This window comes from Hoplias malabaricus, chromosome 6, assembly GCF_029633855.1.
Source record: "Hoplias malabaricus isolate fHopMal1 chromosome 6, fHopMal1.hap1, whole genome shotgun sequence".
NCBI classification, from domain to species: Eukaryota; Metazoa; Chordata; class Actinopteri; order Characiformes; family Erythrinidae; genus Hoplias; species Hoplias malabaricus.
This window is the reverse complement of record NC_089805.1, coordinates 31516731-31638626: the sequence shown is the minus strand read 5'-3', so window position 1 is coordinate 31638626 and position 121896 is coordinate 31516731. Positions and strand designations below refer to the sequence as shown.

General features: G+C 39.6%; 10 protein-coding genes across 15 annotated transcripts in view; 8 read left to right on the top strand and 2 right to left on the bottom strand.

Moving 5' to 3' along the window:
- Window positions 1-221: 221 nt before the first annotated feature.
- On the bottom strand, window positions 222-6257 carry dclk3 (doublecortin-like kinase 3). The gene is made up of 5 exons (XM_066675878.1): window positions 6133-6257; window positions 1939-3473; window positions 1653-1785; window positions 970-1137; window positions 222-684 (listed from the first exon to the last, which is right to left on the bottom strand). The coding sequence occupies exons 1-5, from the start codon at window positions 6194-6196 to the stop codon at window positions 266-268; spliced, it is 2319 nt and encodes a 772-aa protein (XP_066531975.1). The 5' UTR covers window positions 6197-6257; the 3' UTR covers window positions 222-265.
- Window positions 6258-11338: 5081 nt separating this feature from the next.
- fabp3 (fatty acid binding protein 3, muscle and heart) lies at window positions 11339-14362 on the top strand. The gene is made up of 4 exons (XM_066673528.1): window positions 11339-11503; window positions 13475-13647; window positions 13928-14029; window positions 14162-14362. The coding sequence occupies exons 1-4, from the start codon at window positions 11431-11433 to the stop codon at window positions 14213-14215; spliced, it is 402 nt and encodes a 133-aa protein (XP_066529625.1). The 5' UTR covers window positions 11339-11430; the 3' UTR covers window positions 14216-14362.
- A 65-nt stretch (window positions 14363-14427) lies between these two features.
- Window positions 14428-22532, bottom strand: zcchc17 (zinc finger, CCHC domain containing 17). The gene is made up of 8 exons (XM_066673527.1): window positions 22148-22532; window positions 19239-19315; window positions 18903-18960; window positions 17525-17625; window positions 16114-16205; window positions 15874-15974; window positions 15408-15523; window positions 14428-15196 (listed from the first exon to the last, which is right to left on the bottom strand). The coding sequence occupies exons 2-8, from the start codon at window positions 19308-19310 to the stop codon at window positions 15041-15043; spliced, it is 696 nt and encodes a 231-aa protein (XP_066529624.1). The 5' UTR covers window positions 19311-19315; window positions 22148-22532; the 3' UTR covers window positions 14428-15040.
- On the top strand, window positions 22457-27588 carry snrnp40 (small nuclear ribonucleoprotein 40 (U5)). Its single transcript, XM_066673526.1, has 10 exons — window positions 22457-22712; window positions 24161-24290; window positions 24928-25021; window positions 25168-25333; window positions 25732-25854; window positions 25967-26087; window positions 26191-26273; window positions 26855-26916; window positions 27010-27113; window positions 27287-27588. Exons 1-10 carry the CDS (start codon window positions 22602-22604, stop codon window positions 27334-27336), a joined length of 1044 nt encoding a protein of 347 aa, XP_066529623.1. The 5' UTR covers window positions 22457-22601; the 3' UTR covers window positions 27337-27588.
- A 4061-nt stretch (window positions 27589-31649) lies between these two features.
- On the top strand, window positions 31650-40832 carry nkain1 (sodium/potassium transporting ATPase interacting 1). Its single transcript, XM_066674923.1, has 8 exons — window positions 31650-31774; window positions 32026-32286; window positions 35471-35608; window positions 35832-35912; window positions 36978-37175; window positions 37653-37713; window positions 37839-37920; window positions 38999-40832. The coding sequence occupies exons 2-8, from the start codon at window positions 32233-32235 to the stop codon at window positions 39006-39008; spliced, it is 624 nt and encodes a 207-aa protein (XP_066531020.1). The 5' UTR covers window positions 31650-31774; window positions 32026-32232; the 3' UTR covers window positions 39009-40832.
- A 1442-nt stretch (window positions 40833-42274) lies between these two features.
- On the top strand, window positions 42275-63207 carry pum1 (pumilio RNA-binding family member 1). 3 transcript variants are annotated; one of them, XM_066674559.1, is made up of 22 exons: window positions 42275-42411; window positions 52734-53047; window positions 53208-53276; window positions 53363-53465; window positions 53589-53776; window positions 53911-54080; window positions 54175-54418; window positions 55567-55660; window positions 55752-55853; window positions 56201-56343; window positions 56483-56621; window positions 56708-56836; window positions 56972-57262; window positions 57450-57686; window positions 57834-58101; window positions 58551-58680; window positions 59966-60100; window positions 60211-60348; window positions 60545-60670; window positions 60879-61000; window positions 61134-61326; window positions 61518-63207. In XM_066674559.1, the coding sequence occupies exons 2-22, from the start codon at window positions 52745-52747 to the stop codon at window positions 61647-61649; spliced, it is 3456 nt and encodes a 1151-aa protein (XP_066530656.1). In that variant the 5' UTR covers window positions 42275-42411; window positions 52734-52744; the 3' UTR covers window positions 61650-63207. The 3 variants fall into 3 exon arrangements, with proteins under 3 accessions (XP_066530656.1, XP_066530654.1, XP_066530655.1); XM_066674557.1 differs by having other exon boundaries at window positions 53360-53465; window positions 61518-63206; XM_066674558.1 differs by lacking the exon at window positions 42275-42411 and adding an exon at window positions 42553-42698 and having other exon boundaries at window positions 53360-53465.
- A 3061-nt stretch (window positions 63208-66268) lies between these two features.
- On the top strand, window positions 66269-105337 carry sdc3 (syndecan 3). 2 transcript variants are annotated; one of them, XM_066675364.1, is made up of 5 exons: window positions 66269-66642; window positions 94453-94546; window positions 97359-98104; window positions 98390-98618; window positions 101421-105337. In XM_066675364.1, exons 1-5 carry the CDS (start codon window positions 66586-66588, stop codon window positions 101585-101587), a joined length of 1293 nt encoding a protein of 430 aa, XP_066531461.1. In that variant the 5' UTR covers window positions 66269-66585; the 3' UTR covers window positions 101588-105337. The 2 variants fall into 2 exon arrangements, with proteins under 2 accessions (XP_066531461.1, XP_066531462.1); XM_066675365.1 differs by lacking the exon at window positions 66269-66642 and adding an exon at window positions 67737-67814.
- A 3273-nt stretch (window positions 105338-108610) lies between these two features.
- LOC136699990 (homeobox protein NOBOX-like) lies at window positions 108611-115071 on the top strand. 3 transcript variants are annotated; one of them, XM_066675091.1, is made up of 9 exons: window positions 108622-108801; window positions 109207-110064; window positions 110191-110297; window positions 110422-110546; window positions 110631-110734; window positions 111415-111622; window positions 112638-113020; window positions 113374-113689; window positions 114334-115071. In XM_066675091.1, the coding sequence occupies exons 1-8, from the start codon at window positions 108768-108770 to the stop codon at window positions 113673-113675; spliced, it is 2121 nt and encodes a 706-aa protein (XP_066531188.1). In that variant the 5' UTR covers window positions 108622-108767; the 3' UTR covers window positions 113676-113689; window positions 114334-115071. The 3 variants fall into 3 exon arrangements, with proteins under 3 accessions (XP_066531189.1, XP_066531188.1, XP_066531187.1); XM_066675090.1 differs by having other exon boundaries at window positions 108624-108801; window positions 113374-113678; window positions 114334-115069; XM_066675092.1 differs by lacking the exon at window positions 114334-115071 and having other exon boundaries at window positions 108611-108801; window positions 112638-113048; window positions 113374-113558.
- Window positions 115072-115470: 399 nt separating this feature from the next.
- Window positions 115471-120596, top strand: LOC136699983 (lysosomal-associated transmembrane protein 4A). Its single transcript, XM_066675078.1, has 7 exons — window positions 115471-115624; window positions 116779-116887; window positions 117295-117371; window positions 118471-118599; window positions 119146-119241; window positions 119626-119715; window positions 119912-120596. The coding sequence occupies exons 1-7, from the start codon at window positions 115556-115558 to the stop codon at window positions 119984-119986; spliced, it is 645 nt and encodes a 214-aa protein (XP_066531175.1). The 5' UTR covers window positions 115471-115555; the 3' UTR covers window positions 119987-120596.
- A 1061-nt stretch (window positions 120597-121657) lies between these two features.
- matn1 (matrilin 1) overlaps window positions 121658-121896 on the top strand; it is a 6816-nt gene continuing 6577 nt past the window's right edge. The window contains exon 1 of the mRNA XM_066675356.1: window positions 121658-121830. Coding sequence (XP_066531453.1) covers window positions 121749-121830 — 82 coding nt within the window. The 5' untranslated portion in view covers window positions 121658-121748. The remainder of the gene's footprint in view (window positions 121831-121896) is intronic.

The window sequence follows — 121896 nt, the reverse complement described above, 5'->3', positions numbered from 1 at the left end:
TCATATTTGTAATTTGTTCATTTGTTACAAACTGAAGACGCTCTGTGAACACCCTCTGTGTGTGGTGATTCCTTCATGTTTACCAGGGGTTGTTGATTTTTTGTAGTTAGTGTAAAACTAAGAGTACAGATGATTTGACAATATGAGGTTAAGGTTTATGATCATTTTTGTGGTTCAAATAAGATCAGCTGAATTCACTTAATGCTACATTATATGCTAGTGATTATTTCATATGCCTCGTTGAACATCCAGCATATTTCTGGTTTCACATGACCTTTCTGGTTTGCTCTGGGTCTGGGTTTTGGTCCGCTTTTCTGATTGCTGACTTTTCTGATGCCTCCTGGTTAGTGTTGTGGTTGGTGGAGTTTGTGGTGTTTGTATGATGTGATTGTTTCTCTTGACTGTGAAGGTCGAAATCCTTAGCCGTGCTTTGATGTACATCTGCTTGTTGTGCTGATAACTCCTGCATGTGAGCCCTTTCTTGCAGTGGGCTCTCTTGTGTCTTCAGGCCTAATGGGTTTCTACTAGGTTTGAGTTGGTCTTTCTTGTTGATGGTTTGTGTCTCCACCATGTGGTCACTCTGTGATACTGCATGCTGAAGCCATCTATTCTGCAGAGTTTGACTGGCTGTCAATCTTACAGCAGGATTCACTTCTAGCAGAGCTCTGATCAGAGCTTTAGCTCCTAAAACACACATGAATATTAAATCAAAAGTAACCTTCAGCCTGTGCTGACTACATCAACACTGAATGTCAGTTTGAGTGGTTAATGAGATTTAGTGGTTTAGTGTACTATCTATCTATCTATCTATCTATCTATCTATCTATCTATCTATCTATCTATCTATCTATCTATATATCTGTCTATCTATCTATCTGTCTGTCTGTCTGTCTGTCTGTCTGTCTAACTATCTAAAAACTGTTTGAAAATCACATTTGTTTTAGCAATAGAGTAAGCTAAGCCTCATACCTTCGGACACAGGATCCCAGTAAGGAGACAGAAAATGAACCTCTCCTTTCTGTATGAGCCGAAAGAGCTCCTCCTGATTTCTGTCTGGACTCCGAAATGGAGGAAACCCACTCAGCAGCACAAACAGTATAACCCCCATTGCCCAGACATCCACTGCAACACCATACCCTACAGGAATAAAGCCACACTGGACTGAGAACCAACCAAGCTTGAGACCTGTACCACGTTTTACATAAAAAAGGAAATGTTAAATCATCTGAGCTATACCTAATTTGCAAAAAAAAAAAAAAAAATGTTTGTTATGATTTGCATAACAGCTCATGTAGGTCAAGGCTGCAGGCTAAGGCACAGTTTACGCATTTCTGAGAATTCATGGTTCCCAATAAGGAAGTCATGAGCATGTGATTAGTCATGCTCTCACTGGCAGTATGCTGGTATTGTTGTTGTGTGTACATATATGACAACATTTTATCCCATCTGATGTGAGCATTACATTTTACAATTGTTTGGAAATGCTTAATAACTCTGCTCTGATTAGTCACAAACACAGAACAGAATAACTGGACTGTGCTATGATGCTCCATGGGTAGCTAGGATTATTTATAACTAATGTTGTGGAGAAATTGCACTAGAAACAAGAACAAATATGTAGCATTGTAAATTATAGTGTCCTGCTTTCTCACCTGTCTCAGCGAGTATTTCTGGAGCAACATAAGTTGGCGTGCCACACACTGTGAACACAGGCTCGGTCACTACCATAGCCAATCCAAAATCAGCCAGCTTCAGATTGACACTGCCATTGCTGTGGCGTTGGACCTTAGCATCAGGTTGAGAAAGATTAGTAACTTTGATGACTTCTTAATATATTATGCTGTCATCTACTGGTCCTCAATCAAAGCAAAGCAAAAGGAAAACAATTATTAAGTGTTTCCGTAGCCTTTGAAGAATATGTAACTATTAGTGTCTCACCAGAAGGTTTTCAGGCTTGATGTCTCTATGTGCGATGCTCTTGTTGTGGATGTACTCCAGGGCCTGGCTGATGTCTCTGATCATTCGAGCTGTGCATGATTCACTAAAGCGCCCACTCTGGGCGATGGCATCGAACAGGTCACCACCAGTGACCAGTTCCATAAGCAGATAGACATGGGAATCTGTGTGGTGCGAGCGCAGCAGTTGCACCAGACGAGGGTGTGCCAAGCTGCAAAGTAAGGAAATCTCATTCTGGATCATGTGACCACGGCCCTGTAGTTTGGCCTTGTCTACAATCTTCATTGCAAATGTCTGGGGAGAGCCACGCACCCGGCATTCCCGCACCACCGCAAAGTTACCATCACCCACCACACAGCCGATGTCATAGCAGCGCTCAATCTCTTCCAGAGAAACCTTAGCGCCATCGGGCAGAAGCTTGTGCTCCCAGTCTCTCTGCTCCACTCTTTCTGCTTTAGGCTTGTCCTGTTCAGCTGGTGTTTCTGTCCATGTCTCTAGAATGAGGACTTTTGAGGGGTTTTGGATTGCTTTTGTCTCACTGATTTGGTTCAGAATGTCTGGTTGTGCTTCAGGCTCTTGATGTTGCAGTGATGGGTTTTTTGTCCTGCTGGCCTGTGAGGCAGCAGCTTTGCTCTGGTTTTTAGGACCCTCAGGTTTAGCACATTGTTTGCTTCCAATTGAGGGTATAGGTGCCCCAGCCCCTCTACAGGTTCGACAGTAAACAGACTCCTTCTTCTTATCTGCATTTTCTGCTTTAATCTGAGCTTGGAGGTTTCCTTTCCAGTGCTCCCACTCTCCCCTTGGCCTCTCTCGTCTAACCCTGTCTTTCTGCTTAACATGTGTTCTGATTGGTTGCAAGTTGTTGGCAGCTGGTTGAGTAACCTGTGGATCAGGGGGTTCATTCAGAGAGCTGTTGATCTGAGGGTCATCATCATGAAATCCACTATCAGCTTTAGTTGCTTTCGGCCTCAGCATCCGCTCCCATATCTGCAACAAGTGTTCATGATAGCCCTGACTATCAGGGTACAGCTCTTCTAGAGCAGCCTGGATATCTCCTAGAGTCGGACGACTCTTTCCAAAGGCCAAGAACGCATGATCAAAGTGAAAGAAGTCAGAGAGACTGCAGATCTCTCTACCAGCCGGGCTGAATAGGCGCCGTACGCGGCCATTGCTCCAACTTGGAAAACCAAGCGCCTCTGATACATCAGCTAGAAGCAGCTCAAATGTCTGTACTGCCCGGCGGTTAAGCAGAAGAGAGATCTTCCTCAGGCCATGCTCTTCACTTGGTCGAACCACTGTCACAATACGTGGTCTCACTGGACTCGCCTCCGCATGCCTCCCATGGTAGCCGTTCACCCTCTGCAACACAGGCTCCTCCAACCTATATAAGTTAGTCCCAGCAATTTCCAAGGATTTGTAGACTGTAGGATGTTTCAGGCTCTTGGAACCAAATGTGTATGAGGGCAGAGAATGACGAGGAGCAGCGTTTGGGCATTTAGGAAATCTAGTTCTCCGATCTGAAACACAGAACAGCAAACAGAATTATGATTCAGAATTATACAGAGAACGATTCAGTGTATAAAATCCAGAATAATAAATTCTAGTATATAAATGTACAGACTTTCCAGGGTATGTGCTCACCTCACTGCATACAGGCAGTGTGCTAAATCTAAGGAGTCACTTCCAAGACTTTCACAATAATAATATTATTGACATGTTGTACCGTATATGAATCATTTATGCTGACCTCAATATTCATTCATTCATTCATTATCTGTAACTGCTTATCCAGTTCAGGGTCGCGGTGGGTCCAGAGCTTACCTGGAATCATTGGGCACAAGGCAGGAATACACCCTGGAGGGGGCACCAGTCCTTCACAGGGCAACACAGACACACACACACATTCACCTACACACTCACACCTACTGACTTTTGAGTCGCCAATCCACCTATGAACCTGTGTTTTTGGACTGTGGGAGAAAACTGGAGCACCCAGAGGAAACCCACGCAGACACGGGGAGAACACACCACACTCCTCACAGACAGTCACCTGGAGCGGGAATTGAACCCACAACCTCCAGGTCCCTGGAGCTGTGTGACTGCGACACTACCTGCTGCACCACCCATTGTATTTACTTTCATATTTGTTTATATTAGAATTAACTTTAGCAATATTTTAGCCACTCATTTTGTTTGAAATCAGTTGATATATATATTATATACGTTTTATTTATTTAGGATATAATAGATAGAATATTTTATTATACTACGTTTTGCTATAATTCATTGCTCTCTAAAGGTGTGTAATTAAATTTTTATGATATACTTTATAGTTTTATGATATCAGTGGCATATAATGTTCTTAAAATGACAATATATCGACCATTGAAGAAGACTATTGTGATAGGCCTGCCCAGGACGACAGGACAGAAAAAACATCCCCACAATCAATGGACCAAAGTTTATGCAAGATTACTTCAGGATAAAAGCCTGTTTCTAATGTACTTTTGAGGATGTGTCATCTGACATAGGAATTCAACCCATTCAAAGGCAAGTATGTGTGCTGCTTCAGTTTGTGCAGTGCTAACTGATTAGGTATAAGCTTGCATTATTTACCATTTTAGCTTTGAAGGTTAATACAAAACTATGGAAGCCTTGGCCCAGGTTTTTTTTTCCATGTGTGTCAGATAAAACTGTGTGAATTAGATGTTTGGTCACACTATCCCTTTAACACTTGCAGTATTGAATTAACTCTTACTGGGTGCATTTAAGTCCAGACTGTGACAAACAAAGAGAGTTGATTTAAATCAGGGTTATCTGGTGGAGCACACACTCTTCTGAAGAGCATTTTATAAGATGAGGTTCATGTTTATCTAAGTCATACTGGGATGTGATTTTTTTTATAAATGGTTTATTACGGACGAATTTCCATATCTTTGTCTCCTTGAGAAGGAGAGGACAGAAAACAATCAGCTCTGTTACACCTGCCTGAACTCCACAACCGGAAGATGATGAAGGCAATGTAAGTTTTAAAAAGTGGTTTTACCTCAGCATTTTTGTTCAAGAAAAAAAGCACCCTGGGGAATGAAGGAGGAAATGCACAGCTTTAATAATTCAGTGCAGGTGCATGATGAGAAGCTAGTCTGAGCCCAGTGTATTCTCAGATAGCACCTCACACTCCAGGGGAACGGAAAAGGATCAAATCTGATCATGTCGGATCTGCTTACACAAGACACAGCAGCATAACACAGCTTTCACTGTGCGCAGTGTGTATGTTTGTGTGTAATAAACCTCATTACTCTTTTATTATGTCAGTGGTACGTCACCATGTTTTTCATGTTTATATCTGCAAAGCTTTAGGTGGACGAGAGCTAGGCAGAAGGTTTAAGGTCAAAGGGATGTCTTGTCTAAAGCGTTCAGGCTCAGACCGTCTTTAACAATGTGTGGTTTTAATGCAGCTGCCACACAGGACATAACATCTCAGCGATTCAGACACAACCACCCAGTCAAGTTCTTAGAAGTGCAAACTCATTTCTGCACAACCAACGACAGTGACGCAGATCGGAGCACGTCAGATCTTCAGTAGTTTCTGAAAATAAACACACTGCTTTACTTTCAAAGGGCTTTGGTCTGCCACACACACACACACACAATTGAAATAGCACACAAAACTAGTGCAAACTGCCCAAGTATCTTCAGATTACCTGCAGTAGTAGGCAAATGTTTGTGCACCCTTGGTCATAACCTTTGTGGATTTACTAAGAGAGAAAATGAGGACACATCCCTTAAGGGGATCTGAGATATGGCACTTTTCATCTGGTTTTCTGTCCTCTGTTCATTTGCAGAGTTAAACAGATTGGAGGAAAACATATTCCATTTAAAGCATAACCAGACTTGCTTGTTTGTTTGTTCATTTGTCTGTTTGTTTAGAAATTGTGTATTAAAATGTGTTCTCTAAAAATGTGTTAATTCACTTATAAACATCAACAAAGCCTGTCTTTGGACCAGGAGCTCAAATTTAGCACAGGAGAGTAGCTAAGACTTGTTGAAGCTGCTTGAATGTAGCGGACGATTAACGGTTCTCTGGTAGTTAACAGCCACTTTTAGTACATTTGTTTGTTTTATTTGAACATCGCACCACACTTGCACATCACCTGGCAGTACTACATTTCTTACCTGACACTTTCCAGGGATTCCCCGCGGGCTGCGTCTCCACGCGCTGTTTCCACAGAGGAGTCATAATCTACGGCCGGGCCACGAGGACACACACTTCATTATGAAGCTGAAAACTTCAGCCAAACTTCTGATTTAAATCGAACTCTCGAAAAGTGACGTATGCAACGAGCTGATCCAAACGATCCGATAGCGCGGGAATATCGGGAGCGCGCATTTTTTACACGGCGGGACAAGCTCGCGCTACCGGATACCGCACATCCTGCTGCACGAGCGTCTCCACGGTAACCGTCCACCTCTTTAAACGCAGACTACTAAAGAACAGGCGCGCGGGTACTCTCTCTCTCTCTCTCTCTTTCTCTCTCTCTCTCTCTCTCTCTCTCTCTATCTCTCTCACACACACACACATCAGTGTTGTTGCAGTTTTTATATATTATAGCATATATAATCTCAAGAGATCATCCTCCATAATATTAAAATTATACACACACACACACACACACACACATATATATATATATATATAAACAAACACTTACCACATCTGAGGAGAGGTCTTGGCTACTCATTCCACTTCAGCTGTCTTCCCAGCTCCTGGGCTGCAGTGCACAGTTTGGGGTTTGTACTCAAACAATAAACAATCACTTAATTCCTGTGTTGTCTCAGGTGACCTAAGGAAATGAATTTTAGTCGCAGCTGTTTTAAACTCATCGCAGTACATTTCCAATTAGGGAATGACATTATGTGTTCTTTTGTCATATTTTTCTTAATTGTTCCAATGTATTGTTCTTTCATTCCACATGAACTGTGAATGTTCAGCCAGTCACAGTCTACACCGTTCCAAATGGAACTCTCTGAATACAAACATTCAGCAAAGCACCAGAAAAATGCAGCTGAACAAATTTGACAGTTGTTAGAGCTCCAAAATCTACTTCCTTACTGTGTGTCTCTTTGCATTTTATCACCTTGGAGCAGATCCACAGTTGTGCAGCTGTAATAAAGGAATGCCTTCCTCCGCTTTCCCCTTATTTTGTCTCCAACTCAGTCTCTCTATTATACTCCATGCAAAAAGTACCAGTTCTTTTTATTCAGGCTGTTTATTGCTCTCTCTCTCTCTCTCTCTCTCTCTCTCTCTCTCTCTCTGCATGAGTTATTTTTCCATGGTTACTGCTAACAAAGGCCTGTCCCATTGTGTCTCTTCCTTCTGCTCTGAACTGGGAATTTTCTCATTTATTTCTAGTGTGTGGATGTGTGTTAGGATTATGCTTTGATGGTGTTTAACTGTGTGCTTATAGCAGTCTTAGAGTCTGTCTTTTGTAAACTCCAGATGGCGCTGCATTCATATGGCAGAGAGCACAGATCTGAACGCCCTGTCACAAAGCACACATCTACAAACACACGTTCATATAAACACAATTGCACCTTAACATTTGGACTGATTGATATTGATTTGCTTGACAAAATGTGGTGAGGGATAACAGGTGTGTCTGCTGCTGTAATATTGGGTATACGTTTAAAAATACTCAAGTTATGTTATCAAGTTTCTACCACTACACATGTAATCGCAGAACATACAGTAGTAATGATAGCCTTTCCTACAGGCAGTCATCCAAAAATGAGTTTTACCTCTCACCTCTTTTCCAGCTGGTCATGTTCCCTCTGTCTCTCTCTCTCACACACACACACACTGGCTCTCTCCAGCACCTGTTTGTGTCAAAAGTCAAACACATGACCCCAGTCTTTTGCCATACATTGGTTTTGCCCTAATAAGTGCATAGGGAAGAAACTAAACTAATACAACACTATAGACACTTTAGCTAGATCCATGGGCACCACTTGCTGGCAGACACCCTTCTTCATCACGCTGTATCCCAGTTACCCAAAGGTCTCACAACCCACCAAGCCCAGACTCACACATGCACACACATAAACACGTAGATGACAGCAACAACAACATAAAACCCCTTAAATAACCCCTTAAACAGCCCTAAACAGTCTCAGCATGCTGATAGCTCCCCCATGAGCTCCTAGCCCTGCCCAACTTCCAGGGTCACCACAGTATTTTGCAACTGTATGCAGTGTCTATTTCTGTCTAGCTTTGCAATTGATGTTCAAGTGTGTAGTCTATGATGACTTGGCAGCCATAAAACCACTGGTGAAGACGTACATATGGAGGCCAATAAATGAGCCAGCAGTAGTGAAAATCTAATTATTGCCCATGGCAGATATGTAGTAACAATTAACTCAGCAGTGTGAATTTGAATTTCGTCCTTCATATGATACAAAGAAAAGCTTGTCATTTTATCAACTAACAATAATATCACATTAGAGAATGAATGAAAATTGCAGATGTCATTAATACCGTCAGTACATTTAACTACAGAACACAACTACATAACTCCATATTTGTGTTTGCATGGTCATTTAGCCTTCGCTGATAGTTTCAGTCAAAGTCTGTTGCCAAAGACACATAAACACATAGTTTTTCCATTGATTAGTTTTTCCTCTGAACTGTAGTCCAAGACTAAGCTTAATCCCTGTCTGTACTAATAACAGGAGATAGGTTTGGAGAAGATCAAACACGCAGGAAAATGATGATATGCATTAAATGTGTGTGTGTATGACAGTAAGACTCTTTTCCCCAGGAAAATCCTGAGATGGAAGATAAGGTGTGGCTTTCCCTCTGTAAGAAAAACCCAGATGTTCCTATAAGATGTTCCTATAAGGCTCTGAGTTTAGTTGCAGTGTGTTAAGGCTTGTTCAACTGGGTCTGGCTTTATTCTGCTCTACACCAGGAACTAGATTTAACTCTTTTTATCTCAGCAGAGCTCATATTCAGAAGGCTCCAGTTTTTTAAATTATATTCACTAAAACATAAAGAAGAACAGAATGTCAAAGTCTCTCTTCTTTAACACAGCAAGACTACTCGTGTACAGTTATGGTTGTCTTGCAGCAGGAAACCACTAAACCCTGCATAGCTGTGGCCTTTCAAGAATTCATTTTGACACCACAGTTTTGTCATCTCTAAAACAGTTGACACGTCTTAGTTAATAGTGGACTGGACTGAAGTTGATTAAAGATGGCGATGATGGTTCACATATGTTACACGTTGGGGTTTAGCTCCTAATGCAGTTCGTCCTAACACTGATAAAGCCTGGTTTTATTATTATTATTATTTTGGTAGCACTAATCTTTTTAGTATGCTGACTTTGCTGAAAACTTTCTACAGTTCTTACAGTCTACTCATGATCGAAACCCTCCAGCCTGGCCCTGGTTGACCACAGAAGGAAGCTGTTGACCAAATGGAGCAAACAGGAACAGATGTTTGCAAAAGCCTTTGAAAAGCACATCAACTTTCTGATAAAAATCTCCACTGTAAATAATGCAGAACCTTACACTCTTGTTATGACAACAGCGCATTTACTGTCACGGTTACACCAAAAAAAAATAAATAAGAGAGAGAGAGAGAGAGAGAGAGAGAGAGAGAGAGAGAGAATCAAAGGACAATAGTCACACTTGGGTCAGCTGCATCCTCTGAAATTCATCCTCGTGCTTCAGAGGAGGAGCTGAGTCTGTTATGAGGTGTAGTATTTCCTGTTTAATGTTTTGGTGTGTGTAACACTAAACAAACCAATAGCAACTACATTTTCAACTCATCTTCAGCTGCACCACAGTAGGAGGATAGACACTGAGCATAGCTCTAAATACACCTGAGAGATTGAAGCCATGTCAAAATGCTAATGCTTTTGCTTAGTTGGCCTTGATCAAGACAAAAGATGAACACCAACATCAGGTTATGTCAATGTGATGGTTAAAATCAGTCTCAGGATTTAAGAATTAACTTGGAGGTTTAGTTAGAGGTTCTCTGCGCAAAGAAGACACATCAGAAAATAAAAATAAATATCTTTACTGTCCAAAGAATACATATTTGAACAGAATAGTCACTAGAAGAAAAACCTTCTTAACTTTTAATTAAAAGTAAGTGTAAGAAGATTTAAATCCAAGGATGTTTGGAGCATTTCTATACGTCCATTCATCATGAAATATTCACACAGTATGAAGGACAGCTGCTGTGTTTAAATGAAAAAAAAAGTCCACAAAAAATAGATACAAGTTTTCCTTTGGGTGGCAAAAATATGTGGTAAGACAATGACTTGTCTTGGTATTTTAAGCAAAGGTGTAATGCTGGAGTACGCCCTGGAGGGGGCATCAATCATCACAGGCAACACACACTCACACCTATGGACACTTCACCTACCAATGTGTTTTTGGACGATGGTGAGGAAACCTGGAGCACCTGGAGGAAACGCACGCTGACACGGGGAGAACACACCAAACTTCACCCAGAGTGAGACTTGAACCCACAACCCCAGGAGCTGTGTGACAGAAACTACCTGCTGAACCACCCTACGGTCCAAAACTGATAATTAAAAGATGACAATAATTCAGCCTAGCAGAGGCCATGTGTGACTCCACAACATCCCCTGATGTGAGTGTATTTTAGCAGTGTTAACATCTCTAATTGGAATGGACACATTACAGAGATAACAGAGAACACGACTGGCCTCCGGGTTTTGCTTTTCCACAGTGAAATCCCTATTCATTGAGTATTAATGTCTGTTTGATTTTCAGAATTCTGCTGTTTGAGCAACTACATCTTATTCCTACAGTCACTGAACTGAGCACATGGTCCAAAAATACTGAGGGTGGGAAACAAGAAATACTCTGACCTCAGGTCAAGGAGGACACAGAGAGAGAGGAATAAAGAACAGAGCATAAGTTGTGCTTGGTGCAGATGGAGAAAAGATTTTGCATGACTCTGTTTGACCTCGACCCCAAATCTGTCAGTCTTCTCCTCTTCCACATTCCATTCCACATGTAGTTTCTTATAAGTTCTAATCTGTAAGGTTTAGCCATTTTGATGCAGGGCTCTGTGGACCACCATTCCCTCATTCCATCTCTCCCTCTCTTTCTCTCTCTCTCTCTCTCTCTCTCTCTGTTAACACAGCTGTTGTTGTCCTCCTGCCTCTCCTCTCTTAATTCTTCCGTTGTGCTGTCGTCCACCATCCCCCAATTCTTTCTCTCTCCTCTTTCTCCCTCTTTCTTTCCCTCCCTGCCTTCACCCCGCCCTCGTCTAATGGCTGTGTGGTGACGTCACGAACAGCCGGTACAGATCAACCAGTAAGATTACACGAGCTCGCGCTGCCCTGCTCTCATGTTCTCTTTCCCATCATTCAATCGCTCACTCTTTTCCCTCTCTCCGGTTCTTCTCGACTGTCCGTCTCTCGCTCAACCGACACAATGGTAGAAGCTTTCCTCGGCACGTGGAACATGAAAGAGAGCAAGAACTTCGACGAATACATGAAAGCTCTCGGTGAGTATGAGGAGAGCGTAAGGGCGCGAGCAGGTGCTCGTGTGCTGCCCTAGCGCTGTTAATCGTGAGGTGAGGGGAGCTCTTCGCGCATGGGCGCACGTGCGTTATATGGTGTTGGGAGTATAAAAAGTAATGTAGGGCGCGAGATAGAAAATACACCCTTAATTACGTATAATTCGGGGCAGGAAATGTGAAAGCAGGTGTGGGCGCGATCGCTGCATGTGGTGCAGGGAGGCTCCCGCATGCAGATGGCTCGATATACTGCGTGTATGCGCTGCTATACCACGCACCACGTGTACGTCTGGAAATCTCAACGGGGCGTTTCCAAAACAATTTTTTTATCTTATCTTATTTATTTATTTATTTTATGCATCGTATGTACGTCTATAGCCCTGATCCCACTGAGTGCGTATTATCTCCTACATGCGTGGGCGTTCACTTTTTTCGAGGGCTTACGGATCTATAAAATAATATGAGCGTCTAATCTCAAAACATGTTCCAGCTTAAATATGCAGTAGTTTCTAAAGGCTCATCAAACGCCCTCTTTTCCAGACTATAGCATTGTGTACTGAATCGTCGTTAGACCCGTTCTGAGACGGTCCGTTATTCCTCCTGGGTTTAATTAGTCTCCCTTCATTCATTCATTAAACCTCTAAAAACCCCTCTGTTCAACCAAACCCTACACCTTTTACCTTCATTCAGGAATTGTAGACCTATGTATGTGCAATTAGTCCCTGCCTCTGTCTCCACTTTCCTATGCAGCTTGAAATCTATGTCTACAAGATGTCAGGATTGGTCCCTTAAGTTTGTGACATAAGAAACCCTGGCTGTCTGAATCCACCTATTACAGACTGTCTTTGGAACCCTGCAGTTTCGAACGCAGAAATCCTCAGTCATGGAGCTGACTACTTATTTTGTTCATCTTTTAGCATATAAACAAATAAGGCAAAACAAGGCAAAAACCAAACCAACTTGATTTTCTCTGGAGGGTGTTTTTAACATGACGTTTGATGAAGGTTCTTCAGTTTGAAGCCAAAATAAATTAATTATTTGAGTAGTTGTAAGCCCCTATGCCTGCAGGTCTCAGTTTTGTTTATGAAGTTTCACAGTGTGTTCGGTGACAGTGTTTTATAAATGTTTCCAGTTTGCCTGTATTGACTTGAATCATTTGCAGCTCAAGTGTGTTTGGTGGGAAGAAACTCTAGGCTAAACACGTACAAGCCCGCAGCACTGCACCGCCTCTGCTGATCTCTCACACTACCTCATGGACACAATAGACATTTGTTGAGCTGATATAGGGTTCAGGGTCACAGCCTGAAGCGGAGGAGGAGGAGGAGGAGGAAGGGATGGTTGCAGGGAATGAGTGGATGATATTGTGTGTGTGTAGGGTAGAAATAGTGGGCCCTTCCTTGGCGATTTCTTTAATGCTAGTGTCTGACACTAAATATAATTCAACTTTGTGTCAGAAGTTGGATCTCCCCCCACCCCCCAACCTTTCCACACTGTATTTAAAGAACAAATCAATACTTGCACATTACACTTTGTCCATGCAAGCTGGGGAGTGTTGATTTGACCGTTTTGACCGTTCCAGAGTTTGGTCATCTGCAGGGACACAATTCACCCATGATTAACCCATGAATTTCAGTGGGGGTGGTGTGTGTGCACGCAAGAGGAAAGCCATTGTACTGAACGAGTCTAGACTTAGACTGTCTGTGGATGTTTTAAGCACACTGAAGCAATTATTCCCTGCAGGAACAGAACATGTGATTGTGGGCCTTTCAGTACACAGAAGTGTTTATATTTTCCTTCGTGGAATAACTGTCCACCTACATTTGTTTTTAGCTAAACATTCATGTGCACTCTACTGGGATACAGACAATCTTCTGTAGACAAAGCATTGTGACTGTTGAAGGTGTAATTTTATGACCCTGGTGTTTGTATGCGTTTCATTTAATGTTCTTTGTTTGCCAGGTGTGGGCTTTGCAACACGTCAGGTTGGTAACATGACCAAACCCACCACCATTATTTCCCAGGAAGGAGATGTCATCACGTTAAAAACCGTCAGCGCCTTCAAGACCACAGAGGTCAAGTTCAAAGTGGGAGAGGAGTTTGACGAGACCACTGCAGATGATCGTAAAGTCAAAGTATGTGCATGAATTTCAAACGCAGTTTTGTGAAAATGCTACTTTAGTGCCTCACAATAAGCCATTTTTGTTAACTAGTCAGACTCTAGCGGTTGAATGAATATGTATATAATAATAGAAAGGTTGGCTTTATATATATTTAAAAACAGTGCTACTTCATGAGGTTTAGCCAGAGAGCTTGTATGAAATGTGAACATATTTTCTTGACTGTGGGGAAATATCCAAGTGTAGACAGATCACATTTTGCATATTAAGTAGCTTTCTCTTCCTTATTTTTCAGTCGTTGGTGACCATTGATGGCAATAAGATGGTACACATTCAGAAATGGGACGGCAAAGAGACATCTCTGGTCAGAGAAGTCAACGGCAACAGTCTCACACTGGTCAGTACTGTGATGTGTCAGCAGTTGATAAAGCTTGCTGATCGGAGACGTATTAGTTGCTGACTGGGGTGTTGTATGTGCAAGCACGCTTGTTTGCTGATTCATCTTACATTTTTATTTTTTTTTTTACAGACACTAACCCTCGGCGAAATCATCTGTACGCGGTCCTACATGAAAGCAGAGTAAAATTAAACCAAACCATCCCACAATCCTGCCCTGGTCCTGCATATGCTCTCTCTTTGGTCAAGTGTATTTCCAAATGGTTGTCAATAGTCCTTGTCCACTTTCTTTGTACCATACCTCCCAAAAAAGGGAATAAAACTACAGTTACACCCAGAATTTGTATTTTGTGGCTTCATTCATCTTTTTGGACAAAAGTTGCCCTGCAACTGAAACGTGTATCTACTCTTCAGATTCCTCACCTTAAGCCAGCATACTGTTGGTGCTGCATCACTGTGCCAGAGCCATCACAAGTCCATCACACAGCCTATTTATATCAGTCAGTATTTCCATCACCAGCTCCAAGACAGAGGTGCTGTGTTAGTGTGCTAGGTCACTGCATATTGGTCTGGAACTGTTCTGTATGTTTTCTAATTTAGGAATGTTCTTATATGCTGTGTTCCTATGACGTGGGATCTAATTTGAGCGCAGAAGTATCTTGTGTCTGTTATGGTGTGCAAAGAGGTCATGCAGGACTAAACTGCTTGACCTTTCACCCAGAAACTCACTGAAGACATTGAACATTTACATGAACATTTACATATTCATAAAAACAGGTCTCAAAATTGATTTTGGGTTTTCCAAAATTACCAGCACAAAATGATGCTCAGTCCTAAAAGCCAGTATCTCACAACCCTCTCTGTACCTGTGAAAATGACCTATGACACAATCCTTTGGAAAACAAATCCCAGGACAAACACACTTTATATGAAAAAAATTTACAGAGGCTTTTGCTGATGCACACAATACAACATTAAACAGCAAGAAACCACAATTTGATGTAGACTGCATTCACTTGTGAGTTTTATGTTTGTGCTTCTTGTGCTTTTTCTTCTTTTCGGAATGCGTATGGGAATGTTTTGCTCTTTTGGTGTCATCACAGCTGTCAGATGAAGAATTCTCTCTTTTTCTGTCTTTCTTTTTCTTCTCTTTTTTAGCTTTTTTTTCCTGTGAGTCAAAGCAAAAAGTCCTATGAAACAGCAATGTAAGGATATAAAGAACACAGCAGATTAAGCACTGATCTAGTTCCATGAACTGATAGAGGAAAAAGGAATGAAAGAATAGCTTGATAAATGAGAGTAGAGTTATGTAACTGGTCGCCTGCTGGGTTTCCTCGTATAGTATATATCTAACAAGAGTCAAAAGGGTGTGCTACAACCTTCTTTCGTTTCTGAGGCTCTGATTGGGTGCTCTGGCTGGCTGGTTCCTCCTCCTCTTCTGGAACCAAACTATACTGAAGCCCAGGCTGTGAGAAACAGTCCTTTGCAAAGTGACCTGAGAGCAAACACATGCATGGACACACACATTAAGACCTTGTGCCTTTGACTTACTTTGATAGTCCCACACAGCTGTCATGACAATTGTTCAGCCTCTGGCCACACCAGTACCACTGAGAAGATTTACAACCAAAACTGTGATAATGCACACTCTTCTGGATAATCCAATTAACAGTATACGCATGTTGCAGTTCTTCAGAAAGACAGAAAATATTGATTCATTAACACAGGGCTAGACATGCCTGTATAAACTCAGACTAACAGGTGAAAATGAAGTGAAAACTTTGTGAAACTTATCATAAGGTGATGTTGTAGAGGCTAAGATGTATATTTTTTCCATTTTCTCACCTGTACACCCGCACTTTTTACAGGTGGTGTTAAGCACAGCCTCTAGAGTGATCGGCTGACTCGTATGATCATGGAAGCGCCTTCGTCTGCGTGCATCCTGCCTATGAGCACCATCATATGATATGTACACAGGCCACATTAATAAGTTGTGTATGATTAGGGCAAAGGAGAAGCACATTAAGCCAAAATGCAAAATAAATATTATAAAGTGTTTGTATGGGAAACATAAAAACCACTTACTCTGCCATAACATTGTTGGGATCTAGGTCCCGCCCTGTGCCTTGATTGACAGCTTTCATGGAGAAAGAGAGTTTGATTTTATCACTGTGAATCTGAGGCAAACAGAAACAGAAACATAGAGGCTGTTTAAAATGTGCTTAGTAATATTTCTTTACAATAATGATATTGTTTAAAATGTATAAATCATATTACAATTTACACCAAATGATCACTGGATTAGGACCACCTACCTTCAATTTACAGTCATTGTCAATTTGATCAGCGCCATTGATCAAACAGGAGCACTTTGTTGTTCTACAAATTAGTGTCCTATTTTTCTGCATATTTTCTTATCCCTATTTCACCCTGCTCTTCAATGGTCAGGGGGACCCCCCCAGGACCACCACAGAGCAGGTATAGTTTGGGTGGTGGATCATTCTCAGCACTGCATTGACACCGACGTGTTGGTGGTGTGTTATTGTGTGTTGCACTGGTATGAGATGATCAGACACAGCAGTGCTGCAGGAGGTTTTAAACCCCCCAGTGTTACTGGTGGCTAGAATGTTCCACCTACCAAAAATATCCAGCCAACATCCTCCTGTGGACACTAATGTCCTGCGTCCATTAATGAAGGACTAGAAGAAGACCAACACATACAGTGCAATAACAGATGAGCTACTGTGTCTGACTTTGCATCTACAAGGAGGACCAACAAGGTAGGTGTGTCTAACAGAGTGAACAATGAGTGGACAGTGTTTTATGCCAGCTTGTGCCAGCACAACACACTATCACATGACCACCCTCTCATTGTCACTGCAGCGCTGAGAATGATCGATCACACAAATCATACCTGCTCTCTGCTGGTCCTGACCATTGAAGAACATCAGATGGTCATCAGTCTGTAATTGTAGAACTACAAAGTGACCTTGTATGCTCAGTGACGCTGAGAGAATGGACAGTGGGTGTAGAAACAAAGGTAGTCATAATCTTCTGATATAAATGTGTATACTGACAAAAACACAGTAGCATACAGAAAGCTCAAATTGTACATTCTGTATATGCAAATGTGGTACTGAGCGCAACAGAGCACCAGCAAAGTCTCTGAATGTACTGTTGACAAATGGCTGGGTTTTAAAAGCAGTCCATCACCAAATTGTAGGTGATATTTAAGTATGCAATTTAAGAGTTCATTAATTCATATATTTTTAATATACATTTAAGATATATTTTAAGTACAAGAAATTATGCAGAGAAACAGAAGGACAGTCTGTAATTGTAGATAAAATGGACAATGAGTTCAGAAACAAGGTAGGTGTTCCTAATCCAGTGATTCTCCAGGTTATACATAAAGAGAAAATAATGTATATACAGTCTCATGAGACAAAATCAGTTATTGTTGTACTGTATTTTCTGTTTGCACTTAGGTGTGTACCTCTTTGCCGATGACTTTAATCCAAACCTGCTCACCAACATCAACAATTTCAGCAGGATTATCAACTCGAGAGGCAGACATCTCACTCTTATGAACCAAACCTTTGAGAATCAAAGAACAACAATACTGCTGAATGGAAACAAATTTATGATCCCATTGATCCTAGGAACAGAACAAGGCAAATCCTGTATTTACAGGACCACACATTACAAGAGAACAAAGCAACAAGTGAACAAGCACATCATTCATGCCCAGAAACTTTACAAATGCACTAAATTACAATACATATAGCCCCACTAAGGCCTGAAAGCTAACAACTGTTAGTCAGTAGAAGTGTATGTGTTCTGTACAAAATTATAAAGGTGTGCACATCAAAGTCTACAAATCTTTGCACAGACTACTTGTGCAAATTAAATGGTACACTGCTAATAGCTGAACCATCACAGGCAGTAACCTAAAGTGTAAATGGTCCTATTTACATTTAGTGATGCCCTGACTTATACACGTGGACACTCATCATAAAACAAAGTGGTGAGTGTGAAGTTAGTTCTAGTTTTGTAGTAGTAAAATCCTCTGCTCCTCAGGGAAAGCTTTATACCAGATGCTGGAACATTGCTGTGTATATCTGACTGCCATGTTCAATCATGTTTAAGAGCATTAATGAGGTCAAGTACTAATGCTGGCTGATTCATTCCAGAGCGCAACTGCAATTCAGACCCATCCTAAAGATATTAGTTGTTGCTCCATCACTCAAGCTATATTGGAGCAACTGAACACGTGTTAAAGTAGCTCAGTTAGCTAATGTGAATGGTTGTCTATTTTAAAATTGGACAAGTAGTGTACCTTTTGCCAGACAGCAAAAGCCTGTAAAATAATTGTACCACTGACTATGCCAAGGGACACACTGAAGCACAGTACACCAGAGGTGGATTACTGACCAGGCCAAAGAACAGTACCCAGAAGTCTTGTGGAGACTTTGAACAGACAAACTGAAGATATAATCATTAGCTGAAAAAAATAATAAAATAAATGAAGCTGAAGTTATAATTAATTATATTTTACTTTAGTGTCTTTAAATTGTATATTTCTAATGACAGGTGCTGCTATTCAATACTTATGGGATGTTTATGACAGTATGTTCAACATCTGTTTTCTTTGAAATATCAATTTCTTTGTGTGAAAAGAAAATTAAAAGAAAAAGGCAAAAGTGCACTATTGTTGGATTTCAATTTTCTACTTTTCTTTGTGTTCACGGCAAGACTTTGGGAGCCTTCAAAAAAGGTTTGTGCCAAGGTCACTTGCAAGAACATAAGCTGTGCCTGGTTTGTGTTAAAACTTTCCAAAAAAGACCCAGGACTTGACCACCCTGTTAACTAACCTTGTTTTCTGTATCCTGGAATTTTGACAAATGCTCCATAGTCTGTCACGGAAGCCACCTGCAAAAAGGGAGTAGGAGAGAGACAGTTTGATACAGTGTGTGTAAGTGAGAGCTAAAAAGACTATATTGTATGAAGAGAGAATGTGTGCTATTCTACTACCTACACATGAATTTCAAAAGATTGCCCCCCTGTTTAGTGCTACATGTATGTGATGGAATAATGGCTTTCATGTTTGAACAGCTGCACAACTGCACAACAAAGCCATCATTTCATGACCCACTCTAACGAGCAGGGAGCTACTTGGTCTCTGTGTTTCAGTTGGTGTTAGGTCTGACCTCTCCTCGTAGGATGCTGTAAAGTTCTGGCAGTCCATCCAGACCAGCTGGCTCTCTAGGACCATCAGCCATTGTTTCTGAAGAACAAAAAGAGAAACTAAAACACCTGTCCCATTACTCACTTTCAGGCTTGCATGCCTATTTAACGTGGGCTTTTTTAAATGTGCTGTTAGTGAGGGTTGGGGTGTACAATTCTCACAACAGAGAACCTGTATCCAGCGTAGTTTGATGATTTTTCTGCTCTAGTACATTTGATTCAACTCATCTATTTATTGCTATCTTTATTGAGTGGGTTTTAGAAGGGAAATCACAAATCCTTGCTGGACACTGACCCCCAAGACATGAGTTGTGTATCCCTGATGCAGGATATCCCATATTTTTTGCATTTTCCCCACACTTAAGTCCAGCAATTAATGGAGCACTCTCCGTCTAACAGGCCGCACCTCCACATGCATATGAGAACCATAACACTGCAGGGTTACCCATTTCACATTTTGCTGATCAAAGGGATGCTCACAAGCACCTTCATGCCCTTATTGCTGCCTTTAATTAGAACTGCAGATGCAGGCTCAGCAGATGCCTATTAACCAAAATGACTAGAGATACAGGCGAGGACCAATCAGAATGGACACTATCTGACGAACATGTCCAAGAGAACGACATTAAGTAGTGAATATGAATTCTTCTGTTCATTAATTTAACTGGTTACTGAGTTGCATTATACTGCTCATGTGTAATGAGCCTCTGTAGAATTTAGCTCATTTAAATTAGATCATTTAAAATCACAAGTACAACCAGGCATCTGTAAAGGTTTCAGTTTTCAGATTTTAGTCTATCCCATATGTACGCATTTGAACCAGGCAGCACTGTGGTCATTTGCACTATGGGTCTGCATGCTCTTGACATGAACTCAAGTCAAATCAAATTTATTTGTATAGCACTTTTTACAATCTGATGGTTTCCCAAAGCAGCTTTACAAACACGCAGGACTGAGGCCTCCATGTGGGACTGGGCTTTTGACAAAGGCTATAACCCACAATGTACTCTGATCCAATAATATTTATTAAATCAACATATTAGAAAAAAGAAACTCTGTGCACTTAAATATTAATCTTCATCTTTGTCAAGACATTACACTAGGGGTTGAATATTTTTGTGCCGATATATGGGTGGTAAACCAGCTGGAAATCCTCCCAGCTGTTGTTACCTGCCAGTGCACCAGCCAGCACACCTCTGGGCTGCTGACACACCAACCAATATATCTTCTGGCTGCTAGATGCTGGTCGGCACACCAGAAGGCAAAATTCCTGTGTGCCGTTATTAGCCAGCACATGTCCCAGTTGCCAACAGACCAGCCGGCAAACCTCCTTGCTGCAGACACATCTTCATGCAGCTGTTACTTCCCTGCTGATGGGGGCTGGCTGGCACACCATCCGGCAGACTGTTACCAGCCAACGCATCCCCTAATCAGTTAGCAAAACTCCCAGCTGCTAATACCTCCTGGCTGTCAAATGCTGGCCAGCACACCTCCTGGCTGCAGTTACCAGCTAGCTCAAACAATATCATGACAGCATTCTCTATGAATTAAACTAGTGAAGAAATAGAGATAAGTGTGAGAACAGGATATTTATTTTCAGTTCCAAGTGATATCATCATTTGGGTTTTGCACAGAGGTCCAGTTGTATTTCATTTGCCATAATATGAAGCAGACACTGTAACTTTAAACCAATAGCAAATAAATGGGTCTTTTAATTACGGTTGAGATTAATTGCATTTTTTACTGCTGGATTGACCTAAAAACTCTATGACTGATTAATTAAATATATAATTAAATATTATATTGATACGTTTTTTAGAGTATTTGAAAATGTATGCATAATTATGCTCTAGGCTTATTTACACATATATGTAAATAGTAATTTTATAATGTAGAGTCTGTATAGACAAGCCACAAAAAGCTCATTTTATGCAGAATACTTGTGAACAGAATATGCTCAGTGTGTTTGCATGCACTTAATACAAACATAACTGGATTTCTGCAGTCATCTAATTATTTAAGTGGTCACACAAACAGCATACTCAAATTTCTTAGATCAAATTAAGGCCTAGATACCCAATCAAAAAATCCCACATAAAGACAGATGGATTTTTAGCTCAATAATCAGATTTCTCAAAGCATGTATACTCATACCCCAATTAATTTTTGTTTTTTCTGTATGTGCTTTCAGGCAAACACAACTGGACAGAGTTTAGACCTCTCAAACAAAAATTTTGAAATGTATTTGCTAGTCTGTGTTTGAAAATTCATTACACTTGTTCCCACCAGTTCTTACTACAGACACAGTCCCAGCCAGCACGTTCCTGTCTGTAATGGAGGGACATATATGCTTTGTCCTAGAACAGCTGCTCAGAAGCCAGGTGGTACCCTAACTGGTACCTGCATAAAGGAGGTGTGTTGACTGGCGTTCTAGCAAGCAAAGGCAGGTGGGAGATGTACCGGCTGGTGTGGCTGCCAGTATCCAGCAGTCAGGAGGCGGGCAACAGGGCCAATATCTGGCATCTAGAAGGCAACTAGCACAAAATGATTAAGCCCCTCTCTAAAAATGATCTGGAGGGTCATGTGTTTGAAAACACTGAAGTTAATCAGAAAAGCACATTTATTTTACCTGAATACTGTTAACTCGTACAATTTAAAGGAGACCTTAACTGAGTATGCCCCACTTCTCTAAACAAGCTTCTGTGGTCTTGAAACTTCACGAGAATATTATTCACCCCTAACAACGTCAGGAAACGTGTATACATCAAAAAGGACCTTAAACTGGGACACGGCCTGCGTTCGCAGTGTAGGTGCCAGTTAGGTAAATCACTACAGCATAAAAGGGTTTGTGAAGAGAATCTACAGAACTTACTGCTCTCTGTTAGTCTGGTGTTTGGAAAAGGAGTCAGTATTGGATGATCCTTTCTGGGGATCGCAATTGTTTCACTTTAGGGAAGCTGGCACGATCCCGTCTTCAAGACAAATGTCGCACATTCCTTTACTCTTCTGTCCGTGTGTAAATCTATTTCTGTAGCGTGTTTCTAATCTTTATGGCGGTGAACCGACCCACGCCGTTGTTGTTCTACTCTGAATTCTGCTTCCTGTCCCAACGAAGACAGCAACCAATAGGAGACCGAGTTGCTCAAACGGACGAATCAAAACGTCTCATTATCACGGATGTGTTTCCCCTCTTCCTCTGTGTGCGGGTAATGGTGGACAGTAACACATCCATTCATCAGAGTCCAGTCCGAGGCAGAAAGACACGTTAACTCTGAGCGGAGACCAGATCTTCTTTCTCTCCTCGAACTGTAGACCGTTTGTAGGCGATGATCGAACCGAAGAAGCGCGGCGCGGACATGGCTCTGGTTCCCGCCGCAATAAAGAGACCCAGGAACGAGCTGGTGTCGGCGGCACAGAGTCAGCAGGTCACCGCCATGGTAAGCGCGTCAAAACACATATTCACAAAACAACAAGACACATACACCCACTCACACTAATAAACCCCTCTCACACAACAGCACAAATGTGTAGTTCGCTGCTGTGTTAGCCAGCGCCATGTGTTTACATTCACGAGACTGTTCACTGTGTAGCCACATGTTAATCAAATATTATAAACAGTTTTTTTTTTAAATAAAAAGCTGCAGAATTGAAACATTGCAAAAAAAATGTCAGTGGTGTGATGTGAAATGCTCGGTTGTAGAGAGACTTTAAGTTCACCTCCAGGCCATAATCAAGTTTGTACATTGTCGTCATGCCCTTGTGGTAGCTCTTAAACACTCACTAGAAGATGTATCGTGAGAAAAAAGAATCAGCTCCATGGCTGAACTTTTCAGCGTTTAAAAATAGTGTTCTAAAGACAAATGGACAGTTTCAGGCAGCCAGGGTTTGGTTTGTCATAAATCAGAGGAACCAATCCCAACACTTTTTGAGGCTTTAAGCTTTAGATGTGTGTGGGAAAGTGTGTGAGTTGATATAGAGTTGGGAACTAATTGTATATAATTTAAGATTCATGTATTAGATTTTTTTCCTTTGGAATAACCTCTAAATATGTAATTCTTGGGAGTGAATATGAGAGCTTTGGGTTTCATTCCATGATATTACAATGGGCAATTTAATGTTTTTGATACAAAATTTTTCATTGCACACATTGAAATCCCTGGTCCTTAGTTGAGATATTTCCCTAAGATTCTACAATAACAAGGCATCGAAAAAAAAAAAAAACTCTCTTCCAAAAAGGATTATTAAAAACATCTCTGTAAAACAAAAAGTTTATAGAGATGTTTCTTGCAACTTGGTTATTCTCTCCCACCATCAGTGGGAGCATACACGTATTATAGACAATGTTATCACCCTCGGTTGTTCCATAAACAATCTTCCTCTCAAGCATCAAGGTTATAAACCGATGATACACAGGCAGAGAAGAGATGAACAACTCTGAAAGAGTTCACAGTGACCTAAAAAGAAAGTATAAGAGAATCTAATAATTTATTACTGCATAATTTAAAAACCTAATTTTGTTACTTTCACATGAAGATGGGTTCACAAATATGAGTAGAATTATTGAGACTTAAGTATCAAACTAGCCCATCCCTTTAACCTTGTACAATTGTTCAGCAATTCCGCAAATTATATTAGCTGGCAATTTCCAGACCAAATCTTCTGAATTCTGTATACTTTGTAAATTAACATAGTTTTATATTTGAACATACCAAAACGGTAACGTTTTATAAACTATTTCTTTATTTACTTTTGTTGCCATGAATTGCACACCAACCAGCCACAGCACCAAAACCACAAACAACCAAAGTGAAAGACTCAAAAAGTTCTATTCTGTCACCATAAATCTCGTGTGTTTGATCTTTATCTTTCTGAATTGCTTTATCAGGGGCCTCCTCGCAGCTCCAGTTTGCAAGCTCCTATAATGCTGCTGTCAGGGCATGAGGGAGAAGTCTACTGCTGCAAGTTCCATCCTAATGGAGCCATGCTGGCCTCTGCTGGATATGACCGTCTCATTTGTAAGATTATCCCACTGATTATATTTGTGCACTGTTTCATAAGTGTCTTGTTGATTTCATTTTGAAAACCGATGGAAATATTCCTGATTAATTTGATGATTACATACTTTATTGAAATCAGAGCCACACAAAGAGACATGCATTCACTCAACTTTTGTTACTATGTTATTGGGGTCCTCCTCCAGGGTGTGTTCCAGCCTTGCTCTCAGTGATTCTGTGTAGGCTCCAAACCCGCCCCGACCCTGAACTGGAAAAGTGGTTACACACAATGAATGAATTAAAATAAGGACACAAATGGAACACTAGGCATGGAACTCTGGGCAATTATTACGTCCGTGTGTTTGTAAATTTACTCTTCATGCTCGGTGTTGCAGCTGAAGACACAAATAATTGTGCAGTTTCTTGTAAGCTACTAGAGAACATTTACTTTTTCTACTTTTTTTTAAACATTCACATTTTGCGCATGACATGTTATTAAATTAGGTTTTTATTTACCCTGAATTTTATGAGTTTAGCACTTCATATTCATCAGCTTCATATGCAGACTTGTTTTTTTTATTTCTTACCAAACTTTTGGGTACTTTTTGGGAGGTATATTTGGGCCCTTTTTCTAAAATACTGACTGTGTTTTATGCAGTGTTATGGAATGTGTATGGAGACTGTGAGAACTTTGCCACACTGAAGGGCCACAGTGGAGCTGTGATGGAGCTTCACTACAATACAGATGGCAGGTGTGTATTTGTAGGTCTGTAAAGATGGAGTATAAAGAGCTGAACTAGGATCAGATTAACCAATTTCTTTATTGTGGTTTTAGTCTGAAAAATCACTGCACTCATGTTATTTTAAATGCCTTATCCGAGGTCTGTTTGTGTTTCAGCCTGCTCTTCTCAGCCAGTACAGATAAGACTGTATGTGTGTGGGACAGTGAGACAGGTGAGCGTGTGAAGCGCCTAAAGGGTCACACGTCCTTTGTGAACTCCTGCTTTCCTGCCCGCCGTGGCCCACAGCTTGCCTGTACTGGCAGTGATGATGGAACTGTGAAGGTAATGATGTCCCAGTGTCATGTGACACAAGTCATGTATCAGAAAGATTAATTAAAATAAGCTATTCTAGATGTCACCCTGTCACACTGCATTTGTGTGGATGAGTCATATAAAGACATTACGCTATTTTATCAACTCACATACACTGTAACTACATGTCGTAAAGCCAAATGCTTAGGAAATAGGAATTTTACATAGAAATTGTAAACTACATCATTATTTTATTAACTTGCCGTTATGAACAACTAGAACTAGAAGTCCACCAAAACTGTCCGTATTTTTGTAGGGAAGAGAAAACTTCACATGGTCTCTAGATCTTCAAAATGTAGTGAATGTGTAATACAAATGAATGAATGTGTAATAGTTCATGTTTTAATACGTTTCTTCATTATATTAAGCTTTGGGACATCAGAAAGAAGGCATCTGTTCACACGTTTCAGAACACTTACCAAGTCCTTAGTGTGACCTTCAATGACACCAGCGACCAAATCATTTCAGGGGGCATCGACAATGACATTAAGGTACTGAACAGAGTAACATTTGTATCCCTCAGTAATGTTTTGTTTTTAGTCCTGATTTGTGCATTGTGTAATATTTTCTTTTAACAAATGAATGGATGTATTTTTGATGCAGGTGTGGGACCTGAGGCAGAATAAGCTGATTTACAACATGCAGGGACACGGAGACTCTGTGACTGGACTCAGTCTCAGCTCGGAGGGATCATACCTCCTGTCCAACTCTATGGACAACAGTGGTGAGTAGCTGAGCCACAAAAATAGAGTGCAAGAGATTGAATGCTTCACCGTTTTAGTGTTTATGACTCTGAATATTGAGATTGTTTGTTCTGTGTCATGCAGTTCGTGTTTGGGATATCCGTCCATTTGCCCCAAAGGAGAGGTGTGTGAAGATCTTCCAGGGAAATGTCCACAACTTTGAAAAGGTAATTCCTCTCTTAAAAAGAAGAAATTATCTCTGCTGTCTCAGGATGTGTGAATGGATCATTACATTAATGGGTTCATTGCAATGACAGTTGAGATTCTACTTTGCGGGTAAGTTTAATTTTTAGGATTATTATCCCCTGGTGTTTCAGGGGTTAATATACCTTTTTAATATAGTCACAGTCCATCTACACTGTTGATTTTTGGTTTAGTATATTAATTGAACACTGCAACTCTCCTTCACATTTTATTTTCATATTTATTCGAACAGCAATGGTATACAATGTCAGACATGATTAGAAATGTCAGAAAATGGAAAGAAATATGCAATTGTTAATAAACAACAAGTGTAAAAAAAAAAAGTTATATTAAAGCAGTATGTCCTAACCCTGGTCCTTGAGAACCAGCAGTGTTGGAATAGAAAAACCATAACAAGGTTTTTCCAGGACAAGGAAAAGGAACATTAAATAGGAGTAATATGTTAAGTTCTGCAAGCAGTAACATATGAACTGAAAACTGAAAAATTTGATTCATGTTCTGAGTATTTTTTTTTAAAAATGATATTTTTTTTCTCTATTCCAAGAATCTTTTAAGATGCTCATGGTCATCAGATGGGAGTAAGATAGCAGCAGGTTCTGCAGACAGGTAAAAAATTTCACTGCATGAGTGGGTGTTTTTAATGCATTAAAAAAATAATAAATATATATGACTGTTTAACTCTGTACTGTGTATATCTAGGTTTGTATATATCTGGGACACAACCTCTCGTAGAATTCTCTACAAGCTTCCAGGTCATGCAGGATCAGTCAATGAGGTGGGCTTCCATCCAGAGGAACCGATTGGTAATTATTGTTTTTTTTTTTTTTATACTTTTACATTTACATTTATGCATTTGGCAGACGCTTTTATCCAAAGCGACTTATAAAAGTCTTCTTCAGGATGCATTTTTGGAAATTGGTTCTATTGTGTTGTTCTATTCTAATAGTAAGTTTTTTTGATTGATTGATTTTTACAGTTTTGTCTGGATCCAGTGACAAGCGCCTTTACATGGGAGAGATCCAGTAATGTGTGTGTGTGTGTGTGTGTGTGTGTTTGAGAGAATGGGGTATTGTTGAGGATTTGGAGAATTATATGTAACCTTGGATAAAATGTGGGATTGTTTTTTATGCTTTTAATAAACACATTTTTGAAAAATGTATGCATTGTGTTTGTGTGACCAGAAATTAACAGAGTAGCTTTTGTGAAATAATGAAAAGGAAAAATGACAAAAGTAGTATGTAGCAGAAAACTGAACTAAGTACAGAGTACCTTATAAGATTTGAACAAAATAGTTGGTACTCTTAAATTTTATTCAAATAATGCATTGTTAATATAACTTGATATTAAAATATGTTGTCATCTGTAAATGTATGTGTTGATTTGAATTTAATACAAAAACAAAATTTTTATTCAACTAAGGATTTATTTTTATTTTTTAAATTTTAACTCAACGAGTAAACTATTCTTATGATTGTTGCCATCATTAACAAGATATTTAAATTTCATGAGACTTCAGCCTCAAGAAAAAGCTGATATTGCAATGAATAGAAAGATTGTCTCAGTGCTGGAGAAAGAGCTAAGGAAAATGTCAAAATGAAAATTCAAATTCAATTGCCTCTCAATCTCAATGAATATTGTCACTGTGCAAAAAATCTCTCTCTCTCTCTCTGTATGTATGTGTATATATATGTATATATGTGTGTATATATATATATATATATATATATATATATATATATATATATATATATATATATATATATATATATTATAATGAAAATAACTTGGTAAATTTAAAGTCAAAGTAAATAAAATGAATTCCAAGAAATTATGGTTGTTTCTATCAGTCCATTCATCATAAAATTTTCACACAATGTGAAGGACAGCTCCAGTTGTGTTCAAATGATATTCTATGCTCAAAATGGACAAAAATTGAAAGTTTTTCTTTGGACAAACAAAAATAGAAGGCCTCGCTCCTAAGGGGAAATAAAACCTGACTAGATGCGTGTGGGAAAAGTTTTTTCCCTTGTGAAAAAAATGTCCTCTAAACTTAAAAAAAAAAAAAAAAGTTCTGTGAAACATCCTCTCGCGCTGGATGTGTGTTAGTTCATAGAAGACACCATGAAATCAGGAGGCCATAAATTCAGTTTGGAGCAAACCACACCTCCCGGTATCTGTTAGCTGTGTCTAATTCGCAGGTCATGGGTCCTTCTGCAAAATATGACCAACCTCAAAATCACTCGAGGATAGACTGGTAGACTTGATTATGCTCTTTTGTTAAAACCCACTGAACATCTGCAGAAAGAACTAAAACTCCTATTTTAGACTGGGCCCCATCAAATCGGGTGATTTGTTAAAAAAAAAAAAATTAAAAAGCAACTATAAAAATAACCAAGTAACAGGAAAATAAAATAAAATAAAAACTCAAAAAAGTAGTCCAGAGAAAAGCAGGGAAAACCAATAAAAAAAAAAAGGATTCGGCGAGAAGCGGCAGCAACAAACGCGCCCAGTATACTCTCACCCGGAGTCATTGAAATGAAGAACTGCTATCTATATTTAAGCTAGAGTAGGTAATTTCATAGGATCTAGCAATTGTAAACTAGCCTTTTGAAATTACCCTGATGAAAAAATCTACATTTATCCCTCCTTCCACAGCCACCCCTCACTGTGCATGAATAGGCTCTGTCTGACTATAGCTGGAGGAGTCCACTAGAGAGTGTTGGAGAGTGGACTGGAACGTGAATTTCTTCTAAATCTGTCTTTATTCGTTAGTAGGAAAACTGTTGTAGGTATTGCGGTAAACATTTCAGCCTCTTTTTTTGCAAATAGCTGGCAAGTATGTGTGAAATTAATGCATATGCAGACTTTGGAGTGCAGTCATATGGGCAGGTTGTGAGGTAGGTAGAGCAGCAGGAAGGGCACGTAGGTGGAGTTAGGTTTTTTTTTTTTTTTTTTTTTTTTACAATCCTGATGCTTCCACAATTAGTTATTATTATTGTTATTATTTCTTTGTATAGTGAGAGCATTTGATTTATTTATTAGAGTGAAGGATTTTTTTTAATATTAAACAACTAAATATGCCTTGAAGAATAAACTACATACTGTAGTTTTGAGTAATAAGAAATTACTAAGCAGACTCAGTAAAAATGTGCTCTGCACTGAAGCCACTAGACGTCACAAGGTGTAGATAATTCTTATTTACTACAAATACATGCGCCTTAATTCATTTGTAGCCTTCTAAGTTCATGGCCCATTATTATCATTATTCACAGCAATTCCCTTAAAAACTTTGTTTTTTTATATTTCTGTGATTCTTCATCAAAATGTAATGACTTTTCCAGCCTCTAAATATACTCTCAGTTGTACCAGTTTAACCAATGATGCTGCTGCCACTGGGTCCAGAGCAAACCCATTAGTAGTCTCCTTCATTTGCTGTGGACAGCTTCTCTCTAAAATGTCACTGAACTATCTTCTTGTCTTCAGATTTAAACTTTCATTCTCACTAACAATGTGTGTAATGATAACTGATTGGTTATTAGGTTGTACATACTGATAACTGTCGCACATCTTCTTCTTGTGTTCTGAGGCAGAGAGGTGAAGAGGATACACAGGAGGATTTACTTTCACACAGATTTCACAGTATGAAGGTGTAGGTTGTTTAGAAACCCCACTTTTTTGCAATCCAATCAAATCTGGATGAAAATGTTTTGTCCCACCTACAATTAATCTCTGCTGGGTTAGACTTTTTCACTCAGAGATGTTTTACACATTCGGTGTTTAAGATCAATCATTAACTCATTCACTGTCCGCTTCATTTCATTTACATAGTGATCTAATTAAGGAACACACCTGGATATTTTGATGCCCCACGACATGTATTATGGTACATATTGTACCGTGTAGTATATATCATTCATAACTTAACATTTGTAGTACATTTTGGACTACACTTCCAGAACAGGGTTTAATGACTGAAGAAACAAAGGAAGAATAATGAGTCCTGATTTAAACCTGTACAGCAGAACCTATATATATATATATATATATATATATATATATATATTCATTAGTAAATGCAATGAATATGTAGATAATACAGTATTTACCGTATTATAATGCCAGTAATGAGCATCATTAAATCAGCTGATGCTGTTTTTTGGTTTTAGATCAAGTTTAACGATAATTCTTACCTGGTACTTTAACAAAGGCAATGTTTCTGTTTAGATGTTTGTTATGTGGAGAAATTGTTCTTTACATAATGAAGGAATGAAGGGGTTCATTAAATTGATATGAGAATGTTTCTATATCACACCAAGAAGAGTTCCTCTTCTGTTACTATGTCCAACATGTTACAATATAAGAACTCTGGCGGTGCTTTGTAGAATCGTAAACACACTATCAGTCTATGTCTGACAAATGTTTTCCTTTCTTATTTGGATCCCTGTTTGCTGCTACTGCACTATTTTGTCTAAGAAATGTTTCTATATAAAAGTCATGTTTTTTATAGATTGGTTGCCTTAATTAAAGAACCCCTGGAAAACCCCCTCTTAACAGTGTATCTTTGAGCAAATCTTCACCAACCAGTGAAATAGCTTTTCCTGTTGCTTAGTGGTGTCCATTGTGTAGAGTTTTTCTGAAGAAGGGGTTGTTGTTTTTAACTAATCCAAGAATAAGATTCACTTTCATCCTGGCTTTATCTTACAACACCCCATAGACTTTAGGCCAAAACATTGTCTCTTTATTCAAAGAACGCCAGGAAACGTGTGGCATCAGGCAAAGACTTTATAAACACGTATAGCTTTCTTTGAGGGAGCTTTTAGAGGCATTACCCTCTTCAGACATCTGGTTCCCATCATCACCACTAATGTGAACATTTCTTGCTTGGTCTCCGTAGAAGAGCATTTCACCTCAAACCCATCCATTTAGTTCTTATCTCAAGCAATAGCTTTCAATCACTTTCTATTGTAGCATTTAATCACAGAGCAATGTATTGGTGAAATCTGTGGAATTCCATGAACTTTACTAATGAGCTTCGCCCAGCTCTGAGAGCAGCTGCTGAAACTTTAGGTCAGTTCAGTTTAAACATGGGGCTTTGCACAAATGAAAATCTCGCCGTTCCCTCAGAGGGTATATATTACTACGGCGTCTTATTCTTCACGTTCACCGGTTCTCCTCGCGGCTTTGCTGGGGTCTGCTCGCCGCGCCTCGTGCGTGTCTGGCTCTCCTTTGTGTGGCGGCGGGAAGGGAGGGGGTGGGGGGTGAGGGGCCGGTTTACACCCACAATCCCTTTCTCGCGCCCCCCTGTCGAGTGTTGACAAAGAACCTGAGCGGGACTGTGGAAGAAGAAGGAGGAGGAAGAGGAGGAGGAGGAGGAGGCACGATGCTCCAGCTGCACTGAAGTCAGCCTCTCGTTTCGCCGGAGGAAACCGACACCGGACAGACAGCAGCACGCGCGGAGGACTCGGTGAGTCACAAAGGCGCTTTTGTTTAGCGCGCGGATAGCATTTGTGTTATTTTCTGCCCCTCGCGCCATTTCACCCCCCTCCTCTTTCTCCTCGAGCTCCGTGTGATGCCTATCATATGATGCTGATTTCAGCGTGTTAAATGTGTCATCGCGCTCTCTCTCTCTGTTTGTGTGTGTGTCCTTTTTGTTCTCTCTCTCTCTCTCTCTCTCTCTCTCTCTCTCTCTCTCTCTCTCTCGCCCTCGGAATGAAGGCGTGGCAGAAGCGCTGCGGTTCGGTTCGGCGGAGCTCGCGGGCGACCGGAGCGAGGGACGCGGGCGGTATTATGGTCAGCGGTGCTGCCGACTGACTGACCCGTTTACCGGCGCTGAGACGGGCCCTGTCCAAGCTGGAGCTCACAGGGGACCCCGCGTTTCCGCGCCGCCTCGCGGGGCCCAAACCGTGCCTCAAGCGCGAGAGCATGGGCCGGTGCGACGGGAGGTGCACGCTGGTGGTCATCTGCTCCCTGCAGCTGGTGAGAGGAATGTGTGCGTTAGTGGTGGATTAGTGGACGACAACTGGCCCCACGCGTATGTGCCTGTGTGAGTGAATGGGTGAATAGATATATGTAGGGGAATCAGACTGAGAGAATTAATGAATGGACACTTAGAAGAGGTCATAGTGGGTGAATGAGTGAATGTTTCTATCTAGAAGAAATCAGAGTAAGTGAGTTGCTATTTAGGAAAGGTAAGAGTAAAAGTAAAAGTTTATGTGTGGAATAAGACAGAGTGAGTAAACAGTGAATGTTTACACCTAGAAGAAGTCAGTGAATAAAGGTGCAAATGTTTACATGTTGAAGAGGTTGAAAAGAGTGACTAAGTGAAAATATATTTGTGAGAGAGGTCAGAGTGTTTGAATGAGTGAAAGTTAGTGAATGAGGTCAGAGTGAATGATGTTTATATGTTACAGGTAGTGACTTGTAGGATATGTAGGTGAGTTTGAAGTTGGTGAATGAGTGAACTGATGTGTAGGAAATGTAATGTTTACATGTAGAAAAGATCAGGGTCCGTGAATGTTTAAATGAATGAATGTGTGAATGTATATGTCAAAGAGGTCAGCATGAATGAATGCTTATATGCAAGAGAAGTCATGGGCAGTGAATGAGTGAATGTTAATATGTAAGAGTGAATGACTGAATGTATATATCAAAGAGGCCTGAGAGAATGACAGAATGTTTATATTTAGAAGAAGTCAAAGTGAATGAACGGGTATATGCAGTACAGGTCAGAGTGACACAATGACTGAGTGATTATATATAGGAGAAGTTAGAGTGATTGAATGGTTGAATGTTTATATGTAAAAGAGGTCAGTTAGTGACCGAGTGAATGTTTCTTTTCGTGTGAGCGGTCAGGGTGATTGAATTGATATATATGTATATGTGGGATCAGACTGGGTGAATGACATAATGTATATGTAGATGAGGTCAGAGTGAATGAATAAGTGAATGTATATGTTAGAAAGATCAGAAAGGTCGGAGTGGGTGAACGAGTAAGTATTTTTATGTGTAGGAGAGGTCAGTTAGAAAATGAGTGAATGTTTATATGTAGAAGAGGTCAGATAGGAATGAATGAGTGACAGAAATGTATTAAGTGAATGTATTGGTAGGAATAAATTTGAGTGAGTGAGTGAGTGAGTGTATATGTCAGAACGGTTAGAATGAGTGTATATAGGAGAGACATGAATGAATGTGTATATGTAAAGACCAGAGTGAATGAAGGAGTAAACATTTATGTCAGCATGTGTGAATGAGTGAATTTGTGTGAGGAGAGAAAGCTATAACTGTAATTCTCACTCAGGGAAACCCAGACAGCTCACATGTCTGAAAAAATACCACTGTGATACTGTGAAAATACTGAGTGTCCCACAGGACTAGTTTAAGGCCCACCGCGTTAGAGTTTGTGAATATGGGGTGGTTTAGGAATGTGAACAGTTACAGAGGCACTCTGTTAGTTAGTGAAGGTATTCAATAATGTCCAAATTCTTTTAGCTACATATTTTCCTAATGTATTCAGTATACTTATTACTTTATCATAAGTAGCAAATGGCAGGAGTGAAACAGCTGTTGGCTCAGTAGGGGGCTGTAAGTACATATTGTGAAACATCACATATAGCAGTTCTAAGCAGACTGTTTGCAGCTCAATATCTATATTTGGACTGGTTTGCGAGGAGTGAATGGCACATTTTAAAATGCTAAGTGTTTATACACTGTGTCATACTCATTCATTTAAAACAGTGAGGGAACTTTGGTGTTCCATAAAACGGGGCTTCAGAACCTGCTTTTCACTGTACATTTCTGTGTGTCCTGTGTTCTGTGTATAAATGTAGGCATATTGCCCTAGATTAATGTTGGCCAAAATTCGTTTTTTTTGCTTTGTTTTTTCTTTCTTTTTTTCTCCCCCCTCAGTTATCAAGGTATACATTCATTAACACTTACAGGTTCTCAGAATTAAATATTGGTCAAAATGTACATCTGTTATGGGGTAAGTGCAGGAAAGTGGGACTGCTTTACAAATCTTAGGGCAGTTGGCTGCCCTAGTTAATGTACTTCAGTGTCTAATTGAATTGTTGTGGTATCCAACTCTGGAAATTCAATGCCCCAGATCTGTGTGTGTGATTTGTGAGTGTAAGACTTTGCTGTAAGGCGAAGGAGTGTGTGTGTGTGTGTGTGTGTGTGCATGCATGAGGGATCTCCTGAGGAAGGGGCTGTTTTCTCATAGGGCTGTGGGCTGGGGCTCCAGGCAGTTTCCATGGAAACAGCTGCAATGGAGGGCTGTGGGATTTTGTGTGTGTGTTTGAGGGAGGGAAGGAAGGTTTTTTTTGCATTTATTTACCCCCGGCCTTAATAGCCTAATGCATTTGATTGGCTCCCTTAAAGGCTCTTTTTTGGATAAATGATCCACAGATACTTGATTAGCTGCTGTGAGTGTGACTGGATGAGAATGACAGACAACCTGTTTACACTGAGCTGTAAATGTATTTGTGTTTTGCTATCACACGTCAGTCATTTAGAAGCTTAATGGGTGATTGGACCCTGGCTGCAGACAACTTGACACTTGAGCAGAGTCTGATGCCAGACAGTGTTGCTGTGATTAGGCAAGGAATGCACTCACTGCTGACAGGGTGGTACGTTTTCTGGGATGGCTCATACTCTTCTTGTTTTAGCCCTGTTCTCTTTCTCTTTTTGCCCTGGTGGTTCACAGGGCATGTGGTAGGCAGCCTGTCCATTTCTTGGATGCTTTGTGGCTTGTTTCAGCTTCAGCTGTTAATGGAAGCCAGCAACACCAGACGTCCTGCTCTTGGCTTGAGCTGCCAACAGAACATAGAGTCTGCTATATAGGCCATGCCAGCATTGCAACAGTATGCTATCAAGGCTGTATTAAAAAAGAGCCAGAGTCCAGTTCATCACAAAGCCTGTAATAACATACTGATAATACATCTGTGAACAAAAAAAATTATTTTAACTACCTTAAATATTTATTAAGGAGCATATAGGCACATGTAGGGTTCTCTTAGCACTATTTAAAATCCGTATAGGTATTTGTATTTATTTCATGAAGAAAAAAGCACATTTAATATGACTATACAGATGCATAGTGGCTGAAATGCTTCAGTGTTTTTCAGTACATTAACTTTCTGTGTACACTTGTGTGTCTTTATAGCTGGCAGCACTGCAGAGGCAGGTGTTTGATTTCTTGGGCTATCAGTGGGCTCCCATCTTGGCCAACTTCCTCCACATTATGGCAGTTATTTTAGGAGTCTTCGGGACAGTTCAGGTCCGCTCTCGATATCTTTTCCTGGTAAGTTTACAAGGCTCCCACCTGCACAACACAGCTGAGGCTTATTACATGAGGAAGAACACAAAATTAATGTCACGCCACATAGAACATTAGAAAGCAGGACATGCCTTTTTCTGGCTCTTCTATACGAAGCATGTGGTGTATTTCTTTAAGAGTTTAATGGGTAGAGTACATCATCTGTCTCTCTCTCTCTTTCTGTGTGTGTGTGTGTGTTTGTTCTCAGTATGCAGTATGGCTGGTGGTCTGGGTTGGTTGGAACTCCTTCATCATCTGTTTCTACCTGGAGGTGGGCCACCTGTCTCAAGTAAGTGATAGCAGAATGTTTGGCTCATTTAGTATTTACACAAGATTCTGAGTCTGTTCGTTTTGCAACATTCATTTGGAATCTGAAATGACTAAAATGAAGAGATGTAAGAGGATTTGAACATCTATTACAGTTAGAGAAAACAAATATTCAGAACAATGAGCAATTAATTGCTTAGACCTGCATGCAAAACCCCTACAGTGACTGGGAGAATCATGCAGGCTGCTTGAATGCTTCCCATCAAAGGGACATTACATTTTCATTGGTTAATAAACTAAGATGATAAAAAGTTTCAGTAAGACAATGACCACAAACATACAGCTTAAGATTGGTTGCTAAAAATGTGAATATACTGTAATGGCCTAGCCAATCATCTGTCTAGAGTGCCATCAAAAAATGTACGAGAAGCCTGTTTTATGAGATAATAGATAATGGTATCAGAAATTATTACATTTGACCGAACTATGTGTGTATAAATACACTTGAAAACAGTGGTTGTTTACATATTTAGCACACCTTGAAGTGAGTTGTTAAATGTTCCACAATGCACATTGTTACATTTCTGCACATGCAACAGCATCAGTAAATATGTACATGAACATGATATCAGCTTTGATCCATATCAGTGCACCCTACCTTGTCTGTTTTCAAATATTTGAATGTCTAGCAGTGTTCACATTAACTCACTCCTACTGTTTTTTCGTGAAGACTGCCTTCACATATTTTGAAAAAAGCTGGATATTGAGGTGACACCCTCTGACGTATTAAAATAGAGGGATGCATGATGTGTCATGGCTGTTGCTGGAACATAACCAGATCCTATTTACAAAAGTAGAAGGTTATCTAACCTGTACAAAATCTTTGACAGTACAAGTCCAAGCTCATATAGAATAATGCCATTATCAAAATGCTTAAAAACTGAACATTGTTATGAAGCTGAGCGGTATGATGACATTTCATGAAGCATTGAAAGACATTTTAAATTTATGAATATGAAGTGATTATCTGAAGGACTTCACCCCAAAATGGCTTTTGTAGAATATTGGTGTGTTTTTTTATATACAGAACAGAGATTTCCTGATGACATTTAACACCTCTTTACATCGCTCCTGGTGGATGGAAAATGGGCCCGGTTGCTTAGTTACAACAGTGCCTGACTCGCCATTGGCTCCACAGGACCATCATGTGATCACAGTGAGCGGCTGCCTGCTGGACTACCAGTATATAGAGGTGGTCAGCTCTGCCCTGCAAGTGTTCCTCGCAGTGAGTGTTTCACCTCCCTGAGTGTGTGCTAAGAACAGGTTTTTGCTGTTCTAACACTCTTGGTTCAGCTAATATGTAAATTACTTTTTGTCCAAACATTACTATCCAGTCAAGATTGGTTTCATGTCCAAGGTATAATTTTTCAGTTCTATATTGGAGATAAAATTCTAATATACTAGAAATATTATGGTGCATCATCAACATCAATGTCCGATAGTTATTAATGACATAATCCATCTTGCTCCAATGCTTAACTAAAAAAAGCAGACTTGTACAACAAACAAAACTTAAGAGGGAAATTGTGTAATCTGAGTTTTCAGCAAGTCATTTCTTTAAATCTTTCATGAGCTGAGTCAGTGCAGTTTAATATGTATGAGTTAACATAATACCATATGGAGCTTTATGGTCAGTTGAGGGTGCATTTCCTATGCTTAATGCTCAGTGTTGTATCTAAACACAGTTCTGTCTTTCTCACAGCTTTTTGGCTTCGTGTATGCCTGCTATGTTAGCAAAGTCTTCCTGGATGATGAGGACAGCTGTAAGTGTCAGATAAAACACATTTTTGCTATATTAATGTGAATCCACTCATTCTCATTTATACCAGACTTCTCATAGCTTCTAATAATCCTGGATTGTTCTGGCCTCCCCATCTTTGTGTAATAGTTGATTTTATCGGTGGATTTGACTCATATGGTTATCAGCCTCCACAAAAGAGTTCCCACCTACAGCTGCAGCCTCTCTATACGTAAGTGCTCTATTAGTAATAGTTACCATGACATGTATGTTTCAGTTTTAAATTTGCCTTATTTATTGTCAATTAAGGATTGCTTTTATTCTTTTACCTATTGTTTAGATATTAACAATTAGGGCTGTAACAAATAATAATTAACAGTAGTAACAACAGAAAAATGAAAAAATATATATATATATATATTAGTTGTGTTTTGCAGCATTCATTTAACTGAGAGAGGGGAAAGGAAATCAGAAAAAGGTCAGAGGGTCCTGTGGACAGGCTGAAAGAACAAGACGTGAAGTAATCAATGCTCAAAAAATGTGTTGAAGAGAGACAGATCTGTGAAATGGCAGGAAGCAATAGCAGACAATGTCTAATTTTATTCTTTTAGTTTATTTGGATTTTTAATGACAATTCCTTGAAATTTAAGGGCAATGATGAAAAAAAAATTTAAGGGCAATGAAAAAAACTTGTTTAGGCAATTTGCCCTTCAAAAAAAATAAATCAGAAAAGTAAAACTTGAATATGTCAAGTTTAATAATAATAGGCATGTTCTGCTGTTGCCTTCTGCCATCTCACATATCTCAGTCTGCCTACAACACTCTTCAAGCATTGTTTACATCGCGTCTCCTTCTTTCAGCCTATAGTATGTAGATAGGCCTACAATATTTGCAAATGTGGTTTAAACTTGTACAGGCTTTTTTTACTTGGCATTATTCTCTAATAACGCAGTATCAACGTTTCACATCATTTACATTTTACTATAAGTAATCTAGAGATGTACCAAGTATATGTGTATTCTCATGCCCTCAGCAGAGATTAGAGCCTTGGTTCAGTTTTTGTTAGATTTTCTCTACAGAAGTATACATCTATGTTATGGATATGTGTGTGTGATGTCTAAGCACTCGTTAGACTACAGGCTGAACATGTTTTCACCAAAAATTGAGACCGTTGGTAAGGGTGTGCAGAGAGTTTAACTTGCACAGGTTATTTTCTTACTGGCACAGTAAGAGCCTCCCAATGTCTTCTATAATGCATTGTCTCCAAAGTAAACCTTTTGTGGTTGCCTCAGTGTCTCTCTGTTTTTTAGGGCTGGATAAAAGTAGAGGTCCACTTCACCGTGCATTTGAGTGGAGCAGCAGCTGAACTTTGAAGAGATGCCGTCCTGTGCGTGGTGGGATTAATAGATTTACAAAATTCAGTCTCCATGTTTCTGAAACTGTCTCCCTCTGCTGGCAGAAAAATGAACTCCACAGACACTGTGCGCTCACTGACTGGGAACAATGCTGTGGGCTAAAGCTTGTACTGCCACACTGTTGAGTGCGTGTTTCAGTGTACCCTGAAGTGCACAAACCAAATGCCCAAAGCATTTTGAACACTACAAAGCGAAGACCTACCGCAGAGAGTACAAATCCAGCTCATTTCTTACTTTTGAGAGAGTAAATGTGACAAGTCAAAGTCAGTGGCTTGGAGTTAATCTTTCTGATTATGCCATTGATTACAAGAGCTGACATAACATAATGATCCCACAATTTTGAAAAAATCTGGTATGCTGATTTTTTGTGTGTGTGTTCTGCATTTATCAATTAGATGCTCACTGACACATGGCTGGTGTTGAGCACATACTGTATTCTGTGTCCACAGTATGTGCTTTTGCCCATGATCCTGGGTAGAGGGAAGGAAAGTAGGCAGAAAATATTGGATAGTGCCACTAAAGCCTCACTGTGCTGCCTGTTTGTCTAGGCATTGTAGTGGGGAAGCTGTGAGGACTACAACAGATTCTATTGCCATGTGTGCGTCTATGTGTATACATGTATGTATTTCTAGTGTATTCACGAGGCGGATAACCTTTGACCCAGGTAAACTTTGAGCTCTAGTCTGAGCTGCCCCTTCAGCTCTGCAGTATGTGTGTATGTCAGAGAGAAGACCTTTTTTCTTTATATTCTGACTTAAGCCAATACAGTGTAATGTGTTAGATGAATGTTTTAGGTGGGCTAGTTGTTTAGTCAGGGAATGTAGTAGGATTTTCTGCATGTAAATATAAGACAGATTGTTGAGAGGATGCCCATCAGGGTGGCCCTCACTTGTGTGTGTGTGTGTGTGTGTGTGTGTGTGTGTCTGGACAAAGTATGTGCTTGTGCACATAATGAATGTGGATAGCCAGTAATATTTCTTTGTAAACAACTTTACAACGAATGTATGTTCATCTACATTGCTGGTGTGTGTGTGTGTGGGTGTGAGGGACACATCTGGAGAGCGTGTTGGTTGTTAAAACTAATAAACTCTTTCTAGATTATTCTTTCTCTCTAACTGTTTCTTTAAGTCATAAGAAATGTAAAATAATAACATGTTTCCTTTCATACAGTTTAGTATCAGGGAAGGTCTTTGAGTTATCGGGTGGTGATTATGAAATTTTAAGGTTAACATATTTCTATTTCTCCTGATAGATGGTAACATAAGCAAAACTCTGAAATATTTTTAGAGACTGGTAAAGATCACAATAATTCAGCGAGGGTTGTATCTTTAAAATATATTATTATTATTATTATTATTATTAATATTATTCTTAAAATAACCATGAGCAAATAAGGTTTGGGAAAACCTTCACCCTGGGTTTAAAGTAAATCTGGCCTGTTTAAAGAAAATTACCTGAACAAATGTTTGTCCTTGTGGTCTATAGGATGAGAACATGTAGACACTGAGTACAAGATTGATGAATGAGGTTTATGACACACCAAGGCTGTTTTCATACATGGTCTCTATAGAGGCAGTACTGTATACACTTAATGTGACACCTTGAAGCCATCCAGCCACAGTTATATTATCAGTAGAGGAAACATGCAAATAATGAATTAGAAAATGCATGAAAACTCTGAACTGAATAGCAATTAAGTTTGAAATTTAATGTTTTCAAATTTATATCATGTATATAAGGGATTTAAGTCCCTTCAACCATTATTTTATTGTAATGTTTGTTCAGTATGTGTGTAAACTTATTTTTAAAAATAAAAAAATAAAAGGTATGATTCTTATTTATGAATTTCCAAGATGATGTTTAAAGAAATAAAGATTAATATATTTTAAAAATTATATATATATATATATATATATATATATATTACAAAGTTAATACAAATTATATCATAAATATATCCATAATGATTATCTATCAGCCAGTAAATACATACTTGATTTTGTGTGCCTAGCAAGATGGAAATCATATTTTTCCTGTGCTGATACTCTAAAAAGGTTGAAAAATAAAACGTTGAATTGTGCTGTATATTTGTAAAAATGTCCAGGAACTAATAACTGGTGCTTTTAATCTCTAATAACTTCAGTTACCCAATGTAACCATAACAATGGATCGATATGTTTGCTCTAATGGGAGAAGTGGGGCGTGAATGAAGCTAAAACTGTAGTAAAGTTGAAGAGTTAAACGTTCAGATGCATCTTTATGTGACAATATTGATGAGGCTCATAGCACTTCCAGGCTTCCTTCTAAACAAAAGGCACATTTCACTGTTAAACAGAATGAGCATTGCATAAATCACAGTGGCTTTAATAATATGTCTCCAGGTAAGTTCCCGGTATATCCTGGGTTATATTTATGTGTCGTTGTCCAGTCATTGTAGAGTATAGTAGGCTAATTGCCTCTTTGGGGATTATAACTTAAGCATGTTTGTCTCATAAGACACTAGGATATGAGGAAACCGTCATAACAAAGGAGGGTAAACACAGCTGAGGTAAAGATACAGAGGGTGGGGCCAATGCACTTTATGGCAATGCTATATTCCTAATAGGTGAGCAATATTCATTCATTCAGACATTGTCTGTAATGACAAGCGGTGGCTCCAAAGCCTACTCTGAATCACTGGGCGCAAGGCAGGAATACACTCTGGATGGTGTGGCAATCCATCACAGGTCACCATACAGTACTGTAATATTGCAAAATATATTGTGTCAGAGCACTTTATGAAATGTTTGTTACACAACATGCATTGATGTATTTTGATACACAAACGGAATAGTGCCACTTTCAAAAACTAAGTCCAGTTAATCCACTAATTATTCACTCCTTGTAATGAAACCTGAAGACAGTGTTCTCTTTAACACATTCATATGTCATTAAAAAGAAGCATTGCTTATAATGTTAACACTATTCATAATGGTAATGGTAAATTATAGTCATATGGACTGCCACTAATTCCTAAGAGCAGCTGAAGGATTACAGTAAGAAAGGCCCTATATGAAATACTGCTTAAACTGTGCAGACACTGCCCCGTCTAGCACGCCCCCCCTAAACCGTCTGCGCGCGCTGCCGTAACTACCGCACACAACAAAGGAGCGCGCGACCCTCCCCTCCCCTCACACGTTCTCGCTTCGTTCTTCCCATGATGCCCCGCGAGCGCCTGCTTGGACCGAGACGCCATGTTGTCGGTGTGAAAGCCAGGGAGACACAGCGAAACCGGGGCTGAAATCCGTCACCATCCGCATCCTCCACCTGTGAGTAGTGCGTTTGTCACGAAGCCCAGAGCTCCTCGGAGTCCGAGGCGCCTCTCGGCGCGTGTATTTGTGGTAGCGGGGGGCCCATAGCCGGTTAGTTTTGAAGGCAGTGTTTGGAGGCAGCGTCTCTCTCTCTCTCCCTCCCTCCCTCCCTCCTCCTTCTTCTCGTTCTCCTCCCTCCGGCTCTTCCTACTGTTGTGCTGCTCTTCCTGTCCAAACGGCTCGGGCCTTTTGTTAACGGGAGGAGGACCTGGAGAAGAGAGCCTTACCGGCCCATGGTCGCACAGGTAGCTACCGGTTTTGGTGACCATTTATCACTGGAGACCCTTCTTTCCGTTCTCCGTGGCCGCTCGGATTGATTTGTGCCGTTACACGGAGCGTACCGCCAGGGCCGGGGCTGTGTTGTTACTGTAGCAGACCGTAACGTTTATAGCCCCTCGAATGGGGCCGTAAACAAGGCTGTAACGTTAACATTAACGTGTCTTTGTGTTTGTGCGTTACCGTCACTCTACAAATTTATCGCTCGGTGAAGTGAGCGTTAGCCTGTCGTGCTTTAGTGCTTGGAGCTATACGGTAACAGTAGCGACGATTATGTTCACGTTAACGTACACGGAGACACCCACTCGCTCGTGTGAACGATCAGCTCAGAGACATCAGAGACAAAGCCCCGTGCTGTTACTGGAAGTTTGAACGCGTGCTAAAAGTGAGGATTAACCTCGATGTGGTTTCGGTATCCACTTCCGGGAGGCGTGCGTGAAGTGGCCGGTGTTTCCCGGTGGTTCTCGTAGGAAGCACCGTGAATGTGCCCGTAGGAGTGCCCCTGATTGTACTTTTCGTTCTGTAATGTGTGTGGCTGAAATGTTTTAATGGCTTTGCTAAACTCTTACCTCTTACTTCAGGCCTGCACTCAGAAGTGTGCACACACGAGCGCTAGGCCACGGAGGCATTAGTAACTTTGTTGTTCGTTACCATACAAAGGGTGTAAACACACACCGGTCTTCGTCTTCAGAAACGATACCCGTTCGCATTGGGAGTTGAAGGTGTTTATTCAGTTTCATGAGTTGTATGTAAATCACACACTACACTGACATATTACACAGACTGGTTTGGTTCTCAGTGCCTGACACACCAGTAGGGCTGAATGCGTGAAAGCAACTTTTCTATTTAGCAGTGTTGTTACTTTGTTTAAAATAGTGTATGTTTCATAGGAGTAGTTTTTCCCATCTGCTTTTACTGGCTTGATGATTGAACAGCAAACACTGTGGCAGACAGCACTTTGCGGTTGTGTTGAAACATACAGGTTTTTGATCGGTAGGCAGTTCACAGACTCCATGTTACATCAGGTGAAATTCACCCATTTATGGGACAGCGTGTGTTGGTGTAGGTCATGCCAGAAATTGCAGCTATCGGGATTTGGAGACTGCACTCCATCAAATTTGTAGTTTCATTGTATAAAAATTAATCTTTCAGCACTGCACACAAGTCCTTTAATAAAAGTCAAAAACAAGGGAGAAAGGGCTGAAGGACTCACTAATACTATTTTAGTTTTTAATTTCTTACTGCCACTGTTACACCCTAGCTAAGCTTTACATTACCTAACTCAAACTAACCAGTATCTGGATAGTTTTTTGAAGTTTGTGACTCATCAGTCTTCACCTTTTACCCCTACAATTTCCTTAGGTATGAAGTAAGTTTGACTTCACAGCAAAGGAAGGAGTTTTGTGGTGTGGAGTGTGTTAGTCAAATGCGGTGAAATTGAACTTTGGCACATGTGATTTCCCCGCCAACACACTCACTTTTCCTCCACTGTTTAATAGTGAAGTTCATTTTGTTGGAAATCCTCAATTTGTTGTAAATGTAAATTTAATTATCCTGTTAATGGCCATATATAGAAATTGGTCTTTATTCTTTGATGTTTGATGTTTCATATGTCAGTCTATTTGTTCTGTAAGAATATATTTGATCCATAGTAATAAATGCTAAGCCCCAGTGTGTGGACCAGTAGGTATTTGAGTGTGATTAGACTATTGATTAGAAAATTATTAGTCTTGATCTGATGAAAATACTACAAATGAGGTCTATAAAGGTAACCCCTAAAATTTACTGTAAGGAAGAAACTCTAAATTACAGGTGTATTACTCATTCCAGTTTTGCACTCTTAAGAGATTTTTTAAATCAAGGCTTAAGAATAAAATTTGGGTTTCACTTAAACAGTAGTTAAATGCTTCAAAATTTCAGAGCTACTGCCCATCCAGAACTACACGGGTGTCTCAGATTGCAGAACAATCAACGGTGGCATCACTATGGCAGCGTAAACAACTGTGTCATTAGTGTCGCCTCCAAGCAAGCACAGGTCTCATTCCCACCATAGGTTGCATGTTTGACTTGAGAGTTGTGCTGGCTTAGAGGAAGCAAAATTTGTCCTCATTTTAGGACCCAAAAAAGTAATGTTACTTGTCTTTGGTCTGAAAACACTTAATTTAAAGTAGGTGGCATAAACATTTTGTTTACTTTGATTATTTTTTTTAACAGACAAATAAGCCAAAAATTGTCACCCCAAACTAAAGTCCAATAGACGTTGGGGAGGAGGGTAGAGCTCCCAGTGTAAAAGCCTCAATCATTCTTTCTGTGCCACTTCATAGCCTATTTATCGCAAAATACAGACCAGGTAATTTTGAAAATGAGCAAAAACGAGCTTCCACACTAAGATGATTTTGGGAAACTGTGCCCAAATGGTTAAAATAAAATTCCTTCAATATATTTCCATATAGTATGCTATTTTTCTTTTTAATGCCATCAATTAAACCCTTAGAACTTCATCTCTCTTCATCAAAATGACATATTTAAAAGGTAATACCCTAAGGCCTTTTAAAGTGGCTTAGTTGTAACTCCACTCCTTTGCCTACATTCAGTATGCTTTGATCAGTTAAGTTGTGGAATAAATCTCCTTCTGGCTCCTACTCCTATGCCCATCACCTGGTTAAGCACTTTTTGACAAAATGACCTCTTGTTTTTAAATTGGTTCCATTGAGGACTATCAGATCTTTGGTGCTATCCAGCGAACCAGGCCCAAGTTTGCACCATTTTCAATGTGAACCAAGACTGTGTCACTTCAGAGCTGCTGTCTGTTCCAGCCAGGACAATTTCAGAGCCATAGATAAATGAATAATCAGTTTCATGGGTTACCTGCAATTAACAGAGGGTTTAGGTCATGGTGAACAAGCCGTGAATCGCACTGACTGTAACCTCAAAGTTCATAACGAGTCCACTAGCAAATTACTGTCCAGGTACAGTAATTTGCCTGGCCCACTAGCTCTTTCTGCAGCTTTTTAGCTTGACACTCCCATGGATGTGGTCAGATATGTATGCTGGTGGAAATATTCAAAATCCTACTAGCGATTTAAGTAGTCCTAGCACCTTATTCCTTGCATTAAACAAGATAACGGAAAAGTGAAGTTTTATAATAACTAAGATATGCAGAAATCCAGCCAGCTAAATAAACATAGCCTGGTGTAAAGTGAAACCCAAACTCATGTAAGTTTCACATTTAATATGTCAATGTGGAACTAAGTAAAAGCAATTCTCAAGTGAAGAAATATCACAGGGTGTTAAACAGAATTTATTAGATGACTGCAATAACTTTCCCAAAAAAAAAAAAAATGCTGTACTCTGGTTTACTTATGGTTGCAGGTTTATGTTGTGTGGCTTTCTCACACTAAGCCAGGTAAAATGTGTAGCACGAGTGAATAACTGATTTTATAGGACTATTACATAGGTTATTACATCATTTTTTTGTAGTTGTTTCTTCAAATCACAGCCAAGTGCACCTCAGTCTTGTTCTAAAATAGAAACCATCCATCATGTCCATACCCAAGAGCTCCTCAAAAAATGAAAGCACACATTTGCATTTCAAAAGTTTTTTGGAAGCAAAGATGGTTCAGTCTGTTGGGTCTGTTTTAGTAGTTTTTTTTTGGTTTGCTACGTGGTTACAGAATTAATTTGGAAGTGCATGAAGACTGCCCTCAGCTGCTGTTTGGTCCAGTGTTTCTGCTACATTCATTTTACTGCTGCTTGAAAATTTTGTGAAATGAAACCTCTGAAGAGGGGTTTTTAATTTGAAATCACAGATACAATTGACAGGGCGTGAAGAGAAATGAAAAAGATGGATTCAACTAGTTGACCTTAACATAGGCTAGATTCACACAGCAGGTTATAGTGGCCCAAATCTGATTATTTCGTTATCAAATCTGATTTAATTACACATGATCTGTTATAAAGAGTAGTAAAGATTTTAAGGAATATGAACGGCAGCTTTGCAGAGTCTCTCGCAAAACATGTCTCCAAAGAGGAGATGAGCACTGACATGAGTTTAATATTACCATGATTTCACATTTATGCAGCTTTATACCGACATGAACAATATAAAAATATGGGACTACTAAAAGACAAGAATTATTTTTATTTGTAATAAGAACTCCACAATTTTAATTTTTCATAAATTTAAAGATTATGAAGTTTAAAAAGTTTTTAGTTTTTCAACATTTATTACAAAACGGAAATGCTTTGACCAGTCAGTTTCCATGTCCTAAAGTCCTAAAATTAAAACGAAAATGCTTGGTACATAGTCTGGAGATCATTCCCAATGGCCAGAGTTGCATTAAAATCACCTGAATTCCCATCTGGCTGTTCAGACACAGACCAGCACTGCATGACTTGGATTAATGTTCAGTTCCTTGTAGCATGCTGAATTTTACAATATTATATGTTCCAAAAACATCTTTATGTTCAGTGTCATCATCACTGAAGTCAAAACATGTCCAAAAAGACACAGCATTTTTCTTTGGTACAAGTTGCTCACTTAGCCTCTGTCTTTAGGTTCTCCTCCATTGTACATTCATGTGGCAGATTGGAAAGTGCAGAATGACGTGACTACATGTGTGGTTTTAAGGGGACGGTACACAAACCGAGTAGGGGACATATTAACAGAATTGAAAGGAAAATATCAATACAGGCAAGATTACATTGATTAATTGCCCGTATTAACTGAGTTAGTGGATTTTGTGTAGCCTGCATCTTGGCCAACTTCTGTTTGAACCACAGTACAGATGGCACCATTCTCATTTGTTCTGATAAATTGCACTAACAAGGTCAGTTGGTCCAGGATTTACATACGAACACATCTTTAAGAGAACAATTTTAGTTTATTTGGACATTAAACTTTTAAAACGGAATTACAAATATGGTGTTAGTCTAATGTTGTTGTTAGTCACAATATAGCAGTAGATCGTTGTAGGCCTACAATGTAAGTTGGGATCCAGCTGGGTCTTGTCAATGTTTTTATATTTGCGATGCAACATGAGCTGGTGCTAATGTCTGAGGTTTGTTAATTGCTGAAGTTGTATTTGGGATGCTAACTGAAACTAGTGTTTTTGTGCTTTAGAAGGCTTGGCTCCCCACACTAACAGACATGCCCACTGTAATCCTAACTTCTCATTTTGATTGTTTCAAGTTTCACAAAGCAGATATGAATGTGTTAGCTGCAAGTGAACATTAGCAGTGCTAGTAAGTACAAACAAAGCTTATAAAGAGACAAACTGAGTTTTTACAGAAAAGCAAATCTTTCATGAAGTGGGGAAATATGTGCTCCATTGAGACAAAAAAAAGTCAGACCACAGTAGAAGGTAAATGCAAAGTGTGCTGGTGAAAAACAAATTTAAGTTAAAGATACAAATACAGGTTGGAAAGAAATAACCAGACAAGACCAGCATGTGACAATATTGATACATGTGTAGTCTATTATTATTTTTGTTTTTTTATAATTTTGTTGTGATATTTTTTTAAATAAACACATCACCCAGCCCTAACTACATTCCTGTAACCTGTGCTTTTGGATTCACAAGAAACATTTGCACATGGGCAAATAACAATTGTTATTTATAACAATTGCCTCATCACAGTTAATCTGATTGCAATCATCATAAATAGTGTATTATTTTCTACAATCCACATTCAAAACAGTGTTTACATCACAACAAATAATGAGAGTTGGGCATGTTTTCATTCTTTTTAGTTAATGAAAATGTATGTAAATTATTACAAAGTAGAGCGAAGGGTCTTCTGAGTATTTTTGTCTGTTTTCAGCTTCAGTAAGCTCCCACAGCACCCCTCCGTGTGGCTCTGTTAAATGCACATGAATGAACTCTGGCCTTGTATTTAAAAACGCACAGCAAATTTTGACACAGCACACGTTGTAATTTTGTATTTTTAGATACAGCCACATTTTTTAAATGCCGTCTTACCGTTATACCGCCCAACTATATGCTGTAACTGTGATGCTCCAATCTAAGTTTTTTCATATAGACTATCTGCCAATAGAGTTCTGATTTGATACTTACATTTTCTTAGGTAGTACTAATGCACTTTTCATTAGCATGCTACATATTAGAAACACCAGTGCTGGAGGGAATATTCACATTGGTCACAACCGCCTTGAGAAGGAGTATGTGAGACCCTAAAGGAAACAGAGGGTCAGACTTAAGATCGAGAGCAATAAAGCGGATACAGATCAGTAGACTGTTAACTTCCCTGATACTAATCTTTGAGGTCACATTGGGACATCCCTAGCTGTCTTTAAAGGACAGTGGTGAGGGGTGGGCATTTATTTTTCCCTTCTCCCCATTGACTGGTAGATTTTTTTTTTTTTTTTTTTTTTTTTTTTTTTTTTTTTTTTTTTTTTTGTATTAAAACTTAAATAAATAAACTAAATTAAATTTTAGAACAATTAATTGACAATCAAGGCCAACAACTGGCTATATAATGCAGTATCCAACAAAAGCTAATTAAAATAGTTTGACCAGTGGTAGATTCCACCAGTCATGATTTATCAGTTTAGCCAAATGACTTTAGGCCCAATGTCTGGCCTGTTCACTAAGAACAGAGATGAGGGAGATTCCTTTTGGAGAGTCCTCAACTTTAGGCTTTAGTTAGAGAAATCCTGATCTCTTTTATTTATTTTTTTTAATTAAATGAATCCTATTGTAATAGAGGATCCATTAAGATAGCTTAGTGGTGGCCTCTGGAGGGTGTTCTTTTGTTTCTTCTGGTGGATCTCTCCACTGCTACTGGATCACTCTTGTGCTATAAAAACTATTTATTTTATTTATTTATTTTATTATTTCTTTTTTTGCACCAATCAAGCTAAGACTCGTTTCTTTGTATTCCGCATCAGGGCTCATTTAGTGTAGTCTGTACACTGTTATGTAATTATATATATTGTATATATTATATATTATATATTATATATATATATATTGTAAATATATATATTTTTTTCTAGTATATCAATAGTCTCTCATTGCCAGAGACTCTAGGGAAAGGCTGGTGCCTTTCACAACTTAACAAGGCCAAGATCCACCTTTTGTTTCAGAAAAAGGAATTTTGGACTGTCATGTAAAATGCCCAGCTATATTGGCATGATGTCACGGATGCAGCAATCTTGAGTACAGAGGACCAGTACAAGAAAGATTTGGGGATTTCAGATACACAGAAGCATGGATGTGGACACAGACGGTGTGGCCTGATTAATGCACAGTAGATATCAGACTCTCTGACTGCATGCTATGTTTTATATTGATTGCTTATAGTTTCAACAGTGTTACAAGAATTTTCAAAAATAAATAAACAAATAATAATAATAATTTGTTTGACCTCATCCAAACTGTTAAGTGTGGGGTGGGTGCTTTTTCCCATGGATTTAGAAATTAGAAGCTGCTTACAAGCAGAACACAATTAGAAAGCATAAACATTATTTCAACTTCTATCTCTAAATCATTAGCTTAACATTATAACACCAATGTTCAAAAATAGAGAAAATTGGCCTAATTAAACTGTGCTTCAGTTTCTCACTTTTCAATCTGTGCAAAAATGAGTATAGGCAGGTGCAAGGTTGTATTGGTGGGGGACATAGCTGTCTTTAGCCCACCCCATATTAGATGGCTATAAGCTGATTACTATGTAGATAAGGCAGTAAAATACTGCATTTATAATGTTGTGGAACATCGTTTAATTAACATTAATGAGAGGCTGTGTCCTAAGCAGCAACACACTATGGAAATTTACATACTACACTACAGAAACAGTGTGTGTGTGTATATATATATATATATATATATATATATATATATATATATATATATATATATATATACACGCACACATACATACAAGTTACTGTAATAATCCTACATTATCATCTGTTGTGCTCTTGTTACTAGTCGGAGGCCAGTAAACTTCTATGATGGGAGCAGCTTTATATTTGAATAGATGCCTTAATGAAGGCTGACTCTTAGCCAAAACGTGTTAATCTCAGTGGCACATTTTCAAATAAAAGTTTGAGAATAAAAGCATATTTTGGTTCCAGCCAAGCTACGTTGTTCTTGGGTCCCATCTAATGCTCTTTTATGTTTAAGGGCTATTAATGAATCCATTGTGAGTGGGTGCTTTTTACTGAGTAAGCTTTATAGGCAAAACAGACAGGCTCATTAATAAAGAAATGCTCATTTCTTTAGATTCCTTGCACTCCACCTGCAATACCCAAGTGCCCCACTTTGAGAAACGATGGCGTACTTGAAACCAGTCTAATGTGTTTTTTCGAAATCCCAATGTCTGTAAATGGGGTTTAAAAAAAAAAAAAAAGTATGTTGTTCTGGAATGCTAGACTTTCTGTGTCTGCTTATGGCAGAACAGCATCTGGATTTTATATATATATATATATAAATTTTTTTAAGACAACAGAGAGAACTCCAGACCCTGAAAAGCATGAACTAAGATCAGGGTACTGCTCTTTTCCAACTCCATATGTGTATAATATTGACTTATTTTTGATGTTTCAGATTACTTATGGTGGAATACCTCGATTCGAGAGTGGGCTAGCTGCATTACTGCAAAGAACTATACAATTAAACAATACTAGTTACACATGAGTTTCTGTGGTAATTCAAACAGTGGGGGGTGGGGGGAACCTTTTTTTTTTTTTTTAAGCTGGAACAGCAAAGTTGTTTATTTTTGTTGCATGTTTGGTGATGCAGTTGAGACTTTTCCAAGTAATGTGAAACAGATAAAATAGGACAAAGAAAAGCAATCATAATGTACAAATTGAGAGACAATTATATTTTAGTGGTAAATGAAAATCTGTTTGAATGCAGCTTTGTCATGTAATCTCCAGTTTTTGTTATCCAAGATTGCTTTAAAATGTTTTAAAAAATAATAATAATAAAATAAATAAATAAACACCTAACTACAAAGTAGCAGTCATTTAAGTGTCAGACTTTTTAAAACTGATATGCTAGTCTTGATAAATGTTTAAGTATTAAGTTTTACATATTCAGATTTAAGTAGTAATATACTTCATAAGAAATGCAATTGAATATTTTCTCATGTTTAGCACAAATGTCTCATTTTGTGTTTTGTTACAATTAAGCAGATGATCTCAAAGGAGCACAGTTGAGAGTATGGAGAGGGCATGATTTTAAATTAGGCCAGGTCTTTGTCATTCAAAATGCTTGTTTCCTCATCCATTTGAACACAGTTTTAACTTTCTATGATGGGCATGGTGCAGATTATACATTTATTTATTAATTTATTTTCCCTACTGAATCCCCCCCCCCCCCCACACACACACACACACACACACAAAAACGAGGCATTTAGGCTACTGATTAGTGGTGAAAATGTAGACTTGTCTTTTCACATTGAAGATTTTTAAATCTTTAGGATCTTTTGACTCTTCACTGACCTTTTTGTATTGTCACTGCAAATCTTAGCCCAGAGTATGAATTAGAGAATTATCTGAAAGCAAAAGGTCTGACCTTTTTGTTTTACAATGATAATTAAAGTCACATCTTTGCTTTCATGTAAATGTTGCCATGAATACTAGGACAGATTACTTAAGTATATAAAATTTTAAATCGCAAATATTAATGCTGTTTGCATCATCAGTGGAAATGATTCTACGCAATGTAGATGTTTCATGTCTTTACTCAATGTTTTCGTCTTTGGCCAATGTTCATTCTTAAGCTTTTCCTGTTTAATTACTGTTTTGATAGACAACAGAGCATTTTACTAATAGGGAAGTGCTGGCCCATTGCCCCATGTTTAAAAGGGGTATATCTTTTGTCTTCATAGCTTTACTTGTCTGTTGGTCTCTGTAATAAAAGAAAAAAGGGCGTGCAGATCGAACATGTCTCCCCACACCCCCTTTTTTTTTTTAAAAATGTATTATTTAAATTATTCCTTATTTCAAATATAATTTTTTTGTCCTGCAGGCTCTGGTGGAATGAGCGTAGCGTGTGTGTTGAAGAGGAAAGCTGTGCTCTGGCAGGATTCGTTCAGCCCCCACTTCAGACTGCCTCCCCCTGACAGGCCAATACCCAGCATGCCTGTGGTGCTGAGTGCCGCGGGCCACGCCCCTCAACCTGGCCCTGCTCCGCAAGCCCCTCCCCCTGTACAGGGGGCGGGGCGTTCACAGGATGATGCAATGGTGGATTACTTCTTCCAGCGGCAACATGGCGAGCAGCCCGGATACAACAATGGCAAACACCGCTGGCCAACTGGGGATAACATCCACGCAGACAACCAGGTTAGAACCACAGTAGTGGGTAGACACTTTATAAAAATGTAGTCAGTCTCAGTTAATGTAATTGTGATTTGGGGTACTGAAGTATTCAGCTCTTCACAGGAATCAATTATATATTACTAACCTGTAATTGTCTACTATATTTGGTTTTTCTGTCACTCAGGTGCGGTCGATGGATGAGCTGAACCATGACTTTCAGGCACTGGCTCTGGAAGGAAGAGCCATGGGAGAGGTTAGTACATGCTGTCTTTTTAAACTCATTGCCCATTTTTAAATGAAGGGGATTGATTGATTTTGATTGTGCTGCCCCTACAGCAGCTCCTCACAGGCAAGAAGTTCTGGGAAACTGATGATTCAGGGAAAGATGGACCAAAAGGGATTTTTCTGGACCAGTGGAGAGACAGTGCCTGGGGAGCTTCTGGTAATTTGTTTGTGGAGGGGGAATGTGTGTAAGAATTTGTGGGTGGGTGTTTGGACATGCATATATTTTAGGGAAGTGTTCATTTCACATCTTACATTACATACAATTCTGGCTGCTCTCCAGATCACTCAGTGTCTCAGCCAATCATGGTACAGCGTCGGCCAGGTCAGGGTTTCCATGGTGTTGGAGAGGCAGGATCTGTGCTTTCTCCTCGTTCAGAGAGTGGTGGACTGGGTGTGTCCATGGTGGAATATGTTCTGAGTTCTTCCCCTGCTGAGAAACTTGACTCTTGTCTGCGTAAAGGAGCCTTTGTGAGTGTTTGTTTTTATCTTTATGGTTGCCAGCATCTTTTTCAGACTATAACTAACTTCTAAAAGTACCTTAACGTGTCTGTCGTTGCACATTGTGGCTATGTTCATAATTTTACACGTATTTTGTGTTGAAGGGCCCACGTGACACTGAGGCTGACGACTCAGAGAAAAGAGCAGAGCCAAAACCCAAGACCACTTTTGATACAGAGAGAAAAGAGCTGAAGGAATCAGAACCTGATCCCATGGACAACCCTAATGGACTGCCCAGTCAGAATGGGCTTGATGTGGATGTAAAGGATTTTAGGTATTTGCTGATACTGTGTCCTATACAGACATGGCAATGGTTTATAAAGGCTTGTATGAGAGGCAGTGTTTCAAATTAATCTTTTGTGTTGCAGTCGTACTCCTGGTAACTGTCCTCCTGCTGGCCCTGAGGTCGAGTTGGGTGGAGCTGAAATGGCTGGAGGGCCAGGACCAAAACCAACTGAGGAGTTCCCAAATGTTGAGCCCCAGAATGTGACCCTTGACCCTATGGAATCAGTTTCCATGGAGACCCTGCAGTTTGATTATTCTGGCAGCCAGTTGCCCCTTGATTCCACAGCTGCTACTGTTGGCCTGTTTGACTACAACTCCCCTCAGCAGGTAAACTGTAAAGTATTATTTATTTTATTATTATTATTTTTTTAATCCAGCTGAGCAAAGTGGTGTAGGGCTATAAAAGCTTCTTGACAGCTGCAGTGTGAAATAAATACTGTTATTTTATAATATTTTTCAATAAATGGCACAGGTAAATATATATTGTTAACAAACAATATAATTATTTAACCATAGACTAGGTTTGTCTGTATGTACTAGGGATGTCCTGATCTGATCTGAAATTCGCTACTGGGGCCAATCGCAGCATTATTTTAGCTGATCTGTATCAGATTTATTGGGGTCGATCTTAAGTCCGATCCTCCATTTCCTCCAGGCAGCAAGCTCACACACCCTCCATCTGTAGCACGCTTTGTAAATGTTGTTGTGATCTGACACTGCTGGCCACCGTAGTGGACATTTGTTTACTTGAAGTGTGCACTGTAACAGCACTATCTAGGTATCGGATTGGGACTCGGTATCGGCAGATATTCAATATAAAAAGACTTGGATCGGGTACAAAAAAATTGCATGTACGGTTGAATTTATGTTGGATTTTTTTGATGTACTGTCACTTTAAGACCATTCAGCTTCATGCTTATGCTATCACTGAGTGTAGCTTTATCCTTATAGCAACAGTTTTCTTATCATATTGTGTGTTGTATTAGGAACAAGGAAAATCATGTTTCACCCCACAGTGATAAAGAAGTTTGTTTCAACATATTCTGTAACATGCATAAAAAAAAAATGCATAAAAAATAAACAAGATTCTTTTATCTTTCTTATATGGAGTGCTGTGAAAGTTCTTCTTTCAAACTTCTTCACACAAGTCAAGAAGTTGCTTCAGCCACCTCCATAACACCAGTCAAACCCTACATGCTGTTTGCTCAGAATTGACTGACTGCCTTCAGCTCCCTGACTGTGTCACACTTGAACTGAAATTTGGCACAGATTGATTTGACATGAATCGGTACTCTGTAGTACTGATGTAATTCTGTCAGTACTTTTTTAAAAAGTACAAACCTGTTGATCTTATTAATTATGTATAGGACACTGGGTAAAGCTCTGCATGCAGAGATACAGTAGAGCAGTAAAGTATATAAATATATTTTTTATTATAAGCTGTCTATTACTTTAATATTTTGATTATATTTTAGCTGTTTCAGAGGCCCAGTGCTCTGGCCATGCAGCAGCTCACAGCTGCTCAGCAGCAGCAGTATGCACTTGCTGCAGCCCAGCAACCACACATTGGTGAGTGCTAACTATAAGTCAATATAAATAATTGGCATTATTTCTTAATTTGGGACAGCTCCTAGCTATATTCCTGTGACCTTTGTTTCAGGATTGGCTCCTGCCGCATTCATGCCAAACCCTTACATCATCAGTGCAGCTCCACCTGGCACAGACCCCTACGCTGCTGGCCTTGCTGCTGCTGCCACACTTGGTATGTTGTCACTAGGGACCACACAACCAGGAAACACAGGATAATTGTTTTATTCATACTGCTATATTTTGAACATTTGGTATGCAGTATGTTGTAAATATAGTGGGTTCAGGGCTTTGTCTTAAATGTTCATACAGTTTGGCTTAAAATTTTAACAAATGCCCTTTTTGGTTAAATTGCCATTACTAATGTATAAATGTTCAGCGCATACATTTAGGAACAACTTAAAAAGGTTAGTCAGTATTATAAAGTTAATATAATAATTATAAAATATTTATGCCACTCTATATATTTCTAGTGAATAGTTTTGATAATTGTGGGGTTAATATCTGACCATGTATGTTCAGGTCCGGCAGTGATGCCCCCTCAGTATTATGGCGTGACTCCCTGGGGTGTCTACCCAGCTAACCTCTTCCAGCAGCAAGCCCCTGCACCCTCCAATTCTGCCAATCAGCAGCCAGCAGCACAGACTCAGCAAAACCAACAACAGGTGAGACGTGGCAAGCATTTTGGAAATCATTGAATCTATTCTTTCTAGTAAACCTAAAAATGTAGCCACTAGCTCTCAATACTCATGTTTTTCTCCTGTTAACTAATCACTTACTACTTGATACATTCTGTGCTTTCAGGTGATGCGTGCTGGAGGTAACCAACGTCCCTTGACTCCCAGTCAAGGTCAACAGGGCCAGCAGACAGACCAGCTTGTCGCAGCTGCCGCAGTGAACTCAGCCTTGGCATTTGGGCAAGGCCTGGCTGCCGGAGTTCCTGGTGCGATTTCATCTAATTTTCAAATCTAATATTTTCCTTACTACTCTAAGCATCCAAGCGTAATGATTTTTGTAAATGTGTCACAGGTTACCCTGTTCTTGCTCCAGCTGCATACTATGACCAGACTGGAGCTCTTGTGGTGAATACAGGAGCTCGCAGTGGCCCTGTCCGACTCATGGCCCCTGCCTCTGTCATCATCAGTCCAACTGCAGCTGGTATGCATTTCACGTTTAATCTCAGCCATTGGTCTCTCCTTATGCAATTAGTCTTATTTTATCATTATTTGAAATATGATTACCTCCTTCAATTTTGTGTAAATCTATACAATATACCTTTTGTCTTATATACAGTGGCTGCAGCAGCTGCTTCAGCAAGTGGGGCTAATGCGGGCCTTGGTGGCGGAGCCAGTGGGGCATTTCGGGCACTGAATTCCCAGCAGGGTCCAGGTCAGCAAGGAGGAGGTGCTTTGGGTGGAAGTTCCTTTTATGGGAGTGGCTCTCCAAGCTCCTCCTCTCAGAGCTCTTCACTGTTCTCTCAAGGCTCCGCCCAACCTGGAAGCTCTTCTCTCGGATTCAGTGCTAACCCATCTTCGTCCCTTGGTGCTACACTTGGAGCAACACTTGGAGGTTTTGGAACGGCAGGTGTGTAGGAGTGAAACCATATGCTGAACCACTATTGTAACAAGTAACTTTATTTTTTACTTAACTGTGGCATACATATTATGTAAGTTGGTATCAAACATGGTCTTGCTATTTGTTATACTGTTCTTATTTTGGGTGTTACATTAACAGAGTTTATTTTGGCCTGTCTTTTTATTTATGCCTGCAGTGCCTAACTCTAGCTCCAGTGGCTCTCGCCGGGACTCTTTGACCGGCAGCTCTGATTTGTACAAGCGAACTCCCAGCAGTCTCACTCCTATTGGCCATGGAGGCTTCTACAATGGCCTTGGCTTCAGTTCCTCCCCTGGCCCTGTTGGCATGCCACTTCCAAACCAAGGACCCTCCCACTCTCTAACTCCCCCACCTTCTCTTTCAACACACGGATCCTCCTCCAGTCTCAATCTTGGTAAGATTGTACATACACAATTGCTATGAAATAATATAAATAAGGAAGCAGTATTTAAAAAATTATGAAATTATGAACACTTGCCCCAAAATATTGTAAGTCAATAAAAGTGGCTCATATGAAGTATTTGTAATCTTTTCCTTACAGGTGGTCTTACCAATGGCAGCGGCCGTTTTATCTCTGCAGCTCCTGGAGCTGAGGCAAAGTACCGCAGTGCAACCACTGGCTCCTCCCTCTTTAGTCCCAGCAGCCAGCTTTTCCCATCGTCACGGCTACGCTATGGCATGTCAGATGTGATGCCGTCTGGACGTAGCCGTCTGCTTGAGGATTTCCGAAACAACCGCTACCCTAATCTACAGCTGCGTGAGATCGCAGGCCACGTGATGGAGTTCTCTCAAGACCAGCATGGCTCTAGGTGGGCAGTCTTATTTACATACATGTGCTACTATCAATTATTATACAGTAAGTTTTATGTTTGCATTGCTGTTTTAAAGTCCAATACATAATTGTTTGGGAATGTATTTCATGTTGCATGTAAATGTTTAATTTAGTGTATCCTTTGATTTCAAGCTCAAAAACGGGCCATAATTCAGGGTGTTTACATGTCCACTTGTTTAGCCTGCACAGATTTACCTCACTAGAGTCATTTGCATATATCTGAAATGCACTATAACTAAAGCAGCCTGTGTATTTCTGAGAGATAAAAGATTATAAATGTAAAATTTACTGAATGGTTTTAGGTACATTTTTGTAGTATTGCCGCCAATTCAAGTCTTCCTCCAGCTCTCCCCACCCCACCAACAGAAATATTAGCATCATGGTTTTTGAAGAATAAAGCTGAAAAATTCAATGTATGTGTCTTAGATTTATTCAATTGAAGCTGGAGAGGGCAAGCTCTGCAGAGCGTCAACTGGTCTTCAGTGAAATTCTACAGGCTGCCTACCAACTCATGGTCGACGTGTTTGGAAATTACGTCATCCAGAAGTTCTTTGAGGTGATGCTTTTTTCCCTCTCCCCCAAATGGGCTAGTCTGTTGGGCGCAAGATTTAATGCCTGTATTGCATAGTTCTACAACCTTGTTGCCAGTAAAGTGACAAAATGACAAGGATTCCCAATGTTTTCACTGACCAACTTTTTTTTTTTTGTGAAAGAAACAGACAAAAGGTATTCCACTCAGTGAACACATGGCACTCAGTGTCTAAGCCATGCTTTTGTAACAGAATGAGAACTATCATTGTCTTGCTTTTTTTCTTCTACCCTGACAACAAGCTGAAATATGGACTCCCAATCTGACATTGGTTTGGGGTTAGAGCTCACTGTTGAATTGATATTTTGCTTTTTACTTCCATATTAGAGTTTCAGGTTGATTTTGTTAATGCAGCAGTGGACTGTGTTAAGTGACAAGGACTTTCAAGGGCCAAAGCTTTGTTGTGTGTGTGTGTGTGGGGTGGGTGTTTTTCCCCCCAAATTCATTAATCGCTTGCTGACCAATCATAGACATTGCAGTCTGCATTGATGCGATGCTTAGTTATATTTCTGTGGAGGTTCACATAAAGCTACAGAACTGGAAATTAAGACCATGGCAAACTATTATAGTACCTGTTTCTACTGCAGAATTTAAGGTAAAACGATGCCAAACAAGCAGCTGAATTCAGCTTCATATCACAAGAATTAGGAGTGGAGTGTAATATATTATTATGGAAACCATATTCTGAAGGCATAATGTCCTAAATTGAACTACTTTAATGTCCAAAACTTCTGATATCACTGCAGACTGTCAAAACATCGCTGAAGTGCTGCATTTTTGTGTTCTGATGACATATCTGGCTCTTGAAGGCTTGTCTTGTTTTGTAAGAGAAGATTTTTTTAGCACTAAACTTTGTGACTCTGTTCCAAAGGGCAAGATAACACTAAAAATGGGTTAGAGGGAAAAATCAGATTCGCCCTTTGTCTCTGGTCTGTTTAGTCTCAGATTTTCAAGCTTCACCTGTCTGTAGAAAATGTTGGCAAATGACATCAGATTTTCATATTATATAAGGAAGCTGTAGGTCTTTTAAAGCATTTTATGAAATGTGCATGCTACATTTTAACCAGCACTTATACCTGAAATTTTCAAGTTTAAAACAAATTGAGCATTTATAATGCTTGGAGCTTTTACCAGGCATTTAAGTTGTTCATTTGAGATGGGTGTGTTTTAATGGAACTAATATTGTTCAGTCCAAGTGATACTAATTGTAGCATCAGATCTGTAATAAAGCTGTCTGTGTGTGTTTGTATAGTTTGGCAGTCTGGATCAGAAGTTGGCGCTTGCTGAGAGGATCCGTGGACATGTGCTCTCTCTGGCCCTGCAGATGTATGGCTGCAGGGTAATCCAGAAAGCACTGGAGTTTATCCCCTCTGAACAACAAGTTATTGTGAGTGTGCACATGTAGCACCATGCGCATATACACATATATATATTGTTATATATATAATAAAATAATATAGGAGCGAGAAGGTAGTCTGACTGTGGGTGTCTGTGCAGAGTGAGATGGTTCGGGAGCTGGATGGCCACGTGCTGAAATGTGTGAAGGATCAGAATGGGAACCACGTTGTGCAGAAGTGCATTGAGTGTGTGCAGCCTCATGCCCTCCAGTTCATCATTGATGCCTTCAAAGGACAGGTCAGTCACTGTAGCAACTGCCATCAGATGAAGAATAAATGTCAGCTTTTACATAAACCTGTATGTGTGTGAGAGAGAGGAAAAAGGGTGGTTCCTTTGATGTGTTTTACAGTGATTGAAGTGGCTCTAGTAGATGAAAGGGGGTGTGTGTTTTCTGAGTGTTCTCCTATGTATTTACTGTGTGTGTTTTATACAGGTGTTTGCTCTGTCCACACACCCCTATGGCTGCCGGGTGATCCAGCGTATTTTGGAACACTGTCTTCCAGAGCAGACTTTGCCAATATTGGAGGAATTGCACCAACACACTGAACAGCTGGTCCAAGTAAGAAGCAAGCTCTCGTGCTTTCAGTAATCTCAAATGAACCTTTTTTAAATTGTGGCGGTCTTTACCTGCATAAGAATAGAACAGATATGCACTGATCCTGAATCAAAGACATAAATGTGTGTGTGCATGTATGTTTTACATTAATTTTTCCAGTCTGTCACAGTTGAAATTTATTCATTTATTTTTAAATTTCTTTTGCCTGTAGGATCAGTATGGAAACTATGTAATTCAGCATGTACTGGAGCATGGCCGTGCAGAGGACAAGAGCAAAATCGTGGCAGAGATCCGAGGAAATGTTTTAGGACTCAGCCAGCACAAGTTTGCAAGGTATACATAATGTAGTATCTCTTTTACTAATCCTGGATTAGTAATTGCATACCACAACATGTATATTACATTCTAGAAAAAGACAGTATATCATTCGAATATTCTTTATTTAAAATGGTTTCCTTGTTTGCAGTAATGTGGTGGAGAAGTGTGTGACACACTCTCTGCGTGCTGAGCGGGCCATGCTGATTGATGAAGTTTGCAGTATGGCGGACGGGCCCCACAGTGCCTTATACACCATGATGAAGGACCAGTACGCCAACTATGTTGTGCAGAAAATGATCGATGTTGCTGAGCCAACACAGCGCAAGATCGTAATGCACAAGGTGCATATTTTAGCCTACATAAATGTTTGCTTTTTTTTTTTGTTCTAGCAGTGTATATATTTGCCTTTGTGTTTTCCTGCCTTTGTTTAAATCTCTTGGGCCCTGTTTTTTGAAGCATGCATGCAGACAGAGACATTCCCTACAGTGCTTTGTGGTATATATGTTTGATGTTTGATGTTCTTTGTACTTAGATACGGCCTCATATTGCGACCCTGAGGAAGTATACATATGGGAAGCACATCCTGGCCAAGCTGGAGAAGTACTACATGAAGAATGGTGTTGACTTGGGCCCACTCTGTGCTCCCCCCAACGGAATCATGTAAACCCCTCTTGTTCATCCCCCTAAAGCGTGTGTGTGTATGTGGAGATAGGAGATGTTGGTCTGAGATCACTGTAAACCTTTCCGTAGTATTGCTGAATCCCCTTCTCTCCAGGTCCTTGTGAGCTTGTTCTTGTTTTCTCTTTTTAGCATATTTACACCCAGTCTCTTTCCCACTATTACTTAAACCTTGGTCCTCCTCTTCTGTTATGTATGTATGAGAATATTTAATTTGATCCCAGTTTGAATCATGGAGGCTTCCGCATATAAACACTTTATTGCTAATACACGTTTCTAACACACTCTCTGTCAAAACACATTACACGCTAACACACACTTGCTAACATGATGCAGACATTTAGCATGGGAGACATTTTTGGTCTTGCTTCTATAAATATTTAGTGCATACTTGGTGTAGAACTTTGCATATATATATAAATATATATATAAAACTTTGTAGTTTTTTCTGGTTTTTGATGTCCAATCTGTACCTATAATCTACCCAGTAGTGAATACATACTTCTGATTGTATAATTGTACATTTGTAAACCTTCGCTAATGTAAATGTGGACTCGCTTCTACAGCCCTTTTTGGTATGAGAAGGAAAAAAAAAAAAACAACGGGGGAAAAAAAGAATCTTGTGCATTTCAGTGTAAATTCTCACCTCTTTGGTTGTTGTTTGAGTTATGAGTTGTTGTATATTGTAAATTGTAATATCAAAATTTTTTTGTTGGTTTTGAAGCCCTATGAATTAAAATGGCATAGATGTACAAAGAACACAAATATGGGCACTCTGCTTTTAGCCATTCACCAGCCATTTTTTCCCCATATCTGCTCATCCTCCCCCCCCCCCCCCCCTTTTTTTTTTTTTTTTTTTTTTAAAAGGTCTTTTATAAACCCCTCTCTTGCTCCAGGGCAGATAGCAGCAAACGTTTGTGTATGTGCGTAATGCATAGACTGCCCTGGTTGCAAGGTGTGTACAGATTTGCCATTTTTTTTGTCTACTTGTAAGTGATTGTAACATTTGATTTGGAACACTTTGCGGTGTATATTTAAACAGCCTTGTGTATATTTCCTATGATCTCTTTATGCGAGCACACTTGTAACCATAATGTGTATAGTTAACAGATGCTGTGTGTGCTTTCTGCCTGGGCAACTATTTTTTGTAACTCCAGTTGTAGATTGTCTCTAAACGATGTGTGATCTTTATTTTGAAACAAAACATGGATAAAAAGCTCAAAATTTAAAAAGCTTTGACTCTTTTCTTAGTGGTTGTGCTGAAGATTTTAAAGAGCAATGCCAATGATTTTTTTATTTACTTTTATTATTTTTTAATGTAACAAAAAAAGATATGCTAGTTAATCTAGTGTTCTGTTAATCCCCCACCCCAATTACCCCTATTAAAAAATATTCACTTAGCATATGGTTAAAGTGATGTGACATGAAATCAGCAGGTCCTTGGGGCACTTGGAATATTTAAATTTCCCCGGGGATGGGTGGGAAGAAAGGGCTAAAAGATTTCTGGTGATGTTCTTTAATGTTTATTATGCTACCTGTGTCTGTTAATACCTTATTTAACTGTAGGTTTCATACAACATTTAAACATTAAAATTTGGAAACCTAGTGTTGATTCTCCCAATCCAATAGTGTTGAATACACATCACAGTGCAAATATTTTGTGATATCACAAAACCCATTACAAAGGCAGTCAATCAGAAGATGCTGATTACACATTATAGACAAAATTAGAAGAAATCAATTTATTTTTCTAAATTCTACAGTCACTGCTCTTACCAGCTTAAATTATCCCATGAATAGAAGGGCTGTAAGTGAAGTGGATTTCATGATGTAAAAATAATGTGAAATTTTACATGCTGTGCTCATACCTTGAACTAATCAGTACACGACAGGTAGTGTTACAACATCAGGTACTAGCAAAGATGTACTGTGGTCATTGACATGAGGCCGCAGGCAGTGTACTGTAGATCTGTACACCAGTGCTCCAAAGCTGTCCTGCTGAGCTGGTGAATGAGCAGTAGAGGGGGAAAAAAAGGAGTCAAAGCACATAAGTCCTTGCAATTTACTTCTCTTTACAAATCAGAACGCATATACCCGGTCCCACTCACCATATCTCTTTACTCTGTTCAAAATGAAGTGCATGAATGGAAGCTGATCCAGTCACCCCACGGCTGTCTTAAGCACTGGCATCGTTACTAGGTTGCATAAATTTTGCAGAGTGGTACCTGAAGAGTTTCAGAGAACATCTCTCAGCCAATCACATCGCAGGGTCAGGACTAACTGGGGTATAATATGTTTAAGCCATAATATTCTGGCCAGTGATTTTCCAGAGATTCTCATTCAGATGAAGACTGAGCTAGCCAAGGCTCAAAGGAAGTGTTGTGCAGTGTCTTTCATGGACAACCAGCACTTTTGATGGACTTCAAATTATTTTTTTATTGTAAATCTTAAAGCAGTATTCTAGAAATCACATTCTTTGAATGCACTGACTTTAAATGAATGAAAGGGTCATCCCTTTAGGCCTTAATTTCAGCAACATACTGTCACAGGGTTATGTCACCTTGGAATAGCTTGTCATCTTCCAGAATGATTGTGTACTGCCAGATAAACAGGTTTGGATATACATTTAAAGGTGATGTTCACGTTTAATTAAGAAACACTCTGATAAATGTCTGAGAATACTGCACTGAGAAGGCTGTTTGTTATTCAAACGGCGAATATGAACTTCAGCCAGGTACAAAAGAACGTAATTTTCCTCCCTCAAGCACACTGTTCCACCTTAAAAGAAACAAAGCTTCTGAACATAAACAATCGCAGATGTTGCCTTTAAGGAATTAAGCAGCAGGTGCCAGATCATCCCCATGTAATTCTGAATTTCCCAAAGGGTTCTGTAATTTTGCTAACAACTCTATCAAATTTCACTTTGTTTTTGTTTATAGTGAAATACATGAAATGTTCCCTAATTCTCTAATTATGACCTGTGATTTCTAAATGTTTAACATGTTGAAGATGAATGTGTACAAATTAATTTTTTATAAATATATATATATATAAGAACAGATGGAGGTCATGTGACCCTCAGGGGAAGAAAAGACCAAATATGAACCCTTGCTAGTGGGAAAAGCATAAAATATGCTTTCTGTGGTCAGCTTGAGGACAGTTCTGATATTTTGTGAATCCTACTCTGATTTACTTGTCTTGCAACAAGATTTGTGTGAGAAAAACACGTTAGTGTCACATCACACAAATTTGAGTGAACATTTAAGTGGTTGTATCTGCTCAGTTATAAACACAAGATGCACTTTATTGTACACACTGACCTTCAGGTGCATATTATATTTAAAAATGCATTTTTCTCCCTGTGGGTTTCCTCCGGGTGCTTCAGTTTCCTCCCACGGTAAGAACACACAGGTTTGTAGGTGGATTGGCTACTCAAAGTGTCCATAAGTGTGAATGAATGTGAGTGTAAGTCACCCTGCTAAGGACTGGTGCCCCATTCAGGGTGTGTTCCTGCTTTACATCCAGTGACATAAAACTTAATTTTGCTTTACTAATTAATTCACAGAGTGCTCCTCATACAAATGAGACTTTGCTTTAGCACAATAAAGCGTGTGTGTTTAATACCAGAGGCCTGTTTTGTCCTGTCTGTGGAAAAGGTATCTTAGCTTTCTGTCCCATTTTCCTGTTCTACCCATAACCAATTACAGACACTAAAACTCTTCTGTTCCAGCATTCCCCTTTGTTTGAGCTCTTTGCTTCCAGTGTGTGCATTAGCTTAACCCACCATGATGAATCATAACTGAATCCTTTCAATCACACACCCACCACCCTGAATGGTGCATTCTTAGGAGATCCCATTTCTCATTTTCTAATCAAAGAAAGCTAACATATGCGGTGATGGCCACAAGGATGTGAGCGCTATTCCCCAAAATTGCTTGAGATATAGGAGAGGACCAGTCAGAATGGATAGTTTTGTTTAAATGTGTCTGAAATAGCAGAGAGAAAGGAATACGATTATAAATGCATTCGTTTATTCACTGAACTGAGAGGTTTTATGCTGTTGATCTGAACTGAGGCAAAATGGGCAGATTTAAAAGTACAACTTCAAAACCGCACTTAAATATCTCACAAGTCTTTCCCTAATGCACGTGTTTGAACCCAGCAGCCTTGAGGTCTTCTGCCCTGTAGGTCTGCACATTGTTGACGTCACCAGAGACCTTGAGGAGGGCCACAAGGCTTAGAGCGCCATTTGGTGCCGGGCTCAGGTTTACAAACCGTGGCGTTTCCTCTTATTTAAAATGACAGGCGGTGCAAAGCAATGAGTAACCCCAGTCAGTATGAGTTAATGTGTTGTATCGGAAGTGTTTTCGATAAAATGGCTCCATAAATGTTGATATGGTTTGTAAAAAAAATCTGATATTTTTAGTGTTTAAAAGGATATACACATATTTAAATTGTTGATGTTTCCTTGGGGCCAACTGAAGCATAGGCAGGCGTGCGGTGATGGTCACGTGTAGAGCTGCAGGGGGCGCCCTCACACACCCGAGGACAAGCCGCCCAAAGCACATCCTCCCCCTGCACGCGCAGAGAGAGAGAGAGAGAGAGAGAGAGAGAGAGAGAGAGAGGATCTCACTAATTGTGAATCCGAGAGAACCCAAGGAGCACAGAAAAAGTCTGAGGAGAGAGCAGAGGGAAGCAGAAAGGGCCGCGCGCTGCTCTCGCGCTCCGTGTTGTATTCGGCGGGATTAAATCGCTCCCTGCTCTCGCGGGCAGACGGATGTACCGGTGGCCGCCGGCTCACAGTCCGGATCCTGAACTCTGAGTAAAGGGGTTTTTGGTGGTGTTTTTTTTTTCCTTTTTCCTCGTGGAGGAAGCAGAAGCGGGGGCGCGTTGTTGCTGCTGCTGCAGGCGTCCGCAGCGCCATGAAGCTCCCGAGCTGGACGGCTCTCGCGCTGCTGCTGCTCGCGCACTCCGTGACGGTAAGCAGGACCCCCTATTGTTACAGAACAGCACTCAGCGAGGGTCCTGACCAGTGGGAAACAGCAGGACCATCAGCAGTGTGTTCATTAACATCATAGCTATTTTATAGTGGTGTGTGGTTTGGGACGCAGTCTGTGGTTTCGGCACCTCGTGTGTGTGTGCGTGTGTGAGAGAGTGAGTGAGAGAGTACGAGAGAGAGCGCGAACGTGCATCAGGAGAGAACAAGCGAGCGCCTCTGATGTTATCAGCTGTTAGGTGTGTGTGTGTGTGTGTAGTTCATGGCTGATGCTGGGCTGTAAATCTCGAGGCGACCCACATTTGTCTGCGAGCCGCAGACGGCGCGTGTCAGACCGAGTGTCGCATGGATCCCGCGCCCCTCACGAGTCTAGAAGCGGTTCGGGGAGCGAGGGATGGTCCCTTCGCAGTCTCCACGTCGTTTTAACATGCGTGGGCCGGTGGGTGTGTGCGTGGGCATTGTAGGTCAGGGACACGCGCTCGGCCTGCACCCCCTCCCTCACTGGGCTCTGTCTGTGTTGATGGCTGAGTCTAAAATCACACACGGACGGCCACTGTACGGCCCTAACCTTTGTGCTTCTGACTAACGCTGTCGGGTTTTGACACTCTTCAGTTTTGTAGGGCGCTGTTTGGGACGCAGCCTCTCTTGTGTGTTTGGGTATGGGTGGGCTGTAGCCTAATTATCGCTTCGGCTTTTTGTGTTCGGATACAACGGGGTGGGGTAAAGGGGAACGTGCAGGCGGGTTCGGGGCTGGTGAAGGACAGATATGGGTGGGGTAGGGGGATACTGGGCTGGGCTTGGGGGGACAGCTCGGGTTGTTTTTGATGAAGGGGTGGGGGGCAGGAGCGGGGCTAAGGAGCGCCTGCGGGGGAGCGCCACAGAGATGACGTCATTTGAAGTCTCAGGCCTTGAGAGAGCTCATTAGAGGCTGTAGAGTCAGAGCAGTGGACGCACATTTTAGTTGCTATTTTTAAATGATATTTTTTTCCGATTTCACCGTGTTTTCTAACTGATTTATTCTCAGTTTATACAGTTCTACTTAACTGGAAATATTTTGGATAACGTAAGCATATTTTCTGAGGCTGCTCCTAACCCAACATCACTGCAGAGCTCAGCATGCTTAGAGGAGAATACTCACTGTCAGTTAACGGGCAGGTCAGTTATGATCTCTTGGACTCCTTGTCTGTGCTCCCAGACTCTCAAGGATGGGGTTTCTAATCTTGCAGCTGTTTATAAAAAGAAAAGGGTTGCATACTGTAGAAATAAGCTTTGAGCATAAACAAATGTGTCTTGCATTTAGAATACTCCTAGATTACTGCAGCCTACTCTCCATCTGCCTCATCTGCAGCATATGATCAGACACCACAGACAATCATTTTCACATTTTCGTGTACTTAGCAGAGGAACAAAAACCTGTTCTGTTGAAGCATATGTATAAAAGAGGCCAGTAGGCACATGCTGACCATCTTAATACTGGCTTGTATTAATTACACTGTTACAGTATCAGCCAATGGGGTTTCTGCTCTTTTCGTGGAATAGAGAAACGATTGTCTGTAGAAACAGATAATTTTCTACAGATGCCTGAAATGAGTTTTTAAAGTGACCCTGACCATTAAGTCATCTTAACATCGGTGTGGTGTGGTGTTCACGGGTGGGGCAGCGGGTAGTGTTGCTCCCACATGGCTCTGTGCTTTTGGGGCCCTTGGTTTGATCCATGTATAGGGTCACTGGTTTGTTTGCTTGGGTTTCCTCCAGGTGCTCAGGTTTCCACCTACATTTCTAAAACACATATGGTTAGGTTGGTTGGCTGCGTGAACTTGTCCACTGAGTGTGGCAGTGAGTGGATGATAGACTGGTGATCCATCCAGGGTGTGTTCCTGACTTGTGGCCTGTGATTCTGGATAGGCTCTGGATCCACTGTGACCTTGATCTGGATGAATACAAGAACCTAATAACTAAACTTTTGACTTTAAGGGTAATGTGCCCTCTAAGCACACTACATTACCCAAGAGCAAAGCATTTTTCATTGTCTTATTTTCAGTAAGACAGTTTTTTGCAACCATCAGCCATATTGGACTCACGTTAAACTTTATCTCTTCAAGCTTGTGCTCTAATACTAATTGGAATATCCCACCCCCACCCTCCGCATGTAGTAATTTACGCCCACTCTTGCCATTTCAATGGACTTGAAAGGGCCAGTATTACATTTTATTCTGTCCAAGATTAATATTTTTATCCATTAGATGTTGATGTTATCCTGCTGAGAGGAAGTCAAATGTGAATCAGTTCATTGACGTCACATCCTATCTGGTCCTGCCTGCCAGAGACTGAGTTTAATTTAGATCTTGAAATGTAACTAAAATGGACACAACTTCCTCCTACTCTTGTGTGTGTGTGTGTGTGTGTGTGTGCGTACTGAAGATCCTGATGGTCAGTACTGAATCAGTGTTTTGTGCTGCAGATGACAATGACAACCATAGAGACAGAAGAGGAGGAGAAAGAGAAAATGGGTGAGAGGAATTTGTGAGGCTGACAGACATAGGAAATTGCTGCCCCTGACTTTCTCACTCAGTACACACACACACACACACACACACACAACTACAGCAAAAATATGTGTTTTCTATGTTAAAAGTATCCACAGTCATTTCATAATTACTGAATATGGAAAGTCAGAGGATAGGAGACTGAGATTGGACCCTATTCAAAATCTGAAACCAAAACACATTTTCAGTATATCACTTTGCTGTTTTTACACATCTGTTTGACACTAATATCAGGATGCAACTTAGGCTCAGAAATATTCTGAGCTTGTGAAATGATGTTCACAAAGCTTTTCACAGCCTGAGGTCTTTTGTGTGCAGGTAAAAAATGCATTCATGTATCTGAATGTGTAAACTTAAAAAGAAAATCTTCAAGTTTGTGAATGTGTAATAAAAATTTGAAGCTGTAGAAGTATTCTGAGCATGGGTGAAGAATATTATGCACCCACATATAATGTTTACGTAGAAATATTTTGTGTATGTATGTGTACTTTGAGCGCCACACTGTAGTTACCATGCACACAACCGTGAATTACAAGCATGAATTTTTATACCTGAGCTGATTAGGCAATCATCACATTGCCCACCCACAAACCAGTCAGAACGCTGCCCTCTGATTAGCCGGCACTTTTAGCTTTTGGGTTTTCTTATTTCTGTAACTTAAGGGAGACCTTCCCAATATTAAGTACCCGCAACATTATGTCCGGAATCACCTGTAAAATTTGCCTTAGGTTTCTTAACATTATCAAGCTGGTCAGCTTCTTACGCCCCAGCACACAAAAGATGATAATTCAGGGTGTGAAAATATTTGTGAATATTCTTTCACAATCTCAAAATATTTATGACTCTATTTTGACTCCATAGCAAGCACCTTTCCCCCTTTGATCAACTGTTAGCCACACAGCACTATAGTTCCTCTCATTACAGCTAATACTGCAGAAAAGCTTAACAAGCAATAAGAAAGATCTGCTCTTAGCACTCCACCTCCTCAACACGTCCCTCACACAATCCATGATTTCATTCAGGATCACGTTCACCCACTTTCTAACATGGCTAATGTTTCAAGAGGGAGAGTGAAAGAGAGAGCAAGACTGAGATTACATGACAGAGAGAAAATGAGGGGGTGCGTGAGAGAGAGGGAGAGAGAAAGAGTGTATATGCAAAAAAAAAAATGTGTGAGTGTGTGAAATCTCCTACATATCAACACATATATTTGAAAACAAACTGGAGCCTGATCCATGTCCAAAGCTGGCCATGAAAACCAGTCTGAACCTGATTGAAAATCCAATTCTCGTGAGGCTCAGCTCAGGTAACAGACCTCTGCTGCACATTTCGCATATGTGGAAGTTGTTCATTGAACTAGAATAGCACAGTGTTTCAAAGTGTACAGAGACACGTGTGGAGAAGATATGTATAAGTGCATACTGATGTTTAAAAGGTGCTATCTCAGGATGTGCACAGGAGAACCCTATCACAGAATGTTATTGATATGTTCTACTGTCCTTGGATTCAAGGTTAGAGTTATGGTTTGTTCTAGGCAATGCTTTTAATAAAGCTCTTTTCAGTATTTGGCAGTGCAATTGGAGATAGAAAACTGAAAGTGCCTTGGAGAAAGCCTACGTTTATCTTAGAGGTTTTCAAGGCCTAGTTGTTGCTTGTGTTTCATCAGTTTCATTTAGGGTATGTTGTGCTTAGGTCCTAAGGGTTTTATCGAATCCTACATGATGTAACATTCCCACACAAATAGCACGTTTACCCCTAAACCCTTTGAATACTATCTTGTATAAGAATAAATGTTTCTCATTAGTGAATAATAAATCTTAGGATGCAGTAAGCCAAAATTTTATGTGTCAAACCCTAAATACTTCCAGTTTAGTTGACTGCCGTTTCCACACTAATTTCTTTACATAGACTGTTAACTATACCACGGAGCGTGTTTTTTCTGTCACAGCTTTCTTAAGCTTAAGTATTAAGCTTACAGTTAAACCCTGAAAAATAAGCCTAGGGTTCGAGGGGTTAACTCAAACATAATGGGTAACTTAAAGGTAGTGTCTAGGGTTGTAGGGAAATGCTGTTCACTTGTTTGTTTATGTTCAGAAGGTGGAACGGTAAGTTTAAGGGAGAAAAACTGCTGTGGTTTGAATATGTTTTGTAGCATTTTAAGTCTGTGTTTACTTTCAACAAAATAAACAACAAAAATAAAAAATAAATCAATATTACCCACTTATGGCACAGTAACAGAGCAATATCCTCATGCTTTTCAACATTCAGAGCTCTGTTTATTGTCAAAAAACTTCAAATGCTCTTTATTTTGTGTGAGCAGAGAGAGAGAGATCCTACCATATTGGCCTGAGACACTTTGTTTTTTTTACCCATTCACTGGGACTTCGTAAACATGAAAACATATAAACAGGAAATACCGGTTTCAAGCACCCAAACAGACTGAAGAGCAGCAAATGGCGATTAAACTTTCTCAGAATTAAAAAAAAAAGTGTTTTTTGATTAATATTACGACATTAAGTGTCAGAGTAAAACTTCAGAACTGCTCTTTCCGAGTAAACTAAATGAGCTGCTTTTACTCACCTCCCTCTGACCTTCACCTATCCTCCACACCCTTCCCCAGAGACAGCCCCACAGGTGACGGATGTTAGCAGGTGAAATCTGGGTCATGGCAACAGTATGGATAAGCGTTTATTACCTTGTACTTTCTCACTTTCGCACAAATGTAACTTTTGATTTAGTGTTGGCACTGATGAAAGCGCTTTTCGATTGAGTGGCTAAATGTGATTGAGTGGAAATGTAAATGTTTGTAGCTGTCACGATATCAGCTTGTTTACTGGGGCACAGTAAATACTCCATGTCCAATAAGCTGAGAGAAATATTTACATAGAAAATGGATAGAAAGGAAAAAAAGAGGCAAGGGTGTAGAAAGATAATGGAGAGAGAGAGAGCAAGAGAGAGAGAAAGAGTGGGGGACTGGATGGAGAAGTGCAGGGCCGCTTGCTCTTTCCCAGGAGACTGCCTTCTACCTGCTCAACAGAGTCGCCATGACAACCATAGAGCACAGTACAGTCACAGCTTTATCGCTGCCTCCCTCTCTCTCCCCATTCTCTCTCCCCTCTCCTCACTCGTTTTTATTTTTCTTCTCTATCTACCTTTTCTCTCTTTTTCTTTTGCCTCCTTATTGCTTTCTCCTCTGTCTCTTTCTCCTCCTCTCCTCCCTCTCTCCATCTGTCTCTCTCTTCTTGTCTTCTCCCTTGTTCCCCTTTCACTATTCCCTCTGTCTTTCCTCTTCCCTTTCTCCTATACTCTTTTCCTTTTCTCTCTCCACTGGTTCTCTCTCTCTCTCTCTCTCTCTCTCTCTCTCTCTCTCTCTCTCTCGCTAATTAAGATGCTGCTCCAGTCTGATGGGGGAGGGGAAACCCTCTACCTGAGAGACGGACGAAGGGAGGGAGGAGAGGGTGATGTAAATGATAGTTTGTGTCTCTGGTGTCTCTGTGTGGGTGTGTGTCTGCATAAGGCTCCACAGATAACACAGAGCTGTGTTTTAGAAGCGTGTATGATTCTGCAAATGGTAGTTTGTGTCACACTATCCCTGGAAAAAAAGCTGCAGTGTAACGTGTAGGGTTTTTTCCTCTCCCAGAATGATGTACGCCAATTGTACGCCCCAAATTTCTTTGCATATGTGTCTGCGCTGAGCTATAATAAGCCTCTAAATTAGAGAGCATCGGTGGGACGGGCTGCAAAACCACATTGAATTTAAAATGTTCCATACAGCTGCTCTATAAATATGAATACGGCTACTGTAGCCAGTAGGACACAGAGGGGGTGGGGGGACTGTGCGTGCGTGTGTGTGTGTGAGCTTGTGTGTGTGTAGCCTCTTCCCCGTGCTCCCTCTCCTCTCTCACTGTTTGTTTGTTCTGCGGATATTCTCAGGGCCTCTGGTTGGGAGTGGGTGGGGCCAGTGACGCGTTTCCGTGGAGATAGAGGACCCACTCGGATAATTGGGTTAACGAGAGGTTAGGGGCGTGGCTGTGGACTCTGGGGATGTGTGGAATGTCGTTAACTTTTCGGTGGCAGGGTGGGGCAGGGTGAGCATTTGGAAAAAGCTTAAGACAACAGCACAATCCCAGAGGGAGAGCGTCATAATTCTGGGCAAACACAAGATAAGGCCAGCTCAGGGCTCAGAGCGTCTGGGCATGCATTGGAAGACTCTGTGCTGATTGCGTAGGATAAAACAAATGACCATGCAAGCACAAGAGAAGACTGCCCAGCTAGATCATTAAACTAAGCTTAGGCAGGGTGTGTGATCTGAACATTTCATTGTATAGATGATTTAAAAGGAAATACCCTGATTTTTCAGATTCCTTTACTATGGTGGTCATTGGAACCAAGAGTCATGATAGCTCTTTGCAGACAATCATACCTGAGTTTGTATATGTAATCTAGATAATGTGAATATGCAAATAAATTCTCAAAATACTCTTTGCTTTTCAATGTCCCACATAAACGTCTTAAGCATGAATTGATTTTGCACAGGGGCGGCACGGTGGCGCAGCAGGTAGTGTCGCAGTCACACAGCTCCAGGGGCCTGGAGGTGGGTTCGATTCCCGCTCCGGGTGACTGTCTGTGAGGAGTTGGTGTGTTCTCCCCGTGTCCGCGTGGGTTTCCTCCCACAGTCCAAAAACACACATTGGTAGGTGGATTGGCGACTCAAACTTGTCCGAATGTGTGAGTGAATGTGGGTGTGTGTCTGTGTTGCCCTGTGAAGGACTGGCGTCCCCTCCAGGGTGTATTCCCGCCTTGCGCCCAATGATTCCAGGTAGGCTCTGAACCCCCCGCGACCCTAAATTGGATAAGCGGTTACAGATAATGGATGGATGGATGATTTTTCACATGTTTGTTTTCAGCTACAGCCTTCCCTCAAAGCCTTATCCTTCAGACATCAGACATCTGTGTATTCATAACAGTTTCATATAATGACTGTCTGCAAGGAGGGAATTAAATGCCAAAGAAATCTGGTCCCTCTCACCACCACTGTGAACAATTCTGACTCTGCAAGTTTCTCTAGAAGGGAGTATTCCACATGAAGACACTCTGAATGATTTTAACACTATATTTATGCAAAAGTTGTAACAGAGGATTGGTGGAATTTCCTTGAACAAATTGGTGTTAGAATGTGATGACTGGTTTCTTTGAAACCTGCAGTGTTATAGTATGTGAGAGATCAAAGTTTGCATAACAGTGCTCGTGTGTATGAAGTGCGACGTGTGTGTGTGTGTGTGCTCTCTTTCTGAAGGTCTGAGAAGACGTCCTGGGGAGAGAATTTTAAATTATTTAACACTCAATCCCAATGGAGGCAAGAACAAAATGGAGACCATACTAGAGCACACAAACACACACAGCCTCATACAGACAGATGTAGTTTAGTATATCAACAGTGAGCAGAACTGTGTTCTTGGAGAAATGCATGTATTCATATTAGCAGGGCTGTGTTTAAAGAAGCACCTACTGTGCTGTTGATGTGATTTTGTTGGCCAGGAACTGGAATGTTGTTTAATTATTACCAATGTCCATTAACTGGTAGGATTTTCAACCACATACACCATCACAACTTCACTTCAGGTCTGTTCTACAGTCCCAGTGTTCTCAGTAAACTGGGTGTGCCCTTTTTAAATGTATAAAATCTTTCGGCTCGGTCAAAACCACAAGCACCATATTAAGGAGGAGAAAACACTGGATTTGTCCGCTTGGCTTGCCTCTTACATAAGGAGCCCATATTTTTCATTCATTGGGAATGAAGGCTGATCCACAGCTTGATTTGAGGCTTTATTTATACTCAGTCAAGGGGCCGACAAATAAGAGATGAAACAAAATGTGCTTTACCCTCAAAATGCAAATGTCCACGCACAAACCACACATGCCCAAAACACCCTAGATTGTTTTTTCAATGAGAGGCTGTCTGCATCGTCAGACTGCGGGATTTCACACCAGAATGTCCACGTCCGCACTTTTCTGTCATTTTTTTCTCTCACTCTTTCTCTCTCTCTCTCTCGTTGTCTGTCTCCCCCACAAGCACATAAACACAAGGTCTGAACCTTCAGTATGATCTCAGTTGCAACTTTATCGCCCCCTGAGATCTCCAAGTTTTTTTTTTTTGTAATTATTCAAAGCTCCAATTCCTGTGAGAATGCAAGATGTGAGAGCTTTGTGCACATTGAAGTGCAAATTGATATGGCATCTTTACAACTCAGTGGTAGCCCTGCCTCAAACACCCTGCCACCACTGCTAGATAAGTAAGGAGATCAAATCAGCATTCTGTATATGTAAACTCATTTCATTAAAAAAAGAATGATATGTTTGCCCTTGAGCTACATCCACATAAGAAAACGTCTGAGTATTGTTTTATTAACAGATGTATAGTGCTATGCAAAAGTCAGGGACAGTCCTTCCTTTAATATATTCCATTGAAATGAATTAAGGGCGGCATGGTGGCGCAGCAGCAGATAGTGTCACAGTCACACAGCTCCGGGGTCCTGGAAGTTGTGGGTTCAAGTCCTGCTCCGGGTGACTGTCTGTGAGGAGTTTGGTGTGTTCTACCCGTTTCCATGTGGGTTTCCTTCGGGTGCTCCAGGTTCCCCCACAATCCAAAAACAAAAACACACGTTAGTAGGTGGATTAGCGACTCCGTAGGTGTGAATGTGTGAGTGTGTCGCCCTGTGAAGGACTGGCGCCCTCTCCAGTGTGCCCAATGATTCGGGGTAGACACTGTGACCCTGAACTGGATAAGCGGTTCCAGACAATGAATGAATGAATGATGAAATGAATTATATTAAGTACACATTATTAATTTCCCATGAGTAATTTCATTGGAGATTCCACACATGCAGGAAAATAAACGAAAAAGAGATCAATAAAGTAATAAAATGTATAAAGAGAAAATGGAACTCTAGCCACCATTCAAGACGTGGTAGCCCACTATAACTGTCATCATCAGACAGTGTTGCTGGAAAAGTCTGCTTTTGATCCAGATCTAAATAAAACCTCAAACTCACAGGTGATTCTCTCCATCATTTCACTGTGAGAAGAAAACTCAATGAAGTGTCAAGCAGCTGTTAATGAGAAAAGCAAATGGTTTTAAAGACTGATAAAACTAAAAGGCAACAAACTTCTAAAACTGAGCTTTGAGAGTGTTTATGTTAAGAAAAGTAACCTGAAGCATTTCTCTTAAAAAGATAACAATATTAAAGGTTAAAAGCGATGTGACATTACGTGTCAATTGGGTCAGAGCCATTGCTTGGGGGAGGGCAGGGGGGTTTGTCATATATCAGTTACTTTAGCTTTAATGTAATGTACTCCTAATGTCAGAGAAAACCTACTGTTCTTTGGTTTCTGCAGGGAATGAACGTTTCTGGTTCCAGATCCTACACAGCAAATTCTCCAGTGTTATATCAACACTATTAGTGTTAACTTAACACTGAGCATGTTAGATTATTACACTAATAGTGTTAATTTAACACTGGTGAATTTCCTGTGTATTTGTGTCTGTGGACATTTTCAGAATGGTTCAATATATGGAGTGCAAATGGGAACAGAACTAGTTCCACTTTGGTGGTAAAAGACTATTAAAAATGCTTGGGTGACTCCTGGTCTGTGTGGGTTCCAATGCCTAAGTGCAGTGATGGGCACAGTGTACTAAACACATGGTATCTTTCCTATGGGGAGACATAAAACCCAGGGGCTGAATTTCGGAGGTCATATAAGGTCCTGCGAGGCATTTACTCTGAAACAATAGGTCCAACTAATTCTGCTACTGTGGCCCTCTACCAAATATTTGATGTGTGATGTGCTGCCGGCAGATGTCGTATCATCCAGGTGGATGCTGCATATTGGAGTTGCTTGAGGTGACTCCCTGGTTTTCCAAAGAATGTGAAGCACTTTGAGTGTCTAGAAAAGTGCTATGGAAGTGTAATTGTCATTCATCATTGATACTGTTTCCCCCTGTTATCCTTAAAGAGCATGAAGATTAAATGGAATATAGAGACAGAATCTGTCAGATGAAAGGTTTAAATAATGCAGATTTTAACGATGAACTTCACAGCAAATTCACCAGTGTTAAATCAACACTTTTAGTGTTAAATTAACACTATTAGTGTAATAATCTAACATGCTCAGTGTTAAGTTAACACTAATGGTGTTGATATAACACTGGAGAATTTGCTGTGTTCATTGACACAGTAAAACTTGAGAGAGAACACTGCTGTGCTTAGGTCACATTCTGTTACACGTCACACTCAAACAGACAGAACCAATGAACAGGTCAGACCAGCATCTGGAACTAATTAAATGTAAAGCTGAAATTTGTTTCTTATTTGCAAGCACATTTATTTAATAAATAAAATAAATTATTATTTAATAAAAAATAAATTTCATTTGAGGAACAGGAAAATCAAAAGTCAGCAAATAATCCAACATCAGCCTCATTTTAGTTGTTCTTTTGTCAGAGTTCTGACAGAAAATCCCTTTCAGTTACTTGTTTGTCCATTCTGTTTTTCTCTCGGTTCTAAAAGTAGCTGTTTGATGTTGTTATTGCAGAAAACCCACCCTTGTGCCCACCATTTCTATGTAATTTTCTGTCAAATATTTATTTTCTGCAGCAAATACCTGCTTTTGAATGGATACTAAAGTACTCAAGGGTACTCTTTGACCTTGGCACAAGACTGTATGCTAGGATTAAAATTTTAATCTGTTTATATCACCAAAAAAAGAGGTTAATTTGTTGATTTGTAAATTATTTTGAAGGTTTCTACCATGTTCTATTTGTCCTGTAAATCTAAGCAAGTAGCTTCACGTCTTGGTCCATAGAAAATCTCACAGAAATATTTGTATAACCCTAGAGAAACCTTGTGTGCCACTGTGTTATTTTTGCACACTCAACCAGCACAGGCTTCAGCCCGTTTGATGTGACACATTTCTGGGTTATAGTGCAAAGTGACAAATAAGAAGACAATTTAATATATCAAATGAAAGCACTTGAGGCGCAGCAGGTAGTGTCGCAGTCACACAGCTCCAGGGTCCTGGAGGTTGTGGGTTCGAGTCCCGCTCCGGGTGAGGAGTCTGTGAGGAGTTTGGTGTGTTCGCGTGGGTTTCCTCCCATGGTCCAAATACACACTTTGGTAGGTGGATTAGTGACTCAAAAGTGTTCGTAGGTGTGAGTGAATGTGCGAGTGTGTGTGTTGCCCTGTGAAGGACTGGTGCTTACATATAACGAATGAATGAAAGCACTTGCTTGATTTTTATTTCACCTTCAAACTTGTGATAACAGAACTAGTGTGAGGCAATTGATGTAAAAAGATCATAAACACATTTCCAGGCTTTCAACACTGAACAATGTGTTATAAGCCAGTCACTTTGATAAGACGTGTGCTGTATTCGTCTGTATTATATACTGTGTAAAATGCTTTGTTTACTGAATAAATATGATATGGTTCTTAGATGAGAAAAAAGGAATATGTAATTGCCAGGAAGAAGCTGTATCCTAAAATTACAGTTCCATTTTAAACAGAGACATTGGGCTGCAGAATTGAAGTAAGACAGCAGTTGTTTAAGGACATAAAAACCTGTATCATCCAAAGCTAAGCTGACCTGAAATAGCTAGTTTGGTTGTTGTGGCTGTGGAATGTTATGAATGCTGGAACTCCTCAGCATTTTTCATGGGATGATAAAAGGATACGGAGTGTACGCTTAATCATGAGCATAACTTTTGAAAAGTGCTGGGGATATGAATGAGGGTTTGTAATGTAGCTAGCTAGCTGCACTTATAATCCCAGTAAATGAATCACAGTTAATCACGTTGTCAACAAATATAAAATTTCATAAAATATAATAGTCTGAATAGTAACATTTCTCATAATATTCTGCTATCAGATTTCACTCTGAAAATACCCTCACGTGTGGTGGGGAACCCTATTAACATTTGTGTTAATAACAAAAATAAATATTTTAAAAATGCAGAACTACTCCGGTTGTTATATTTGCATTGATAATATACATCAAAGAAATACACTTTGTAGATGTTTTTTTTTATGTTTCTAGGCTGCTATAATACAATGATTAAGTAAAAAAAAATAACTCATAAAATGGTGGTTGTATGATATGGTATGTAAGAAAAAATACTAGGAAAATATCCCATACATAAATTACAAAAACACTGAAATATATACTCAGACGTACTGCTTTAGTTGAATAAAAATGGAAAGGGTTATGGAAATGGTGGTATAATAGATAAAAAGTACCATCAGGCATCTCTTGTCTCTTTCACACTTCAAGAAATGTGGTGTTCTCTGGCAAATGTGAAATGGGTTTTCCACAATGGAATCTTCTCTTCACAGAAAAGAGATCTGACAATACACTGAGGTTAGAAGTGACAAATGGCAGATAACAGGGCCATCATTGCTATCAATCATCTTGACAGCTATGCCATGTTGCTCATTCATTAATTGCAATGCCAGTACAAAACATCATTTACACCATCTTGAAATCATGTTTAATTGAACGTTTGGACTGAATATTGTTAGTTCTTTTCAGACATGGGCACTTTTTATTGCTATGCATGTCCTATTTGTTTTAAAGCACAAATCATTCTGATTTATAACAAACCTATTAAATCTTGTGACAAAAATTTGCCATTGCCAGTGTCTACAGTTATGGGGATCTGCAGACCTCTCTGGTTTGTTTACATTCAGAAGCTCAACATCTTTTAAGGTGCAATGTTTGAGGAGAAAAATGACTGTTGTTTGCATGTGGCTGAAGCTTGTCTGTAAGGTTTTTATTTATTTATGTTGAATTACCACAGAGACTCTTTTTTAGATTTATAGCACTTTTGTTATGTGTTTACTTTCATGCAATTAGCACGAATTTAGTGCGGGTTCCTACCTTAATAATCTGAAGTAGCAAAAATAGGTCAGTATTAACCACCTATAGTGTAGGAATAAAGCAATATCCTCAACTTGTTTCTATATTTTCAACATTTGGAGTGCTCTTTGTTCTTTATTTTCAGAATAGGTCAGAAATGTACTTTAATGTGCTAAATCTCACCACTTCAAAGGGCATTAACTTACCAGTGCACAATACATGTTTCTAAAGCTGCTATGAGCCATCATTACATCTTTATAATAGAGTAATTCATTTTGGTTTTCAGAATAAGCAAATTGAGTATGCAAATTATTTTATACATTTTTTTGAATTGTGAATCAGTACAACCACATTTTCTGAGGATGTGTATTCATTTCAACTGTGTTACAGTATCATCAGTGATGTAAGAATACCTCTATCATCCCATTCCAATGATATTTTTCATTTCAAGTACAATCCACGCTGGACTGTAAATTGAAGTCCAGGTGTAGTTTACTTTTCTGATCTGCTTTCCCATAGTGCTTCCTTGGGGGGTATAATTCAGTTTCTTTCTTTTTAAAAAAAAAAAAAAAAAAAAAAAAAAAAAAAAAGTGTTTCTATAAAGTTGAGGAAATTGCTTTTTTGCCAGGCTCTGGTTATGATATTTGGGCAGACATATTTAGAGCAGACCATATTTATCCAAATGTAAAAAGAGAGGATGAGCTAAAGCATGCCCTGGAGAGCATTGCTGCACACTTGGCTGAACAACAGATGTAGGTTATCTGAATGCTTGGAGTGAAAAATAATGACGTAGGTATTACAGTTGTGGCTTTTGGCTGTTAAATGCACTAAATGTTGTATTGCATTTGGAGATTTTTTTATGCAACATAATGAAGGATGTAATTTTGAATACTGTTTTGTGTGTGTGTGATTCTAATCATGCTTAAGTGTAGCGCTTTGACTAGATTATGAATGATACCTTTTTGGCGAGAGTAAGCATGACAATTAGTACAGGTTAATCAAAATGATGCTTATACCAAAAGCAAATACAAAGATGTCCAAATGCTGTCCAAACGAAGGCAGATGCAATTATGCTATGCTCAGACAGTCGTGGGAAATGGAATATGAATGAGCAGATGTGCTTCTGTCAAGTGTACTGCTCTGCCAAGTATGGGTCCTAATTGCAAGCCTGAGAGAGACAGCATACTCAGACACAGTTAAAACTGTGAAAGATTAACTGTTCATCAACGTTGTAATCCTTTGAATATCACAGTCTCATAGACAGCAGAGTTGTCTGCAATCTTCTGTAAGAGACGTGCTTTCAGGGGCTCTGATTTGAAGGCATTACTCCAGGAACTCTTCATCGATCTGCACTGTAGCCATTACAGAGCTGAGATAAACTCTGCCTTTGAAAGCTGAAAATGATTAACAATAAAATGGATTTCTCAGCTCCACAAAGTCTTGCCTCAGACTCTAATTTGCTGAGGTATGACTGAGGTCGCGTTTGCACTTCCCCCACTCCCATCCCGTCTATGCTCAGTTAAGCTTCATAATTGTGATGAGATGCTGAGTCTTTCTCATGTCCGCAGTGGTGTGAGTGGGTGAAAGACGCTGGGAGGATGGTAAAATCCCCTGCTGGGCTGCAGACATGCCGATTATCTTCTGCTATATCACAAGCCTTTGTCAGGGAGCCTCGGGTGTAATCAGTGATGGGACTTGAAAAGACGTAACAGTAATGGAACAAGAGCTTGAGCTGTCACTCAGGAGCAGGATCCTAGAGGACTAGAACTAGACCCCACAACCCCAGAGAAAATGGAAGGACAATGGTGAAATCCTATAGTGTGAGCGTTTTTCCTGGCTTTTCGGCCTGACTTTTTTTGTCTTACACGCTATTGGATGTGGATTTTTCATTTTATCAGATGGCCATAGATAGCCCAGATTGAAACATCATAACTCAGATGTGCAGATTAGTTTAATGCAATATGAGACATACTTAATTACAATATAAACACATAGCACTGCTGACAGAAATTTCACAAGGTCCATCACTCTGTAGTTATTATAGCCAAACTGGTAAATTTACTAAGAACCTTGTAGATTTTTACTGGAATAAAAGCCATATTTCACAGTTCTGTTATTTTGCTCAGGTCAGGTTTTTGTCTGGATGGTTCACATTGGTGTAAATCATCTATATTTGTTTTCATTGCAAATTAACCTATGCCCCGAATAAGCCACATGCACAGAGTTTAATCACCCCTGAAATATTTCCAAAAAATGAATTCTTTTGCAAATTGCTCCAGGTCTCTCATATTTGAAGAGTGCCTTCTCCCTACAGCAGTTTAAATATCTCTCCACAGGTGTTCAATGGGATTTAGATCCAGACTCACTACTGGCCACTTCAGAACTCTCCAGCACTTTGCTTCCATCCATTTCTGGGTGCTTTATGAACTATGTTTGGGGTCATTTTCCTGCCGGAAAACCAATGACCTAGGTCACAAACCCAGCTTTCTGACAGTGGGCCCTACATTGTGACCCAGAATCCTTTGGTAATCTTCAGATTTCATGATGCCTTGCACACAGTCAAGGCAGCAAAACAATCCCAAAACATCTTTGAACCTCCACCATATTTGACTGTAGGTACTGTGTTCTTTCCTTTGTAGATTTTCAGTTAACAGTAGAATAATGTGCTTTACCAAAAATCTTGGTCTCATGTGTCCACAAGACGTTTTCCCAGAAGGATTTTGTCTTACTCACAAACATTTTGGCAAATTGCAGTCTAGCTTTTATATATCTCTGTGTCAGCAGTGGGGTCCTCCTGGGTCTCCTGTCATAGCGTTTCATTTCATTCAAATGTTGACGGATAGTTTGCGCTGACACTGATACACCTTTGAACCTTTGAATTTCTTTGAAACTTAATTGGGGCTTATTATCTACCATCCAAACTCATCTCTTCTGTCCACATACAGGGAGATTAGCTAGAGTGCCATGGGTTGTAAACTTCTTGATTATGTTGCACACCATAGACAAAGGAAAATCTACATCTCTGGAGATGGACTGGTAACCTTGATATTTTTGATATTTTTCCACAATTTCGGTTCTCGAGTCCTCACAGTTCTCTTCTCCTCTTTCTGTTCTCCACGCTTAATGTAGCACACAATGCAAAGACTGAGTCAACTTCTCTTCTTTTTATCTGGTTTCAGGTGTGATTTTTACATTGCCCACACCTGTTACTTGCCATAGGTGAGTTTAAACGAGCATCATATGCTTGAAACAGTTATTTACCCACAATCTTAAAAAAGGTACCAATAATTTTGTTTGGTCCATTTTTGCAGTTTTGCATGACATTATGTCAGTTTTGGCTTTTTGTGTTGTTCTAATACACACAGGAAATAAAAAGGTGTATAACAAAACATGTGTAATTGCAATAATGTTCTGGGAGAAATATTTCATTTTGTGGAAAAATTTCAGGTTATAGCTGTGACTGTCTGTAACAAAGGCATCGCCCTGAATAGTTCTAATCTGTTAAGGATTAGAGGGAAAAAGTGAAAAAAGGTCAGATGCTTTAGTTCCTACTGCCACAATAGACAGTAAATCCCCACTTATATTCCAATCTGGCATTTCATTTTAAGGTGTCATGGCTATGCATTAAAGTAATATAGGATGGGTCAAATTAGATTTAAAAACACCTGATTATTGTGTCTACACAGCTCTGAAAACGTCAAATATGTTTCACATTAAGGCACAATACAGTACTTGGGCCAATTCAGTGATTATGTGAACATAGTTTATAACTGCAGTAGCTTCCCAGTTAAATTGCTTTATGTGCCACACCAACATGTGAACACAGAAATATCTCAGCAAACACAGAAATCTTTCAAGAAACCATTGTAGCTTACTCTGTGACCACATTGCTTTATTGTTATAATTAAAGTTAAAGCTAAAATTGTTATAATATGTGCTAATCCGGCATTTATAAATTGGAAAATACTTTGTATGTGTGTGTAGATATGCAGGAATCAGAGTGAGACTGGAAGAGAAAAGAAAGAGACAAAACAGTAATCAATCTCTGTCAGTCTTTTCCTCTCGTCTGCTCTTGCTAAATCTGAATGTGCTCACTTAACGTATCGTGTATGGAAAGTGATATTGATCGATCTGTGAAAACTGAGACACACACACACACACACACATCCTCCCAGGCAGCCCTGCCGGTAATGGAGATTGCTCCGTGACTAATCCAGAAGTGTGGGGATGAAAGATTAAAACAGAATCACCTGCTATAGGCCGAGTGAAGTGACAGACAGAGAGAGAGAGAGATGTTTAAACACAGTTACTAAAGAGCTTAGAGTAGCTGAGCATGGATTTTGGAATTGGGCAGGACACTCTACATAACCTAGGCCATGGATTATAAACACACACACATGCGCATATGCGTGTGCGCGCGCGCACACACACACAAAAGAAGAAGAAGAAAAATGTTAAAATATGAAGGATCACAGCTATTGCATTTTTCTTAAAAGTTAGTGCCAGTGTGGTGCTTTTCACTTACAAGACTGCAGCCTCTTTTCTCTGTAAATGTGAGATGTAAAAGCATTAGCCTGTTTGATGCTGTTAGACAGAATTCTCTATACAGAAGAGTTGAATTCTGCTCATATGAGGCTCATTTAGAAAAAAAATGCGAATGTGACTTAAATTACACACACACACACACACACACACTCACACACACAGACGCACAATTTTTCAGCTTCCAATTTGTTTTGGATGACATTTCCTCAGCCTATCGGGTGTGTGCTTTCTAAAGTGAACATGATCGTGGTGGTAACATAACATCTGAACACGTCTTGTGCAGTATAGATACACAAAAAACACACATATAATAAACATATATATTTTGAAAACATTAGATATATAGAAGGATAAATATTATACACAGTAGTGGAATTGCAACTGTACAACAACAGCACAAATGAGATAAAAACTGTGCGATACATGGTACACCACCAGAACTTAGTGTTTCATCTTGAAGAGACATGAAAACATCCACAGATGTTTGTGTACATTATTTTACTGTGAGAAGACAACTGCAACTATGGCTCTGAATGGAGGTGTCACTGTGAACAAGCTTTTACTAAGAAAAGAAAAGAAACAAAATATGAAGAAAACTCGCACTAAAATATTGCTGCTGTTCTCAGAATAATGGACTGAGAGCCCCAGATCCCAGGCCTAATTATCCTTGAATGTATTTGGGATTTGCTACATGGGTTGTGAGCAGCAGAAAATGTAATCAACTTTGAACAATGAACTTTCACAGACATGGACCTATTATTATTATTATTATTATTATTATTTTATTTATGTATTTATTTATTTGATAGATGCATGTTTGTCTTTTGTTGTCAAAACATTAACAGGATGCTCTAACATCTCAGGATGTTCACAGCTCAAAATAAAAAACACATTGGCTCATTTGCATGTTTCATGCTTCTGCCGTATCCGTGCTAAACAGGCCTATTTTAAAAAAATGATTAAAAAACGATACTGGAGCCTAAGAGCCCACATGAATGTGAGGAGGTAATGGAATTTGCTGTTAGTCCCAGCAGATAATAATAACCGTAAGGGGAGAGACAGGCTGCTGTAGGTGGTGTGGCAGCCTCTAATTTAGCGATTGCTAGGGAGGGGTAACCATTCATTTAACAATCAGTGTTGTGGGAACAGCCATGTGGGAATGTAACTTATGAATACATACAAACACAGACCTTAAAGCGTGGATGCTGAGCTGCTGTCTTGTGTCCATGTGGAATGGCCACAGGTGTTATACTGGGTCATGGGAAGGCAGCTTAGCAGGAGTAAGTAAGGTGGGGGAAGGGGTGATGTGTGTGTGCAACAATGTTCTAAAAAACTACTTTTGTTTTTTTTAAACTGAAAAACACAAACAATGAAAAACTGAATTTTCATTAATTTATTCATTCATTCATTTTCTGTAACCACTTCATTATGTTCAGGTCTGCAGTGGGTCCAGAACCCAACCATAAGAACTGGGCAAAAGGCAGGAACACACATTCATTCACACACTCACAGCAATGGACATTTTCAGAAAACCCTTGACACATAATGAGTCCACCATGTGCTGTGTTCAGAGTAGTCAATTTTTGGTTTGTTTTCATTAAAAATGCACATAATGCTTTTTGTGCTATTTAGGAAAGGGATCTTCCAGACTGTTATCAGCAATAGGTGCAAAAGCAAATATCTCTGATGGTACTGGGGTGCATTATGACATGGATGATTTGCATAGGTTTGGGTTTTTAGAGGAGATTATTGAGATTTTAGTGCTGCACCATGGCTCAACAGGTAGTGTCAGTGCCACATAGCTCCAGGGTCTAGGAGTTGCGGGACTTGAACACACCTCAGATGACTCTCTGCGAGATGTTTGGTGTGATTTCCTTGTGTGTTTCGTCACACACACATATTGGTTGGTGGATTGGCTGGTGGATTGACTGTGTAGTGCTTTGTGTCCAGGGTGTGTTCCTGCCTTGTGCCCAGTGATTCCGGGTAGGGTCCAACCCCGCCTTGATTTTTTTCTATAAGCTGAATAAGCGGTTACAGACAATTAATGAACACATGAATGAATATGCTGTTGTAAGAACAATATCCATGTTTATTTTAGCGAGACATCAGTCTCCATTTAGGCACATCATAAAGAGGAAAGTCTTGCAACAGCAACCATGAACTGTTGAGCAGTTGAAGACTTGTATCAACCAAGAATGGCCTAAAATTCCACTTGAAAAAACAGTTGGTTTCCTCAGGTCCCATGATTGAACAGTGTAATAAAAAGGATAGGTGATGTAATACAATGGTAAACATCCTTCTGTCTATTTTTTGGAGTGTGTTGCAGGCAAAAATTTTAAATGTGTTTGTATTTACAAAGTAAAATCAAGTTGTTTAGTTAAAACAATAAAAACATTTAAAATAATGTTCTAACTGTTCTGTAAATGGGGTTTGTAGATTCCAGATAAGTTTTTTTTAAAAAACATACCTAAAGGTTTTTGAAGCAACAAGATAAGGCCAGAGAAGACACATACAAGCGCATCTCAATACATTAGAGTAATCTATTTCAGGTGTTTATTTATTTTAATGTTGATGATTATGGCCAATGAAAACCCAAAAATCATTAGCTCAGAAAATTAGACCAATTATAATTAAACCAGGGCGGCACGGTGGCGCAGCAGGTAGTATCGCAGTCACACAGCTCCAGGGACCTGGAGGTTGTTGGTTCGTTTCCCACTCCGGGTGACTGTCTGTGAGGAGTTGGTGTGTTCTCCCTGTGTCTGCGTGGGTTTCCTCCGGGTGCTCCGGTTTCCTCCCACAGTCCAAAAACACATGTTGGTAGGTGGATTGGCGACTCGAAAGTGTCCGTAAGTGTGAGTGTGTGAGTTGCCCTGTGAAGGACTGGCGCCCCCTCCAGGGTGTATTCCCGCCTTGCGCCCAATGATTCCAGGTAGGCTCTGGACCTACGTGGAAACGTTGCCTACTGAAAAGTATGTACAGTACATACACTCAATACTTGGTTGGAGCTCCTTTTGCATGAATTACTGCATCAATGAGGCTTGGCATGAAGGCAATCAGCCTGTGGCACTGCTGAGGTGTTATGGAAGCCCAGTTTGCTTTGAAAGCCGCCTTCAGCTTGTCTGCATTGTTGGGTCTTGTGTGTCTCATCTTCCTCCTGACAATACTGCATAGATTCTCTATGACGTTTAGGTCAGGTGAGTTTACTGGCCAATCAAACACAGTGATACTGTGGTTATTAAACCAGGTATTGGTCCTTTTGGCAGTGTGGACAGGTGCTAAGTCCTGCTGGAAAATGAAATCCGCATCTCCATAAAGCTTGTCAGCAGAAGGAAGCATGAAATGCTCTGAAATGTTCTGGTAGATGGCTGCGCTGACATTGGACTTGATATATAACACAGTGGAACAACACCAGCAGATGACATGGCTCCCCAAATCATCACTGATTGTAGAAACTTCACACTAGACTCCAGCAGCTTGGATTGAGTGCCTCTCCACTCTTCCTCAAGACTCTGGGACCTTGATTTCCAAATGAAATGCAAAATTTACTTTAATCAGAAAACAAGACTTTGGACACTGAGCATTAGTCCAGTCCTTTTTCACCTCAGCCCAGGTAAGACACTTCTGGTGTTGACACAAGGAATTGACACTGGCTTGACACAAGGAATGTGACAGTTGTGGCCCATGTCCTGGATACGTCTCTGTGTGGTGGCTCTTGAAGCACTGACTCCAGCAGCAGTCCACTCCTTGTCAATCTCCCCCAAATTTTTGAATGGCCTTTTCTTAACAATCCTTTCAAGACTGTGGTTGTCCCTGTTGCTTGTGCACCTTTTTCTACCACACATTTCCCTTCCAGTCAACTTTGGATACAGCAGAGGATGTCAATGACTGCCTTCTGAACATCTGTCAAGTCAGCAGTCTTCCCCATGATTGTGTAGCCTACTGAACCAGACTAAGGGACCATTTTAAAGGCTTAGGAAACTTTTTACAGGTGTTTTGTGTTGATTATTCAAATTTTCTGAGATAATGACTTTTGGGTTTTCATTGGCTGTAAGCCATAATCATCAACATTAAACAAAATTAATGCTTGAAATAGAATTAATCTATATAATACATGAGTTTCACATTTTGAATTGAATTACTGAAATAAATTAACTTTTTGATGATATTCTAATCTATTGATGTGCACCTCTATTACCCCTGCTTCCTATATCCACCACTGTAAGACACTAGAATCAGTAAGTTTCTCTCCAGTGCAACATTTCACCTCAAACAACTTTGATCATCTGGATTTGTATCACAAAATTTGCTTAATGCTTACATTTAGATAAATCAGTGGAATGACGCCATCATTCAGTAACTTGGGTGTGTGTTGTAGTAATTAATGCTCTTGAGTTAAGAAAGAGCTAAGGTATGTTATTCTCTTCTGGGTTTGTGCATTTATTCAGCCCTTGCTATATTGAATTACTTGTTGCAACGTCTCTGTGGACAATGTTTAAACTTACCCACAATTGCATGTTTTTACAGTAAAATACTTAAATTACAGGGCCTGCTGCAAAGATTTTTTTCAGGGCTTCTCAATTCAAAGCTTTTCTGAACTCTTCATTTGCGAGACAACATTAAGATTTCCATAAAGGTTTGAGAATCTCTCTCTCTCTCTCTCTCTCTCTCTCTCTCTCTCTCTGTTGCTTGCACTCTCTCTGTCTCTCCCTTGCTCTCTCTTTTCTCAGATTCACACACTGAACAGCAGGGGCTTATGGGAAAGGGGGAGGGTTGTTCACAAGCACAAAGATGGGCCACACGCATGCACACACACACACACACACACACACAAAGCTGACCATTCGAGCCCCTGGCTGCATTTTTTAGCCCCTTTGGAAAGTTTCTTAGGAACATGAGAGAAGTTATGATCCACAGGAAACCCCTACCCAGCTGCCTGAAAGAAAGAGAGCATTCAAGCATACACATTGGACATACACAGTCACTCAAACCCCCATGCATACACATACAGCAGTGTTTCTTATATTGCACAAACACACTTACTCTTGACTACTTGTGTAACCTCAATAAAAGCAGCAACCCAGATCCACCCTCCCCCCATACAGGACCCCTTTTGTATATGAAGGAACAGCTAAGCACCACTCCATCTTGACCTGACCCCCTCCTAAACCCTTGGGTGCAGGGTTGTCCGTCTCAGGGCTCTCAGCATTTTTATGTGTAACAGGTTTCACCATGCTGTGTGGACCAAAATCTGCTGACAAACACACATTGTAGGGACATGTCTACCTAGTGTGTATCCCATGTAAGTCCAAACTACAGAAGCAGGCAAATTTAAGATGAAGGCATGTTTCAAGGTAGAGGTTGGGGTAAGGTTTATGGATGTTGTAATTACAGTCAAGGTTATGGGCAGTCTGCTCAAACTGAATGTAAGTTAATAGAATATCCTCAGAAATGCATGCAAACGTGTGTGTGTGTGTGTGTTTGAGAGAGAGAGAGAGAGTGAGAGAGAGAGAGACTTAGGGTCATGTCCAAGATGAATCTCATTAAAATGTGTTGCCATAGTAACATTTTACAACAGACTTTTTGGAATCTCTCCTACAGTCAGCAGTCTTTTCATGGGATGATTATTGAACTACTGAATTACTGAATATCGCGATGCTTCAAACTGATGTGCTGATATCACACAAATAATATCACAAAAATGATTTTTGTTTTGCCCTTAAATTATTTTCCTTGTAATATATATTCAGTAGAAAAACGCTTAATTATAAACTATGCAAAGAGAACATCACTAACTGATTAACACTCAATACATATGTACTGTCAACAGCACTTGGAAAGAATATAGCACAGATTTTCATTCTGGCAAAGAATGCTGGGGGAAATGTAAATGAAACAAAGAAATTCTGGCACATGAGTTCTGCTCTTCAGCAGAGAGGTGAATGGATGAGCTTGTTCAGAAAACTGGCAACGTGGCAAATTTCACAGTAGTATGGTTTCCAAAAATAGAAATGTTTTTTTAATAGTGTTATAGTAATAATAACAAAAATTATTGAATAATATGATATGTGATCAGATGTAAATTCTGTTTCCTAATATTTAGTAACTAAATACTAAATTTGAGTTATGGTGATTCATACTCTTTCTCAATGTATGTTATCACTGAAGCTTAGTAACTACGCCATTGATTTTAAAGTCAAACCAGTCTTATGTTGTGGAGACTATGATGACCCAAGTCTTTTAAATGCTGCTGACCTTCTCATATTTATCCTAGAAACATAGTATTAAATACAGTGTGCATTCGAGATCATAAGGGTTAAATGGGATTTCTTTAGGGCAGTAGGGCTAACAGCAGGGAGACTGGGGCAGTTTTGATATTGAGAGGGGAGATCTGGGTCATTGTCACACACAATCCATGAATATATATTCTAAAAGGACTCTTATGTATACTCAGCGTGTATCTACCCATATGTGCATCTGACATGGTTCTAATCTCATGGGATTAGGGGATCGCTTGCTGGCGGGATTAAGGATTGTCCACAGCAACAGCTGTCCACTCTACACACGCAGACACACATACAAACGCAGTGTATTACAATATTGATGCAGAGTAGAAAATAGAACAAAAATGTAAAAAAACAATTCTATAAATATCATTATATTATCGTGTGCGCACTGTGCGCAAATGCAATGTTGTGTGTGCGTGTGTGTTTGTGTGTGTGTGGAGTTGTGTGGATATGACCCTGTAATGAGGTCTTTACCCAGTGACCAGCTTACCTCCTACCTGCGATAAACATTATTGATCTCTGCCTTCTGCTAACTCCCTGACACATTCTCTTTCCCCATCTCTCTCTCAGACTCTATCTTCACCTCCCCTTTGGTTTTTCTTTGTTTCTTCCTATTCTTTCTAATCTATCACTCTCCTCTTTTCTTTCAGCTCTCTCTCTCTCTTTCTCTCTCGCTCTCTCGTTTACAGCTGTTCTGTCAGGCTGTTGGCTAGCATCCAGTGTACAACACAAGCAAGTCAAACCAATTCATCATAGCAAAGAACAAGAGTGCGAGAATGGCAGAAGAGAGACAGCAAAAGACAGTACATTTCCATGAACATTTGGTTGTGCTTTATTATATTCTTTACTCGATTTATTTTAACCGGGGGTATACAAACCAGTCAACATCATTATTTCATAATAGGAAATATAATGTGCCAGATTTAAGCGAATTGTTAGTTTTTAATCTGCCAAGCCCTGTATTTTCTTTTATCATTGCTCTATAACTCACACAAACCCATATGCGTGTGCATGCACACACACACACACACTCCACACCACACACAAACATGCACTCTCCATGAGTGAACTCACCCTCACAGTCAGGGCCAAGTCAACCCCTTAATCATGTGTTATTCCAAATTACACCACAACGAAACCCTGTCATTACAGAGGAGGATACGCGGGCGCACGCACACACCCACACACAATTACACACACACACACACACACACACACACACAAACACACAATGTGCTGGCGCACACTGGTCTGCAGGTTCAGATGCTAGAACCCAGGTCATATTGCCACTGTTATAAATAAACCTCATATCTCCAAATTGGTATCTTGAGAGGAGAATTGTTAAACTGTTAAATTTCTATTTGTCACAGTGTAAAAACAGCTGGTGTTTTCAAATCATAATCAAAAATAAAAACATAAATAGTGAGTTATAAAGCTTTAATAGGAAAGAAACCACATGCTTTTTGCTTTTATCGATGACCAATAATGGAATATATTTTTCTGCTCTCTCTCTGTCTTTTTTAAAATGTTCAAATGAAATAAGCAATAAAATCTTTTAAATTTGACTAATTAAAATGAATAATAAGAAGGTTTTCTGGCACTTCCTTTAATTAATTTATTTTTTTTAATGATGAGGCTTTACTCTTGCACTGACAATATGCCAAGCAGAAAGAGTTAAGAATTTTTCTGATCAAAAGCAGACTGACCGTGTGATGTGAGATGTCAGTTGATAGAATTACACACCTCAGACTAAACGTTCCATGTAGTGTAATGCTCATGGAGTGTCTGTTTGAGCAGTGCCCTTTGGTGAAGAGCTATTAAAACAGAGTGCATTGTGGGCTTTGTTTAGCCTGCATTCTCAGCTCTGCCCTGTGACACCTTCAGAAGAGACCAGCACCACATCATTTGTGTTGTTTTGACAGCTGATCCAATGGCCTCTCTCTCTCTCTCTCTCTCTCTCTCTCTATGTATTTGTGTGTGTGTGCGAGAGAAGGAGGGAGGGAGTTGCTGGGTTTTAATGTTTTTGGGGTCTTGCTGGGACACAGGCCAGCCAGTCATATAAAACAAGGTGACATGGGGGAAGGGAAGATAGGGAATACATGCCATGATGGAGGGAAAGAGGGGGAATTCTAAAGGCACAAGGGCTGAAGCTGTAGGGGTTGTGTGATGAGAAAGGTTGCGGCCAAAAACCTGCTGGTGGACCAGATCTTATGCAATCTTTGCTTTATTTGGGGTTGCTACACAGTGATACATGATCCAACTCTAGTTTGTTATTGGGAACTGTCAGAATTGAACCAAGGGCCTTTTTTTCTTACAGAGGAAAATATGCAAAGATCATTTTATGTTCAGGCAGCAAATCTATATATATATTTATTTAAACTGTGTCATTAGAATGAATGGAAATATTGAGCACAACTAAATTAAGCGTATACGTTGCATACTGAGCTAAAAATAATACTGATCTGAATACTTAAGGATGCTCGCAGATGCAGATACAGGGTCAAAAACAATGCAGGCAAAAGAAAAGCCATGCTTTCAGGCTGTAAAAGCTAACATAGCCATTGAAGTGTTAGTGTTACTGGAAGGAGGGTAATTCCTCGCTATCTTGTTTGCGACTCATTGAGAGTGAGCTGACACGTTACGTGTAAGAGAAGGTTTTTCTCCGGCTGGATTTGGAAACCTCTTTAAGAGGGAAACTGGGTTAAAGGCAAGGGTTGCCCCTAGCAACGAGCCTCCCTGTAAAATGGCTCCTCACGCTAGACCCTACTGTTCTCACACACACACACACACACACACACGCTCACAGAGTCTCTATGGTTTCTCCATTGAGGGATTTACAAAGACTTCAGTTTATTTTGTGGAGACTTACACTAACCTAATCAAACTACTACTAGGCTAACCCTAACTTTAACCCAAAAACACGTCTTCAGGCTCCAGTTTAATCCATTGCATTGTGGGGACACTTGCCCTAACCTTAAACCTAACCTCACAGTAACTTTAACACCTCTTCACCTTAAAATGTAAAGATTTTCATTTTGAGGAATAATAAAGGCATTTTTCCCATAAGAAAGGCAAGTCCACAAATGTGTGTGTGAGTTTATCCTCATAGCATGAAATACACACACACCAGTGAATACATTTAATCATGAATCGCTACTGTGCAATTTGTTTTCATTATGAGAAATAAATATCTGTATAAATCTATTTAATTCTTACTACCTCGCTTAATTCTTGAGGGCTTTATTCCCTTCTAAGTGACATTAGGCATTGAACATAATGATATTACCAACTGCTCCAGGGCATCCCATTTTATTAAAGCTTTTCTATGAAGGTGAAATCAACACGGTGTTGACAGTTTGCCTGCATATGCTATGAGTACAGAAGAGGTGTCTACAAACCCTTAAACATGGTCATACGTGTTGTATTGTATTGATGGTGTCTTAATGTGTACAGCTCATGTTCTCTCTTTTATTAAATAAAAGTCCATTAATACTCTTTCTTTTTTAGACACAGCGTAGATCATCAAAACCAGTGGATGAGGAGAGCTCCGGAGATGAGTTCTATGATGACGAGGACCTTTTTTCCGGTTCAGGATCTGGCAGTGAGTGTCTCTCTCTCACTCTATCTGTCTCTTTGTGCATACGTGTGTATGTGTGGGCCTGTGTATTACAAATCATAATCATTTTCTAAAAACAACTATTAAAAAACTAGAAAAGTTAAAAGGTAACATGCAGTCTTATCTCATGTTGTACAGCTCCTCTTTAGAAGCACGCTTGCAGAAATGGTGATAAAGGCTAAACCACTGCTTTTAATTACTTCCTGTTTTGCTTCAATTATTCTTCCCTTAAATGAGGGTAGAAACCACTGGATGGTTACATTGATTTTTTTTACTGTCCAGTCATTAGAAGCTGTTGGTTTACTTTGGGAAAACCCACTTATGAGGGAATGGTTTTTATTTGTTAAGACATTTCTTAACTCTTAAGATCCAGTGTAATGTAATGGGAAAGGATTTAAACCAGGACTTCCAGATCCATCATTACTCAGTGTTTTAGAATCCCACCATTTTGTTTATGAACGGAATTAATGATAGATTGATAGATAGATGACAGAGGTAAAATTATATATACAGTTAATATTAGAGTAATACTTCCTATGAATCTTTTCTGTATTAAACTGTATAAGCTTGTATAACTGCCTTACACTCTTGTCTAATACAACATTGTTTCCAAAAAAACTATAGATTTTTCTGAGAAAGGTTATTCTCATTCAATAGTGGTATCCAGCCATTCCCTAAATCTTTCCAAAAATATTATGTACAGCCATCTTAATTCACATTCATTGTCTGCAACTGCTTATCAAGTTCAGAGCTGCACTGGGCCCACTCAGAATCACTAGGTGAAAGGCAAGAACACACACTGAATAGGGTGGCAGTCCAACACAAGGCAACACACACACACACACTCTGTTGGATAGCCTACCAGTCTGTGTTTTCGGACTGTTGGAAGAAACTGGATCACCCGGAGAACACCCACACAACCCACAAAACCAACATATCTCCTCACGGGCAGAACTCCCCACAGAGATTAACCTTAGGTGGGGCTCGAACCCACAAGCCCAGGACCCTGGAGATGTGTGACAGGTGTGTGACACCACCTGTTGCACCACCATGCGGCCCAATTTGCAATTTTTCTGAACTATTTGACAATTCTCTCACAAAGTTTGGCACAATGTGGTGAGCCACAATCCACTTCTGCTTGCAAAATCTAAGCCATTGGAAGACGCTACTTTTCTACATTTTATATGCACCTGCTTATAGTGGAATGTTGTAAAATGTAATTAGAATATTTTATAAGCTTTTCATTCTTATTTTACCTCAGGCCCAACTTTTTGTGGCGTTGTAGGCATCAAATTTTTTATCTTGTTTTATATGTACAGAACACAGTAAAGTCGGTCAATGTAAATCATTTCTTTCTAATTCAGGTTGCCTAAGAGATTATAATACATGTTCATAAGTTAATAAGTATATTAGACCAGAACCTTATCATAGTGAGTCCTAAAACCACACCTTTTTTGTTCCATGAAATTGTCATTTGTAATGTATTATGTGTCCCATTAAAACTGTATGAGTACATTTATAAAACATAAATTCATACAGGATTTATAGGAAGCATTACCAAGATTATTTTTAATTATTGAATTGTATACTTACACAAAGGCTATAATATTACACATTACAGATCACACTGTACGCCCTGAAAGGGGATCAAGGTAGTGGCATGCATGAGGGAGAATGATAAAGAGAGAAAGAGAGAGAATTTGTGACAATGTGACAGCAAATCTGGATGAGTGTGAATTGCTTGCTGGGGTGGCAGCTGCGTTATTTAAAAGTCCTGCACACACTTCCAATCCCCACACCAGCTGGTATGATTTTCTCAACACCTTTCTGTCTGTCTCATCCTCTCTCTCTCTCTCTCTCCCACACACATACACACTCACACACTTTCCACAAGTTCCTCTGAGGATTTCAGCCCCTTGACTCTGAACGCAGCATTCAGTGAATTGTCCCACATCATCTGTCACAGATCTGTACTTCTGTTGAGTAAAGAACACAACTCTTTGTGTGCCTTTCTGTGCAATCACCAGATTTTCAGACTAATAAGATTACGGTAAATAAGATCACTTAATCAGCTGGAATCTGGGTGGGGACAGCCTTGTTTTTTTTTCTGTCTGCCCTCTCTCTATCTCTCTGCATGTGTTTGTGTGTGTGTGTGTGTGTCTGCCTGTCTATTTCTGTGTCTTTTGTGTGTGTAAGTGTCTATATGTTGGTGTGTGTGTCTAGATGAATGACACAGTTATTGTTTTTTCTGAAACTACTGAGGGTCCAATTAATGAAATAAAATACATGTGTGTATATAAACGTGTGTGCAAAATTCAGAGACCATTATTTATATTAATACTGATTTAAAAGAAGTTATAAGTATAAGTTCATTGTTCATTAGATGCATTCCACATGCATAAGGGAGAATACCAAGTATGAGCCTATTCATATTTCATATACCAAAAATTGTGAGAAGACTAATAAGAGCAGTGAGACTAAAAGGTTGTGTGGCTGTCAACCTACACTTGATTTTTGTGGTGGTGTCACTGCCCAATAAGGTATTGGACTGTTTGTGTTTGTGTGTATACATTGCTGCAATATGTCATTACTGTATCTCCCCATATGTTGCTCCCATGGATTTTTTTTCCCCATCTTTGGACATTACAATATTGCAGTATTTCGATTGTAGTTTCAACATCAGTATGATCAGCACTTTATATCTCAAATTAAATATTTTATAAAATAAATATTTAACATCCACTGCTCTCTCTCTCCCTCTCTCTCTCTCTATCTATCTACACCCTTCTGTGTCTAGTACCAGATGCAGAGGTACGTCCCACTGAAATGGGCATTTCCTTCACTACAGAAGTGCCCCTCCCACTTTCAACAACACAAGCCACTGGACCCGCCCCCTCAGCCCCACCTGCTGCAGAACCCAGCAGTACCCCTCCACCAGAAACTGAGAGAGAGAGTGGTGTGGGGTGGGAGAAAGAAATTGAGGACAGGGAGCTGGAGATGGAGATGGAGAGAAAGAGAGAACAAGAAAAGAAGAAACAGCAGGAAATGGAGAGAGAAAGGGAGAAAGAGCGGGAGAGGCAAAGAGAGAGGGAACGAGAAAGAGAGAAAGAGAGAGAACAAGAAAGGGAGAGAGAACGAGTAAGAGAACGAGAAAGGGAAAGAGAGAGGGAGAGAGAACGAGAGAGAGCAAGGGCAAGGACTACGACTGTGCCCCGGTACTCAGCAGTTCCAGTGCTGATCACAGACTATCCTGTAACCTTGGGTGACACAGAGGATCTCAGCACCACAGAAGAAGAAGAGGACCTTTACATCACTACAGAAACATCGCCTCCATTCGATACTTTCAGCACTGAGGAAACCATCACAGATGGCATCACGACCACTGAAGTTCTTCCCACCACTGCTGCCTCCACCACAGCTCAGCCAACCATGAGCCCAACCATGCTCAGCAGTGCCCCGTGGCCATGGAAACCAAAAGCTACACCCAGTAGAGCCACGCCAACTGAAAGCAGTACACGTTCTGTGATCACCACCACAGTACAGGTACCGTAACATCAAGGACTGGGTTGGTTTCATGTGGGATACAGCTAGGAACATATAGTGTGAATTAAAATAAAATGTGGTAAAACATTTTTATGATTTCAAAGGTTTAAAAAAAGGGAAACATTTAGTATATTTCGTGTACTTTAACAAACAGTTGATGAAAGATTTGTGCACTTATACAGTATGTTTGTGTATTTAGAAGTGTATTATTCAGAATTCATAAGTGTGCATATGTGGACTTATGTGGATTATAGCTACCAAACATTTTGCTTTCTTTTACCTCAGGTGAGATCTCCAGAATCAACAGTCAATAATGAAGTTGAAGGGCCAGGTGCCAGCGAGGATTCAGGTATCCGGGAGGATGAAGATCAGCAAGACAATGATTTGGGACGAGGCAAAGGTGTGACTGACAGGGGAATGGAGCCTGATCTGACCGGCAACTCAGTAGATAATGGAAGTTCAGCTGCTCAGCTTCCTCAGAAAAACATCCTGGAGAGGAAAGAAGTTTTGATAGGTAAGAAAACCTGTTGACATCTGAACTCTTACTTTTCAGAGATCATAATTCATTAATAGTTATCAGTAAAAACTGCCATAAAAATACAAGTTGTTTTTTTGTATCATGAAAAAAGAAGAAAATCTTTTTCCTTTTTTGTAACATCTTATTATTTTGCGTTATAATGTCACATTCATTCTCAGAATTCAGGAAGCAAACCTACTGAACATTGTTGTATAACTGAAATATTTTGTATAGTAGATTAGATACTATATATGTGTTTATAGATTTATTATATTGTTTGTTCTTTTCTAACATAATTTCCTAATATTTAGCCATTTTCACCCCATGAACCTAATAGCAAGTAGATGCCTCCACTAGCTCTATTTATCTTTATCCTCTCATTCTCTTTTTGTCTGTTTATCCCTTCATCATTTTCTTCCCTCTCTCTCCTTCTGACACATTGTCTCTCTCTCCTCAGCTATTCTGATTGGGGGACTGTTTGCCTTTGTATTTGCAGACTTCCTGGTGATAGGTAAAGCTGAGCTTTAGGGTAGAGTGTCCCTAGCGTCATCCAAAAGCCCCACAGCTAGATCTACTGCTGGGAGAGCTGTAATGTAGAATGAGGCCTATAACTCTAGTTGCTTTAGTGTTTATGAATTTGTGTTTGTCCATTTCTTTCTTTCTCTTATTCTCCTTTTTTATATATGTTTGTTAGGTATGTTCAACCAAAGTACAAAGAACATTTCATGGAAAGTTAGGATGCTGTGCAAATCATTTAAAAGCTATATTTGATTTGAAATTGTACAAATACAATGCATCAAAACTGACAAATGTTTATAGTTTTTGGAAAATATATTTGCCAATTTATAATTTTATACAAGCAACAAATTTCAATAGAGTTGGGACAGGGGCATATTTAGCACTGCGTTGAATCTCTCTCTGCGCTGAACACTCTGTAAACATTTGGGAACTAAGGAGACCAATTGCCATATTTTTGAAAGTGAAATATTTTCCCATTGTGTAGATTTCTGCTGTTGCTCCAAACTTGTATATATAACATTAACAGTGCCATCACAGATGTGCAAGTTACTCATGCCATATGCACTGCTTCATGTGCCATATATGCCACATGCATTATTTCTCAACCCTGGTCCTGGAGGCCCACTGCCCTGTGAGTTTTTAATGTATTCCCATCTCCTAACATAACTGATCCAACTATTTCTGCTCATCAATAGCATATTATTGACCTTATGTAGGAAAAGCACTGAAATATGGAACAGTGGGCTTCCAAGACCAGGGTTGACAAACACTAACATAATATACCCCATACCATCATGGATGCTGGCTTTTGAACTGTGTTCTGATAACAAGTTAGATGCTCCATTTCCTCTTTAGCCCGGAGGATGTGGAATCCATGATTTTTAAAAATTAATACTAATTTTAATTGGCACAAGCCAATTTTCCACTTTGTTTCAGTCCATGTTTAGCCCTAATTAATGGCAGTGGTATGTTTATATGTGGTTCCTTCCTGGCATGATAGACTTTTACCTTGCATTTGTAGATGAAGCATCAAATTGACAGTGGCTTTCTGAAGTGTTTCTGAGCCCATTCAGTGATTTCCACTACAGAATCGTGCCTGATTTTAATGTAGTGCCACATGAGAGCCTGAAGATCACAGTCAGCCAATGCTGTGTTGTGCCTTGTCCTTTGCATATAGGGATTTATTCAGATTCTCTGACACTTTTGATGATATTGTGTACGGTGGATGAAAAAATCCCAAGGCTCTTTATTTGATTTTTGAATTGTTTGGCTATTTTTCCAATGCAGTTTTTACATTTGTAGAAAACCTTACCATTTCTACTTGTGAAAAGACTCTCTGATATGCTTTTTAAACCCAATTGTGTTATTGACCTGTTGCTAAACAAGTTTTTTTTTTTTTATTATTCCAAATTGCCAAATGTTTTAATATATATATATATACATATATATATATATATATATTAAAGTGAAAAATATATATATATATATATATATATATATTTTTTTTTTTTCACTTTCAACCTTTCAGTTGTGGTCTTTGTATTATTTGAAATTAAATTTAGGGATTATTGATTGGCAAATCACAGCATTTTGTTTTCATTTACATTTTGCACAGCATCCCAAATTTTTGGGAAGTAGGGTTTGTATTTTTACAAGTCAATAACATTTAGTTCCTGAATCCTTTTTGGGGATAATTTAATTTCTGTTAGATGAGTTTCTGGTATGCTTTACTGTTGATTACAGTTTAAGCATTGTATTTCACACCAAAAAGGACTGAACAGCAGCTAACAGACCTCAGCTAACAGAGATGAAATAAGCATTACATACCACTACACTGCACAATTTTGTTATAGTTTGAAGTCACATGTAAGAACCTAGGGGGGATTTATGTGCATTTATGTTGTTTATGACATTTATATTAATTATTATATTATGATATATTTGTATTAATTTGCCTCAAGCCAACAGACAATACCACATCCAAATAACAATTTGTTTTTTGTAATGTAAACACAGGAATGTGAAATTCAAAACTATACAAACTGGTTGAGATTGGAATACTCAGTACTTTTTTCAGTTGGTATATTTTTGTTCATTCTTAATATGTTTGGCTAGGCTTCTTTCCCTTTTACTTGTGCATGTAATGTACTTCTACCAACATTTGGGCTTAGGTTAATTTATGTTAATCTGTTTACTGTTTAACTATTTACCTGTTTCTGCTCTAATAATTAATTCTCTCTCTCACTCTTTATCTCTCTCCCTCTCTCTCTGTCTGTCCAGCGGTGATTGTTGGAGGTGTAGTTGGAGCCCTCTTTGCTGCATTCCTGGTCATGTTACTTGTATACCGGATGAAGAAGAAGGACGAAGGCAGCTACACACTGGATGAGCCCAAACAAGCCACAGTCACCTATCAGAAGCCAGATAAGCAGGAGGAATTCTACGCCTAAATACCACACTCTTCCTTATTGCATCCCTCCATTCTCCGTCTAGCCTCCTCTTCAACTAGCCCTTCTTTTCTCCCTCCCTTCATCACACTCTCTTTCGCGCCTGACTCCTTCTATTTCTCCATGAGAGTGCCTCTCACTCTACGGACTTGGGACTTTCTTTTGAACGGAAAAATAAGATAAAGATAAAAAAAGGAAGTGACTGTGGACAGAATTTTAGGGAATGGGCTGGGGAGGGGTAGGGATTCCACATGTATGAAGAAAAGAAGACAACTTTTTTAAGCTATTGATATGTTTAGGATTGTTGTTGTACAAAATTATGACATGAAACTTTTTTATGTAAAGACACACATGCTCTTCAACTGCACAATATTCCTCTCCAGCTGAAAATCGGAGTCAAGAAGCACGAAAGAGGTTGCAAGGAAAGAAAAGAAAGAGAAGACAGAGAAGGTCATGGATGGACAGAGGGGGGCCAGGAGGGAGGGAGTGAAGAGATAGAAGAGTGGAGGGAATCTCCAAGACCACGCTACTCAGAACAGATCGCACTTCTGTCACAAAGGTCAAAGGTCAACCGTTGTGTGGTGCCTTCCATTTCCCTGGTGCTAGAAGCTGAGCTAGAGCAGAGAATGTGAGTTTGTGTGTGTGTTTTGTGTTTGGGGCTGTGGGGCTTGACACTCCTGCCATCTGTGACCTTAGCCCAGCCACACAGCCCCATACACACACGCACACACACATGCACGCAAGGACCCACACACACACACACACACACACACACACACACACACACACACAGAGCCTGACTCCCTCTGCTGGTGAGAGAGTCTGTCGGCAAGGCCAGGCACGATGACTCTAGCACTATTTGTTTGGAGCAGGGAGCCCAGGAAAAAATCTGTAAGATTAACACAGCCTATATAAACTATGAGGAAACATTTGCTGTGAGGATGTGCATGCAAAAGAATAAGAGGACTAGCCTTTCCTCTGTTCTGTACAAAGACAATTAGTTAACAATAGTAATAATAATCAATAATATATCAGCAGCTCTGAATGGAAGGTAAAAGATGATAATAATATTAGTAGTGAAGGATATTATCTATTTAGCTGTGCAGTAAAAGTTTTATTGGTGTAAATATCAACTCCTTTTTTTAATTTCAATTTATCATGCTTTTATTATGTCTTTTACTTAATAAACGTCTTTGCACACACACACACACACACACACACACACACACACACACATACATACACATATCACTTTAAAATATGTTTTAAAAAAGGCAACACAATGTTACAGGAATCTAAAAAAGGATTTTTATTTAAAAAAGTGAACTTTGTTTTCCATTGTTTAAGCCAAAAAAAAAAAGACAAAAAATTCCCATGTTTTCAGTATTTTATTGATTTTTGATCAGGTTTCTGGCCTTTGTGTAAAAAAGCACAAGCTCACAAGACTGTGTCACACGTACGTTTTGACACTCTTACACTACCGCCATCACACAACACACTAGGCTGGATATGCTGAATCCAGAGAAAGGTTAGGGGGCAAGGGGCAGGAACAAATTCACTGGGTAGGAATTTTTCATTTTTCCCCTCAAGAATCCTTGGTTCATTAAGAATGTAGGATTTGTTGTTGGATACATCTGCTTAAGGTATTTTATAATATAAGACCTATTAGGAAATTCCATAGAGTGACTAGAGAGGGCTTTGTTTGATTAATTGTTCCATTGTGTTCAAATGCTGTCACTAAAAGTAAAAGGCTGCACAGTTAGAGTTAGCTAACAGTGCATGATGTAGCAATAATGCAGCTATTTAACATCAATACACTCATATGCTGTCACCCTCCAGTGCAGGTGAGGGAGAATGTACCGTGTGCTTTCACACAGATGAGGTGTAATGCCACTGCCTGGCCTTTTGTAACCTTGACAAACGCTGTAGTAAGAGACTGATTGGCATTATCAATATAATCACATATCATTGTCTGTCACAGTGGTGGGTCAGTTTTGGGATGGGTCTGCGTGCCACTTAGTCACAGTAAAAACATCAGAGCACTGTAGGGCGACCCAGTAAGTTCCACACTGCCCACTGTAGCAGGCCGCTTGTAAAGTATCTTATTTAAAACATATCACTTAGATTGGAAGGGGCTAAAAGAGTAACAGACTGCACTGAATCACATTTTTTAGTATAGCCCATTTGTTTTATATGAAGGAGCTGCAATACTTGAGAACTCTGCAGACAGACAATGTGAGCTGGGCCCACATTGAACACTGCATTCAGTGGGTCTGGGAAAATGGGTTTGTTGGCTGTAAAACTATCGAAGATTGTAATGTCAGTCCAGTGCAACTGCACCTGTAGCTTGAATAATATACTCTAACCTGTATGACCATGTCATGCCTGTGTGTGCATGTGTGTGCCCATGCGCTGGCTTGAATGTATATGGCGGATGTTTTATTCCCCCTCCAGCGTTTCCTTGGTCATGAGTGAGCTATTTCATGGAGCTTTGATTTCTGCAGTTTACTGGATAATTTAAGCCACATAGCAAGACTGCCTAAAATGAATATCAGCTTAAAGGGACACTTCAGCCAAAAATAAAAACTTATCCATCTGTTATAATGTTTACTTACCTCATACAGTGGAGCTACATTAATCCTGAAGGCAAGAGTTTCCTTTTTAAAGATCAGGAAACACCCTTCTGATGATGTATCATGGGAGTCTGGGGAGATCTTTTGAAATACTACAAGCACTTTGGGGCAGATTCACACATGGTGGGCTGTTTCAAATATTTTGGAGAGTGTTGTATCGCATTGGTTGTATGACCTCTGCATAAGGCATGCTAGCAATCATAGTCAAAGAATACTGATGCGAACACATTAATCAATTCTTGCAAATGGGGCTGAAAAATGCAATAATTTTCAACAGGACGTGAGAATTAACATTAATTTTTGGCTTAAATATTTTGACTAACTGTGATATCTCACTTCATGAATAAAATGTCCAACACTTCTTCCTATACTTTCATAGTCATTAGTGTAAAACATACACATTCCCAAACATAGCTCTGAAAATGACAAAATATACACCTTACAACAAGGACCTTGGGAAATTCCTTTAGAACAATTAGACTCACAACTACTCCAGTCATTTAAAAAATTAATGATATAGTGACACACAGCCTCTGACAGTCAGTCGTAATTGGTGAAATATCAGTACAATTACTACAGCAATGCACAGAAACACTCAAGCCTAAAGAACCTTATAAGACTTCTGGTATCAATGTTATTAAGATGTTAAAAATACAACACGATTATAAAATATGGCTGGGAGCTTAAGTGTTGATAAGAAATAATTACTTTGGTATACCATATGCAAAAATGTATTTCACCTGCCTGACCTACATACGCCTGCTACCATCACGAGTACACACCCACATGCTCTCCAACACACACCTGTTCACTTGGGAATGTCCGACGGTCACTGTGTGTTAAAAGTGAATAGATTTGTCTCAGTGGAACTTGTTCAATTGCTGTTTTTTCTACTCATCTCCCTGTAACCTGTAATCACTCTTTCTGCCCATGGCCAAATAAAGAGGTGGACTTTTCTGTTTCTGTGCCAATCACAGACCAGCATGGTCTTGATGTGATGGTTGCCCATTGTGTTTTATACATGTTCATTTTTTAAGAGCTGATTTTTCTCTTGGTTTGTGTATAAGGAGGAGAATTTCTGTCACTAATATGCCACTCTGTTCTAAATAAAAGACCTTACTGGGTAGTTCCTTATCTGTTTGGTTATTATTGTATAGGGCAGTGGTTCTCAAACTGTGGTACGTAGACCACTGTTGGTGTGTGACACAGCAAGAGGTGGTACACCAGGTGACTTCAGAAAACAAATCCTACTTAAATAAATAATTGATTAATAAATGAAAAGCTAATGTTTTCATGTGGAAATTACTTAATTTCAGTTTTCATGATTAGGCAATTTGTGTTAAAAAAATACAACATGGGTTACACATAAACAGTAGTTGATTGCGTCTGTAAGAGAAGGAGTGGGGCAGCGTTCCCCCAATTCTTTTTCCAGTATTTTGTTAAATCCAAGTAAAGAAAGCCCGAATTCAGCTGCTTACTATACGTAAAGCAAAGGCTAGAGACATACATGAGCAATTTGGACTTTATTACAAAAAGGGCAAAGCGGAAAAGAGAAATCAAATCTAATTTATTTATATAGTGCCTTTTACAACTGACATTGTCACAAAGCATCTTTGCATAATTAGTATCAATGAAAGTTGACACCAAGAATTCATTCATTCGTTACCTGTAACCGCTTATCCAGTTCAGGGTCACGGTGGGTCCGGAGCCTACCTGGAATCATTGGGTGCAAGGTGGGAATACACCCAGGAGGGGGCGCCAGTCCTTCACAAGGCAACACACACATTCACTCACACACTCACACCTACGGACACTTTGCCAATCCACCTACCAACGTGTCTTTTTTGGACTGTGGGAGGAAACCAACGTGGACACGGGGAGAACACACCAAACTCCTTACAGACAGTCACCCGGAGCGGGAATCAAACCCACAACCTCCAGGTCCCTGGAGCTGTGTGACTGCGACACCGTGCCGCCCCAAGTCACAATTTTGTACACATAAACACAAAATAGAAGAATAAATTAAAACATAATTTCAGTAAAAACTAAATATTTCTATATTTAAATTTCACAGTTGTGTAGTTTATTTTACAGTGACATTAACTGAGTTGGACATTTTAATAATACATCAGATACACTGTATATTTATAAATAAATAAAGCTGAGGAGAAAGACTATGCCTAAACTCCTCCTCATTATCATTACACACCCTATAAACCACTCAACTCCCCTCACCTTCCCATGACAAGTATTTGCACCCCCTCGCCAACCTATATCCTCTTTTCCAACACTGACTCAATTTCACCGGCTGACGCTGTCCAAAACGCCAGCCCAAGTCCCTCAGAGTTTCCCTTCTATGCCCTGCACACTTCATGTATGGTCACATGAAGGACATGTAGTTCACATAAGAATTATGATGAAAATTCGGCATCAGTCAGAAACTGAGGCTCCAATGCTTTATTGCATGTGGCATCACATTCAGTAGTCAATGGGTTTAGTTATCATGCCATCTGAATGGAAGCATATAATAATATCTGTTTTGTGGCTCTTCATTTGACTGCTTCTTTCACAACTCAATGTTTCTTAAAATATTCTCACTTTGATTTATTTTATTCTGATTACTCTCTGTATAGTTTTTTCCAACACAGTGGCCCTAAATTTTGTCATTGTCTTTCGCTTTACGATAATTTTAATATATGTATATTTTATATCTTGCTAATACAGGGGTTGGACAATGAAACTGAAACACCTGGTTTTAGACCACAATAATTAGTTAGTATGGTGTAGGGCCTCCTTTTGCGGCCAATACAGCGTCAATTCATCTTGAGAATGACATATACAAGTCCTGCACAGTGGTCAGAGGGATTTTAAGCCTTGGCAGTGAGGCGCCCATCTAGCACATGTATTGGGCCAAGGGAATGCCATGATATGGCAGCCCAAACCATCACTGATCCAACCCCATGCTTCACTCTGAGCATGCAACAGTCTGGGTGGTACGCTTCTTTGAGGCTTCTCCACACAGTAACTCTCCGGGATGTGGGGAAAACAGTAAAGGTGGACTCATCAGAGAACGATACATGTTTCACATTGTCCACAGCCCAAGATTTGTGCTCCTTGCACCATTGAAACCGACTTTTGGCATTGGCATGAGTGAGCAAAGGTTTGACTATAGCAGCCCGGCCATGTATATCGACCCTGTGGAGCTCCCGACGGACAGTTCTGGTGGAAACAGGAGAGTTGAGGTGCACATTTAATTCTGCTGTGATTTGCCATGGTTTTATGTTTTTTTAGATACAATCCGGGTTAACACCAAAACATCCCTTTCAGACAGCTTCCTCTTGCGTCCACAGTTGATCCTGTTGGATGTGTTTCGTTCTTCTTGGTGGTATGCTGACATTACCCTGGATACCATGGCTCTTGGTGGCATGGTCTTGGTCACAGATGTGCCAGAAAGACGTGCACCAACAATTTGTCCTCTTTTGAACTCTGGTATGTCACCCATAATGTTGTGGGTGCTAATTTACCCTTCACACTCTGCTCTTACTGGTGCTATGTGCAATTAATGAAGACTGGCCACCAGGCTGGTCCAATTTAGCCATGAAACCTCCCACACTAAAATGACAGGTTTTTCAGTTTCATTGTCCAACCCCTGTATGTCCACATGTTATATTTGCTAGAACAAGAATCATGACTGAAATTAGAAATAAGTAATCAATAAACAGGGTGTGTTTCAAAGACTCAAAGGGCAAATTCATACAGCCATTCATTCATTCATTGTCTAAAGCTGCGTATCCAGTTTAGGTTCACGGTGAGTCAGGAGCCTACCCAGAATCACTGGGCGCAAGTCGAGAACACACCCTGGAGGGGGTGCCAGTCCGACACACACTCACACATTCATTCAGACAGCCAGAGTTTCATAAGAGATAATTCACCTAGAACCAGTCCCCTCAATTTCTAAGATAAGGTTTTCAAGCTGCAGGCAAATGTAGGAGTGTGTGATCAATGGAGATAGAGGCGGGGACTAATTTCATGTTAATTGAACTGAATATGCTGAAAGGAAATAAAGGTGTATTTATATATATGTATTTAAGACACTTTTAAGGTATTGGAGAATTTAAAGGGATCTTTTTATTAAAAATAACTAGAAATGTAATGTCGAGGAACAGGAGATTACGGAGTATAACTGATGATCGAACATTCAGGAATAAATTGAAGACCAGATATTTATGAATGATTTTGTGAAAAGGCGCAGTTCCTTTTTTTTTTTTTTTACTTGGAGTTCCGGTTAAAGTGCAGCTTTTCCACAGCAGCGTATTGTGGACTGAGGTGAGGATCTGAGCCTTGAGTTCTCTCCGCTGAACAGAACTGTGATGAACATCCGTGACCCGCGTGCATCTCGCGTGCTCGTCATGTGACGGACAATCACCGGCTGTTGGCAGTCAATTAGAAATGATCAGCAATCAACGGATTTAGCGGCGGCGTTTAGCTCGCACTCTTCGCTCAGAGGTAATTGAGGTCGTTAGAGATTGAGGCCCTCCCTGAGAGACAAGATGGCTGAGGACTCATCGTTTGCCAGTGATTATGGTGCGTAAATGAAGCCGAATTAACCAATTTTCAATCGTTTTTTCCCCCTCACCAATAACGGTTTAATTAGTGAGGAGTAGAATAGTCGCTAACAGCTTTGGGAGGAAGTTAGGTGTTCTAGTTTAGTTAAATGGAAACAGCGTGAGAGTTTATAAGAGTCGCACTCCTCACGTCCAAAACACGGTTTAGGAAACATGTTACATGTAAAATGCAGCTTTACGTCGATTTTACAAGGCCAAGTGAAATAGACCTCCCTCGACAGTTTGAGTTGGCCACACCTTTAACGTTTACAGTGTTTCGTTCTAAGTTTACTGTAGAAAGTTTACAAATTTCTGTCATCAAGTTATTGTTGCATGTGGTAAAATCCTAATGTAGATTAGCAATGATTCTCTCACTCCTTTACAGACTTCCCGTGTCCTTTATGTGATGAGGAAGACGAAAGGCACTACCTGAGGCACAGAGTCAGTGAGAGAAAGAAAAAAAAGCACAAAGAAAGAGAAGAACCAGAGCTCAAAATTGTGAACATTAAAGAAGATGAAAATATAGAGAATAAGAAAAAAGAAAAAGGAAATGTAAAGATAGTGGAAGAAAAAGAAGAGCAGAAAATTATTAAAGCTGATGATATATTTAAACATGGAAAAAGTGCTGAGGTGGAGAAAGATGATGAAAGCAAAGTAGAAAAACTGAAGGTGATGCAAAATGATGCTGAAAAAGAGACCAACGCTAGCCCACCACAGGATGACAGTAGTGTCCTGCAGCTGGACTCTGGCTGTCCAGTTAACCTGGTGATGGTATGTGAGGAATCTGTTGAGAAGTGTGTGAGTGAAGAGCTCATGCTGTGTCCCTCAAAAGCACTAATGCTTCCCCAGATTCCGTCACTGTCCCCATCTCCCTCTGATAACCCCCTGGCTCTTACTGTACCCCCGTCCAATGCACCTCTGTATCCACTTCAAACTCAGCCACTGGTTCAGAACCCAGCATCAGTCCAAATGCCAAGGTCAGAAGCACAATGTATAGGGAACAGAGTTTATAGCAGTAGCCCATCAGCAGATCCCAAAACACTTGTTCCTCCCGGGCAGATGGAGGTAACACTGAGGCAGGTGTACACACGTCGCTATACCCGCTTCACCAGGGGACCAACGCCACTTCTGCCCTTACCATCGGGCCATCCAGACAGCAGCTCAAAGCCTTTACCTTATATCACCAGCACCACTCTACTGCCTTCTGCACCCAAGAAGAAAACACGCACCTCCTACAGTGTTGGTAAGAACGTATCTGATTTAATGATTGTACTTACAAGGTGTAACTAATTCATTGCCATATGCCTGTGCATCTAAATTAATTGATAACTTGTTTTTCACACAAAAAGAGCCATATGTTTTTGTGTAGATCAGTTGGAGGAGCTGGAGAGGGTTTTTCAAGATGACCATTACCCAGATGCAGAAAAACGTAAAGAAATTGCAATTTCTGTTGGTGTTACACCCCAGAGAGTAATGGTCAGTTCTTTAAAAGAAATGTTTCCTACATCCTGCTTGTTTATTTTCATGAGTCTGGCTAAAAATGTTAAATCATATTCAAAAATATAACATTCAGGTCAGTTTGTTATTCCTACTTTCTCAGGTGTGGTTTCAGAATCGTCGTGCTAAGTGGCGCAAAACCTCAAAAACTGCAGCGAAGAAGCCTCCAGTAAGCCGCACTTCAGCTCCAGCCCCTGTCCCAGTCCATCAACCTGCGCCTATACACAGGTTACTCATAAGATTTGATAGATGGAAACACATTTTGAGGGATTACTTTGTGCACATTATAAATTTACATCTGTTTGTGTCTAGGCCTCCTGTTTTTACAGCTCCTCCAATTGCACCCATGCCTTCACAAACTGGAAACACACTCCCATCTTATAGTGCCCTCCTCAGCAGCTGTACAAGCCCACCAGGTCTTTCTCACCTCATATGAGGCCTAATTTCTTTTAAGTCTAATTTGTTTGATTTTTGAAGACTGATGCTTGAAAGATTGTGAACTCATATCAAATTCTCTATATGTCTGCCTAAATATGACCTCACCGCCATAAGATTTTCAAACAATTTTATATAGTCCACTTACAAAATGACAAAAATATACTACTTGGTTATTCCTATTCAGGAAAAAAAAACCTTTCTGTACCATTTGTTGTTTTGTGTTTTCCTGATGATGGACCCATAAACCTTAACATGAAAGTTAATGTTAGCCATTGTGAATGAGGCCATGAATTGCTCAGAAGTAAAGCTGGGTTCCTTTCTAACCTCGTGTACAATTACACACTTTTTGAGTCATCTTTGTTGGTCAACCACTCCTAGAGGACAGTGATCATAAATTTGTCTCAAATCTTCATTTGTGCAAAATCTGTCTAACTGTTGATTGGTGGAGATTGGAAAACATGACCAAATATAATATTTTTAGCAGTTGTTTACTGGGGTAAATTCTGTAATAAGGGCTGAAGTCTGATGTCAGATGACGAATATAGAACATTCTAAAGGCTTCACCAACTCTAAAGCATCACTGTAGATTCAAGTAAGTTTGTGTTTAATGTGTTATAAATTTAACAAATTTTGTTTCTGTGTGGGTGTATGGGCAAAGAACTGAGCCCTGTGGATGGAGGCAATGTGTGTCTCTCTCAGGGAGGTGTGGATTACAAGCTCCCCATCATGCAGAGCCCCCCACCCCTGCGTCGTGCTTCTCTGCCCTTTTTTGCAGCATATAACCCGCCAACTCACACACTGTCTGTACTGCTGGACACACCAGAGCACAGCGAGCCTCAACTGCTCAGCCTTCATACAGACTCTGGGTAAGTACTAGTGTCTGTACCTGCACTACAGTCCCATACCACTAGTGAGCGCCACATCTCCTTCATAGATTTAGCCTTTATGAATCTAGTGTGTGATATATACATACAAGGGTTGGACAACGAAACTGAAACACCTGGTTTTAGACCACAATAATTTATTAGTATGGTGTAGGGCCTCCTTTTGCGGCCAATACAGCATCGATTAGTCTGGGAATGACATATACAAGTCCTGCACAGTGGTCAGAGGGATTTTAAGCCATTCTTCTTGCAGGATAGTGGCCAGGTCACTACGTGATGCTGGTGGAGGAAAACGTTTCCTGACTCGCTCCTCCAAAACACCCCAAAGTGGCTCAATAATATTTAGATCTGGTGACTGTGCAGGCCATGGGAGATGTTCAACTTCACTTTCATGTTCATCAGACCAATCTTTCACCAGCCTTGCTGTGTGTATTGGTGCATTGTCGTCCTGATACACGGCACCACCATCAAGATACAATGTTTGAACCATTGGATGCACATGGTCTTACTGGCGCAATGTGCAATTAATGAAGATTGGCAACCAGGCTGGTCCAATTTAGCCATGAAACCTCCCACACTAAAATGAGAGGTGTTTCAGTTTCATTGTCTAACCTGAGTGTGTGTGTGTAAAATATATATATATATATATATATATATATATATATATAATATATATATATATTTTTTTTTTGTCGACTTTAATAATGAATTTGTATCAGATTGATAAATACAGTGGCTCATAATACAATGATAGCATTTTATGAAACTGTACTTTCATGGGTTTCAAGATTTATGGATTTATGAAGTTTTATGGATAAAGGATAAACGGAATTTGAGTTAACTAACAATTCAAAAATTACCATGGTTTTTGATTGATGGCATAATCACAAAAGGACTTTGAGTCTAAGGTGAAATCCACATTTTCTTGTGAATATTACTTTTGATTGACTCTGAAGTGGTTTCTAAATTCTTCTACTACAACTCTGATGTTTTGCAGGTTTGACTATGATGGTCTAGGCTCTTCAGCCAAAATGGAGTCTGTGACCTCTGGTGCTGGGAGCCGCATTCAGTCTTACCAGATCAACGCATACCCTCAACAACCTGGCACTGTATTTCCCCAGCAACCTAATACTCTTCTGAGTCAACAGGGCAACAATATTATCCCACAGCAGTCCAACCCACTGCGGCCACAGCACTCACATCTGTCTTATCTCACCCCCTCTCTTTACCTAACCCCCAATCCCAGTGATCAGACAACCTCCTCCTGCCTCCCACTAAACTCAGGCACCACCAGCAGCCTATTAGCTTGCACTAATGGGGGGCACGCCTACTTCCAGTGCCAAAATGGCAATCAGATCCTACTGCAGCCTGGGGTACACGGTAAGAGGATCACCCCCAAACCTCTTTTGTAAGCATCTGAAATTTTACAATATTTATTTTCAGAATCCTTCAAGAATAAATTTAACTGAGAACTGCAAAACAAAGCACAACCATAAACTTTATTTAAAATGTCAAATTTGAGTATGATTATAAAGGCCTGTGCTGGACTTGTTTGTTTATTTAATTTTGGTAATAAGTTTTTATTTTCAAAATTTTTTTTTTCAGAGTAATGGCTTTTTGGCATCTGCACATCCTTTCATAGCTTTGTGTATGTGCACACAAACCCTTACTTCTGAAGGGTCTAGTTTGTGTTTTTTGTTTATTTGTGTGTGTGTCTGTGTGTGTACCAATAGCACTGCAGTCCTATCCATGGGCCAGCGATGTGTATAATCACTCGGGTCATGTTCCACATCCAGTCCTGAGGCCTCAGTTTGCATCTCAAAGTTGCGAAAGCCACTTTCCTCCAATGCTCCCACCACATCATTACATCACCCCACAGAGAGGGTCTTGTCCCAGCCTGTCCAAATCTACTGCCACTGATCCTCTCATGCCCAGTGTCAAAATGGAGTTGGATGATTCAGGACAGACCCAGCCAGCCAAAGTCAGCGAAGCAGAGACAGACTTCCACTGTGATTTCTCACCTATTCACTTCTAAGAGGTACCACAGGGGTGTGTATGAGTGTGCATGTGCATGCGTATATGGGTTGGAGAAACATAGGACTTGATGCTGTTCTACCTGTCAGGTTAATAACTACAACAGATTTTTGTATGTAAATTTAACAAAATAAAATTTAAAACTGCCCTTTCTGATTTTGTGGCAAACCTAATGCATGAAAGAAACTAACCTTATTTTTAAACAGTAGTGTTGTCATCAATAATAAACAGCTATCGTCAGAGAGGTCTGTATATGTGCATGTGTTGTGGTTGCAACTCGAGTTTAAACTATGTTCATAATTATTGAAAATGTATTTGTTAAGATTTCTCTCAAAATAAGGAATATATATATATATATATATATAACTGGTTTTATCTGTTATCTAATGGCCATATCTGCATAACCACTATGTTAAGTACTGGGCTGTAAAGGGTTCTTTTTTTTTTTTTTTTATTAAAAAATAAATATAATAAAACGCATGCCCTATCCAGGGTGTTTGCCCACTTTGCGGACAGTGATTCCGGGTAGGCTCTGGAACCATTGCGACCCTGTACTGGATAAGCAGTTGCATACGAACAAATGAATGACAAAACCGTAGTTGTATATAGGAGAGGAAGACGTGATGCTGTGTCTCATCATTTCCTGTTGTGTGTTTCAGGGCCATCAGCACTGAGTGACAGTCTGCAGTGTGTGTGTGTGTTTTTTAATAATTTGTTGCAGGCTTCATTAAACCGCCCTTGATCTCTTTCATTTCAATGTCTCCAATTTGGTTTTGTGTGTGTAGTGGTAAATTGTAACACTATTTAGATTGGAATGCGGTCAATATTTAAAATGCAATTTTAATGCCTTTAGTTTCTTCTTACCACTAGAGGGCTCTGTTTCACCAGCTTATTTCGTTCAATGAAGGATTTAAAAAAGAGCACATTTTAAAGATATATTTTAATGTTCATTCCCACTCATAAACCTTTGGATCTGGGTTACTGTTACAGTTAACCTTAAAATATATCATTGCTGGTATTACATGTGAGTAAAGAGATTGCAGTTGTTATTTGTACATAATTATCTGAAAGATCTAATATTGAAAGATTAATGTCCTAAGTTGTCCTGTTGACCTGTTTGACATCATAAAATCTCTCATGTGGCAAAATGGCCTGTAAAAATGACCATTAAGCACAAAATACATCAGAAAGATTAGTCTACTAATGACAGAATTAGAAATGGAAAAAAGTATTTTCAAAATAAACTGAAGATATAGAGATTTTGGTAGTGACCTAGTAGACTACCAAAACTGTGAAAAGAATGTGTTGCTGTTATGTTTTTGATGAAAGGAAATGGACAAAATATAACATGTATGTATATGTGCACACTGTTGGTGTTTTTAGAACAAACGACTGAATGCTCTAGAACCCACGCCTCAGGTTCAAGTGATTTGGGATTACATCAATAATCAGAAGCAGAAAATAAATTCAGATTTCTTAAAAAAATACAAATAAAAATTGCAATCAAATCTGGAATGTGTGGAATCTGCCACTGTGTCAGTGTTGACACAAGGCATTCTGAAAACTTGAATTATCATATTGGATAATATTTATTACCAAATTTGATTGGAAAAATAAATGAAGTTGGTACTGAAAATGAGCTAACTTAATAAATAAATAAGTAAATAAATACCAAAGCACTACTATATACCAGTATGCATGTTGTGACATTAGGCTCAGGAAGCACTACAAACGATGCAAGTGAAACTGATGTTATCTGATCACAGCACGTACATCTGTATCAACTCTGTATCAGGAAGTGTTAGTGTGGTTAGTAAGGCTGTGTCTCTTTGAGTGCGTTTCATTTCGGAAGCTGTTTGTAAGCGAAGAGGACAGAGAATAATGTCTGGAACACAGTCCCTCTGCTGCCATGTCCATACGGCCACACGGGCTGCTGCCATCTTCTACATGGTAATATTTGACTTAAGACACACAGATATGCAAACCATAATGATTTAATATATTGTATTGAACCTATATATATATATATATATATATATATATATATATATAATGATAATACATTGCTTTAGCTCATTTTTTTTATTTTTAGATGAATGTTTTTACCTATATATCTTTTATAACAGGATTTAATGTAGACCAGGGCTGTGCATCTTCCTGTTGCATACTGTTGGTGTCTACCACAGCTGTTCTACGATCAGTCCAGCATAGTTTATTTAACATGAAAGAGGAAGCCAGACAGAATTGGTGTTGAAGCTAGTAGACAAGTAGTTTAACCAAAGTGTAGCCTGACTGAGTTAAGTAACAGGAAGCTAGACTTATTTAGAATGTGAGGCACATTTGTAAAATAAATCTTAAGGTAAAACAAATGACAAAATTAAAAAATAAATTAATATACATTTTGGAATAGGTAAATATAAGAAACAGCACTGCTATATCAGATTACTGCCATGTTAACCAGTTAAATTAAAATTTTACTGGGAGCATGGTGGCGCAGGATGTAGTGTCGCAGTCATACAGCTCTTGGCACGGATCAGGTTTTGGCTTTTGCCATTAAGTTCATTTAATGCTGGAACACAGTTGTGTTTCATTTCCTTCAGTCACAGGAGCATAAGTGAGGTCAAGTATTATGCTCTAACTAATCTGAAAGATACTGGAGGGAGCTCCATCCAATGCTTTATATGGTGTATGGTGGACTAGGCGCTCATGTGCTGCTGGCCTGTTTGCACTGCGTTGCTTTTTTGTCAGTTTTACATGATAAGAAAGCTGATCTCTCACACTAAAACATGTCTGGGTCAACAGCTTCACAGGACACAGAATCTCACTTAAAATAACTTCAAGAAATTACCCAAGGGAAGACAGTGTGTGTATGTGAGTGTGTGTGCATGAGTTATGTAATTTACACTTTTACAGACTTTTCTGAATGAATCGCTGTTCTTCTGTAACTAGTTCTGTTGGTATTGGCTTTAAGAGAGGAATCAAAACACATTTATTGCCAGGGTACACACATTCAGAGACACAGAACTTTTCTCTTATGAATTCCTTCGCTCTGTCTCCATTTCATACTTGCTCACTGTGTGTGTGTGTGTGATGTATGTTTCTAGGTGTATAATCTACTGGTGGCCATGGATTTGACTATTGGAGTATTTTGGAAAACCGAGCCAGTCCTCATATCTTATCCTGACGTGAGCCTGAACAAAGGCTATCATGTCTGTAAGTGATACTTTGTAATACATCACTATCAATTTTGTATTAATTTTATCCATATATTCACTTTATCCAACACTCCTATAAGCATGCATCAGTTTGTCTATATATAACATGATGAACATGAACATGAATAAATTGTTTTTTATGCAGTATGAATAAAATCTCTTAATATTTTAAAAGTAGATTTTTTAAAGCAGATTTTTTGACTATTGCTTGCCATTAAACCATGTAGTCAACTAATTTTAACAAGTAAATTCACAATATACACATAATTTTACATTAAATTATTCTGTGGGCAAAGTTTTAATTGCAAATATGACCATTTATTTATAACTGTAAATTGTTTGAAACATTTAAATATAAATACGTGCATAGATGTATACGTTTTTCATCCCTTCTTTTCACTGCAGTTGATATAAGCACCAACTTTATGATGTTGGTTCTAATGTCCTTCTCCAGTGTCCTGGTCCTTATATCTCACCGTAAGGTAATGTATGTTTGTGTGTGTGTGTGTGTGTGTGTGTGAAGATAGCCCTATTCAGACAGGATTAATTCTAGGTGAGGAGCTGGGGCAATGTTATTTTACCACAGGACATATGATAATATTTATGATGGATTCACAATGGGTAAAAATGTTGAAGTAAATAACAGAGATGGGAGCAGGTGTAGATCAGAAACAGCAGTGCTACTGGAGTTTTTAGACTCTCACCACTGTTCTGGGAACTCACCTAAAATATCCAGTCCTCAACGACCATATCTTCTAGACTTTTATACAATATAATGGACGAGATGATGAAATAAAACTTCACTCAGTCATTCAGTCTTTCAAACAATTATTGTAACTGCTTTTATACATCGTTTAATGGTAGTTTGTCTGATTTTTGTCGTACATTACATCACTAAAGTCCTCCAGCACCTCCATTTCTGAAAAAAAGCTCATTTACCATGGGATATGACAGAATGTTCACCCACATACCAATTTGCGTGGAGTTAATATAACCTGGGTTTATTTTTATTTTACTTGTTGTTTACTGTAGGTAAATAGAGAAGGAAATGTCTGACATTGTCTATTCCTATGGGACAAATATCACTGAGATACTTCAGTAATAATTACATAACCCTATTTCCACAGGAGAAATGAATCCCAGCAGAATAGAGCTTATGAAATGATAAGCTTTGTGTTTAATTATATAGACAGTTGTCATTTGTTTAAGAATGTGTTAATTAAAAACTGGCTCTGTTTGTGTGCAATTTTTTGTGTGTTTATGTGGGCGTTTTGTCTTAATCTCTGCTCACCTTCAATTAGTTTGTTCCAAACGGCTGACACCAATATTTACCTAGAAGCCTGGGTCCTGAAAATGAGCACTTGTTTAAATATTTATTTGTTGGTGCAACATGGAATGCTAAAAATCTTTCCGAACCACACATGTACACACAAACACACACACACACACACACACACACAAACAAACAGTATCATAATCTTTACAACCTCTGAAACCCATTTTCATATGCAGATGAGCTGTGTGTGTGTGTGTGTGTGTAGGGCAAAAGTGATTAAGTTTGTGTACCTCTGTGTGTTATAGGGGCCGATGTGTGTTATGCCGTTTGTGCTGTTCATGTTTCTGGATGTGGCTCTAAGTATTCTCTCTTTATTTGCTACTCCATGGGGTCTTCCTGGAACCCCCAGCTACAAAGATGCTCTACGTCTTGCCGTAAGAATCACACATAAACATATAGTCAGACACAAAATACCATATTTACTCTGTAAAGCATATATGATTAACCTCAGGAGTTTATCAGAGAAAAACAATAAAGACATTTTATTTACATTTCTTCCATTTTAAAAGCAATGATTGCCATATTTCACACAACATTTAAACTAAAATTAATAATTAACATCAAAGTCAAGTAATGTGCCAGTGTGCCATGACAAAAACTAAAGAAATAATGAAGCTTGATTTACTTAAAAACTATAAATGTGATACAAACATTATCTGTGACAGATATATTTCTCTAATTATATTTGGATAAATAGATTTAATGTAATTCAGGACAAACTTTATTATGTTCCCTGACTCATAAAAGAACATCAGTTATTAAAATATCCTCTGGGAGGATTTATGTTTTTTGATAGCAGACTGTAAGTGGTTCAAGTCTTTTTTTTTTTTAACTGCAATGAGCAGAAAGCTCTGTGATACTGACTCATCAGCAGCTTGACACCCAGGATACTCCTCAATCCAAAATGTGTGTGTGTGCAGTTGCATGTTAAAGGAGGTGCCAAGCTGGAGGCGGAGGAGTTAAGCCAAGTCACCATGATATTTGGAGTTCTCTTTGTGCTTTACATACTACTAAAGGTTTGTGTTTGTGTGTGCGTCTGTGTGAACACATGCTTTTTCACACTTCTTTAGAGGGTTTAACATAAATAATACAACATTCCCCACAGAGACTTCTGTTCATTTCAATTATACGAGATCTTGTACAACCTATGATCTTTCTCGGATTCTCTGAGAAACGGTATGTTACATACTGAAAATGAACAGGAAAATCTCCGAAGATGACTGTAAGAGAGAGGCGCAGGGAAGGGAGAATATAGAATTATTCAGAAAGAGTGTACAGTCCTTACTATATATAGTAGGAGGATTTAACATTGAGGAAATTAAAGGGCCTTCTATAGAGCCTGCGTCTGTCTGTGTGTATGCAGTTCCTTTGTGTTGACGAGTGTGTTGTATGATGTGTAGGTGTACATGCTTCAAGTGTCAATGCGCTCTTTCTATGCACTGAGGGAAAGCAGGATGTCTGCGTGTCCTGCTACTGAGAATACTGTGATGGTGAGTGACTACTCTTTACACATTCACCAAATTCAGAGGCACTAGCTGAGAAATGAAACACATGACATTTTGTACTTTTTATAATTATATGGTCAAGCTATTTAATTCTGATCATAAATAGTGTTAAATGGTTGTTTTGATACCATATTCAGATGTATATTTTCGTATTACTAGATACTGTGCTTTTGATTTACAGGTTAAACTGCCCTCCTATGATGAGGCTCTGAAAATGAAAGCTGATGCCGTGCCACCTGTCTACCCGGAGCCTTAAAGCACAAGAAGACACATTCTTCTGTTTGGCACTCTGTACACTGTCAGCTAAAACATGTATAAATGCTTTCTATAGTGAATGCCTTTGCCAAAAATTCATGCATCTCTACAAAGCGGTATGGAGAGAAAAAATAGGTTGATATGCGCATGCTCTGCTGGTTTCACGCTATGATTCATTCCACTGTTATTTCCATTTACATCAGTACTCTCTCAGAACTATGTACCTTATCAGTGTTTGGCAACACATCCTTCCTTGTTCACGTTAAGCTTTAATAAACTGTATTGTGAAAGTGTATTAATGCAAGCTTTTAAAGGGGATTTTAATCAGCTGAACTCAAAAACGTGTACTGTCATGGTTCTCCACAACAGAAATATGGGATTTTTCCAGTATTGGAATTGTGGATGGAAAGAGGTGGTTTAGAAAAACAGAGAAGAGGCACTGAAAAATCTAAAGTTATTTCATATATAAGCAAACACGTGCAAACACATTTTCATAAGCAAACAGACAACCTCCGGGAAATTCTTACATTTTAGTTTGATGGTTTGTTTCTCTGGGCATTTTTAGGTGTTTATTTTTTGCATGTTGGCAGATAACAAAAATAAATCCGGGGAAAACGATTTTGAGTAAGTTTCTTTGTGTTCCTCATCAAGTTCTAATATTGTCTGTGTTTGTATTAACACATTGCAAGGACAACATTTTTCTCATGCTGATTAGAAAGCATGCGTGTAATATGGACCTTCTGGTGGTTTGGGGTTTTTTGGGTCGCGAGATTATTTGGAATTACTCAGTTCAGCGGAAGTATTCACAAATTTAGTAACAGTGTATTCATGTGTATTTTAGCACTATAAGCCTATACACTTGGGCCTACATTAACTTACTTTCCCACTGCTCTCAATACACGCAGACCAACAGTTTCTAGGAGAAACTTTTAAGAGAATCCACAGAGTGACTGCAAACACACACATAAAGCACTGTCACCCATATGTGTTTGTGTATGTGTATATATATATATATATATATATATATATATATATATATATATATATATATATATATATATATACATATATATACACACACACATGAAACGATCCTTTACAAGAGCTGCAAATTGTCCTAGAACGTCTCAGGCTGCTGTGAGCTGATGTGCATATGCACACACAATCCCGTACATACATACCTACACTTGAACCGGGATGCAGAAAGCACTATGTGGCATATGTAGGGTGCACATACACACAAGGTGGAACAGGACTAGCTGTGTTAGTATGGCACTCGTGCTTCCCGCACACTTCCTGCGTATAAACTCCCATGTGTGTGTGAGATTAATTTGAGAGGAAAACCAGCTAGAAAAGAGAGATTCTTCTAGATGTTTATTCGAGTCCAGCCCCAACTCAGAGGCCCCTCCCAGGGCCCCAAACGAACCTGGTCCACCTTATATGCATACACACTTTCACACATGAATACACTGAAACAGACGCACAGTGCACAGATCAAGGTGTGTTTGTCTTTCCTATCCAAACTCCTATCCAAAATTTTTTTGGAACAGGTATTCCTCCAGGCCCCCCAACCCACCCCAGACACACTCTTGCATACACACACACCTTATGGAGACAGGTCTGAGGGGGATGTCTCTAAACCTGCAGCGTTTGCATGTGTAAAAGTGTGTGACTGTATTGATAACACGAGGGTCTCTCTCTCTGCGTGAATCAGTCTGTGTCTGGTAGCCGAAGCTGTCGTTAGGACTCCCACTGCATACAGGATGGTGTTGCTGCCGTTTGTGATGCTGCTGTGCATCCTAGGAACTCAAGCCACTGTGGACTTCAGAAATGCTGCTGCTATGGGTGAGAAAAGCAATTGTGTCTTTCATTAGAAACATTAGTGTGATTAATGTATGGCACCTGATTAAT

What these genes read in the sequence shown, in the direction of transcription:
- zcchc17 (XM_066673527.1), bottom strand. Translation starts at nt 19,310, where the DNA reads ATGGCTGATGGTCCTAGAGAGCCAGCTGGTCTGGATGGACTGCCAGAA. An exon ending in TTAAAGTCATCGGCAAAGAG is followed by an intron (nt 16,206 to 17,524) that starts GTACACACCTAA and finishes TGTTTGCCTCAG; the next exon opens with ATTCACAGTGATAAAATCAA. An exon ending in AGCCTCAGAAACGAAAGAAG is followed by an intron (nt 15,197 to 15,407) that starts GTTGTAGCACAC and finishes TTTGACTCACAG; the next exon opens with GAAAAAAAAGCTAAAAAAGA.
- fabp3 (XM_066673528.1), top strand. Translation starts at nt 11,431, where the DNA reads ATGGTAGAAGCTTTCCTCGGCACGTGGAACATGAAAGAGAGCAAGAAC. An exon ending in CGAATACATGAAAGCTCTCG is followed by an intron (nt 11,504 to 13,474) that starts GTGAGTATGAGG and finishes TTTGTTTGCCAG; the next exon opens with GTGTGGGCTTTGCAACACGT. An exon ending in CAGATGATCGTAAAGTCAAA is followed by an intron (nt 13,648 to 13,927) that starts GTATGTGCATGA and finishes CTTATTTTTCAG; the next exon opens with TCGTTGGTGACCATTGATGG.
- dclk3 (XM_066675878.1), bottom strand. Translation starts at nt 6,196, where the DNA reads ATGACTCCTCTGTGGAAACAGCGCGTGGAGACGCAGCCCGCGGGGAAT. An exon ending in TCAAGCCTGAAAACCTTCTG is followed by an intron (nt 1,786 to 1,938) that starts GTGAGACACTAA and finishes CCTGATGCTAAG; the next exon opens with GTCCAACGCCACAGCAATGG. An exon ending in AGAAATACTCGCTGAGACAG is followed by an intron (nt 1,138 to 1,652) that starts GTGAGAAAGCAG and finishes TTATTCCTGTAG; the next exon opens with GGTATGGTGTTGCAGTGGAT.
- sdc3 (XM_066675364.1), top strand. Translation starts at nt 66,586, where the DNA reads ATGAAGCTCCCGAGCTGGACGGCTCTCGCGCTGCTGCTGCTCGCGCAC. An exon ending in TGCTCGCGCACTCCGTGACG is followed by an intron (nt 66,643 to 94,452) that starts GTAAGCAGGACC and finishes TTTCTTTTTTAG; the next exon opens with ACACAGCGTAGATCATCAAA. An exon ending in TTCCGGTTCAGGATCTGGCA is followed by an intron (nt 94,547 to 97,358) that starts GTGAGTGTCTCT and finishes TTCTGTGTCTAG; the next exon opens with TACCAGATGCAGAGGTACGT.
- LOC136699990 (XM_066675091.1), top strand. Translation starts at nt 108,768, where the DNA reads ATGGCTGAGGACTCATCGTTTGCCAGTGATTATG. An exon ending in AGCCTTCATACAGACTCTGG is followed by an intron (nt 111,623 to 112,637) that starts GTAAGTACTAGT and finishes GATGTTTTGCAG; the next exon opens with GTTTGACTATGATGGTCTAG. An exon ending in ACTGCAGCCTGGGGTACACG is followed by an intron (nt 113,021 to 113,373) that starts GTAAGAGGATCA and finishes GTGTACCAATAG; the next exon opens with CACTGCAGTCCTATCCATGG.
- LOC136699983 (XM_066675078.1), top strand. Translation starts at nt 115,556, where the DNA reads ATGTCTGGAACACAGTCCCTCTGCTGCCATGTCCATACGGCCACACGG. An exon ending in CTGCTGCCATCTTCTACATG is followed by an intron (nt 115,625 to 116,778) that starts GTAATATTTGAC and finishes GTATGTTTCTAG; the next exon opens with GTGTATAATCTACTGGTGGC. An exon ending in GAACAAAGGCTATCATGTCT is followed by an intron (nt 116,888 to 117,294) that starts GTAAGTGATACT and finishes TTTTCACTGCAG; the next exon opens with TTGATATAAGCACCAACTTT.
- pum1 (XM_066674558.1), top strand. Translation starts at nt 52,745, where the DNA reads ATGAGCGTAGCGTGTGTGTTGAAGAGGAAAGCTGTGCTCTGGCAGGAT. An exon ending in CAGTGCCTGGGGAGCTTCTG is followed by an intron (nt 53,466 to 53,588) that starts GTAATTTGTTTG and finishes GCTGCTCTCCAG; the next exon opens with ATCACTCAGTGTCTCAGCCA. An exon ending in AGCCCAGCAACCACACATTG is followed by an intron (nt 55,661 to 55,751) that starts GTGAGTGCTAAC and finishes CCTTTGTTTCAG; the next exon opens with GATTGGCTCCTGCCGCATTC.
- snrnp40 (XM_066673526.1), top strand. Translation starts at nt 22,602, where the DNA reads ATGATCGAACCGAAGAAGCGCGGCGCGGACATGGCTCTGGTTCCCGCC. An exon ending in CACTACAATACAGATGGCAG is followed by an intron (nt 25,022 to 25,167) that starts GTGTGTATTTGT and finishes TTTGTGTTTCAG; the next exon opens with CCTGCTCTTCTCAGCCAGTA. An exon ending in GCATCGACAATGACATTAAG is followed by an intron (nt 25,855 to 25,966) that starts GTACTGAACAGA and finishes TTTTTGATGCAG; the next exon opens with GTGTGGGACCTGAGGCAGAA.
- nkain1 (XM_066674923.1), top strand. Translation starts at nt 32,233, where the DNA reads ATGGGCCGGTGCGACGGGAGGTGCACGCTGGTGGTCATCTGCTCCCTG. An exon ending in AGGTGGGCCACCTGTCTCAA is followed by an intron (nt 35,913 to 36,977) that starts GTAAGTGATAGC and finishes TTTTATATACAG; the next exon opens with AACAGAGATTTCCTGATGAC. An exon ending in CCTGGATGATGAGGACAGCT is followed by an intron (nt 37,714 to 37,838) that starts GTAAGTGTCAGA and finishes TTTGTGTAATAG; the next exon opens with TTGATTTTATCGGTGGATTT.